General features: G+C 40.6%; 1 protein-coding gene across 2 annotated transcripts; it reads left to right on the forward strand.

The window, feature by feature from the left end:
• Positions 1-2,283: 2,283 nt before the first annotated feature.
• Positions 2,284-121,289, forward strand: MANBA (mannosidase beta). 2 transcript variants are annotated; one of them, XM_047798575.1, is made up of 17 exons: positions 2,284-2,575; positions 12,714-12,808; positions 15,817-15,922; positions 16,749-16,919; positions 22,821-22,944; positions 34,377-34,552; positions 35,732-35,842; positions 68,899-69,050; positions 71,322-71,439; positions 73,664-73,750; positions 77,092-77,259; positions 84,111-84,329; positions 86,985-87,149; positions 102,014-102,158; positions 115,771-115,913; positions 116,007-116,086; positions 117,178-117,294. In XM_047798575.1, exons 1-17 carry the CDS (start codon positions 2,375-2,377, stop codon positions 117,179-117,181), a joined length of 2,265 nt encoding a protein of 754 aa, XP_047654531.1. In that variant the 5' UTR covers positions 2,284-2,374; the 3' UTR covers positions 117,182-117,294. The 2 variants fall into 2 exon arrangements, with proteins under 2 accessions (XP_047654531.1, XP_047654530.1); XM_047798574.1 differs by lacking the exon at positions 116,007-116,086 and adding an exon at positions 120,619-121,289 and having other exon boundaries at positions 2,287-2,575; positions 117,178-117,432.
• The last annotated feature ends 607 nt before the right edge of the window (positions 121,290-121,896 follow it).

Raw genomic sequence — 121,896 nt, forward strand, 5'->3', positions numbered from 1 at the left:
TGGGATGAATTTTTTTTTGACTTGACCTAATAGTATCTCTGGGGGACTTATGAAAAAAAAAATCCTTGTCACTCTCGCCGCTATAAGTCTTGTTAACAGTTTTGAGCAGACAAGGGCAGGCCATTTAGTGCCATGAATTAGGGAATATTATGTGAATCGAGAGCTCCATTCCTATCAAAAGAATAAATGCTCAGAGTTCCCGTCATGGCACAGTGAAAATGAATCCAACTAGGAACCATGAGGTTTCGGGTTCGATCCCTGGCCTTGCTCAGTGGGTTGAGGATCTGGCGTTGCTGTGGCTCTGGCGTAGGCCTGCGGCAACAGTTCCAATTCGACCCCTAGCCTGGGAACCTCCATATGCCGTGGGTGTGGCCCTTAAATAAATAAATAAATGCATAAATAAATGATTATAGAGTGAGGAAGCCTCTGAAATAGCCAGAGTCTTTCCCCCTTAATATCAGTGGGCTCTGCTGCAAGGAGACTAAGAGCCAGGCAAGGAGAGTTTGGGTACTGTCTGCTACTGTATGACAGTCAAGTCACCTGACCCCTCAGGTGTAAAGCCGGAGGCTTGGACTGGATAATCTAAATTTAGAACCAACATGCTAGGCTTGTGAAAAATGCTGACTCTGTGAAGGTAAAATACTGTCCTGCGTCTACAGATTCAGGCAATTTCAGGGCCATTTACAAGGCAAAACAAGGCTTGGATTTGTTGAGGTGAGAGCTACTCCACAGACTTCCATTCAAACATGGAAATAAGGCAAATAACATCAACAAAGAAATAGTTCAGCCTATTTTATGCAGTATGAAATTCCCTCTTAACTTCCCAAATCACAGTTACATCTTAAGGCAAAAATGGCACTCAAGTGCCACTAGGAGACTTGAAAAAAATGTGTGGTGTTTCTTGGGTACCTTGGCATTATTAGGAAACAGCCAAATATGTTAATTAATTTTATGCTTATAACAGCAAGAAAAAACAGTACTGTCTCTATTTTTGAGTTCAGGGAATGGAGGTGTAAGAGATTTTGTGGCTTGCCTAAGTCCCACAGTTAGTGATTGGCAGAGGATTTTTTTTTCTTCCACCTATTTTTGGCTGTCCTGGGGCATATGGAGTTCCCCGGCCAGGTATCAGATCCCAGCCGTAGTTTCAACCTAAGCCACAGCTGTGGCAACACCGTCTCCTGTGCCTGCTTGGCCAGAAATGGAACCTGCGACCCAGCGCTCCCAGGAGGCCAAGGATCCCATATCGCCAGAGTGGGAACTCCTGGCAGAGGATTTTAAATTTGCCTGTGCATTAAGTACAGGTTTCTGGAACCTCAGGAACCTCTTCTATGAAGCTTTATAAATCAGGAGGTTGTAGTCCACTAACATGAGGCAAGCATGCTGTGCTTTCTCTGGGCTGGGCCCTATGTTGCATGCTATACATGAATTTTCTCAGCCTTCACCAAAACCGTACAAATTAGGTACTTTTAGTAATTGCTTACTTTTTTTTTTCTGCTACACCTTTGGCATGTAGAAGCTAGTTCCTGGGCCAGGGATCAAACCTGTAACATCAGGTCGCAAGAATGACAACATTGGACCCTTAACCACTAGGCCACCAGGGAACTCCAGTAATTGTTTACACTTTGTTTTTGTTTGGCCAAGCCTGCGGCATGTGTATGCTCCCAGGCCAGGGATCGAACCCAGGCCACAGCAGTGACCCAAGCAGCGGCCCAAGCTGCTGCAATGACAATGCCGGATCCTTTACCGCTGCATCACAAGAGAATTCTAGTCGTTTACTCATTGAAGGACAGCCTCTGCTCTGAGGCCAACCCGTGGAGCTGAAGGATTTGATTTGGGCGTTACCTTTGCCAGGCAGATCCCTGCAGCACGGATGGGAGTCTGGGGAAATTTGAGAGAAAAGTGGTGGAGTGTCTTGGTTTTCGGTTCTCTGAAGCAGTGAGGAGCCTCTCTACCTGTAGTCTCTGCACACCACCACTGTCTCTGAGCTCCCCAAAGCTGTGTGCCACTTTGCGCCCTGAGATTTGTGTCTCAATTACCGTGTAAGGTTCTCGCTTCCCATTCAGACCCCAGAGCAGGTGGAATCAGTGTTGAGGGCGCAGACTGCAGCGGTCCGCGTCCGGAGGTGCGCACGATGGCAGCGGCTCTGGCCCCCGCGATGCTCGGCCTCTGCCAGTTTGCGCGATTTCCGCATCCTCCACTAGCCAGAGGATCCAGGGGAGCAGCTTGGGTCCCCACAGCTCAGCTGACCTGGAGGCGGGGCCGAGAGCCGGGGGGCGTGGCCGGAGCCGAGGGCGGGGAGACCTCGAAGCTGGGCCCTTCTGAAAGCACCGTGGCTTCCGCAGCCCTCGACCGCGCGGGGGTTCTTGCCCTGCGGATGTCTGCGGTGCCAGCCACTGGCATGTGCCTCCGCCTGCTCCTGCTGCTGGCACTGTGCAGTGCGGGCCCCGCTGCCGCAGCGCTCACCCTCAGTTTGCGGGGAAGCTGGAGGATCCGCAGCGGGAACGGCTCCCTGGAGCTGCCCGGGAAGGTTCCCGGTTGCGTGCATAGCGCCCTGTTTCAGCGGAGGCTCATCCAGGTACTATCTGCGTCGCCTGGTTGGGAGCCTGCGCTCGCGTCCCCCTTAGTGCTGAGAAGGGCCCAGAAATGGCCTGGCAGTCCTGAGTACGGGGCTGTTCTCCTCGGTTTGGCACTAACTTCCCGTTTGCGTCGTGTGGTTTGCAGGGGGAAATGCCGAGGAGGCGAGTGTATCTACTGTTGAAGAGCACACCTGGGGTCCGGGCTGATTAGAAACTAACCTGTCTGTACAGCAGTAACTCAGGAAAGCGGAGGTTTAGCCCGGGTAAACAGCTCTAACCAGGGTGTTATTGCCATAGTTATCTGCTGAAGGGCGGATAGAATGTTGTACCGACAAAGCCTAAGGCGGGGGATTATTGTTTCAATTACCTGAACACAGCAGGGGACTATATTCAGCAACGTCTCAGTTTTTCACTTTTGCTTTTAGACGCCAAGGAGTCAGATTTGGAATTGACGCAGTGGCACGTAGGTTGAGGAAAACAGAGACCTGCAAGTGTAAGGTTAGGGTCGTCAGTGCTAAAGTAAAGGCTAAGTAATTTATTTATTTATTTATTTATTTAGCTTGTTAGGGCCTCACCCGCGGCACGTGGAGGTTCCCAGGCCAGGGGTCCAATCAGAGCCACAACTGCAGGCCTACACCACAGCCACAGCGACGCGGGATCCGAGCAGCGTCTGCGACCCACACCACATCTAACAGCAAGGCCAGGGATGGAACCCGCAACCTCATGGTTCCTAGTCGGATTCGTTTCCGCTGCACCCTAACGGGAACTCCCAAAGCTAAGTAATTTTTAAGGCTGGTTGAGATATGGAGAAAGATGCTGTTTCCTCTCAGGGCATGTGGTATGATGTGTGTGTCCCAATATTCTTCAGTTTATGTTCTTCTTGTTGAGGTCATTTTTCTGTTTGGCTGCCTGTGGGCAGAGGTTTGCAAACAGACTGCCACCTTCCACTGTTTTTTGGTTCCATATGTTGCACTTTTTTTTTTTTAATCTGTTGCGCATCTGTTACGGCTTTGCCTGGGACAAAGTGTGCTTGATAAGTAATTTTGCATGCATCGGCCCAATCCTTATAACAACTCTATGGAGTAGGTCTTAGCTGCATTTTATGGATGATGTGGCGTTATGGAGCCCAGAAAAGTTCTAAGTGGCAGAAATGGAATTCTAAGCCAGCCTGGTTTGACTCTGAAACCTTCTGTACTGTACTACACTTAACCTTGGTGGTTTGAAAAATCCTGTGTTTTTGAAGCACTGCTGTTGACTGTCAAGAATATAATTCAAGGTTTACTTAAATGACACCATGACAGTCAGTCAGGGTTATACAAAATTTCTGATCTGGTACCATTAATTTTTTTTTTCAGGAATGTATGTCAGAAAGGAAGCAAATGTCAATTACACTGCCCATGGCCCAGTTTTTTTTTTTTTTTAAGTGATTATTAAACTGAAGTACTTGAACTGGTTTTAATTAACAAATTACTGATGACATAGACCTTAGTAAGACTTCACTTACACATACTTTGAAAATGCATGTGTTTATTTTACATGGTCTCTCCTTCCCTCATTTTCCCGAGTGAATTAAAGCAATGGGAAATCGTTAGTGGCTGTACCAAATCAGATTATTGTCTCATGCTAAAGGGCTGCATATCAAGAAACATGGTTGGGGAGATCTCACTGTGGCACAGCAGGTTAAGGATCCCGAATTGTCTCTCTGGTAGTGTGGGTTTGATCCCTGGCTGGGTGCAGGGTGTTAAGGATCTGGCATTGCCGCAGCTGTGGTGTAGGTCTCAGCTGCAGCTGGGATTCCATCTCTGGCCCCAGGTACTTCCTTATGCTGTGAGTATGGCCAAGAAGGAAAGAAAGAAAGAGAGAAAGATAGAGAGAGAGAAAGAAAGAAGGAAAGAAAGAAAGAAAAGAAAGAAAGAAACGAAAGAAAGAAAAGAAATAATCTTTTGATTACTAGTTAATTAGTGAATGAGGTGTTACTAGTATGAAATAACTGACTTTTCCTCATGGGAATAATTTACAATGTCTATTAAATCTGTTACAAAATTCTAGGAAAAGTTTCGGTTTCAGTAAGGTAGATAAAAGCCTTAAAAGGTAGTGGGATGAGAGAGGGGAGGCTTTTGAGGACTGGGAAACTCCAGGCCTCTTGACGATAATCATCAATATCGTTATTGAATAATTTGATGTTATTATTCTACCTGCTTTATTATAACATCTCCTTTTGGTGTTGACCTCAGGAAATATTCAACAGTTTAGAGCAGACACTGGCCCAGATACCGTGTTTACATGAGAACTTGAAACCTATCTTGCCAAAGCCATTCATTTAGTTATTCATTCACCTAATTATCTCATAAATATTTAGTCAGTACCTCCAATGTGGTGGGTCTTATTCTCGGTGCTTGGAATCAAGTGGTGAAGAAAATAAAGTCTTTGTCCCCATAGACATTCTAGTGGAAGAAATAGACAGTAAACACATTAATAGACAACATGGTGACAGAAGAAGAATAAAGCAAGTTAAAGCAAGAGAGAGTGAAGGCTGTTTGGGAAAGATTCTGCTTTTAAAAAGTTGGGCAAAGATAGTCAGTTACATAAAGATCTTTTGATAAGTTCAGTTTGAAGGAGAAGTGCATTTCTAGAAAAAAGAAAAAGAGAAAGGCAGTGGGGAGGGAAGGGTAAGGGAGAGGCTTGAGCTAGAATTCCAGGAATAGTGCGCAGGACAGTGTGGTGGTGGCCTGTGATCTGTGGCTGTGGGCTGGTAATGACTTTAAAGTAGGCATCTAGGGCAAATCAATCATGGCTTTTAGGCCACAGGGAAACACTTTGGATTTTTTTTTTTTTTTTTTTTTTTGGTCATCCTGCAGCATATGGAATTCCCAGAGCAGGGATCAGATCTGAGCCACAGTCTTGACCTAACTGGATTCTTTACCCTCGGAGACAGGCCGGGCATCGAACATGCGTCCCAGAGTGCTCCCAAGATGCCATCGATCCCATTGAGCCACAGCAGGAACTCCAAAACACTTTGGATTTTGTTTGGCAATGATGGGTTTTGAGCTTGGAGTTACATGATTAGCTGTATCTTTTCAGAGGGTCATACTAGCTGTCACGTGAAGACTACAGTGCATCAGAGTAGCAGCATCAAGACCAGGTAGGGAATCTTTGCAGGCAAGAGATGATTTCTGACTTGGACCAGGGTGGCAGGACCAGGGTGGCAACAGTGACATTGTGAGAGAGGTTGAGAACACATTTGAAATGGAGAACTAACGGGATTTGTACAGTTGAATTTGTTAATGGATCGAGTGTGGGCTGTGAGAGAAAGAGGATTTAAGGAAAACTTTTAGGATCATTTGGTCTGAGCAGTTGGTTAAATAGAATTCATATTAACTGAGAGGCTCCGTGGCCAGCCTTGAGTGTTTCATGGGTGACTGGTTGCTGTATAGAATCTAAACCTTAGGTGCCTGGAGAGCCTTTTGGGCTCCCTGCTAAAGATTCATGCATTCATTCAGCCTAGTATTATACCATGCAGTGAAACAGGCAACAGGAATTAAAAAGAAATGAGAAAAAAAAAATTCAGTTAAAAAAAAAAAAAAAGGCGTTCCCTCGTGGCACAGTGGTTAATGAATCTGACTAGGAACCATGAGGTTGTGGGTTCGATCCCTGGCCTCGTTCAGTGGTGTGGGTCGCAGACTCAGCTTGGATCCTGCATTGCTGTGGCCCTGGCATAGGCTGGTGGCTACAGCTCTGATTGGACCCCTAGCCTGGAACCTCCATATGCCACGGGAGCGGCCCAAGAAATGGCAAATAGACAAAAAAGAAAAAGAAAAAAAATTCAGTTAAAAAAAAAAAAGAAAAGAAATGAGTAAGGCAGTTCTTTTCATGGCTCAGCGGGAACGAATCTGACTAGCATCCATGAGGATGCAGGTTCGATCCCTGGCCTTGCTCAGTGGGTTGAGGATCTGGCTTTGCTATAAGCTGTGCTGTAGGTCACAGACGTGGCTAAGATCTGGCGTTGCTGTGACTGTGGTGTAGGCCGGCAGCTACAGCTCGGATTTGACTGCTAGACTGGGAACTTCCATATGCTGCAGGTACAGCCTCAAAAAAGCAAAAGACAAAAAAAAAAGAAAAAAAAGAAAAAAGAAAAAAGAAAAAAAGGAGTAACACTCAGTTTCTATTTGTGGGTAGTCACATTCCAGTGAGGTAGAAAACCTAATTAGTAACTATACAGTATCGAAAGTGCTTAGATAAGAGGACACTGTGAGGAAAGTTCTCAGCTGTTCTGTGCAGTTCCTCAGGGGTGTGAGTTTGAAGAGCTTTTGTTAAAAAAAGATATTCTCTGTGTGGTAAAATTAGAAAACAGAGGTAAGTGAGACAAAAATGTGGAAATCTGACTTCCAGAGGTAACTTATTAAAAATTTTAAATACGCCATTTCCATTCAGAACGTTTCTATGTACACACATTCACAGTAAGTATTTTACGCACAGTTCAACAGCTTTTTTAGGCTAAGTATTTTGTGACAGTTTTATGTGCAGTAAATATATTTCTACAAACCATGTTTAATGGCTCTTTTTTTATTCCATTGTATGCATTTGCCATCCTTTATAATCAATCACATAGTTGGATCATTTCTGATTCTACTTTTTAAAAATTGTTCAATGAATTTTATTACATTTATAATTGTACAGGGGTCATCACAACCAAATTTTATAGCATTTCCATCCCAAACCCTCTCTGATGCCACTTTTTTCTATCCTTTGATGAAACTCTTTTTACCTACATTTTAGCTAGTGTACATCCTTATTTTCTTAGATAAATTTTTAGAAGTGGAATTGCTGATTCAAAGGAGTGTGCCGTATAGCACAGAGAACTATACCCAATCTCTGGGAATGGACTATGATGGAAGATAATACAAGAAAAGGAATGCATGTATATGTGTGACTAGGTCACTTTGCTGTACAGAAGAAATTGGCACAGCTGTGTTGTCATTAAACAAAGGGAAGAGCATGCAGTTTTTAGTCTTTTGCTAAGTACGTCTAAGTTGTTCTTCATGAGCGTCAGACCAGTTTTACACGCCCATCGTGATTTTGTCGCAGTGCTTATTTGATGTGCTAGGTTTGTATATTTATCTTAAAAAACAAAAATAGAAGCAATTTACTTTATAGTGAGATTAAATACTTTATATATATATATATTAATTCATTAATTATTTTGTCGTTTTAGGGACGCACCCACGGCATACGGAGGTTCCCAGGCTAGGGGGTCGAATCGGAGCTGTAGCTGCCAGCCTACGCCAGAGCCACAGCAACGCGGGATCTGAGCCGCATCTGTGACCTACACCACAGCTCACGGCAATGCCAGGTCCTTAACCCACTGAGCGAGGCCAGGGATCAAATTTGTGTCCTCATGGATACTAGTCAGATTCATTTCCACTGAGCTACAATAGGAACTCCCTATTTTTTAATTTTTAAATTAAATTCAACTTTTTTGGGCCATGCTTGCAGCCTGTGGAAGTTCCCAGGCCAGGGGTCGAAACCCTTTTCACAGCAGTAACCCAAGCCACATCAGTGACAATGCTGGAAGCTTAACCCACTGAACCACCAGGGAACTCCTGATATTCCTCTTTTAAATCTTACTCTTTGGTCAAATAAGGAGTTTCCTTAAACTGCAGTCCCTTTTCACCTAGAGCTGTGTTAGATGGGAAGCAAGATTTGCTAGTTTAAAGATTAGGGAAAAAATGATGTTTAAGGTCAACCAAAATGTTTTGACTTACTCATGAGCTTGGGATCACCCATACCTCTGCACCCTCTGAAAGGAGAATCAGAGCTGAAGCTCATACCTGACAGTGGAAAGACTGAGGTTTGGAGATCACAGCGTCTTTAGGATGCAATACATAAATACTCCTGTGGAGTGAGAGTAGCTTAGCTTCCCATGAAAAAATTTTTTCCTTCTTATAGTTCTCAGTATATAGAAAGTTATGGGCATGTGTGCATTTCTGAATTTTAAAGCCTAATAACTAAAAGAATGCCCATGCACCTGCTATTCAGTTTATGAGCCTGAAGTTACCTTGCCCATCTATCCCCATCACATGGCCAGCCTCCCTCTAAGGTAACCTCTACCCTGAATTATCATTCTCTTGCTTTTTGCAAGTGAAGTTTTTACCAAATATCTGTATATCTTAATTAATGTATTATTTAGTTTTGCCTCTTTTAGAATAATTTTTTTAAATAGGGCCACACCTGCGGAACATGGAGGTTCCCAGGCTATGGGCTCTGATCAGAGCTACAGCTGCCGTCCTACGCCACAGCCACAGCAACGCCAAATCTGAGGCGCATCCACAACCTACACCACAGCTCGTGGCAAGGCTGGGTCCTTAACTCCCTGAACGAGGCCAGGGGTCGAACCTACAACTTCATGGTTCCTAGTTGGATTCGTTTCCACTGCGCCGCAACGGAAACTCCGAATAAATGTTTTCTTAAACTTTATTTTTGTCTAAGTGTCCAAGAAAACATGGTCTGTAAATCAAAGAGGGACAGAGACTTCCTTTTCTCCATTCCACTCCATTCGAAGTAATTGTGGCTGGGATAGAATCAGCCATGGGACTGAAGCGGAATAGGGGCAATGGAAGAGCATAGCTGGTTGAGGAGTCTGTATATTTATAAGTAGAAGTAATTGATGAAGTTCAGAAGCTTACAGAGAAAATGAGACTGAAATGTGATTTACGTGGTCTGATGACACATAGCTTGTTGATGTACAGTACGTATGATAAGCATCAATTATAAATAACTAGTTCAGGCCCACGGAACATGTTTATCTCTTGGTTTGCACTGGGCAGGTAGCACCGATGTGTTAATGACTGATGGCATTCATGACATTGATGGAAGTACTAGGTACTGAGTAGGCAAAGGGACTCAGGAGTCAGATTTCCTGGGTCTGAATCAGTAGTCCACCACTTAGTAGCCATTTGACTTTGAACCTTGGATTCTGGATAGGACATGGTAATGATGATGATCCCGACCCCATGGGGGTCACAGTCAGCTATTGTTATTTTCGTTGTTGTGGCGGGTCATCTGGTATAAAAGTGTGGATAAATGTGGCGTGAGGCACTGCAGTACAGCTGAAAAAATGTGGGCTTTGCTGTCCGGCTGAGTTCGTTTCATTCCTGGATGTGCTTTTGCTTTGTTGCTCGACCTCAGGAGAGTCACTTCACCTTTTGGAGTTTTAATTTCTTCCTCTCAAAAATGATACTGATTGCACATGTTTGTTATGAAGATAAGAATGAATGAGTGCCTATCCTGGAGGCTGATATAAAATATATAGTCAAAGGGATACTGTTACTGTCTTTAGGGCTCCTAGGTTCGCTTTACCAACTCAGTCACTTACTTGGGTCCTTAGTCATCAGATGTGATGCTGAGCTGCTTGAAATAGGACTCCGGATTTTAATATGAGCAAAGGGGATCAGACCACTCTGGAGCCAAATTAAGTTGTTTGCTTAATATTTCCAATAGTTATTATAAATGTAAGCTGAGTCTCTGCAACTTTTATTTTAGGGAGGGTAAGGTATTTTCCTTTAGAGCAATTTTTAAAGACAGACTTTATTTTGGGGGAGCAGGTTTAGGTTCACTGAAAAATCGAATGGAAAAAACAGACAAAACAGAGAGTTCCCATACATCCCTACCCAAACACAGCTGCCCCACTATTAACACCCCCCCACACCAGAATAGTGTATTTGTTACCATTAGTGAACCGTGCAAGGACACATCTTTATCACCCAAAGTCCATAGTATATGTAACGGTTCATTCTTGGTGTTGTGCATTCTGCGGATTTTGACAAATAACATACAATGATATGCATCATTATAGTACCATTCAGAGTAGTTTCACTGCCCTAAACTCCTCTGTCCTTTCCTATTCACCCTTCTCTCCTCCTTAATCCCTGGCAACCACTGATCCTTTTACCGTCTCCATTTTTGCCTTTTCTAGACATAGTTGGAATCATATAGTATGTAGCCTTTTCAGATTGGCTTTTTTCAAGTAAGAAGAAATATGTAACTTTTTTTTTTGTCTTTATTTTTAGGGCCGCATCCACAGCCTATGGAGGTTCCCAGGCTAGGGGTCGAATCTGAGCTATAACTGCTGGCCTACACCACAGCCACAGCAACGAGGGATCTGAGCCACATCTGTGACCTACACACATCACAGCTCACGGCAACGCCAGATCCTTAACCCACTGAGCAGGGCCAGGGATCAAACCCAAGGTGTCCTCATGGATCCTAGTCGGGTTTGTTAACCACTGAGCCATGATGGGACTCCCAGAAATATTTAACTTCTAAATTGCATTTGTCTAGAAAAAAATTTATCTGAGAAGATTATTCTCTGGAGCTCAATATGCAGCATGCTGTAAGGAGCCAGGAGATAGAAGGAGGCTCATGCCCCACAAGCCAGATCATCTTTCAGCCCTGAGGCTTAGCAGGTTGACATGTTGCAACTGCGTTCGCCTTCACACCTTTCGTCTCATGATATTTTTAACTGTACTGGAGTAAGTCCATAGTGTAGAGTTATAAATAGGGCTGGGTGGGGACAGCCAATAATTAGGTGCATCTTCAAAGCTGTGTCCTTAAATATTTACTCCATGTTAGTTCATTGCGGAGGCCGAGTCTCGTGTGTGGGGGAAGAGACGGGAAGGAAGCAAGTGAGCTAGACCTGGGGCATCTCATTTAGCAGAATAAAACCTCACCATTAACCAGACCTTAAAAGTCAGTTGGTGATAATTGGTTATTATTGAATATCATCAACCACTCCCACCCTTGATATCTTACCAAAATAGTTCTTTGTAAGGAGCAGTTTCTGGCTGATACTTTTCTTTCCATCTTGATACACACCCAGGCATGTTGTAAGGCCTCTTACAGATTTGTTTCTGGGCAACCTAGCTTGGTCAGCCCTTACCTTTGTGGATTTGGACAAAGTTGACTTTCCCCTCTCCACCTGGATTCCTGGGGAAATCAGCCTTACCCCGCCCCAGCTGGAGGGAAGAAGCCCTCTGAGCCTGCACTATGGCCCTCTATGGAGCTGTGGTGGTGTTCACAGATGAACTGCAAGCTTCACTTACCAATTTCTGTTCTGCCTTCTGCCCTGGAGCCCTCATCTGGGAGGTAAAGGGTAGAAAAAGGTTCGGAGAAGGAAGACATAGCATTATGGAAGGGAGGACTTGGGGCTGGATGCTCAGATGCAACAGGATCAGTGAGCCCTCAGGCCAGTCATCTCAGGCAGAGGTTGGTAGAGGGCCAGATGTCATTTTCGCTTTCATGGTCATTTGCTCTCTGTCGGGTCTACTCGGCTCTGCTCTCATAACGTGAAGGCTGCAATATGTAATTTGTAAAGGAAGGGACATGGCTGTGTTCCCACAGACCTTTTTTTATTGACCCATGTCCATCCTTAGCTTACTGGCCATACAGAAACAGGTTAGTGAGCTACACTAGGCCTGTGGGTTGTAGTATGCCAACTTGGTCTAGGATAATATAGGAAATCTGAAGTTGGTAAGTTTGACAAAGTATCTGTGCTGAGATCCCTTTTGTGCTCACTTAGTAAAGCTGAGTGAAAAATGACCTTATTAACGCTCAGAAATCCAAGGAGTGGGAGTTTTGCTGACCTTTGGGCAGTAGAGAAGCAGCCTTCCCCCAGAGGCCAGTTGGGATAGTGGCGGGAAACACAAAGCAAGAACCATAGGGCCGTGAGACAGGGCTGTAGGCCCTCGGAAGTTCTTCCATTTTCTGCTGATAGCGTTCAGATTCTGCATTTGGTTTTCACAGGGGGAGCCAATCTTCATTTCCACACATGCTCTTTGATAATGCACCTAATAGTTATTTCTCAGGGCACTTTCCTTTCAGCTGTTGTGTTGGGCTTTTTTTTTTTTTTTTCCCATTTAAACGTATTTTTAGTGTTTTCAGTGTGTGAATGCCATGTCAACTTTGAAAGGTAACAGTCTCTTAAACAGATGGAGCATTAGCCTTAAGGATGGGATGTGCTGGCATATGAAATACTTGCACTCCTAAGCCAAGATTTCATTAACTTTTAGGTAATAGCTCTCATTAATTTATTTCATATTTATTTATTTTGCATATTTAGTCATCTGTATTTTTTATCAACAGGATCCTTACTATAGATTTAATGACCTTAAGTACAGATGGATCGCCTTGGATAACTGGACCTATAGCAAGAAATTTGAAATACCTTTTGACATTAGGTGCGTATGGGTGTATATATCTGTATTTCTATTTATATCTATCTATTCATTTATTATTATTATTTGAACTTTTCTTTTTTTTTTTTCTGTCTGCAGTAATCTTGTGTTTAGGTTGCATATCAGAATCTCGTCAGACTAAAGCCATACTATAAAGTGAATATGTGATTTATGTTTTGATTTGCATATGAAGATGGTGCCACTGATCATCAGTCACGAAATTATGCCTATTCGGTCATTCTTCCACTTCCATGGGTTATAATGGAGTCCCCTAGATCTAGTCAGTTCTCTTATCTTCACTTCCTTCTCCTGCCCTCCCAGTAATCCATAGAGTGTATATATTTAATACATTACCACGTAGGAGCAGAGATGTGTCATTTGTTTGGTATGATGTTAACCAACCACTGAAACTATGGTATTGGTTTTATGAGGCCATGAGGAAAAGCATCGTGTAGTTTTCAGTAATGTTCTAGGTATCAGAATGTAACCCAATTATATCTATCACCATTAATACTGAATTAAAAAAATCCGTCTGTCCCTTTAATATGACTAGTTTGGGGTAATTATTTACTAGCTTCTTAAATGAGAAATACAGCCAGAATATAGTGCTCAATATCATGGAGTTACTGAGTTCTAGGCTCTTATTTTCAGAGAGTAACTTAAAATATCTCCAATAGGAGAGTCCTCTTTCACCTCGAACTCAGCCTATCCTAAATTTAATCAATTGACTTTCCCACTTAAAACCTACTCTATAGTCTAACAGCCTCATCATTTCTCTTAATGTAGTGCCATCTTCTCAGTCTCCCATGCCTGATGGGTTTTTGGCCCATCATATTTTTTCTTCATCTCCCTATATTCAGTCTGTTTCTGGGTCTTGTTAATTTTTGCCTATCATTTCTCTCTCTCTCTCTTTTTTTTTGTCTTTTTTTAGGGCTGCACCTGCAGCACATGGAAGTTCTCAGGCTAGGGGTTGAATCAGGGATGCAGCTGCCTGCCTATGCCACAGCCACAGCAACTCAAGATCTGAGCCGTTTCTGCAACCTACACCACAGCTCACAGCAATGCCAGATCCTTAACCCACTGAGTGAGGTTGGGGTTGAACCTGTGTCTCCATGGATACTAGTTGGGTTCATTATTGCTGAGCCACGAGAGGAACTCCTGCCTATCATTTCTCTTGATTCAGCCCCTTTCTCCTCATTTCCAAGTTTCTACCTTTGCCTAGGCCTTTACTAGTGAGTATCTGAAATAGGCCTCTGCTGCCTAATTAGATTTCTTGCTTCGTCTTTTTATTCTCTGGTCTCTCATATAGAGAAACATTAGATTTATCTTGCCCAAATTTTGATTTTACCATGATGTTCTTATTCGAGAATGATGGTGTCTTCCTTTTGATTGGCAAATCGAGTTTCATCTGCTCTGCTTGCCTGTGAAAATGCTGCTTACTGTTGCCAATCATGTGCTACTTCCTGCATCCCTTTCCCCCCCCACTGCTCTACCAGCCCCAGGCAACCACTCATTTATTTTGTATCTCTATGGATTTGATTCTTCTGGAAATCTCAAAGAAATGGAATTAGGGAGTTCTCTTGTGGTGCAGTAGGTTAAGGATCTGGCGTTGTCACTGCAGCAGCTCAGGTCACTGCTGTGGCTCAGGTTTGATCCCTGGCCTGGAACTTCTGCATGCTGCAGGTGCGGCCAAAAAAGGAATTAAAAAAAAAAAAAAAAAAGGACTGGCTTCTTTCACTTAGCGTAATGTTTTTAGGTTGTCCATGTTGTCATGTTCACCAGTACTTCTTTTTTGTTGTTGTTGTCGTTGCTGAATGCTATTTTATTGTATGGATATGCCACATTTTATTTAGTTTGTTCTAATTAAAACTTTTTTCCTTCTTTAAGTCTTTCCTTATGACTTAAATTCTGATAGCACTTGTAGTCTGTCCGATGAGACTATACTACAAAGTAGAAGGGATGGAAAGCTTTCTCTTTGTTTCCTGTGGTTTTGGTTTGAGTGCTAACCAGATTGCAGATTTCTAAAATTCAGAGACTGTTTTTGTTCTCTGTAAGGATGAAAAGAGTACTGGGCACATATTTACTCATAGGTACTTGTTAGTTGGTTAATGTGTTTCTTAGTGTCAAATAAATATAATAATTTGTGAAAGCATTTCATGTCTGTTATTTAATTTTTTTTTTTTTTGTCTTTTTGCCATTTCTTGGGCTGCTCCCTCGGCATATGGAGGTTCCCAGGCTAGGGGTCGAATCAGAGCTGTAGCTGCCGGCCTACACCACAGCCACAGCCACGTGGGTTCCGAGCTGTGTCTGTGACCTACACCACAGCTCTCGGCAACGCCAGATCCTTAACCCACTGAGCAAGGCCAGGGATCGAACCTGCAACCTCCTGGTTCCTTGTCAGGTTCGTTAACCATTGTGCCACGACGGGAGCTCCTAATTTGGTTTTTATAAGAACTTTGTGAAGTTCTAGAAAAAAAGTCAATGTATGGAAATTAGAAGTCATGCTCATGATTTTATAGTGACTGAAATATTGTGAAGAAAGATAAATTGGATCACTCAACGTAAAAATGTATTAAGCCAATACTTTCAAAAATTTCATTGAAAACCACTTTTTTAAGAATGTATGTTTTGGAGTTCCTGCTGTGGCTCTGTGAGGTAAGAACCTGACAGTGTTCATGAGGATGCAGGTTTGATCCCCGGCCTCACTCAGTGGGTTAAGGATCCTGCATTGCTGCAAGCTGTGGTGTAGGTCTCAGATGTGGCTCAGATCCAGTGTTGCTGTGGCTGTGACGTAGGCTGGCAGCTGCAGCTCTGATTCAGCCCCTAGCCCGGGAACTTTTACATGCTGCAGGTGGGGCCATTGAAAAAAAAAAAAAGAGTGTTATGTTTTCTGTGAAATATTTATTTCTTTCATTCTTAACTAAAAAAAAAAAGACTGGTTATCTGAGTTAATGTTTTATGCATCTTTAAAAAATTTTTTTTCTTCTTCTTTTTTTTTTTTTTTTTTTTAGCAAATGGCAACAAGTCAATTTGGTTTTTGAGGGTATTGATACAGTTGCAAATGTCCTGCTCAATAATGTTTCTGTTGGCAAAACGGACAACATGTTCAGGAGATATGTAAGTACACAGTGACATTAGCTTGAAAAGAATCATTTATATGTGTTTATGTTCATCATTATCATGAGTAGAGAAAGGTAATTACATAATTGCCCATGTAGGCAGGTAGAAGCCTTTTGATATGCTGGGTAAGTTACTTTATTTGTCAGTTGCCACGTTTGTAGAATGATGAAGACACTCCAACTCTATGGAGTTATTGTGAAGATTTAATGAGCTAATTATATAAAATGATTGGTGTTGTTTTTGGCACATGGGAACTGTTTGGCAGATGCTGTTCCTTTCCCTGTTATTGGGTAATCCAGAGTTTCATGGGAAATGACAGTTGACAAACCGTTTTAAAAATGTTCCTTCCTTTCTGGAACAGTTATTAACTTGAGACTGTATTCTGATCTCTCTTTCCTTTCAAGGGTAGACTTTTGAAAACAAAAATAACCTATGACTTAGAAATACATGCTATGCCTACCAGAAGGTCAGGTTATCACGAAGTGTCTAGGAAATCCTTGGCAACTCAGAGCCATATGTAAGTAGCCAGAACAGACATTCCATGACGAAAGATAGTCTCCGCTTGCTCTTTTTGCCTATGACCATCATCTGTCAGTAAAAATAGAAGCAGAAAACCTAGAAATCTACGTTTCGGTAGGAGACTGTGCTTAGTTATAACTAAACATCGGCAACTAAGTTATACTATTTTGGAGAAGTGCTTTTTCCTGCAAAAAGCCTAAACGTAAAGACTTCAGTTGTTTTATGCATCTTTCATACATTCTGCGTATATCTAAACCTTTACACATGAGGCGACGTCTACATTTGTTCTTTCCTTTTCATTCAGAGCTTTGATATTACGCATGTGATCAAAGCCGTGAACTTCATTGAGCTGCGTTTCCAGTCAGCGGTGTTATACGCGAGAAACAGGAGTGAAGCTCACACTTGCTATGAGGTGCCCCCCAAATGCCCTCCACCTGTGCAGAAGGGCGAATGCCATGTCAACTTCATTCGCAAGGTAAACTGTCTCACAGCGGAGGGGTTTGGCCTTGGGGGTGGGATGATGGTATGTGAAATGCTTGTTTGAAGACTCCAACTGTATTTCAGAAGTTGGGCATCTCTTTCCTGATGTCTTAGTGGGATTTAAAAATTGGGAGTTCCCTGTGGCTCAGAAGATTAAGGATATGGCACTGTCACTGCTGTGGCTCTGGTTACAGCTGGTTTGTGAGTTTGATCCCTGGCCTGGGAACTTGCTCATGACACAGGTGTAGCCAAAAAAACTGGAAACGAAAACCAAAAGTTGTATGAATTTTTGTGGAGAATCTATCCTTCTAGGTTTCCTTCTTGAGACCTGCTTCAGAACTCAGGTAACATAGGAAAAAGAAGAAAAATAGGTGACTGATAATATACCTTTACATTTTTTTTTAAGTGGCGCTTAGGTTTATCAAACTTTTCACCAGACTGTAGGGTCCATATTTATGAGTAATTTTTTTCCCCTCTTTTTAGGGCTGTACTGGTGGCATATCGAAGTTTCCAGGCTAGGGGTCAAATCAGAGCTATAGTTGCTGGCCTACACCACAGTCATAGCAACGCCAGATCTGAGCTGCATCTGAGACCTATAGCACAGCTCATGGCAATGCTGGATCCTTAATCCACTGAGCAAGGCCAGAGATCGAACCCACAACCTCATGGTTCCTAGTTGGATTCATTTCTGCTGTGCCACCATGGGAACTCCCATATTTATGAGTAATTCTTGTTATTAGGAAGCCTTCTGCAACCATTAATATATCTGCTGATATAGGTGATATTGCAAGGTTCTCATAAAAATTTTTGTTTGTTTCAGGATTTTTTAAAATGAGTTTTATTTTTTCCATTGTAGTTGGTTTATAGTGTTCTATCAGTTTTCTACTCTACAGCAAAGTGACCCAGTCTCACACACACACACACACACACATACATATATATACATTCTTTTTCTCACATTAGCCTCCATCATGCTCCATCACAAGTCACTAGATATAGTTCCCAGTGCTGTACTGCAGGATCTCATTGCTTATTCACTCCAAATGCAATAGTTTGCATCTATTAACCCCAGACTCCCAGTCCATCCCACTCCCTCCTCTGGTTCTCATAAAATCTGATGAAAGATAGCAAAACCCACAACTGATATTTTTCTTTGAGTCTGATCTCAGTCTAGATGACTTGGATTTATTCTAATGCATGGCTGAATTAATATATTATGTGACACTTAGTTTTTTATTTTACTTTAATTTAAAAAATTCTAATTGTGGTAAAATACGCAAAACACCATTTATCATCTTTTAACTATTTTAAGCGTACAGGTCAGTAGTATTAAATGTAGTCACATTGTTGTGAACCCAGTCTGCAGAACTTTTTCTTCTTACAAAACTGAAACTCTATACCCATTAAAAAGCAACTCCCCACATTTCCTGACTCTCAGCCCTGGGCAACCGCCATTTTTTTTTCTGTTTCTTTGAATTTGACTCCTTTAGATACTCATAGGAGTAGAATCATACAGTACTTGTCTTTTAGTTCACTTAGTATAATGTACTCAAGGTTCATCCGTGTTGTAACACGTCAGAATTTCCTTCCTTTGTAAGGCTGGATAATATTCCATTTTATGGGCACACCGCAGGCCCCTAAAGCTGAGTATGTCCAGTACTGCCCTTGGGATCTAACCCTGATCCTAGCTCCATGTCTCGCTGAATGGAATACCATCCACCACAGTTGTTCAAGCCAGAAATCTCAGAGTTATTTTTGATCCCTCAGTCTCTCTCTCTTTTTAATAAGATCCTAAAGTCCTTTAGATGATGTGGGTGTTACCCTTTCAGTAGTTCTTGAATCTACTCATGCCCCTTTTCTACTACCATTCTTGGGTTCAATCTGTCCTCCTTTCTTTCTTTCTCTCTCCTTCCTTCCTTCCTTGTCTTTTTAGGGCCACACCTGCAGCACGTGGAGGTTCCCGGGCTAGAAGTCGAATTGGAGCTGTAGCTGCCGGCCTACATCACAGCCACAGCAACATGGGATCCAAGCTGCACCTGCGACCTACACCATAGCTCGTGGCAACATCAGATCCTTAACCCACTGAGCGAGGCCAGGGATTAAACCTGCATCCTCATGGATACTAGCCAAGTTCATTTCTACTGAGCCATGACGAGAACTTCTATCATCATTTCTTGCATCAGATATTGCCCTGGCCACCTAACTGGTACCCTACGGCCTCATTTGCCTTCCTCCAATTAATTTGCCAAGAAGCAGCCAGAATGTTCCTTTTAGACAAAAAAAAAAAAAAAAATCATCACAGCACCCCCTCCTTAAAACTCTTCAGCAGTTTCTCATTGCCTTTATTTTTATTTTATTTTATTTTTGCTTTTTAGGGCTGCACCCAAGGCATGTGGAGGTTCCCAGGCTAGGAGTGTAATTGGAGCTACAGCTGCTAGCCTGCACCACAGCCACAGCAATGCCAGATCTGAGCCTCGCCTGCCACCTACACCACAGGTCACAGCAACACTGGATCCTTAAACCACTGAGTGAGGCTAGGGATCAAACCCACGACCTCATGGTTCCTAGTCGAGTACGTTTCTGTTGCACCACGACAGGAACCCCTCTCATTGCTTTTAGGGTGAAGTCCAAAGTTCTTAGCTCAGCCTTGCCTATGCCTACTGCTTCAGTTTTCCGCCCATCTTTTCCCATTGTTCTCTCTTCATTTCCTGGAATGCATCATATTCTCTTGCACCTTGATAACTTTGTACATAACCTCTGACAGGGTGCTTTCACTTCCCTGTCCTCTAACCCCACTGGACAAGTGTTACTCACCTTTCAAGTCTCCCTATAACTCACTGTTATTCAGGGAAACCTGTTTTGACACCCCTTCTCCCTCTCCCATTATATGTTCCCTCTCTGTGTGCTTTGAATTTGTGACTGTTTGTTCAGTATCTGAATTTCTTGCCATGCTGTGAGCACTTTAAGCAGAACTGTTTCTGTCTTGTACATTGATATACTCCCAACAGGAAAAATAGAAAGCACTTCACAGATATTTTTGAATAAGTAAAAGCTTTTATTTGGAGAGGCTGTGTAAATGAGAGTGAGTTGTAGCCCTTGCTGGGGAGAAAAAAATCAGCTTTATAAAATGTTGACTGTTTTGCCTTCCTCATTCTCCCTATCCTTAATAAATGAATTATATATCTGAATTTTATTTTATTGATTTATTTTTTTTGTCTTTTTGCCTTTTCTTGAGCCGCTCTGCGGCATATGGAGGTTCCCAGGCTAGGTGTCAAATCCGAGCTGTAGCCACTGGCCTACGCCAGAGCCACAGCAACGCGGGATCCGAGCCGGGTCTGTGACCTACACCACAGCTCTGCTACCTACGCCATAGCTCACGGCAACGCTGGATCCTTAAACCACTGAGCAAGGCCAGGGACCGAACCCGCAACCTCATGGCTCCTAGTCGGATTCATTAACCACTGTGCCACGACGGGAACTCCATTATATCTGAATTTTAAACTCTTCAGGAGTTCCCCTTGTGGCTCAATGGGTTAAGAACCCAACATAGCATCTGTGAGGATGTAGTTTGACCCCTGGCCTCACTCAGTGGGTTAAGGAGCCGGTGTTGCCAAAAGCTGTGGTGTAGGTCACAGATGTGGGTCAGGTTTGGTGTTGCTGAGGCTGCGGTGTAGGCCTAAGCCACGGCTCTGATTCGACTCCTAGCCTGGGAACTTCCATATGCTACAAGTGTGGCCAAAAAAATAAAAATAAAAATAAAAAATAAATACTCTTCATAAATACCCCCAAGTTGGTTTTCATTCTGAACATGATAATCTGGTTTTTAAGTGGTGAATTTATACAGATGTGGATACTCTGAAGTGATTTTAATTCTTTCTTTTTCTCTGTAGTGGAAACTAAGTTATCTCTGCTTTAGACACTTAGAAAGCCTAGGAAATAATAAATGAGAACAGTTTGGCTAAATCCTCAGGCTCTATTCTACATAAGCTCTATTCACAAAGATCTTTTTTTGTTTTTGTTTTTGTTTTAATGGCCACATCCATGGCACATGGAAGTTCCAGGGCCAGAAACTGCATCCGAGCCATCCTTGCAATCTACACAGCAGTTTCAGCAATGCTGGATCCTTTTAACCTACTGTGTCGGGGCTGGGGATAGAACCTGCGCTTCTGCAGAGACCCAAGCCACTGCAGTTGGATTCTTAACTCACTGAACCTCAGGGGGAACTCTATGAAGATCTTCCTCTGGTGCTTGTTCTTTTTTAAAAGTTGAACTTATAAGCCTTATACATTGGAAGTACTTCCTCTGGTGTTTGTTCTTTTCTAAAAGTTAAACTTATAAGCCTTATACATTTTAAGGTATAAAGTTAATTATAAAATTAATTGTGTTTTGAAAATATTTTTTTTTCTTTTAAGAAGTAGAAATTAGAAAAATTCTGCTTGAAAGGGATTTATTTTTAGGGAACCATTTCCTACTTTTGAATTTGAACCTTTGTAAATTAATATAGAAATTGAGTGTCTGAAAGGAGAGACAGGTAATCAGGCTGAATAAGATCGGGTAGGGTGTCCGCTCTGGCCTACCTGAGTCAGGTGTCTGAATTTTGAACTGATTGTTTTTGGGCTGTAAGTTCAGAAACCAGGGCTTCTGAATTCATACTGGAGGAAATAGGTGTTGGCAAGTCTTAAACTTGATTATAAATATCTTTATCTTTCAATAGGTTTCCTCTTTCTTCATAGTTATTACATTAAAATTTAATGGTAGGTTCAGAGATATTTTGGCGAAGTTTAAATATTGTGTTGCTTCAGTGTAATATGCTTTTGAAGAATAAATGTATATAACTAGATTTTATAGTCTTAGAGCACTTATGCCAAATTTGACGACCTTGCCTAGGTTGGTAGACGAGTTATTGTCTTAGTTGTCTATTGCTGTGTAACAATTATGCCCAAACCTATCAGCTTAAAATAACATTTATTATTACAGTTTCTGTCCATCAGGAATGCAGGTGTGGCTTAGCTGGGAACCTCTGGCTCAAGGTCACTCATGAAGTTACTGTCAAGCTGTGGACCAGGCTGTGGTCATCTTAAGGCTGAGTGAAGCCTCCCCCCTGTGATTATTGGCAGGCCTCAGCTTCCAGGCTCGCTCATGTGGGCCTCTCCACAGAGCTGCCTCATCGCATCTCATCTGCCAAGACAGCTTCCCCCTTGGCCAGTCGGGAGTTGAGAGAGCCCCCCAAGCAGAAGGTGCAGCACTTCTAATTTTGGAAGTGCTCTCAATGCTGCCATATTCTACTGGCCAGAAGTGCTTCACTGGGTCTAATCCATGCTCCAGGGAAGGCGATTACACAAGAGCGTGAACATCAGGCAGAGATTATGGGTCGTTTTAGATGCTGTGTATGGGACACACACACACACTCTTATAGACTTCATCATGCACCCCTCGCATGTGTCCTGACCCTCTGTTTCGTCAAAATGCCACCCCATTTGGAGATGAGGTCTTTAGAGAGGTGATGAAGTTGAATGAGACCATTAGGGTTGGCCCGCATCCAATGTGACCGATGTCTTTGTAAGAAGAGGGTGTTTGGACCACAGAGGGAGACACTAGGGATGCGCGTGTGTGCTCAGAAAGTGCTATGGGAGGACACAGCGAGAGAGCAGCCATCTGCAAGCTCAGGAACCCAAACCTGCCAACACCTTGATCTTGGACTTCACAGCCTCCAGAACTGAGAAAATTAATTTGTACTGTTTAAGCCCCCCCCCCCCCCAGCTTTTGCTATTTTGTTATGGCATCCCTAGCAAACTAATATACACATATATACTATTTTAAAAGAAAAGGTTTTTCATAATATTTAGCTTCATGGTAATCAAAATCTATCTTCTTTTTTTTCCCCTTGAAATTGCAGGAGCAGTGTTCCTTTAGTTGGGACTGGGGGCCTTCCTTTCCTACCCAGGGCATCTGGAAGGATGTTAGAATTGAAGCCTATAATATATGTCATCTGGACTACTTCACGTTTTCCCCTGTATATGGTAAGCTAAGAGATGTGAGTGCTTGTTGTTCATTTTTTGAGCCTCCTCTGTGTTAGAAAACCTGGGTTGATCATTTGAATGCATAGATATATAGTTGGCCCCTGAACAGCATGGTTTGAACTGCACGGGTTCACTTATACACAGAACTGTTTCAATCAGCACCACAGCGTTATGAGATCCACGGTCTGTTGAATCCTTGGATTTGAAACTGCAGATGAGGAGGGCTGACTATGGGACCTGAGGGTGGGTGGATTTTGGTAACCCCAGCGGTCCTGAAGCCAATCCCCTGTGGATACTAATTATACTTTTCAGATATTTATTGTAAAGAATTTTATGGCACATTAAATTGACAAACGTGAAAAATATATACACACTGATTTGTCATGAAAATTTACTATATAAAGCAGGTAAGTAGGTAGGTAGCTACTTTTTAATGTATTCTGAAAAGTAAAAAAATGAGAGAAAGAAAGAAAGAAAGAGGGAATGAGGGAGGAAGGAAGGAAGAAAGGAAGGAAGGAAGGAAATTAGCAGCTCTGAGTTTTCCCAAGTTAGGTATTCTTTCTTAAAAGAATTGGGGCTGATGGCTTATATTCCTTTTTCTGGTCTCTATAATAGTCACTTTCAGAATTTCATGGTGCTGAGTCCTTGGTTTGCTCAAGTCACTGGGCTGACTCTCTGTCACTGCACATTTTCTCCTCTGAAGGTTGTGACACACCAGCCTAGCTAAGAGTTGAAAATAGGACGTTTCCTTGCGGCACAGCGGGTTAAGGATCTGATGGTGGCACAGTTGTGGTGTAGGTCTCAGATGCCCTGTGGGTTCCACCTCTGGCCTGGGAACTTCCACACACTGCAGGTGCAGCCAAAAAAAAAAAAAAAAAGAGTTGAACATCAACTGGAAGGCAAAACAAAGCATTAAAGAAACTCTCATAAGGTAAAGAGTACTACTTCTTCAGGTGAAAGGGGCATGGAAGAAAACCTCAACATTTCACAGATGTCAATGGATTAGTTAAAAGTGGGTCAAATGTTTGTTGTGTTCTTTGCCCAGCACTGCGTGTGTTTGGCATAGAAAAGAAATAGAATGCGTTTACTCATCCTTGCACGTGGGTTGGGGTGGGGAGGGGAGGTATAAAAAATTACCAAACCAAACCGGATTGTCATAGTCTTTGGGGTGGGAGCTCCAGTCGTTCAGAATATGAAAGATCCAAAGGTTTGAGCAGTTAGGGAAATCAGGGTGAAGGGGAGGCAAGTGGGATTTTAAATGATAGCTCAGTCCAGTTACCTGCAACCAAACAAGAGGAAATCTCTAATCAAGTGTGTGGTGTGTCTGCACAAAAGTCCTGTTATCTTTAGGGCCTTGGTGACCCTAGCTTGCTGTTAGGTGGAGCCAAATCTATGTTTTCTAAGGCAGAAGACAAAAGCAAATCAGGGAGTTCCTGTTGTGGCTCAGCAGCTACGAATCCGACTAGTATCCATGAGGGTGTGGGTTCCGATCCCTGGCCTTGCTCAGTGGGTTAAGGATCTGGCATTGCAGTGAGCTGTGGTGTAGGTCACAGACTGGCTTGGATCCTGCGTTGCTGTGGCCCTGGCGTAGGCCCGCAGCTACAGCTCCGATTTGACCCCTAGCCTGGGAACCTCCATATGCTGTGAAAAAGCACATCAGAGGCGGAGGTTTAAATGTTAAAAAGCCATCAGAAGATACACAGTAAATTGCATATAAAAATGTGGCTGTTTAGAATTTTCTAGTTTAGTGCCTCTCAAACTGTTCTTCAGAGGCTCAACTCGGGCTGCGCTTTGCTATTAAAATCAAATAATGAATGGCTCACTCTCTCCCATCCCTATTTGCAGTTTTTCTCAGGTATATGTGATAAAATCTACTGTAAGAAAGGGTCTGAAGTTTTGAGGTTTAATCAGTGTTTTAGGTGGTTAGCAAAAAAGTGCTATGCGTTCCAGGTATCCTGCTATCTGACAAAATTTGAATAACACTGCCCTAGTTTAATTTAAAATTTTGAATATGAAACTAAACATTTCTTCCAGGATATGAGTCATTAGGGTTCATTTTATTAGCCATTAGTGACTGGTTGAATTTTATTTCAGTTAAATCCATTTAAGTGATGCTTAAAATTTATTTTGTTTAGTTTTTATTTTTTTTAAAGTTTTATTAAAGTGTGGTTGATTTACAGGGTTGTGATCATTTCTGCTGTACGGCAAAGTGATGAAGCTATACATGTGCACATATCCATTCGCGTTCAGATTCTTTTCCCACATAGATCATCAGGCAATATTGGGTAGAGGTCTCTGTGCTATACGGCAGGTCCCTGTTGGCCAGTCATTCCATACACCTCAGTGTGCATAGGCCAGTCCCAGACCCCCAGTCCATCCCTCCCCTCCCCCGACCTGTCCCCTTTGGTAACCGTCAGTTTTTCAGTCTGTTTCTGTTCTGCAGCTAAGTTCATTTGTATCTTTTTTTTAGATTCCACATAGTAGTGCAATGTTTGTCTCTCACTGTCTAACTTCACTTAGTATGATACTTTTTAGGTCTATCCATGTTGTCGCAAATGCCATTATTTCATTCTTTTTTAATGCCTATATAAACATATTCGGTCCAAATATATAATAAGTCTGTTGTGATGAAACACTGCATTGTGTGATCTTCTGGTACCACAGTTAGTAAGAAATAGTATAGAGATGTTTTTCAACCTGTAAATCTTCCTCTTGAGCTGAGGTGAGCTATGGATCTTTGACCTCTGTTGGGCCACTTCCAATCCTCAGAGATGCTGCCTTTCCTAGCCCTTTCCAAATTTATTTGTTGCCACAGCCTAAAGCACCCCCTCCCTTCATTCTCTGAGTTGGAGGAGGGGGTCTAGCTAGGAGCTGGCCTGCCCAACAGAGGTCTGTATTGAAGGCCATTGCTGCCCTTTGCTAATAGCTTGATGCAGAGAATATAATACTCCAATGTAAGAAAGCTTCGCCAGTCTTGCTTAGAGCCTTGTTAGATGAGTATTTTTTTGGTTTGTTTTAGTTTGTTTTTTATTAAAGTGTAGTCAATTTACAATGTACGATTTCTGCTGTACAGCAAAGTGATTCACCTATACATACGTATACATTCTTTTTCATATTCTTTTCCATTATGCTTTATCACGGGATACTGAATAGTTCCCTGTGCCATTCAGTAGGACCTTATTGTTTACCCATTCTATATATAATAGTTTGCATCTGCTAACCTAAACTCCCACTGCATCCCTGCCCTGTCCCCTTAGCAACCACAAGTCTCTTCTCTATGTGCATTCATATTTTAATGCAAACAATTATTCATTTTTTTGCATTCATTTTTGATCACTTTTTCATTCATCTTCAAATTATGTTACTGCAAAATGATAGTATTCACCCTTGAAAATATATTTATAGATAGGTAGGTTGCTTGAATAATCTGCTCTGATTAGCTGTCTCATTGTATAAATTGATTTTTTTTCTCTAGAACTTACCAATTTATCCTTGTTTTGAGGGGGATTTTGCCTTGTGTCTGTCTTTTCTTGATTTCATCTTTGAGGACTTTTGTCCTGCAGAGTAGGCAAGGAGATCTTGCCGCTTGGTAAAGGAGAAGACAGCTGTTGTAACTAACTGTGTGCCTGTTCCTGGCTAATGCAAGCTGTTAGCTCTTTGAAAAGCAGCTACTGAAGTCTGTCCTCTAATTCTCACAGGAGCCCTGGAAAATATCCTCCGTTTAAATGTAAACCTTCTGTGGCTTGGTCATTTCAGCTTGTTGTCCTTACTGTTCCTTCGAATACCCAAGACTACCTCTTCATTGCAGCCTTGCATCTGCTATGAAAGATGTAAGAAGAAGCAGGCAGACAGAAGGAGGACTTGGGAGGAGCTCAGCAGGGTGAAGCTAATCAAGGCAGCTGTCTCGGAATAGCTTCCCCACCCAGTGAGATGGAGCAGCTTTTCCATCTTATATAAGTGATCTACCAACATGTGCACGTCTGTCCCACGCTGACCTGAGTATCTTCCTTGTCCCTGCTCGTTCTCCCCTGCCCCCCAATGCCATGCTGTGCTCTTTTTTTCTGTCTGTCCCCATAGCATATGGAAGTTCCCAGGGCCAGGGATTGAACCTGTGCCTATGCAGAGACAACGCTGGATCCTTAACCTGCTGCACCACAGGGAGAACTCCAGCCATCCTGTATTTTTAACTGTAATCTTTGGGTGTATTTTGTTTCTTTAAGTAGATTTAACATCTTTGGTCTTTGGGGTGGGGGTATAATTTATAGGGCCTGTCAAGATTCACAGATAGTAATTATTCAAGAAATATATTTCCACTGTTTGGCAGAAATGCTCATATAACTGTTGTCATGCCCTTGTCAGGTAGTTTAGGTTACAAAGATGGTATTTTGACACATGGAGGAACTGTGGCACCAAGTAATTATGTAATTAATGGAGAATCAGACACATTCTTTAGGTTTGTAGATTTCAGGGTTCTTTTTCTTTCTTTTTTTACAAAGACCCTCATAATAAGAGGCTAATGTTTTATTGTTAGAGTCCTTTGAAATGCTTTGTCTCACATTACATTATATTTGGACTTAGGACTTGGAAGGGCAAAAAGCACTTTTGCTTTTGGTCTTCCTGATTGTTCATATATAAATTTCAATCAATGTGTGCCTGTTAGTGTCTTTCTTTTTGATAGGCACCCCTGTGAGACATGCATGGAAGACCAAGAGTCCTGGAGTCAGGGAACCTGGACCTTTGTCCTGCCCACTTGGCTGGGCAGCTTTGAGCTGGGTTCTGCAGTCAGAGCCTCAGAAACCTCATCTACAAAGTGTAGGAGATCAACAAATTTCTCTTGGCTCCATTATTCCATGGTTCTTTCCTCATGTTTGTAAATTATAGCAGTCATTAATATGCAACCTAGTGAGGGTGTAAGTTTGGAAGAACCCAGTCTTTCTAGAAGCTCAATATGTGACTAAATGTAATTACAGTTGGTTAAAGCAAGGCTTAAGGTGTGGTTTGAGAGTCTTTCTGGTAATGATGGATGTGCTTCAATTAATGTAACTCAGCCATCTTCTTATTTTTCTACTTCCATATCTTCTTATACTTTTTTCCCTCTTAGACAACTGAATAATGCTGTTTCCTTTTATTTCCTGTCCACATCTTGGCAAAAAACTGGACTGAATATGAATATAAAAGGAGCTTGCATATTTTAGTGGGTTTTAAAGTTTAATGTACACACATTGGAGTTGACCTGAAGATTGTTTGCATCAAGAAGCAACACACATTCATCTGAGCTGTGTAGCTGGTTATCCTTTTTGCAAATTCCCATCTAAGTCAGACTCATGGGGTTGGTTGGTTTTTTTTTTTTTAATCAATTTTTTTTTTGTCTTTTTAGGGCCACACCTGAGGCATATGGAGGTTCCCAGGCTAGGGGTTGAATCAGAGCTGCAGGTGCCCGCCTACAATACAGCCATAGCAACGCCAGATCCGAGCCGTGTCTGCGACCTACACCTCAACTCACGGCAACGCTGGATCCTTAATCTGCTGAGTGAGGCCAGGGATCGAACCTTCGTCCTCATGGATACTAGTCAGATTTGTTTTCCACTGAGCCACGACAGGAACTCTTGGTTGGTTTGTTTTTAAAGAAACCTCACTGAACTGGCTTTGAAAGAATCTGAAGATGAATTGGTGGCCAAACCATGTCCTTTGCCATCCCCTGGGTTGCCTGCCTGGTTGAGGTTATATGGACTAAACTGTAGACTGCAGTAATGTCTTCTGCAGCGAGCAGGACATCAGCTGGACATGGCTGAGTCTCCAAGCTGGGAAGGCTTCAATTTGTGGGGAGAGCCGGTTGACCTTGCCTGCTCACCCCATTTTGATAATGAGCTCCTGTCCTGTTTGAGCCCAGAGTTGATTAGTCAGGGTGAAAAAGGATGCAAAACTTGATGTAATATGGAGGGAGACCTGGGAGGGACTTTTGGGTCGTTTAGTAATCTTTCTTCTCTCCTATCCCACCCTTTCTTTTTTGCTTTTTTAGGGCCACATGTGAGGCATATGGAAGTTCCCAGGTTAGGGGTCGAATTGGAGCTGCAACTGCTGGCCTATGCCACAGCCACAGCAGTGCAGGATCCGAGCTGCGTCTGTGACTTACACCACAGCTCACATAACGCTGGATCCTTAATCTGCTGAGTAAGGCCAGGGATCAAACCCTCATCCTCGGTTCCTTACTGCTGAGCCACAGTGGGAACTCCATTTTGTCCATTTTTGAAATGATCTTGCATTCCACTTTAGGCAAGCTGAGGGTGATGGGTATTCTTTAGGAAAGGCTATATTCTAGAAATGAGTCTTAATTTAGAAGAGGGAGCTCTCCTTAACTAAAAATAGGATTGTGTGTCTTAAAATTAGCAAGTGAAAAGAAGTGACCAGGTGATACCAGGAAAATTATTATTTAAGAATCTAAATGTCCTTTGTGAACCGAAACTACTGAAAATTCTCCATGGTTTCTGGAAGGAAGGGTAATACTCCATGTGGAAGAAGAAAAGAGGGCTAAATATGTTGGTATATTGCATTTGGTAATGACATGATAGCTTATAAATCTTCATAGGGGTTTTTAATCCCTCAGCCTTAATTTTTAAATTTAGTGGCATCCAAGGGAGTTCACAGGATGAGCTCCAGAGGGGTGCCAATTTCCTTTAGAACTTTCCATGTTAGAAGCAGTAGAAACTGGGGAATTTTGCCAATAACCTTTGGGAATGACACTGTTTATCTTCCTGCTGGAGGCCCTTGCAAACTGCTGATTCTCTGCTGAAGAGGAAGCGGCAGGAAACAGCATAGGTACTTGCTTGAACTTGGTGGTTATTGGTTGGTAGTAGAATCCTAGAGGGCTGAACGAAAACCTTCAAGTGGAAATTAAAGTGAATTTCAAATCAGTGTAGAGAAGGACTTTCCAAAGGTCAAGGTTAGTGAAGAGGGAGGCAGAGTTTTTTGTCATTACAGATAGTAAAGAAAGGTTAGAATGGGCTTTTGTGGGAAATAGACATCAGTGCACTTATTCTCTGAAGGATCAGGTAGTAAATATTTTAGCTTTTGGGGCCATATGGCCTTTGTGCAATTGTAGTATGAAGGCAACCAAAGGTAATGTATAAACAATGAGCATGGCTGCTGTCTGGCTCTCTGAGGTGCTGTGATAAAATACCAAAGACTGGGTGGCTTCAGCCACAGAGGTTGACTTCACACAGTTCTGGAAGCTGGGAAGTCCAAGATGAAGGTTCTGGCTGATTTTGGTTTGTGGTGAGGCCTGTTTCCTGGTGTGTAGAGGCCGCCTTTCCACTTGTGTTTTCATATGGTGCAGAGAGAGAGAGAGAGATCGATTGATTGATTCGTCTCTTCCCCTTCCTTTACAGCTACCATCCTATCAGAATAGGACCCCACCCTTATGAACTCATTTAATTACCTCCTAAAAGATTGGGGTTAGGGCTTCAACATATAAATTTGGGGGGAATGATATAATCCCATCCATAGCGGCTGTGTTCCAATACAATTTTATTTATGAAACAGGAGGTGGTCCAGATTTGGCCCAAGGACCATGGTTTGTTAGCTCATAGTTTAGAGATTAAACAGTCATCAGAAAGTAGACTTGGAGATCTATTAGCACATTTCTTGGTCAAAATTTTTGTGACTCTGTGTTGTTGTGGTTAAAGGCTCATTTAACCACATTTGATGTCTATCATAGCTTGACATCATTAAAACAAATGTTCCCCTAATAATAAGCCCGCTCCCCCCCACGCCCCCTGTAAAGATCCCGAGCACCACAAAGACATAGTTTGGGGGAAATTACTTGGGTGAGATTGACACACCTTAGAGGTTAAGTGTATATAGTCTCCAGTTTCAGACTGTCTTGGTTTACATCTTAGTTTTGCCATTTACTTGCTGTGTGACCTTGGGCAAGTTACTTAACTTCTCTGTTTCAGTTTTCTCATTTATAGAATGATGTTAGTAATGGAATTTACCTGAGAGCAATCCTGTGATGCTTAAATAAGTTAATACATGTTGAGGGCATAAAACGATGCCTAGCTCACAGTAAGGTCTTGGTAAATGTTATCTATTATTAGTTCTTGAAATAAGAGATAGTAAGAAAAGCCAAGGGAATGTGAATGGGACTAAGATCAGGTAGCTCTCAAACATTTAGGGGTATTTTAGACAATAAAAAGCTTTGGATTATATTGGAGTGTGTGCGTCTGTTAAAAACAATAATAACGTAGTAAAGGGAAAACTGAATGATATAATATATACTTGGAAGGAGAAAAGTGCCTTTATTTAAAAAAATATGGTTGTTTTGATATATTTTACTGCATCTTGGAAAAACTTGGAGGTTCTGTGTGGGTAAATTGCAAAATTGACCAGATAAGGACAAACCTACTTCAGGCTTAGTGACCAGTGTTCCAAAGAATAAATCATTCAATAAATAAAAGTAGAAAGTCCAGGATTAGTTTTACTTCAGTGTGCATCAAATCCATCTATAGTTTTGGCTAATATGAGGTGGAAATGATGAGATGTGTTGTGATGGGGATTAGAACAAGTCCGGTGTGGTTCTACATTCCTAAGGGATACCAGTTATAAAGTCGTCAGTCATTGATCAGCATACAAACTTTTCTTTCTTTTGCAGTAAAGCCATGATCAACAATCCTCTCTTTATTTGTAGAAGGGTCCCTAAGGTATTTCTCAGCTGCTAACCTTTTCCTGTCCCTTCTTCAGAGAGAAAAACAGAAGCCACTAAATAAGAACTTCAGTTTCCTGCCATGAATCATACAAACTTAAGTGCTCTGTACAGTCACTGTTCTTCTTGCTGTAGCTCTGACACCTGCCCATCTAGCCTTTTTGGATATTTCACTCCTGGTTTCTCCTGTGTAACCTAAAAAATATGGGTTTGCTTTTCCACCCTGTTCTTGCCCAAAGCCTACTTTGACATACTGTCTTTTTTACAAACCAAAACCAAAACACAATCCCAATTCTGGAGATATCAAACAAACAATGTTAATTTAATGGTTGATGGAGGAAGGGGCTGTATTGCACATTATATAAAATACTACTTCAAAACCCTCTTGAAACCTACTCCTCACCCCTTTTCCTTAGGTATCTGTCTCATCTTTCTTTTCCCCCATAGCTGTCCTCTTTAGCCTCCCTCCCTCTCCTTTTGCTTTTCTTTTTTATTTTATGTAATCTTTTTTTTTCTTTTTAGTGCTGCACCCATGGCATATGGAAGTTCCCAGGCTAAGGGTTGAATTAGAGCTGTAGCCAAAGGCCTACACCCTGCCACAGCAATGCAGGACCTGAGCCGCATCTGCAATCTATACCACAGCAACTTGGGATGCGAGCTGCATCTGTGACCTACACCCTAGCGCACGGCAACGCCAGATCCTTAGCCCACTGAACAAGGCCAGGGATCAAACCCGCATCCTGATGGATGCCAGTCAGATTCGTTTCCGCTGAGCCACAACAGGAACTCCTCCCTCTTCTTTTTCTTTTCCTCCTCTCCACCCCTAGATTTTCCAAGTGGCACTTTCTTTCCCTTTTTGCACAGATTTCATGTCTTAGTACTTCTTCCATTTACAATATGGTATATCATTATGCTGAGGTCCCCAGTGATTTTTTTTTTCTTGGCCTCCTCTGTGGCATGCAAAAGTTCCTGGGACTAGGGATGAACCCATGCCACAGGAGTGACCCATGCTACAGCAGTGATGATGGCAGATCATTAACCTGAGGCACCCCCAAGGGAACTCCTCAGTGATTTTTTTTTTTTTTTTTTTTTTTTTTAGGGCTGCACCCACGGCATATGGAGGTTCCCAGGCTTGGGGTCTAGTCGGAGCTACAGCTGCAGGCCAACACCACAGCCACAGCAACGCCAGATCCAAGCTGTGTCTTTGACCTACACCATAGCACACGGCAACACCGGCTCCTTAACCCACTGAGCGAGGCCAAGGATTGACCCCGCAACCTCATGGTTCCGAGTCAGATGTGTTTCCACTGTGCCATGAAGGAAACTCCAGATTTTTTTTTTTTTTAAATACAAATCTGATCTTGCTATTCTTTTGGATAAAAAATCTTGAATGGCTGCTTATTGATCTGGAATGAGATTGCCAAACTCCTCCCATGACCCAACTTGAGCTGGACCTTGAGCTGGACCCTGCTTACTCCTTAGTCATGCTGACCTCCACCAGTTTCATCATTGCTCAAGTCCTCGTTATGGCATTGCCCTCTCAATTGTGGCTCTTCACATTTGCCTTTCTCTCTTGTCTGGAATACTTGTCCTCCTCTGAACTTAGCTACAGCATCTTCTAGGCTTAGCTAGATGCTGCTATTGCATAAAACCATTCCCTCACCCTATGTAAGGCAGGCGTCCTTTCTTCCTATGCTTCGTTTTTTTTTTTTTTTGGCTGCACTCCTGGCATATGGAAGTTCTTGGGCCAGAAATTGAACCCAGGCCACCCCAGCAACCCAAGCTGCTGCAGTGACAATGTCAGATCCTTGACCCTCTGCTCCTTCCTATGCTTTTAAAAACAGTCTTTTAATTCTCCCATCTTAGTATTTTCACACTTCTGTACTTGTCCATATCCCATTAGACTCTTAGCCCATGAGGGCAGGGGCCGTGTTTATTTACCCGGGTCACTATTGACATCTCATCATTTAGCAAAGTACATGGCACATTGATGGTTCTCAGTAAATATTTCTTGGATAAAAGAGTCTACATTTAAAATGTATCTTTATTTTTTTCACATTTGATTAATTCTACTACATCTAAGTTTATGCCTTATTATATGACTTAAAGACCCTCAGTATTTTTACTTTGTAAAAAGAAACAAGCAAGTGTGTACCATTCTTGGAGGATTTTGTGTGTGTGTGTGTCTTTTTTGTCTTTTTAGGGCTGCACTGGTGGCATATGGAGGTTCCTAGGCTAGGGGTCGAGTTGGAGCTGTAGCTGCTGGTCTACACCACAGCCACAGCAATGCGGTATCTGAACCGTGTCTGCAATCTATACCACAGCTCACAGCAATGCTGGATCCTTAACCCACTGAGCGAGGCCAGGGATCAAACCTGCATCCTCATGGGTACTAGTCGGGTTCGTTAACCACTGAGACGCAGTGGGGACTCCCATCTTGAAAGCTTTATGTTATCTTTCTATTTGTAATTTTCTATTTGTGCCCTTTTTATAAAGTTTCTGTGACTTATAATTGTAACATTTTTAGAGTAAGGGTATATATAGAATATATAATTTTTGTTATTCTTCTTCAGAATGAAGGATTAAACTCTAACATTAAAAGAGAATTTTTGCTGAAATTTTTATCATGATGGCATTTGTGGAGCACTTATAGTTTAGAAGTTGCTTTGTTCTTTTTTTCCAGTGTATTATATATATATACATTTTTCTTTTTCTTTTTCTCTTTATACCTTAGATAACAATATCCAGGAGTGGAATCTTGAAATAGATTCTTCTTTTCATGTTGTCAGTTCAAAGCCAGTTTTTGGTCAAGCGATTGTAGTCATTCCTGAATTGCAAACACAGCGGACATACAGCATTGAACTTAAGCATGGGAAGAGAATTGTTAAGCTCTTTGTGAAAATTAACAAGGTAAATAATGGTTCTTCCTCACAAGCACTACAGAGCATTGAACAGTATTGTGAAAAGCAATACTTTTCAAAAGAAATGCTTAGAAAGAAGGGACTGATTATTAAAGAAAAATGTACTTTTTCCCATTTTTTCTTTTACTCTTAACCTGTCATGTATTTTGTGTAAGGAATGGTTTTCCCAAATTTTAAGATTAAGAAAATGGAGATTATGTGATTAATTTGGTACCCTTTCCTCTCAAAAAGTCAGGTGTGTTATATTTTAATTTTTCTGCAGTATTTGCAGTATCCAAAATCCAAAATACATTCTAAGCATTATATTAAATGCTGTGATTATTTTTAGTACTTGTAAACTATTTTAATTATTGATGCTTATTCTACATACAGAATTCTAATTCTAAACTTATGATTTTTCATGAGTAGAAGTGGACTGGATTTTACCTTTTCTTTTTCCCTATTTAATTTCTCTAATTAACAATTGTTGGCTGAAAAGGATGGAGCACATCAGCATTCAGTGGAGTTCCCCTCATGGCTCAGTGGTTAACGAATCCGACTAGGAACCATGAGGTTGCAGGTTCGATCCCTGGCCTCCCTAAAGTGGGTTAAGGACCCAGTGTTGCCATGAGCTGTGGTGCAGGTTGCAGACGTGGCTCGGATCTGGCATTGCTGTGGCCCTGGCGTAGGCTGGCGGCTACAGTTCTCATTAGACCCCTAGCCTGGGAACCTCCACATGCCTTGGGTGTGGCCCTAGACCCTAGAAAAAGAGAAAAAGACAAACAAAACAAAACAGCATCCAGTAACTGTTCAGATAAAGTAGGAACTCAAAACAATTTTCTGAGTTCTGGATTTGAAAGAAGAGTCAACCTCAAAGTCCAGTTCTAAGAGTTAATAATGTAGAATAAATGCCACGTGAGTGTTGGAATGGGAACAGTTGTTTTTCTGAACACCCATGTTATTCTGTTCTTTCCTTTCCCTTTTGGTGCTTTAATTCATGCTAAACTCTTAGCATGTTGATTTTTAAGTATTATCTGTGGATTGATATAATTTGGCATAATATACAGTGAGAGAGATTATTATTGCAGTGTGCTTGACCATGAGAAATTGATGTGATGCTCAGAATTACTGTATTGTTTTGCTGAAAATATGCCACAGATTACTCAGAATAGCATATTATTTCTTAAAGAATATTACTGTAAAAACTTGGTGGCCTCATGGACATGGAAACCAGACTGGCTACAACATGACAGTACTTTTTAAGCTGGATGGAGGCTTAAGTTTTGAAAGATCAGCTAAGGTAAGCAAATACTTCAAGATATTTTGTGAACAAAAGTGTATTTCTTGTCAAAATAGCGATAGAGGTCTTGGTAGGAAAAGAAAAAACCAGCAAAACTCCTGTAACCCCACCATTCAAAGATAATTATTGGTAACTGTTACATGCATTCCAAAGCTTCTGGTATATGTGTGTTTATATTTTTTTAATGGATCGGAGTTTGCACAGTATTTCATTTATAAATATTTTTCTACTGTGTTTTTAATTGTACTTTATTCAAAGTAATACATATATATATAATTTTAAAGCTCAAATATTACTTTGTTCTTATGAAGGTTCATATGAAGGTTCATACAAGGTTCATGTGAAAAATAGAATGAATCCCTTTCTATTACTATCCTACTCTATAGAGTCAATGATTTTTAATTTTTACCTCTCTAGTCGGCTGATCATCTTCATTTGCCCAAGTAACATGCTTCTGCTAGTGTTTCCTAATTTTTCAGTTTAGTATATCTGCAGACTTCACACCCTGAGGATGAGGATGTCTCTCTGCTGTGTGATTCTCTCTGGGGACCCCTGCTTGGCCCCTATATACACATTTTGCCTCCCTCTGCCCTCCCAATGTAGCCTTATGGCCATTTTTGTTAACTTGATATTCACTGTTTATATTGATATGTTACAAAAATACTATTCAAAGCTGAACCACGTGGTGTCCTAAAATTATATTTTCTTTCTTGTGCAATTTTCTGTTTTCCTTAGAGTTAACAATTGCCTCATGTGTCCAGTCCCTTGGTCTTCCCCTTTCCCTTTCTCTAAATCATATACAAACTCTCTAACAGACCTTTTAAGTTTAGTCACACTCACTAGGTAATCTATCCATTGTGTATTATTACTATTATTTTTCTTTTAATTTTTGTTATTTTATGAAACTCTCTCTCCTGGAGCAATTTGCTCATCTCCCTGATCTTTCTTGGTTACTCTCCAGACCTTCTACTTAACTGTTAGCTTGGAATGCACTTTTATCATTCTAGGAATTCCCTTCATCTGTTTTCTAGGAGTTCTAGGTATTTCCTTCATCTTTCACCTAGATTAAACAAGGAATCCTCTTTGTTTGGAGCCATGTCTCTCTCTCTTTTTTTGACTCTTCACTCTTGGTGAAACACTTTGTCCAGTAGATTCCTGAGAATGTGTTTTAGATAAAGTATAATTACATTCTAATTTCTATTTTCTTGTATAGAATTATTTGCGTTTACTTTTTTTTTTTTTTTTTGGTCTTTTTAGGGCTGCACCTGTGGCATATAGAGATTCCCAGGCTAGGGGTCCAATTCGAGCTACAGCTGCCTGGCCTACACCACAGCCACAGCAACATGGGATACAAGCCACATCTGCAAACTACACTGTAGCTCATGGCAACGCTGGATCCTTAACCCTCTGAGCGAGGCCAAGGTTTGAACCCACAACCTCATGGTTCCTGGTTGGATTCGTTTCCACTGTGCCAAGATGGGAACTCCCCATTGTTGTTGTTGTTGTGCTAGTCATTTTGTTAGCTCTCTCAACCTAGAAACTCAATGTGGACATTGTCTTGTATTATATCTTTTATCATTTTTTTGTTCATTATCTTTGTTCTATTTTCTGGTACCACTATTAATCAGATATTGGACCTCCTAGACTGAGCAATAGTCTTAGATTTCCCCTTCCATATCCCATCTTGTCTTCTTATTCAATGTTCTGGGAGACTTACTGGATTTTGTCTTACATTTTTTTGTTCGTTTGTTTTTGCTTTTTAGGGTCACACCCATGGCATATGGAAGTTCCTAGGCTAGGGGTTGAATTGGAGCTACAGCTGCCAGCCTACACCACAGCACAGCAACTTGGGATCCGAGTTGCAACTGTGACCTACACCACAGCTCACAGCAATGCCAGATCCCTGACCCACTAAGCAAGGCTAGGGATTAAATCTGCATCCTTATGGGTACTAGTTGAATTTGTCCCCACTGAGCTATGATGGGAACTCCTATCTTAACGTTTTCAATTAGCTGAGTAATTTTTTTTTTTTTTTGTCTTTTTGCTATTTCTTTGGGCCGCTCCCATGGCATATGGAGGTTCCCAGGCTAGGGGTTGAATCAGAGCCGTAGCCACCGGCCTAAGCCAGAGCCACAGCAACGCAGGATCCGAACCGCGTCTGCAACCTACACCACAGCTCACGGCAACACTGGATCGTTAACCCACTGAGCAAGGGCAGGGACCAAACCAGCAACCTCATGGTTCCTAGTCGGATTCATTAACCACTGCGCCACAACGGGAACTCCAGCTGAGTAATTTTTGTTATCACTTAAGACATTTCTAAAATATTTTTGTTAAAAAAATTTCTGTTTAAAAACTGCATCCTATTTGTATTTTATAGTTATAATATCTTCTCATTTCTCTTAGACTTGTAATTATTATTATAAGTAGTTTTGAAGTTTTCTTTGCATTGCTTTTTCTTTCCCGTTTCTGGCCACACCCTAGGCATATGGAAGTTCCTGGCCAGGGATCGAATCTGAGCCATAGCTGTGACCTACTCCACAGCTGTGGCAACACTGGATCCTTTATGCATTGCGGGAACTCCTTTGCATTATTTTTGTTTTCTGCATTCCTTTATTCTATTTATGTATTTTATCTGTGTCTTTCCCAGTGGAAACGTTCCTGGAATGTCTAGTGATCCTTGGTGTCAATTCATTCTCAAGATTAAGGTGCAAAAATGCAGATGAGAAACCCTGTATGAGCGTTGATGTTCAGTATTTAGGTGGAAATTCAGATCTATTTCTGTAGCTGTAATCGTGTGTGTGTGTGTGTGTTTAGCTTTGTCAGTAATGACATTCTCCATTCTCTTGTCAGGGAGTCTATTGGCAGAAAGGGATTAAAGGTCTGACCATCAAGAAGTTTCATCTGTTCCCCCTCACAGTATATTTTGTATCCTCAAGCCTTTCTGATTCTGAAAATAATGCTTCATGAGCTTCAGGATCCCTTCTCCAAAACAACATACTGAAGTTCTGCTTTTGGGATTAAAACTACACAAAAAACTGCTTCTTCATGTTACTTTAAACATACTAAAGTTGAGCCAGGATTGGAACTGGAGCTATCTAGAGTTGACAGTGGGGAAAAACAGCCTCTGTCCTTTAAAGGAATGCTTTCAAAATAGCTCTAGAGAAGGACCAATCCTCCCCACCCCGAATCTACTAGGAACTGATATTTAAAATAAAACACAATAAAAATGTGTCCCTCTGAAGCCATAACCATCTGTTTTGCCTCTGAATCTATGAATAAGCCTTAAGGTAGCCTCAGTTAGAGGGTCTTAAAGGGCACAATCTGATTTTAGTCTGAAGAAATGGCTAGTTCCTGTCCAGTTTCATGTATAGCACTAAAGATCTGAAAGAACTGGCCTTTGGTATTTATTAGCCATAGACTCCTTATCTAGTCCTTCAAATACCATTTCCTTATATGCATAATGGCACAGTAAAGATGAGGTAACTTGACTCTGGCTTATAATAGTGTACGATAAGCAATAGTGATATTAATCATCTTCATAGATTTCCTCCTTCCCTGACATCAACCTTTGGTGTTTGCACCTGCCTAGGGTTGTACTTTGGTGTCACCTCTCACATTTGGAATTACCTCTCCTGTGGGCCAGACACCACACTCAGTTTGGAGCTGTACCCTTAGGAGTGCGTTTCTTATTTTTCCTTTGGTTAATTATGCTCTGTGTTTTCTGAGGCATTGTGAGTGTGTGTGTGTGTCTCCACTGGGAGAACGTCTTAGAGCTGTTTAAAGAGCCTAGACTTTCCCTTCATTCTAACTCTCTGGACGTAAGGTGTGTGCTCGGTCACATGTTGAGTTTGTTCTGTGTCATCCTCACGAAAGTGTGAAAAAAAAGAGTCATTCCAGCTTACCACAGAGAAAGAAGAGGAGCTTCTGTGTTATTTTGTTTGTGGGAAATAAATTCTTTTTCAATTCAGGCTAATATGGTTGCATCATTATTTATGACATATAAAGATGCGACTCTCAGCAACAGGAGTAAAGGAAGAATGTCTTGCCTCATGCCTTGTATTAATGCATGTCTGTGAAATGTGCCCTTTGCCTGTGGCTACTGTAGAGTTATTTTTGAGCCTTATTCATTCACTAAATACTTAGGGAGCATCCACTGTGTTTCAGCCACTTCGCTAGGCTCTGGTGATAGAGCAGTGAATAAGATACCGTTTCTATTTCTTTCTGAGATCTTAGTAAAACAAATAGTTTGGCTGGGAAATTAAATAATTAAACAAGCAATTAGTAAAGTGTGGTAAGCACTCTGGAGAAATACAGAGTCCTGTGCAATCACAAAGCAGGGCATCCTGGGGCGATTCCCAGAGAAGCTGATTTCTGTGTCCAAGGGAAGCAGTGGAATTCGACCACACAATGTAGCAAAGAGACAGAAGAAGAGTATGTCAGGGCCCAGGCACTAGAAGGACCCTTGTGTGTTTGTGGAGGTGAAAAAAATTTCAGTGTGGCTGTGTTTGAGTTTGCAGTAGATCAGGGATGATGTAAAGGTAGGCTAGGGAGGATCCCACGGGACCTAGGAAGCCATGTGAAGGAATTAAACTGTCCTGACAGTGAGAATGCTTTGAAGGGTTTTAAGGAGAGAGCAATGATCATACTTGTTTACAAAGATTGCGTGGATCAGATTGCAAGAATGCCAAGAGTGGGAGGCTATTCAGAAGACTATGGCACAGACTATGGCTCATTCAGGCACAAGACAATGATTGCATGGCCTGTGAAATTGCTGAGGAGATAGATCTGAGAGGGATTTAGGAGGTGAAACCGCCAGGCTTGATGATGTAGGAATAGGAGAGAAGAGTGAGCTGTGACTGTTTCTTAAGTTGCCCGTTTGGCAGTTCTGTTCTTTAAGTACGCAGAAGGGGGAGCAGGTCTGGGGATGAGATAGGGTGAAAATTATTTCTTTTTAGAGCTGTTTTATGTAGACTGATTGAGAGTTACTGGAAAATAATATTTGATGAGCATTTCAGTATATGAGTCTGGAGCTTAAGTATTCCACGTGGGTCAAAGATACGGAGGGTAAGTCAAGAGGAAACAGATAATTGTAGTCATGGGAGGCCACGTCACTTATGATTAAGTGATGGTGCCGACCTAACAAGCTGTAAGAAGACTAGAGCATCACTTCCTTGATAGTCCTGTCAAAGCAGATAACCAGGATCTAATCATGAGAAAGCACTGGACACTCCACACTGAGCTCTGTTAGTGCAAATCTTCAAATCTACTTCAATCTGCAAATCTTCAATCTTCAAAAAGACTGAAGACCTCTTCACTAGTGAAAGAGACTAGAGAAAAGTAATGTCTGGGTTCAGTACCTGACCTTTTTTTGCTAAAAGCAGTGTCATCGGGGAAATTGGCAAAAGTTGAATGAGGTCTCTGAGTGGAAGGTATTTCGGAGTTCTTTGCAATTTTTCTGTAAGTTTGAAATTGTTTCAGCATAAAAAGGACACCATTAAGGGAATGAAAAGCAACAAAATCATGATAGGAAGGGGCCAATAGACAGGGAAGGACTGGAAAGAGTTCAAAACAAGATAATTGAGAAAGTGAGATGTGTGATAAGGAAGGGGAGGGAGGCAACACCATGCTAGCTGGTGGATCCGCTTGGGCACGGGGCTCTGTTTTTTGTCATCAGAGGAGTAAAAGATAAAATAACATATGCAGAGGAAAAAATGGAGCTTGGGGATGGAAGTAGTTTTTCAAGATTTTTTAGGACCACTTGGGGTATATTTTCTTTCTGAGGCAATTGGCAAACTCTCTTTCAGTGGAGTTTAAAGAGGAAAAGTGAACCTGAGAAAGGAAGTGTAGGGAATTCTGGTCAGACAGCTCTTCTCTCCTGGGAACTAGGATATAATGTTGTCTGCTCGGAGTGATAGGGGCCAAGTTAGACATTTGAGGAAAATGAGAAAATGTGAGAAAGGGCTGGAAAGGGCAGTGGCCACTTGATAGGACTTTGAGGCAGCAGTGAGGGCCCTGCTGAGCTTGAAAACTGTTCATCTTTTATTTGAGAGTCAGAAGACCTTCACTTTGAAAGAACTACTGATTTCTTTTTTTTTTGTCTTTTCTAGGGCTGCTCCCGTGGCATATGGAGGTTCCCAGGCTAGGGGTCGAATCAGAGCTGTAGCCGCCAGCCTACGCAAGAGCCACAGCAACTCGGGATCCGAGCCGTGTCTTCGACCTACACCACAGCTTATGGCAATGCCGGATCCTTAACCCACTGAGCAAGGCCAGGGATCGAACCCGCAACCTCATGGTTCCTAGTCAGATTCGTTAACCACTGAGCCATCACGGGAACTCCAAGAACTACTGATTTCTGATTGTGACATTTTTGGCTGGTTTGATGGTGTTCTTCAAGCTTTTGTAAATGTATGGTAGGTTTGAAATTGTCCTCTGAGCCTTCTGCCTGCCCTGCTTCTGCCATGCTAATTAAATCCCTCATATATGAGACATACTTTAAAATTTGAGGTGAGGCTTAGGTCTGAAATAGGTATCTTTCTCTGCTATGGGCTTTGGAATCATCTTTTTATTTCTAAGATGGTATGGAAATGATAATTTCATATCATGTAGGAGCCTTAATGTACTATTTTATTTAACCTGCTAAAATTTAACTGTAACATTTCCGGTTTGTATTTTCTAATTAAAAGATTCAGAAGAGAGCTGTGAAAGTGATTAAAGGAAGAAAGGATAGAGGAATAAGATAATTTAGCTTGAAGGAGAGCTGATAATTTATGCTCATCAACATACATTTATAAACAAATTTATAAATTTTTTGTTTATGAAATTTTTATTTATTTATTTTTTATTACTCAAATGAATTTATCACATCTGTAGTTGTATAATGATCATAACAATTTTATTTCACAGGATTTACATCCCACAGCCCAAGCACATTCCCCCCACCCCCCAAACTGTCTCCTCCGGAGACCATAAGTTTTCCAATGTCTGTGAGTCAGCATCTGTTCTGCAAAGAAGTTCAGTCTGTCCTTTTTTCAGATTCCACATGTCAGTGAAAGCATTGGATGTTGGTGTCTCATTGTAGGGCTGACTTCACTTAGCATGATAGTTTCTAAGTCCATCCATGTTGCAAAAAATGCTGGTATTTCGTTCTTTTTAATGGCTGAGTAATATTCCATAGTGGATATGTACCACCTCTTCTTGATCCACTCCTCTGTCCATGGACATTTAGGTTGTTTCCATGTTTTGGCTATTGTAAATAGTGTTGCAATGAACATTGGAGAACATGTGTCTTTGTGAGTTGTGGTTTTCTCTGGATAGATGCCCAGGAGTGGGATTGCTGGATCCAATGGTAGTTCTATGTTTAGTTTTCTGAGGCATTTCCATACTGCTTTCCACAGTGGTTGCACCAATTTACAGTGCCACCAACAGCGTGATAGGGTTCCCTTTTCTCCACACCCTCTCCAGCACTTACTGTTTGTAGACGTGTTGATGATGGCCATTGTGGCTGGTGTAAGGTGGTACCTCAGAGTGGTTTTGATGTGCATCTCTCTAATAATGAATGATGTTGAACATCCTTCCATGTGTTTCTCGGCCATCTGTATGTCTTCTTTGGAGAGCTGTCTGTTTAGATCTTCGCCCATTTTTTGATGGGGTTGTTTGTTTTTTTGGTATGGAGGTTCAGAAGGTGTTTATAAATTTTGGAGATGAATCCCTTGTCAGTTGATTGACTTGCAAAGGTTTTCTCCCATTCTGTGGGTTGTCTTTTTGTGTTGTGTAGGGTTTCCTTTGCTGTGCAGAAACTTTGAAGTTTGAGTAGGTCCCATTTGTTTATTTTTGTTTTTGTTGTCAATACTCTGAGAGGTGGATCTGAGAAGATGTTGCTGTTGTTTATGTCAGAGGGTGTTTGGCCTATGTTTTCCTCTAAGAGTTTTAGAGTGTCTGGTCTTATAGCTAGGTCTTTAATCCATTTGGAGTTGATTTTTGTGTATGGTATTAGGGAGTGTTCTAATTTCATTCTTTTCCATGTGGCTGTCCAGTTTTCCCAGCACCACTTATTGAACAAGGTATCCTTTCTCCATTGTATATCCTTGCCTCCTTTGTCATAGATGAGTTGGCTGTAGGTGCGTGGGTTTAATTCTGGGCTTTCTATCCTGTTTCCCTGACCTATACGTCTGTCTTTGTGCCAGTACCATGCAGTTTTGAGGACTGCTGCTTTGTAGTATAGTCTAAAGTCCAGGAGCCTGATTCTTCCAGCTCCATTTTTCTTGTTCAGGATGTCTTTGGCTATTCTGGGTCTTTTGTGCTTCCAAACAAACTTTAAAATATTTTGTTTGAGTTCTGTGAAAAATGCCCTTGGTAGTTTGATAGGGATTGCATTGAATCTGTAGATTGCCTTGGGTAGTAGAGTCATTTTGATAATATTGACTCTTCCAATGCATGAGCATGGTCTATCGTTCCATCTATTTGTGTCATCTTTGATTTCTTTCATCAGTGGCTTATAGTTTTCAGAGTACAGGTCTTTTGTCTCTTTAGGTAGGTTTACTCCTAGGTATTTTATTCTTTTGGATGCGATGGTAAATGGGATTGCTTCCCTAATTTCTTTTTCTGCTCTTTCATTGTTAGTGTATAGAAATGCCGTCGATTTCTGTGTATTGATTTTGTATCCTGTGACTTTGCCAAAATCGTGGATGAGCTCTAACAGTTTTCTGGTAGAGTCTTTAGGATTCTCTAGGTATAGTTATGAATATTTTTAAAATTGAAGTATAGCTGATTTCCAATATTGTGTTACTTTGAGGTATACAGCATAGCTGTTCAGTTATTCTTTCCCTATGTGCTATTATAAAATATTGAGTATAGTTCTCTGTGCTATTCAGTAGATCTTTGTTATTTTGTACCTAGTAGTATGTATGTGTTAATCCCAGACTCCTAATTTATACCTCTCCCCTTTCTTCTTTGGTGACCATAAGTTTGTTTTCTATGTCTGTGAGTATTTTTCAGTTTTGGAAATAAGTTCCTTTGCATCATTTTTTAGATCCCCCATATAAGTTATATCACATGATATTTTTCTTTCTCTCTCTGACTTACTTCATTTAGTTTGATAATCTCTAAATCTATTCAGCACATGGCATTACTTCATTCTTTTTTATGGCTGAGTAATATGCCATTGCATATATATATATACACTACATCTTCTTTATCTATTCCTCTGTCAGTGGACATTTAGGTTGCTTCCATGTCTTGGCTGTTGTAAATAGTGCTGCACTGAACACTGGGGTGCATGTATCTCTTTTTCTCTCTCTCTCTCTCTCTTTTTTTTTTTTTTTGCTTTTTTAGGGCCATACCTGTGGCATATGGAAGTTCCCAGGCCAGGGTTTGACTCAGAGCTTTAGCTGCCAGCATAAAATACCACAGCTACAGCAACACCAGATCCAAGTCATGTCTGCAACCTACACCATAGCTCATGACAATGCTGGATCTTTTTTTTTTTTGTCTTTCGTCTTTTGTCTTTTGTTGTCGTTGTTGTTGCTATTTCTTGGGCCGCTCCCGTGGCATATGGAGGTTCCCAGGCTAGGGGTCGAATCGGAGCTGTAGCCACCGGCCTAAGCCAGAGCCACAGCAACACAGGATCCAAGCCGCGTCTGCAACCTACACCACAGCTCACAGCAACGCCGGATCGTTAACCCACTGAGCAAGGGCAGGGACCGAACCCGCAACCTCATGGTTCCTAGTCAGATTCGTTAACCACTGTGCCACGACGTGAACTCCCAATGCTGGATCTTCAACCCACTGAGCAAGGCCAGGGATCAAACCCACATCCTAGTGGATATTAGTTGGGTTCCTTGCCACTGAGCCATGATGGTAATTCCACATGTATCTTTTTGAATTATGGTTTTCTCTGGAATATGCCCAGGAGTGGTATTGCTGGATCAGATCAGTAGTTCTATGTTTAGTTTTTTAAGGAACCTCCACACTATCCTCCATAGTGGTTGTTTGCTGTGGAAAAGCTTTTAAGTTTTATTAGGTCCCATTTGTTTAGCTTTTATTTCTGTTACACTAGGAGATGGATCCCAAAAAGATATCGCTGTGATTTATGGAGTTTTGTAGTATCCAGTCATATAGATTTTTAATCCATTTTGAGTTTAATTTTGTGTGTGGTATTAGAGAAGGTTCTAATTTCATTCTTTTCCATGTAGCTTTCCAGTTTTCCTAGCACTGCTTATAGAAGAGAATGTCTTTTCTCCATTGTATATTCTCACCTCCTTTGCTGTAGATTAGTTGACCATAGGTGCATGGGTTTATTTCTGGGCTTTCTGTCCTGTTCCATTGAGCTATGTGTCTTTGTCTTTTTATGCCAGTACCATACTGTTTTAATGACTATAGTTTTGTAGTATAATCTGAATTTAGGGAGCCTGATTCTTGCAGCTCTGTTCTTCTTTCTCAGTATTGTTTTGGCTATTCAGGGTCTTTTGCATTTCCATACAAATTTAAAAAATTTTTGTTCTAGTTCTACGAAAAATGCCATTGGTATTTTGATAGGAATCTGTAGATTGGTATTTTGATAGGAATCTATAGATTGTTATCCTGACACTATTGATTCTTCCAATCAATTCTTCCATCTGTTTGTCATATTCTATTTCTTGCATCAGCACCTTATATAGTTTTCAGAGTATGGGTCTTTTGCCTCCTTAGGTATTTTATTCTTTTTGATATAGTGATAAGTGGGATTTTTTTCCTTAATTTCTCTTTCTGATCTTTTGCTGTTATTATATAGAAATGCAACAGATTTCTGTGTATTAATTTTGTATTATTTAGGGTATTTTTTAATTCAAATGTAGTAAGAATAATGGGGGAGGATGTGACGTGAAGTAGAGCATATGAGATTGAGCTTACTCACAGGGGAGGTGGTGCCATAGTCTATGCTGTTTATACTAGTTTGGGTAACTGAGGAACCTCTCAGAATTCATTTGGTGGGAATTTTAAAGAGGGTTTAGGAGCTCCTATTGTGGCACAGTAGGTTGTGAACCTGACTAGTATTGGTGAGGATGCGAGTTTGATCCCTGGCTTCACTTGTTGGGTCAGGGATCCAGTGTTGCTGTGGCCTGTGGTGTAGGTTGCAGATGTGGCTCAGATCCCGCATTGCTGTTGCTGTGGTGTAGGCCAGCAGCTGCAGCTCCAATTCAACCCCTAGCCTGGGAACTTCATATGCCATGGGCGCAGCCCTAAAAAGCAAATAAATAAACAAATAAATAATAAAGAGAGTGTATGTCCATTTGTTTGCATGACTGGGATGGTAGAGGTTGGATGGAATGGTCTCTCGTGCCCCCCTACAATTCCATGATTGTAGAGAAGAAACTGAATAAAGTAAAAATCTGAATTCTTGTGCAAGTTTTAGGAATCAGTGTTTGCTTTTGAAATTTAGATAAAAGGTGTAGATTATTGCCAAATTTGGTAAGAGAACTAACACCTCATTCACTTTTTTTTTTCCACCTTTTCCTTCTGGGAAATTCAGTTTCTTGCCAGTCCTAAGCTTCTTAATGTTTCAGACCTACTAGTGTTTCAGCAAACAAGAAATTCTGAGTACTACTTGCCTTCATTATCTATCTCCTTGGCAGAAGTCTGATTCCTTTACAGCCTTTATTGGGTGGAAATGTGTCAGGCTTGAAATTTTTTTTTATTTTTTATTTATTATAGAGTATGACATGTAAAAGAAAAAAAAAACAGAACATAAGTTAAACTCTTAATGAATGATCAGAAAATGAGAACTCATGTAACCATCATCTTGATCAGGAAACAAGAGTATTACTAGCACTTTGGAAGCTGCCCCCTCGGTGAGCTTCCCCAGTCACTACCCCTCTCTCCTTCCCAAAGATCCACTGTCCTTGCTGCTAACAGTCTAGTCTACTTTTGCTGTTTTTAAACTTAATGTACATGGAACCACATAGTTTGTCTTCTTTTGTGACCGGGTTATTTGGCTTCATGTTATGTTTGCGACATTTAGAGATGTTGTTGTGTATAGTTGTAGTTGGTTTACTTACACTGCTGTGTAATAGTTCATTGCATTACACATTCTGCTCTTCAAACTGGGTAGTTTCCAGTTTGGGCTCTCCTAGGTAATGCTGCTATGAACATGATCATATGGCAGTCAGAGCTTATATGCCTCCAATAGCGTTCTTGCTGGGAGTGAGGTTGCTGGATCATAGGGTGTGCATGGGCTCAGCTTTCAGGGAGAATGCTAACCTCTTCTCCAAAACATTGGTATTCCACCTTTACTTCACATGCTTACATACTCACTGATGCTCCATACTGTGTTGGAGGAGCCTTTTTTGCCCCCTTATCACCGGCCTTTTTAAAATCTCCTCTCTAGTGCTTATGGTTTCCTTGTTATCCTGGGCTTGCTTTACACAAAATATTTCTATTTCTAAAGTATCTCATTGAAACCCATAATGCTAGGTTTATATCTTTCTTGCATCTCTTCCATTGACATTAGACACATGTATATGCATCTTATTTTTTTGTTTACTGGACCTGTCACAAGAAGCTATACAGTTGACTCAGATGGAAGTTGGGGAAGTTACAAATTTGGCTGCAGCTTATGCAGCACAGATGTACCGTGTCATAAAAAGAATGCAGGTGCTGTGGGGAAAGCAAAGTGTTGACTGCATTTCTTCTGAACAGGGAGGAGTATCTTGACTTTTCAGTCTTTTTTCTAACAAAAAGAAAGCTTTGTGTATAAATGGTAATAGGAGAAGCTGCCCTGGGTACATGGAATGAAAAAACTTCCCAATGACTCTTTTTGCCATTTTCCGCCCGGGTTACTTAAATACTTTTATCCTACTAATTGATTATATTGAATTGCCTAGCTAATATGTGTTAAAAGCATGAAAAATATTTTGGAATGATTATCATGGTTTACCTTTCTGGAAAAATAGGTGATCATTTAGTTGCTGTTTATCTTTAGCATAACTTATTTTCTAAGACTTTTCCAAGTATTCTCTACATAAGGTAAATCTTTTTGCTAAAAGCAAGAGGAGGTAGTAACTGTTTATATTTGATCTGGCATCAAGATTCTCCAATTAAACTATGGTAGGGAAAGAAAAAAAATAGTGTAATCATATGTATTCCACAATTAGAAATTGTATTGCACAGTTCCCAAGCCAGAGGAGGTAAAAAAGATTGCCCTTAGCTACAATTAGAAAAGTAATGGAGATTTCTTTTTCTTCTTCCTCCTCCTCTTCTTCTGTTTCTTTTTCTTTTTCTTCTTCCCCTTGTTCTTCGTCTTCTTCTTCTTATTCTTCTTCTTTTTAAATTTTCACTTTGTTCTTTGTTTCTTGAGTTCCCAGTTTCATCTCTGCAATATCCACAGAGCAGAAAGAAGTCACAATGCCAGAGCTAATGCTTGGCTCTCTAAAGACCTTAAAAAGCGCATAGCCAAAAAATATGGAATTCAGAATAATCAAGGTCTATTTCTTTTCTTCTTCTTTTTGTGGCCGCACCTACAGCATATGGAAGTTCCCAGGCTAAGGGTTGAGTTGGGGCTGCAGCTGCAGGCGTATGCCACAGCCACAGCAACACTGGATCCAAGCTGCATCTGTGACCTACACTGCAGCTTGCATCGATGCCAGATCCTTAACCCACTGAGCGAGGCCAGGGATCGATCCCAGATCATTATGGGTACTAGTCGGGTTCTTGACCTGCTGAGCCACAATGGGAACTCCTCATCAAGGGGTATTTCTGACCACTTCTGTACTTTTGATCAATATTGAGGGTTCACAGACACTGTGAAGTGTATCTCCTTCTCTATTTCCTAGGTTTCCTAGGACAGCCATGACAAATGGAGTAGCTTAAAACAAAAATAATTAATTTTTCTCACAGTTTGAAGGCTGGAAGTCCAAAATCAAGGCTTTGGCAGGGCCATGTTCCTTCTGAAGCCTTCAGGGAAGCATCCTTCCTTGCCTCCTCCAGCTTCTGGTGGTTGTTGGTAACCCTGGGCTTGTGGCTGTATCACTCCATTCTCTGCTTCTGTCATCACATGGCTTCTCCCCATGGGTGTCTCTGTTTTTCTTATAAGGACCCCAGCCCCTGGGTTAGGACCCATCATATAGTAAGACCTAGTTTTAACTTAACTAATTACATCTGCAAAGACCATATTTGCATATAAGGTCACATTCTGAGTGACATGTATTTTGAGGGAACACTGTTCAATTCAGGACAACTTTCTTTTATCCTTATCCCTATTGAAGTTAAGTATTTCCAAAATGGTTATAGGCAGTGCCTTACCCAGTGTGGGCTGTGAGAGCAGTTAGCATTGGGTCCAGGTGGTAAGGCATTGTGTGTACATTACAGGTGGCTTATTTTTATTAGTAGTCATTTCTGGCAATTCTGTGCAGTGTCCGTGATAAAATATTCCTCTCCCCACCCCCAAATCTTTTGTTTATTTGTTTTAACTATGTGTATGATTGTACTTGAGTCTTAATAACATCTGTGTAGACTTCAGTGTAGCGCATTTTTATTATTAACCCTTTGATAAGTGTCATAGTCTAGATAGAGGTGAATTTGGAGTCATCCCCAGGCTCTCGGAGATTCAGCTTCATACAGTCATTTTGAACATGTGCTCATAACAGTTTGAAGTTGTTTATGCTTGTTTTGGGCATAGTTCATGACCCCAGTTCCTGTTTTATTACATATTCTTGCATTTAAAAGTAGATTAGAAATGATAGCACAATAAATATAAAGAAGGAGGAACTCAACATGGGTTACTTCATTGTAATCTCTTGGAGTTTTTGTCTCTATGTTTAAAATTTTAATATAAAGAAATAATTGATGGAGTTCCCGTCATGGTGCAGTGGTTAACAAATCCGAGTAGGAACCATGAGGTTTCGGGTTCGATCCCTGCCCTTGCTCAGTGGGTTAACGATCTGGCGTTACTGTGAGCTGTGGTGTAGGTTGTGGACACGGCTCGGATCCTGCATTGCTGTGGCTCTGGTGTAGGCTGGCAGCTACAGCTCCGATTCGACCCCTAGCCCAGGAACCTCCATATGCCACAGGAGCGGCCCAAGAAATGGCAAAAAGACCAAAAAAAAAAAAATTGATAAGCTGGACTTCATTAAAAGGAAAACTTACCCTCTGCCAAAGACAATGTCAAGAGAATGAAAAGACATGTTACAGATGGGAGAAAACATTTGCAAAAGACCCATCAAGTTAAACAAAATAAACAAAGAACTCTTAAAACTCAACAATAAGAAAATGGACAATCCAGTTAAAAAATGGGCCAAACATTTAACAAAAACCTCACCCAAGAAGAGATATAGATGGAGAGTAAGCATATGAAAAGACACTCCACATTATGTGTCACCAGGGAAATACAAATTAAAATAACACAACAATGAGATAGCACCACCATCTGTAAGAATGGGCAAACTTTGCAACCTGACAATTCCAAATGCTAGTGAGGACGTGGACCAACAGGAACTCTCATTCATTGCTTCTGGGAATGTACAATAGTACCTCCATCACTTTGGAAGATAGTTTGGCAGTTTCTCACAAAACTAAACGTGCTCTTACTGCATGATCCAGCCATTGAGCTGCTCGGTATTTACCCAGAGAAGTTGAAAACTTATGTCCACATAAAAACTTATATGTGAGAGAGAGGACAAGATGGCGGAGGAGTAGGGGGACATGCTCGCCCTCTCCCACAAACACAACAAAAAAAGCACATCTACAGAATAAATGACTCGCACAGAACAGCAACCAATCGCTGGCAGAGGAACCTAAACTCCAATAACAGCAAGAAGTTCGTGACATTACTGGGCAGAACGGGAGAAAAAAGGAGAGTGAGAGAAGGTGAATCCGAGCGGGACGGGTGCTCCCGAAAGGGAACTGCGGAGGAGAAAGGGATCCCGCACCCTGGAAAGTCACCTACACGGGGGAAAGATCAAACGAACCGGAGGAATCTCCAGATGCAGAGAAGAGTGTAGCAGTAAGTTGGAGTTCGGAAAAGCCGATCAAGAACCGAACAGACCATCTGAACTACGGGCATAGTCACCAAAAATTGAGACACCTGGGTGGGGGCTGGGCACCGAGTCCTCGGCTCCAGAGGTTAGTCCCCGGGAAAGGGCCGGGGGATGCCTGGGTGGGGGCTGGGCACCGAGACCTAGGCTCCAGAGGTTAGTCCGAGAGAACGGGATGGGGGGGCGGGGCGGAGTGGAAACTGCTTGGGAGGTCTAGAAACCATTTGACGGGGCGGAGACTGCCTGGGAGACTAGAAAACAAAGCTGTCTCAGAGGAAGGGAGCAATACTCTAGGGGCGGGGAAGTGGAAAGCCGCATCAGAGGGAACCTGGGAAAAGAGCCTGGTCTGCACCCGTGCTGGGGAGGGGAGAGAAGAAGGGGTGGGTCCCCATAGAATACCCCCCACGCCATAGCAAGTTTACAGGCCCGCTAGCTAGCTGAAAGCTGTGCTTCCCAGTGCATCCCCTCCCCCCACCCCCGCCACCCCCTACCCTCTTGCCGAACCTGGGGCTGCCTGCCATCCAGGAGGGCTGGCCTCAACAATTGCCTGAAGCCTACCACCTCAGGGGCTGTCCCTGCACAGGCCTGCTTGCCCTTTGGAGGGGCTACACTTCCGCAGAGCAGTACCAAACACCACCAGCCCCCGAGAAAAGGCCTGCAGCCCAGAAAAGCTAGAACAAGCCTAGCCAGGCCGTGAATAGATCTGCCTAATTCTCAGACGGTTTTTCTGAGTCAGGCTGCCCCGGGGAGGAGCCTCTTTGGTTTCCAACGGCCCTGCTACCCGCCCAAGCCCCCAGGGGGTGCCCCACTCCCGTGGAATAGCTGCTCAGCACCACCAGCCCCCTGGAGGACCCCCTGCAGCCCAGAAAAGCTGCAACAAGCTTGGCCAGACTGTGAAAAGATCCGCCTACATTCGCAGGCCGTCCTTCTGAGTTGGGATGCCCTAGGGAAGAGCCTCTTAGGTTCTCAGTGACCCAGATAGCTGCTCCAGCACCCAGGGGGTGCTGCACTCCTGAGGAACAGCTGCCCAACACCGCCAACCCCCTGCAAGAACCCCACAGCCTAAAAACACCAGAGCAAGCTCTGCATGACCAAGGGAAATCTGCTACCATCATGGTGTGGACCTCCCAGTCCTGTCTGCCCTCAGGAAGTCCTCCTTTGCTTCAAAGAAACATGGTTAGCTCCATCAACACTCCAGAAAAGCCACACTGCCTCAAAAAAGATTGACCAACAACGCCAGCCCTCAGGAAATATTCCACAGCAGTGACAAGGCAAACACTGCCTGATAACGGAGAGTACAACTCCCTCAGGAGAAAGAAAACAACAAGCAAGATGAAGAAGCAGAGAAACCACCCCCAGTTAAACCAACAGGAGAACTCACCTAAAACAGTCAACAATGAAACAGATCTCTGCAGTCAGACAGACCTGGAGTTCAAAAGAGAAATAGTGAAAATACTGAAGGAATTAAGAGAAGATATGAACAGTAATGCAGATACCCTCAGAAAGGAACTAGAAAATATAAGGAGGAGCCAAGAAAAACTAGAACATTCATTGGCAGAGATGCAAACTGAACCAAGGGCAGTACAAACCAGAATGAATAATGCAGAAGAACGAATCAGTGATATGGAAGATAGAATAATGGAAATCACTCAATCCAGTCAACAGACAGAAAACCGAATGAAAAAACTGGAAAGCAATATAAGAGACCTATGGGATAATATAAAGCGGGCCAATCTACGCATAATAGGAATTCCAGAAGGAGTAGAAAAAGATAAGGGGATGGAAAATATATTTGAAGAAATTATCGATGGAAACTTCCCAAATCTAAAGGATACTGGGTTCAAGATACAAGAAGCACAGAGGGCCCCAAACAAACTGAACCCAAATAGACCCACAGCAAGACACATCATAATAAAAATGGCAAAAGTTAGTGATAAAGAGAGGATCCTAAAGGCAGCAAGAGAAAAACAGAATGTTACCTACAAGGGAACCCCCATAAGAATATCAGCTGATTTCTCTACAGAAATACTACAGGCCAGGAGGGAATGGCAAGAGATATTTAAAGTGCTAAAAGGAAAAAATATGCAACCTAGAATACTCTATCCAGCAAGAATATCATTTAAAATAGAAGGGGAAATAAAATTTTTTCCAACAAACAAAAACTTAAAGAATACTGCAACACAAAACCCAGGTTAAAGGAAATATTGAAAGGGCTTCTCTAAACCAAAAAGAAAGAAAGGAAAGGGAAGAAAAAAGAAAAGAAAAGAAAAAAAAAAAAGAAGAAGAGGAAGAACTAGGACTGAGGAAACCGCAATCAGAGAGCAGTCACTCAAATAAGCCAGCATATAGATTTAATCATGAACAGGCCTCAAACAAAATAAAATTAAAAAGAAAAAAATAAAAAAGAGTCATCAAAACCATAAAATGTGGGCAAGGGATGTTAGGAAGTAAATAACCCTTTTTGTTTGTTTGTTTGTATGTTTCTCTTCTTAATTTTAATATAGTAATGAAGTGTTTGAACTTAAAGGACCATCAGGCTAAAACACACAATTATGGGAAGGGGTTAGCATACTTAAAAAACAGTGTCCTTCTTTGTCTTTCTTTATGTCTTTTGTTTTAAAGTCTATTTTGTCTGATGTGAGCGTTGCGACTCCTGCTTTTCTATCGTGTCTATTGGCGTGAAATATTTTTCCCCACCCTTTCACTTTCAATCTATATGTATCTTTTGTCCTAAGGTGAGTTTCTTGTAGGCAGCATATTGAAGGTTTTTGCCTTTTTATCCACTCAGCCACTCTGTGTCTTATGATTGGGGCATTCAGTCCATAAATTTAGGAGCATAGAAATTATCTCAAGTATCTTCTCTCACCACAATGCCATGAAATTAGAAATCAACCATGGGAAAAGAAATGACAAAAAACCTACTGCATGGAGACAAAACAACATGCTACTAAAAAACCAATGGGTCAATGAGGAAATCAAGAAGGAAATTAAAAACTACCTTGAAACAAATGATAATGAAGACACAACCGCTCAAAATCTATGGGATGCTGCAAAAGCAGTGCTCAGAGGGAAATTTATAGCAATACAGGCCTTTCAAAAAAGAAGAAAGATCCCAAATGGACAACTTAACCCTCCACCTAAATGAATTAGAAAAAGAAGAACAAAAAAGTCCTAAAGTCAGCAGAAGGAAGGAAATTATAAAGATCAAAGAAGAAGTCAATAAAACAGAGACTCAAAAAACAATAGAGAAAATTAATAAAACCAAGAGCTGGTTCTTTGAAAAGGTAAACAAAATGGACAAACCCCTGGCCAGACTCACTAAAAAGAGGAGAGAAAGAACCCAAATAAACAAAATTATAAATGAAAAAGGAGAAATCACAATGGATACAGCAGAAATACAAAAAACCATAAGAGAATACTATGAACAACTATATGGCAGCAAGTTTGACAATCTGGAAGAAATGGACAGTTTTATAGAATCTTACAGCCTGCCAAAACTGAATCAAGTAGAAACAGACCAACTGAACAGACCGATCACTAGAAATGAAATGGAAGAGGTCCTAAAATCACTCAGTACAAATAAAAGTCCAGGACCAGATGGCTTCACAGGTGAATTCTATCAAACATATAAAGAGGAATTGGTGCCCATCCTCCTTAAACTCTTTCAAAAGGTTGAAGAAGAAGGAATACTCCCTAAGACATTCTATGATGCCACCATCACCCTCATTCCAAAACCAGACAGAGATACCACCAAAAAAGAAAACTATCGCCCAATATCATTGATGAATATAGATGCAAAAATTCTCAACAAAATCTTAGCCAACCGAATCCAACAACATACCAAAAAAATTATACACCATGACCAGACTGGGTTCATCCCAGGTTCACAAGGATGGTTCGACATACACAAATCAATCAGCATCATACACCACATTAACAAAAAAAAGTCAAAAATCATATGATCATCTCAATAGATGCAGAAAAAGCATTTGAAAAAGTCCAACATCCATTCATGATCAAGACCCTCGCCAAAGTGGGTATAGAGGGAACATTCCTGAATATAATCAAAGCCATTTATGAGAAACCCACAGCAAATATAATCCTCAATGGGGAAAACCTGAAAGCCTTCTCACTCAAATCTGGAACAAGACAGGGATGCCCACTCTCACCACTGCTCTTCAACATAGTTTTGGAAGTCCTAGCCACAGCAATTAGACAAACCAAAGAAATAAAAGGCATCCATATAGGAAGAGAAGAGATCAAACTGTCACTGTATGCAGATGACATGATACTATACAGAGAAAACCCTAAGGACTCAACCCCAAAACTCCTTGAACTGATTCATAAATTCAGCAAAGGAGCAGGATATAAGATTAACATTCAGAAGTCAGTCGCACTTCTGTATACCAGCAATGAAATATTAGAAAAGGAATACAAAAATACGATACCTTTTAAAATTGCACCTCACAAAATCAAATACCTCAGAATACACCTGACCAAGGAGGTAAAGGACCTATATGCCGAGAACTATAAAACTTTAATCAAAGAAATCAAAGAAGATGTAAAGAAATGGAAAGATATTCCATGGTCCTGGATTGGAAAAATCAATATTGTAAAAATGGCCATACTACCCAAAGCAATCTACAGATTCAATGCAATCCCTATCAAATTACCCAGGACAGTTTTCACAGAACTACAACAAACAATCCAAACATTTATATGGAACCACAAAGACCCAGAATCGCCAAAGCAATCCTGAGAAACAAAAACCAAGCAGGAGGCATGACTCTCCCAGACTTCAAGAAATACTACAAAGACACAGTCATCAAAACAGTGTGGTACTGGTATCAAAACAGACAGACAGACCAATGGAACAGAATAGAGAATCCGGAAATAAACCCTGACACCTAGGGTCAATTCATCTTTGACAAGGGAGGCAAGAACATCAAATGGGAAAAAGAAAGTCTATTCAGCAAGCATTGCTGGGAAACCTGGACAGCTGCATGCAAAGCAATGAAACGAGAACACACCCTCACACCATGCACAAAAATAAACTCCAAATGGCTGAAAGACTTCAATACACGACAGGACACCATCAAACTCCTAGAAGAGAACATAGGCAAAACACTCTCTGACATCAACATCGTGAATATTTTCTCAGGTCAGTCTCCCAAAGCAATAGAAATTAGAGCAAAAATAAACCCATGGGACCTCATCAAACTGAAAAGCTTTTGCACAGCAAAGGAAACCCAAAAGAAAACAAAAAGACAACTTACAGAATGGGAGAAAACAGTTTCAAATGATGCAATGGACAAGGGCTTAATCTCTAGAATATATAAACAACTTATACAACCCAGCAGCAAAAAAGCCAATCAATCAATGGAAAAATGGGCAAAAGACCTGAATAGACATTTCTCCAAAGAAGATAGACAGATGGCCAACAAACACATGAAAAAATGCTCAACATCGCTGGTTATAAGAGAAATGCAAATCAAAACTACCATGAGATATCACCTCACACCAGTCAGAATGGCCATCATTAATAAATCCACAAAGAACAAGTGCTGGAGGGGCTGTGGAGAAAAGAGAATCCTCCTGCACTGTTGGTGGGAATGTAAACTGGTACAGCCACTATGGAGAACAGTTTGGAGATACCTTAGAAATCTATATATAGAACTTCCATATGACCCTGCAATCCCACTCTTGGGCATCTATCCGGACAAAACTCTCCTTAAAAGAGACACGTGCACCCGCATGTTCATTGCAGCACTATTCACAATAGCCAGGACATGGAAACAACCTAAATGTCCATCGACAGAGGATTGGATTCGGAAGATGTGGTATATATACACAATGGAATACTACTCAGCCATAAAAAAGAAGGACATAATGCCATTTGCAGCAACATGGATGGAGCTAGAGAATCTCATCCTGAGTGAAATGAGCCAGAAAGACAAAGACAAATACCATATGATATCACTTATAACTGGAATCTAATATCCAGCACAAATGAACATCTCCTCAGAAAAGAAAATCATGGACTTGGAGAAGAGACTTGTGGCTGCCTGATGGGAGGGGGAGGGAGTGGGAGGGATCAGGAGCTTGGGCTTATCAGACACAACTTAGAATAGATTTACAAGGAGATCCTGCTGAATAGCATTGAGAACTTTGTCTAGATACTCATGTTGCAACAGAAGAAAGGCTGGGGGAAAAATGTAATTGTAATGTATACATGTAAGGATAACCTGACCCCCTTGCTGTACAGTGGGGAAAAAAAAAAAAACAAAAAACAACTTATATGTGAATGTTTAGATCAACTTTCTACCTAACTGCCCAAACTTGGAAGCAACCAAGGTATCCTTCAGTAGATGAAGTAATAATTCCAGACAGTGGAATATTATTCAGCACTGAAAAGAAATAAGCTATCAAGTCATGGACAGACATGGAGGAATCTTAAATGCATATTACCAAGTGAAAGGGGCCAATCTGGAAATAATTCCAAGTGTGTGTTATTCTGGAAAAGACAATACTGGGGAGACAGTGAAAAGATCAGTGGTTGCCAGGGCTTGGGGGATGAGGGAGGGATGAATAGGCAGAGCACAGAAGATTTTCGGGCAGTGAAACTACTCTGTATCGTATCATAATGATGACAATGTGTCATGCATTTGTCCAAACTCATAGAATGTACAACACCATGAATGAACCCTATGGTGAACTTTGGGTGATTAGGGTGTCAGTATAGGTTCATCGACTGTAACAAATGTACTGCTGTGGTGGGGGATGTTGACAGTGGGGAAGAGATTTATGTGTGGGAGTCGGGGGAACCTTTGTATTTACCCTCAGTTTTGCTGTGACCTTTAAGTGGCTCTAAAAGTAGAGTCTTGGAGTTCCCATTGTGGTGCAGTGGAAACGAATCTGAGTAGGAACCATGAGGTGGCGGGTTCGATCTCTGGCCTTGCTCAGTGGGTTAAGGATCTGGTGTTGCTGTGAGTTGTGGTGTAGGTCACAGATGCCGCTCAGATCCTGAGTTGCTATGGCTGTGGTGTAGGCTGGCAGCTACAGCTCCCATTGGACCCCTAGCCTGGGAACATCCATATGCCATGGGTACAGCCCTAAAAAGACAAAAAAAAATTTATATGTATATATATATATATATATATATAAAGTCTTTATTTTAAAAAAAAGAAACTAAAAGTGTGAACTGTGATGGATAGGTAGTATTTTATTTGATAAGTGCATAGTTGAATTCAAATATGAAATATTTTACTAATTGTAATATCTTCAGAATGGAAATTTATTCTTTTTTTCATGTGATAAGTGTTTTGAAGCTAAAGAATCAAAGTAAAACATGACATCAGTGATATGCTTTAGTAGTGGCAGATATTTAAAAAACCAGAATACTGTGGAATTCTTTTTGATAGCATGCCAGATGCTTCCTGCACAGATCAAATATGTGCGTTAATCAGATATGTGCATAGAGAAGGTACTAGAGTTGAAATAAAGAAGTCCTTCTTCTCTTTCTGGAAAGACTGCTTTTGGACTCAAGATACCTTGAAAGAACTGGACCATTGCTTCATAAACCTCTGTTGTGGTCGGCTCTATCACAGTGCTGCATATGTGGCCAATATTCACAGTGGAGTTCATATGGACATCAAAGAGATTAATCCCAAATTCTATTTCTGCCTCTTGGAAGTCGTTCTTTGAACCTTGTGGAATTTGCTCCTTTGGGAACATTTCTTCATGAGCGATGTTTCCTGGAAATTTGGAAAAATTTTATTCATTCTTTTTAATCTCACCTTATCATTGGAAAAAGCTGCAGAAAAACTTTCCTAGGCCAGGAATGCTCATTATGAAGTTAGGGCCCAATAAAGCAAAGTTTGAAAAGTTAATCTCAACTTTGAAGTCCTGTGTGAGCCAAAGAAAATGTAGACACATGTGAACCAGCTTAGCTTTTGTTCTCTGTAGCTTTTCTCTTCTGAATTACATCCCCCTGCCCCCGGTATAGAATTTTGGATGCAGTTGATCAGGTATAAACATATGTACTTTGGACCATGTACAGTGAAATACCAAGCTTTGAAACACTTCTTTGAGGATAAGTGCACAGAAATTTTGGTGAAGGCTATTTATTTTGCAAAAACAACATGTAAGAAGATGGACATTTACATAGGAGAAAAAGAATGAAAATTTAAAGAAGAGTGCCAGGAGAAACTACAGAAGATGTTGATCTTACATTGCCTGAAGAAATCAAAACAGCCGTGTTGAATGTGCCAGTCATTTTTACCAAGAACTGGGCACTTGTTCTAATGTAATGGATCAAATGTCTGTGTTCACTATCATACAGCCGTTTTCTCTGATTTGGCAGAAGAAATACTTAAGAAATACTTGAGAAGAAATACTTGAAAATACTTGAGAACTGGAATTTGTTTGTTTGTTTGTCTTTTTAGGGCTGTAGCATATGGAAGCATATGGTAGCATATGGAAATTCCCAGGCTAGGGGTTGAATCAGAGCTACACCTGCTGGCCTACACCACAGCCACAGCAATGCCAGATCTGAGCCTCATCTGCAACCTACACACAGCTCACAGCAACGCCGGATCCTTAACCCACTGAGTGAGGCCAGGGATCGAACCTGCGTCCTCGTAAATGGTAGTCAGATTCGTTTCCGCTGAGCCACGATGGAAACTCCAAGAACTGGATATTTTTTGAACCCAGGAGCATTTTTGAACAGTTTGAATGGATTTCAAGGAAACAAAGCCATGGGTACAATTGGATTTTTTTTTAATTTAGTGTGAAGTGGGATTTTTTAATGAATCTCTGACAAATTTATCTTTTATGTCTACTACTTTCCCAAGATATTTGTATGTCTTTGGCTTTGTTTGAAAGAACATTTCTAAATTGAAATTAATAAAAGATGTTTTTGCATCAACTACGCAAGGATAGATGGACAAATCTGGCTGTATTCTTTATAGAACATATATAGATGAAGATCACTTTCAGCAAAGTTCTTGACATTCTTAGAAGTTAAGGCTCAAAGAAGCAAATATGATTATCTGTCACTGTAACAAACCAATATGTAGGTACATTAGTTCCTTTTTTAGAAAACTAATATAATCCAATACATGAATTCATGTATTCTCATTTTTCTTACTCTCATATCACTTCATGATTATTCATATGGAGTTGAATGAAAGAGAACTTTCAGTGTCTGCATTTTTCTGGCCATTATCTTTATTCATTATGATTACTGAAAATAATTTTGTCATATAGTGCCGAAACCAGCTCAGCAGGTTGGGGCTGAAGAACGGGTGCTGTGAAACTTAAGGAAGAAAGTTAACATAAAACAAGACACAGAGACATTTATCTTAAGTAAAGGTGGGAACCGGGGGACTCAAGGTCTCAGGGACCAAGAGCACAGCCTCAAGAAACCACACTGCTTTGATTGTGCTCTTGAGGATGACTTCAAGTGAGGAGGGAGTTGTAGGTGCAGGATATAGGTTTTTTTAAGTTATTTTAAAAGTCACACAGCTGGTTGCTATTAAGCTTTTTTTCCTGACCTTTAGGCATTTAACAATCGTTAGCATTGAGGAAGCTCAGCTATGTATGCATAGCATTCTAGAGAATCACCATTGTGCTTCTGCAGAGGGCATGCCTATCTGCAGCAACCCCAAGTACCTAGGTTTGCTCCTCAGTTCTCCTTGCTAATGCATCCTGCTAACGATCCCTCATAAACCCCTTGGGGCCATGAGGCTCATCTTCCTCTTATTTTTTAGATGACATATCATGCTTGTGCAAATGGCATGCCAATCTACACAGGTCCCGCGTGCTTAGACCAACACATTATGTCCTCATTCAGCTGACCCTATGAATAACTTATGCCTTTAGGTCTTTGTTCTTAAGCTTAAGTCATTTACCAGCACTGCAACTGTTTTTCAGGCAGGAATATGGGGTAAAGTAAAGCAGGACAAGATGGAGTTTTCATCATAGAAGCAAAGAGGCTAAGAAAATATTGTAGAAACATGTCTCAAGAATATAGAAGACAGGTAGGTTAAAAAGTGATCCTGGAGTTCCCATAGTGGCTTAGCGGTAGTGTACCCCACTAGCGTCCATGAGGGCATGGGTTCGATCCCTGGCCTTGCTCAGTGGGTTAAAGATCTTGCGTTGCCAAGAGCTGTGGGATAGGTCAAAGATGCGGCTCAGACCCTGTATTGCTGTGGCTGTGGCATAGGCCTGCGGCTACAGCTCTGATTCAACCCCTAGCCTGGGAACTTCCATAGGCTGTGGATGCAGCCCTAAAAAGCAAAAAAAAAAAAAAAAAAAAAGTGTTCCTCTCTAGTGTCAAGTGCATGAAATGTACACCTGGCTACAAAGATATGAGGTCAGTATGCTGATGTAAACTTTAGTCTGTTAACTTCTGGTTGTGCAGCTGTCTGCACACTTGTAGGTCACAACAAGGAGAGCCTCTCCTGTATCTTCCTGTGCAGCTCTATTTGAGGAGAGCTCTTTGTGGGGATCCAGCACTTGTTTTCTCCATATTTCTGCATGTTCGAGCACTTTCAGAGCAGACAGAAACATGGGGGGTTTGCTTGTCTCTAAAAATGCATGACAGCGGACGTGAAATTATTTAAGGTGCGTTTTGGAAGTGCATGACAATTCTTTGAAAAATATCGCTGGTAACATTTGGCAATGTTTACAAATAAGTTTTTCTTTTTTTTGAAAAGGAGAAAACGATTCTTGTGAAAAATCTAGTGATACTATGATAGTTTTTAAAGTATTTGATTACAAACAGCTGAGAAATAATGCTCAGTATATGAATCAGTGCTTCGTCACCTCATCCTCCATTTGGTCTGCCAGAGAAAGAAATTTGACAAGTGTGGTATTTACTTATCAGTCACAAACCTCTTAAGCCCTTTAGTTAAGATATTCCTAACTCTTCTCTAAAAAATGCATTCAGCTATCCTGTACTTGTTAAGTTGATCTTTCTGTTTTAAAAATGAAATCATGAAGCTAATTAAAACACCTGTGAGTTGCAACTAGCGTCTTCAACATTAGTTTAAAAAGTTTGGAAATTAAGCATTTTTAAATTCATACTGCTTGACTTACACATTTAGGTTTTTAGCTAATTACACCTTTTTCTGCTTTTAGATGGTAATTTACTTTGCTGAGCTGTTTAAAATATTTTTGATCTTGTGCCGAGACAGTATAGTCACTCTGGATGTAAATGTGTTCCTTGGGTCTCTGTCAAAAAAGCCTTTCTCAGAGCCCATTCTTTTCTCTGAGGTAAAATACCTGCTGTAAAAAGAAGGCTTTTATGTTATCTGTCGAGATTGCCGGAAGACAAGGCACTAATCATAGACCTGGCAGTCAAAGGATGTGCAGAGAGGGAAGGGGGCCTGGAAATCACCACTTCACCTCAGAGGCACTGTCAGGTGATATAGGGTTTACTTTCATTGGGGTCATAAAACTATCATTGTAGGATTTCCCATCGTGGCTCAGCAGTAACAAACCCAACTAGGATCCACAAGGATGCAGGTTCGATCCCTGGCCTCGCTCAGTGGGTTAAGGATCTGGCATTGCTGTGGCTGTGGCGTAGGCCGGCAGGTGTAGCTCTGATCGGACCCCTAGCCTGGGAACCTCCATATGCTGCACCTGTGGCCCTAAAAAGCAAAAAAAAAAAGTCATTGTAGGAGTTGAGCCATAGGGATAGTTGTTTTTTCTATGAAAAAATTTGCACAGAAAAGAAAAATTATATTAGAAGATGTGTTTTATTGTTAATACTATTTGTAGGAATAATAGATCTAAAGAAATAAGTGTATTCTATTTTCTAGATTAGTGACTCAAAATTTTTTGGGTTCAGTTGTGAACTTACAACTTGACAGTTGTGAAAATTACTGAGGACCCCACAGTGCTTTTTCTTTATGGGTAAATGTTAAAACTGAGGATTAAATATTTACTCAAGTCACAATAACACACCAATGACAGATGAATATATGAATTATTTTATGAAAAATGAGTGCATTTATGAAATAAAAAATTAAGTGAGAATGACATTGTTTTACATGTTTGCAAATCTCTAGTGTTTCTTAATAGTAGACAGCTGGATTCTCACTTTTTTTGCTTTCAATCAATTTGCAATGTATTGTTTTTGTTGAAAGGTATGAAGAGATTATGACTTCACACAGATACACAGTTGGAAAAGAAAGACGTATTTTTCTTTTTTTTTTCTTTTTAGGGCCACACCTGCGGCATATGGAAGTTCCCAGGCTAGGGGTCTAATAGGAGCTGCATCTGCCGGCCTACACCACAGCCACAGCAACGTGGAATCCGAGCTGCATCTGCAACCCCCACCACAGCTTGTGGCAATGCTGGATCCTTAACCCGCTGAGTGAGGTCAGGGATTGGACCCGAACCCTCAGGGACACTATGTCGGGTTCTTAACCCACTGAGCCACAACCAGAACCCTGGAAAATAGAGAACTATTCTGACAGCCTTTTCAGGTTATTGCGGATATTTTCTGGTACTGCACCAGAACTTGAGGAGTGGTAGTTTCTTTGAGGTTAGCTGCAATGTGAAATCTGAAACCATTTTTTAAACTATGACGTTAAAATTGATTGGTATATCTTGCATTTGTAATGATTTTTTGTCCATGTATGTTATAGTAATATCATGCATTGGTTATTTGAAAAATGTTGGTGTCTGGAGATTTTTAAATGTTTCCACATGTTAAATTATTTCATTATATAAAATCACACTCACAGTGGTTCATATCACTGTTGATGACTTCTGAAACATTTTTAAGGATTGGGAAGTCCTCAAGCTCCTGGTGGTGTGTACATGTTTTTCCTAAATCCTAAATTTTACCTGTAAGCTTGCTTGAGTTTTATCATTGGCCACAATGCTGTTATTTATTTTCCTTGAAGTGACTAGGCTCACTTCATTCAATTTCCAGGAAAATGTCGACCAAGCCGCCAAGTCTGAATAATCATTGTTTGTCTGGCAGTTCTTTCAAGTTAAAATAAAGTTGTATGAACCAGACGGCTAATTCAGTTTACCACTCAAACTATGGCCCAGATGCCTTTCCTCAAGACATCCATTGTGGATGGTGCTTTATTCATAGTTCCCATTTCATCATTTTTTCACACAAACTACTACAATGATGTGTACTAAAGGTTGGGATTTAATAGAATAACTTTTTATTGCTCTGTCAAGGACATTCTCAAGTGAAACTGGCTTTCCCCCCAACTAGAGAGTGAAGGCGAAGAGACACTGGCACAGTTTGGAGGCACTGCCTTGATTTCTACTAAGGCACCAGCAGTGTTACCCACCACTGCTTTGGTACAGCACAAATGTTACCACATTTTAACACATTAAATGTTAACACATTTAATTTGTGCTTTTGTCAGCACAAATGTTAACGCAGTTGTGGCAGGGTAATCTTGAGATGCAAAAAAGTTATTCAATACTTTGAATATTTTAGCATCTCTTGTATTTTGTTACCAAAGATTCACATAAAAGCGGTCGTCGTTGATTATTTATTGTGCTGATTAACAGACAAAAACAATCAAAACAGCAGCTGCATCATCCTGGAGACTTACCCATTTGTAAGGCAAAAGTAGGATTCTTCAGAATGAAATATCAGTTCAGCCTCATTGACTTCATCACAGCTAAATCTTTAATTAGATGAGTTACTGTGTTATTGCAGAGGGAAAAGTGCTGTGATTTCTTTTTTTGACTTTTCGTGCAGTAGGCATTTGGCAAGGTCAACTGTAAAACCCTCTCAGCTAATGTGTGCTTCTTCAGCCAGTCCTCTGATATACTCTAGGGGCTTTTTCATTTGTGGTTTGAAAAACCCTATAATGTAACATAAAGCATGTATTACAACATAGTAAATAATGTTGGCCTTTTAAAGACCTTATTGCATCTAAGTTTAAAATATTCAATTCCTTTTTCGTTATACTTAGAATGATTCGTCTCAAAATGACATTGCAGTGTAACTGGCACCATAAAGAATATTTAAAACATGTTCCATTGTGTAAGACACAGTAAGAGAAATTATAACCCTCTCAGATGAGGGAAATACAGCTTTCATCATAAGCTCATTTCTTATTTATAATTGCACTCAGTTTTTTTTTGATTCCTCCCGTCCTTGAGTCAGAAGACTCTTTGATGTGGCAATTCTATTTTTTTCAGCATTTTTAGATATAGACAGTGAGGTTGTAGGTTCAAAATCTAAGTATTTTAATCCCATTTTAAGATAGCTTATTTTATTTATTTATTTATTTATTTATTTATTTATTTATTTATTTATTTATCTTTCGTCTTTTCAGAGCTACACCTGTGGCATATCGAGGTTCCCAGGCTCGGGGTCGAATCGGAGCTATAGCTGCCGGCCTACACCACAGCCACAGCAACTTGGAATCCGAGTCACATCTGTGATCTACACCACAGCTCACAGCAATGCTGGATCCTTAACCCACTGAGCTAGGCCAGGGATTGAACCTGAAACCTCATGGTTCCTAGTTGGATTCATTTCTGCTGCACCACAGTGGGAACACCTAAGATAGCCGATTTAAACTAAAAATTAGGAAAACTATATTATAAGTAAATTTTCTTTTAGGATGAGATAAATTATTGTTAAACTGTAAAAGGAGTCTCAATTAAAATTAAACTTCTTTTTATTTGAAAACTCAAAAATGTTACATGATGGAGCTCCTGCTGTGGCGTGATGGGATCAGTGGCATCTTGGGAGTGCTGGGATGCAGGTTTGATCCCTGGCCAGGCACAGGGGGTTAAGGATCCAGCATTGCTGCAGCTGCAGCTTGGGTTGCAACTGTACCTCAAATCTGATCCCTGGCCTGGCAGCTCCATATGCCAAGGAGCGGCCAAAAATGAAAAAAAAAAAATGTATATATTACATGAAAGAAGTTAACAAGCCTCATCCTTTTTTGTTTCTATGTAGGTTGCAAGGAAAACTTTGGGATTCAAAATAAGAACTTATTGAACAGTAATGAGGTTACAGAGATTACAGCAGGACTAACCAGAGGCAGCTAGTAAGGGCACAGTAGTACTGAGAACAAATTGAGTTAATCTCTGAAAACACACCTCTTCATGCCCTCAATCTCCACTATAGAAGCAGAACACACCAGAATACACAAGCACACATTCCATGAGTTGTCAGAATGATGATGTCATCACATATCATGTAGCTTCTGGGAAATTCCACTGTACACTCAGAGAATGAAGGAGTTCCCGTCGTGGCTCAGTGGTTAACCAACCCGACTAGTAACTATGAGGTGGCAGGTTTGATCCCTGGCCTTGCTCAGTGGGTTAAGGATTTGGTGTTGCCATGAACTGTGGTGTAGGTCGCAGACGCAGCTCGAATCCCGCATTGCTGTGGCTGTGGTGTAGGCCGGTGACTACAGCTCCGATTAGACCCCTAGCCTAGGAACCTCCATATGCCAAGAGCGGCCCTAGAAATGGCAACCCCCCCCCCCCCCCCCCGCAAAAAAAAAAGAGAATAAAAAAGGCAAATCATGTTTTAGCTTTATTGTGAAAATAATTTTCAACTCAGTGACTCTCTTGAAATGTTCCCAGGAATCCCATATGGTCCCCTGGCCGCATTTAACTGCTGTTCTAGATGTCTGAATCCACCATCAAGGTGTTTTAAAAGTCCTCTGAAAAGAATCCGTCCATTTTTTTCCTTTACATTCTGCATCCTAAAACAGGTGTGGTAATTCTCCTCATTCAGATCTTGTTCTGTGTCCTCATAAAGTTAACCCTATCTTTTGTCAGGTCGTATTAATTAGAGCAAAGGTAAGAAAGTGGAAGAATGGTGGGTACTTTTATTTCCTGAAATAAGTTGAATAATTAATTTTAATTAGAGAAGAAATACATAGTCTTGGTTTCAAGATGAGGTTATATTGGTATAGAGCTATGTCCTCATTCCTTGATCCAGTTTAAGGCTGGAAAGATTGAAGATTTGGATAAGAATGTCAACCTTTTCTGTCTAGGCTCTTGCTGCTCATGCTTAACTGTGGAGAACCTGGCTGGGCTGTCACAGGGACAAAGGTCTCAGCTTCCATTCATGTAGCAAAGATAACCCTGGAGTGTGTGCTTCTCTGCCTTCTTCCCCTGGGAACACCACCTATATCTCCAGGCTCCAGACCAGAGTTCTCTCAAACACTGAGTTTGATATGACAATTAGTTAGGATTAAATTGCCCATTAAACAAAGTGATTTTATAATAATGTGCTATTAGGATTGCAAAGTTGTTAAATTATGAAATGCCTTGTGCTGTATTGCTTTGATTCCAAGATACACATTTTAGTAACTCTGAAATCAGAATGTGTTTTTCTTTTTCTTTTTTTTTGTCTTTTTGCCTTTTCTAGGGCCGCTCTCGGCATATGGAGGTTCCCAGGCTAGGGGTCTAATCGGAGCTGTAGCTGCTGACCCATGCCAGAGCCACACCAATGCCAGATCCAAGCCACATCTGCGACCTACACCACAGCTCATGGCAACGCCAGATCCTTAACCCACCGAGCAAGGCCAGGGATTGAACCCGCAACCTCATGGTTCCTAGTCGGATTCGTTAACCACTGAGCCACGCCGGGAACTCCAAGAATGTGTTTTTCAATCAAAGGCAATCAGTTTAACTGGCGCCATTTCCCCCCCATTTTTGGGAAATAGTGTCAGTTTTTAAATTCTGAAATGTTATCTCAAATACAGTCCTTTCGACAGAATTTCAAATGTCTACTACATGGAGAAGACCACAATATATTTCATTCATTAATGGTTTCTGTGTTTTTCTTTTCAAAGATAAGTAACAGAATCTGGCAGTAATTTATATATGTATTTTCTAAAATGTATACTTCCACATTAAGTGCTTTTAGAGCAGATAGGAAACTAACACTAAATTATGTTCATGTAAATTGCTCAAAAGTTTGCTTTTTAAAAAAATCTCTTGCTTATTTTTTTGTCTATAGTAAACAGTACTGTTTGTTTTTGGCATATGCTTATGTTTTACATTTGATATTCATTATTCTGTTAATAACAGGTTTATTTTAGGACAGTGGAACTTATTGAAGAGCCCATAGAAAAGTCTCCTGGTCTGAGTTTCTACTTTAAAATTAATGGATTGCCCATATTTCTGAAAGGCTCAAATTGGATCCCTGCAGATTCATTCCAGGATCAAGTAACCCCTGTCTTGTGAGTTATGATCTTTTTTTCCTGTTCCTCTTCTTATTAACATTTCCACAGAGTCTAAGAGCTACTCATTTTTACTTTATTTCCAGTAGGAGGAACCAAGAGGTAATTAAATAACTCCAGGGTGATGGATATTGTAGACTGGAAAGGATTTTAAAGTCATTTATTTCATTCTCATGAAGCTACAGGTAGTCTTGTAGCTATACTATTCGAGACTGCTGAAACCATCCAATATTTATAAAACTATTTTATATTTTCTATGGAGAAAATAAAAAAATGATTAATGTACATTTTGGCTGATTAGCCCCTGAAAAAAAAAAGATGAAATTTGTCTTAATTTTTTTTTTTTGGAAGAATACCTTAAGTTTATTTATTGTATTTTTTCTGCATGCTTTAAAAAATGGGAACACATGGAGTTCCCGTCACGGCACAGTGGCTAATGAATCTGACTAGGAACCATGAGGTTGTGGGTTCGATCCCTGGCCTTGCTCAGTGGGTTGAGGATTCGGCATTGCCATGAGCTGTGGTGTAGGTCAAAGACGAGGCTCGGATCTGGCATTGCTGTGGCTGTGGTATAGGCTGGCAGCTGCAGCTCCGATTAGACCCCTAGCCTGGGAACCTGTCTATGCAGTGGGTGTTACCCTAGAAAAGACAAAAAAAAAATGGGAACACCTGTTTACCTCTTCATGCTAAAATATTTGCGTGTTCTTTTACTTTTACCTTAATAAGAAGAATGAAAGAAATTTCAAAATTCAAAATATTTTTCCAAAGCTTTGAGAATAGAACTTTACAAGAAAATATTTCCTGATTGGATATATAAACTACTACCTTTTTAATAGTGAAGATAAGCTCTGTGAAGTGAAAATAAACCCATTTAACTCATTTAAATGTACAAATAGGCATTGATAGATATTATGTGTAGAATGTAGAAGTGGTTGGTACTTAAACTCTAATTTTGCCAAAAGTTGTGGTAATATCTTTATACTTCAAAATGTGTATGGGAGTTCCCATTGTGACTCAGTGGTTAACGAACCCAACTAGCATCCATGAGGACGAAGGTTTGATCCCTGGCCGAGCTCAGTGGGTTAAGGATCTGGTGTTGCTGTGGCTGTGGTGTAGGCTGGTGGCTACAGCTCTGATTGAACCCCTAGCCTGGGAACCTCCATATGCCTTGAGTGCAGCCCTAAAAAGACAAAGAGACAAAAAAAAAATCTGAATGATGTTTCGAATTGCCTATGAAAGTGAAGTTATTCTCCAGGCAGAGCACAGATAATTTACTGTCTCTTACTCTTTTCAAATGCTCTGCTCCACTCCTGGCTGGTTCGGCAGCAGCTGTACAGCACAGCTGGGCAAATTGGTAACCTGCTCAGAGGAGCCTTTGCTGGCTCTGGGTCCCTGGTCATCCTGTTATTGGGCTTTTTCCTTCCTTTCTGGGCACCATTCTGGAGGTGGGGGCGCCCACATACTCTCAAGGTGGCTGTAAATTTGAAATTTACCTGAGGGTGATGTGAATAGGAATTGGAAAAAGCAGAAAGGAAATTTACTAGATAATGGAACACTGGACTGGAGGACTTGCAAAAAATGTGATGAGCTTACTAATAGTCAAACTTTGATTTTTGTCTTATAGTTTTAAATGGTTATATAAAATAAGCACATACGTTCCAAGGTTTACATTATTTTGCTACAGAAATAACTTGAAGACAAAATTTTAGTTTTAATAATAGGATCATAGCATGCCTGAAAATTTAGAAGACGGAGAAAAATTATCACCCATAAGTTTTCTAGGTTTGTTTCTTATATGGGGTTAAAGTTAATGCGTATATAATTTTGTCTCCCTTTCTTCATTTGGCATTGTATCTGAACCATGATAACTTAAAAACGTGTTCTAACAGAGATTTGAAATGTGTTTATCAACCACAATATTTAAAAAACAAAAAACAAAAAACTGGGAGTTCCCGTCGTGGCGCAGTGGTTAACGAATCCGACTAGGAACCATGAGGTTGCGGGTTCGGTCCCTGCCCTTGCTCAGTGGGTTAAGGATCCGGCGTTGCCGTGAGCTGTGGTGTAGGTTGCAGACGCGGCTCGGATCCCGCGTTGCTGTGGCTCTGGCGCAGGCCGGTGGCTACAGCTCCGATCAGACCCCTAGCCTGGGAACCTCCATATGCCACGGGAGCGGCCCAAGAAATGGCAAAAAAAAGACCAAAAAAAAAAAAAATCGTTTTAAAACATCCCCAGAGTTTCAGTTAGCATTTGTTTAAAAAATGTCTCCTGTAGGTTACGGCTCCTTTTGCGGTCTGTTGTGGATGCTAACATGAATACTCTCCGGGTTTGGGGAGGAGGAATTTATGAGCAGGATGAATTCTATGAACTCTGTGATGAACTAGGAATAATGGTGAGTAGCTGACCATTCACCATTGTACTTATTGATATGTTACTGTAGCCTCAGTTTGACCTCCAGTGTTCTGAGTGGGAGATACCGCCCATTCCTTTCCTTTTTTTCCCTTGAAGTGTCGTTAATTTACAATGTTGCGCTAGTTTCTGGTGTAGAACAAAATGATTCAGATCTGTGTACAAATATACACATTCTTTTCCATTACGGTGTCTTACAGGATGTCGAATTAGTTCCCTGTGCTATACCATCGAATCTTGGTGTTTATCTATTTTATATACAGTAGTGTGTATCCGCGAATCCCAAACTCTTCATCTATCCCTTCCCCACCCCCTTTCCCCTCGGGTAACCATAAGTTTGTTTTCTGTGTTTGTGAGTCTTTTTCTGTTTTGTAAATAAATTCATTTGTGTTGTATGTTGGATTCGTGTCATATAAATGATATCATAGCCCATTCCTGCTTTTCTCAGAGCCAAGAATGATGTTGCATTTTTCAAAAATAAAGGGAGAAATGGCATCTTGCAAAAACCTAGAGCCATAGTCCACAGCAAATGTCGTAACTGTTGAATTACTTTTAAATGATTGGCATTCTACGTAGTAGTTATATCTAAGTATATATCTATACTTTCTTTGTAATTTTCTTTGTGATAGAGGGTAAGCATAAAAAAGAAAGTGAGAGGACACGGTTTTTTGAGGGTGTTAGCCCACTGTGGCCACCTTTGCCTGGCAAAGCAATAAGCTATTATTTTCTACTTTACCCACCCAAAAAATTAAAAAATTTAACTTTAAGGAGAACTAAGACGACCTAGAGAAGAAAAATGATGAAATTAAATTTAAAAACATATTCTTTTCGTTCCACTATTACAGTTCTAAAATATAAAGCACTTTGTAAAAGAGTAGTAATTTTAGTAATATTGATAATGCTGATGTCATGATAATGTGACAATATTCTTTAATATTCCAGGCATTGGTCTGAGTGCTCTGGATCTGTTATTTTATTTCATCTTCCTTCATGTCCATCTATTTTGTTTTATTTTAGCTTTTTAGGGCAGTACCTTCGGCTTATGGAGGTCCCCAGGCTAGGAGTCAAATCCGAGATGCAGCTGCCCACATGCCCCACAGCCACAGCAATGCGGAATCTGACCCTCGTCTTCCACCTACACCATAGCTCATCACAGCGCCGGATCCCCAACCCACTGAGAGAGGCCAGGGCTTGACGAACCCACATCCTCATGGATACTAGTTGGATTCGTTTCCACTGTGCCACAACGAGAACTCCTTCATGCCATCCTATGAGATAGTTACTATTGTTCTCTATTCTATTTTACAGGTAGGGAAACTGACACATGGTGGGGTTAACTAACTTGCCCAAACCCACACAGTGGGTATATGGCGGAACCGTTCTGACTCAGGCCAACGGATTTAGGCTCTAAACCACTTTATCACAATGGCTTCCTTATGAAAGGACTTAAAAGTGGTTTCGTTTCTAAAATGTCCATGTATCATCCTTTGGGCCATGAAAAGTTAATTCCTTTATAAACAAAGTATGTTTTGTTTTCTTCTTCTCCTTTTTTTTTTTTTTTTTTTTTTTTTACGGCCACACCTGTGGAATATGGAAGTTCCTGGGCCAGAAGTTGAATCAGAGCTGCAGCTGCCTGGCTTACACCACAGCCATGGCAACAGCAGATCCAAGCCACATGACCTATGCCCTATGCACGGCTTGTGGCAATGCTGGATTCTTAACCCACTGAGCCATGCCAGGGATTGAACCCATATCTTCACAGAGACAACATTCGGTCCTTAACCCGCAGAGCCACAATGGGAACTCCCCAAAGTATGTTTCTTAAACAGCTGTCTCTCGATACCAAATTCCTGGTGAAAATTAGAGTGAATTAGGAGTGAGGAGGGGCTTGGGGGAAGCTTCTTAGTGATTTTAGTATTCCCTGTAACCTTTGAATTCCCCTTTCTTCTTTTTCTTTTCTGCCTGCCTAACATTTTCTCTCTTCAGGTTTCCCTATGGTTTTGTGCAGTTCTGGAGAGTCTGGGGTCAGAGTGCCTTTCCCAGTGCCTCATGCCTTGTGGTCCTCTAATGACTGTTCTCATCAGGCCAGTTCATGTTTCATTTGCATGGAAGACAATCCCCCACGTTCAGAATGAAGAATTTCTTTCTGTGCAATAAAATCTGCAAGTGCCATATTGCTTTTTTATTTCATTTTTTTTATGTGATAGGTATGGCAGGATTTTATGTTTGCTTGTGCCCTTTACCCAACTGATCGGGACTTCCTGAATTCAGTGAGAGCAGAAGTTACTTACCAGGTACGTGATTACCATTCCAAGAAGAGGGAAGGGCTTACATTTTAGTTTTGCCTTTTCGTTAAACCTCTCCTTGTTTCTTTCTGTTGTTCTCTTTACTAAATCACGTGAAGATATCAGTCAGGTAATTGACTCCTGAGGTGAATCTACTCAGTCTCAGGACCTTAACGCCACCTATTGGCTGATGACTTTCAGGTGTATTCCTGGCCCTGACTTCTCTCCTAAATTCCTGGTTCCTGTTATTCAGCTGCCTACTTGGTACCTCCACTTGGAGGGTTATTATTATTATTTTTTTTGTCTTTTGTCTTTTTCTTTTTTTCGGACCACACCCGCAGCGTGGGGAGGCTCCCAGGCTAAGGGTCAAATGGGAGCTATAGCTGCTGGCCTATACCACAGCCACAGTAACTCGGGACCCGAGTCTCATCTGTGACCTACACCACAGCTTACAGCAACGTGGGATCCTTAATCCACTGAGCAAGGCCAGGGATCGAACCCACATCCTCATGGATACTAGTCAGGTTGGTTAACCACTGAGCCATGATGGGAACTCCCACTTGGAGGTTTAATAGGCATCTCAGATGTAACATGTCCAAACCAAACTTAAATTACCTTCCCAAGCCTTGCTTTTCTTGTAGTTTTCCCCACCTCAATAAATGGCAGCTAGTCTTTGAATTTCTCAGGTCAAAAATTTTAAATGATTCTTGATTCCTTGATTTCATTTACATTCCACATATAAACACTTCTATGTTCATAGATCTATAAATGCAAAGGAATGATTATACCCTGGCTCTATCCACTGAAAAGGCCTCTGAACAACCTAGTTGTATTGAGCATCCTTATATTGAAATAATCTTTCCTGTTAAGAGAAGGGCCTCTGAGAGAAAAGCGGCTGATTCTAGGTCTGGGACAGGAAATGTACCACACGATCCTTAAACCATCTGACATATAAATAATCAAGAAGCTATCAAAGACATGATGAGATTTTGCCCAAAAGTGGGATACTTTGAGATTCAAAAAGTGTAAGAATGTCAGTGGATTGAAGTCCATCAAGTGTGTTAAAATCCATGAGTTCATAATTAGAGTTTCTTTGAGTGTATAGTTCTGTGAAAAACCAAAAGATATGAAAAAAAGGTTATTAAAGCGCTTACTTTTGGAAGGAAGGAGGGACTATGATTAGTAAGGGGCACCTGAGAGCTTCCAGGGTGGTTGGTTAAGTTTTCTTTCTTAGGCTGGATGGTGTTAGCAAGTGTGATTTGCTTTATAATAATTCACTATGTCATAATTTGTTTCCTGTATCTGTGTGGGTTTTTTGTTTGTTTTTTCTTTTGGTCTTTTGAGGGCCACACCCATGGCACATGGTGCTTCCCTGGCTAGGGCTTGAATCGGAGCTGTAACTGCTGCCCTATGCCACAGCCACAGCAACGCCAGATCCGAGCTGCGTCTGTGACCTACACCACTGCTCACGGCAACGCCGAATCCTTAACCCACTGAGCGAGGCCAGGGATTGAACCTGCATTCTCATGGATGCTATTCAGATATGTTTCTGATGATCCACGATGGGAACTCTATCTATGCTTTTAAGTTTAGAAATGAACACTGAATCATCCCCTGCTCAAAGTTGAAGATCCTCTCCATGCACCAGGCTGAGTCCGCCTGCCTCTGCAGCCTCATCCAGCACCATCTCCTCTGTACTCTCACTCCCCTGTGGACAAACTCACTCTTTTTTTTTCTGGCTCATTTTACCTTGGCATGACTGGGAAAAACCAATGTCTGCAAGTCGGGATTAGGTTGTTTTCCCTTTGTGACAAACATCACACTTGGTCAACGTTTTGTCACTCTAGCAAGATTGTAATCTCCCTGAGGCCAGCGTGTGTTCACCTCTGTATAGCCCCATGACCTGGCTGTATTACTCATGAGATGTATAGATGGATGGACAAATGCATAACTTAAAATATTAATTATAGTTATGTAGGTTGCAAACATTTCAGTTTTAATTTTTTTCACAGACGAAAATATGATATCTATGTGCCTTCGATTCTTCTATGTATTATTAGAGGGGAAAATTTTTAATGCAGTTTGTTAAAATTTTAAAGTAAGGGTTACCATAACCTTCTAGGTCAGTTTGAAGAGTGGGTGTGGCAGAATCACTGAAACTTTTTGTCTCTTCAGTATTTATATTTGTGTTTTCATCAGTACCATAAACTTGCCTGTCATAGCTGGAAACAGCCCTCACTTAACCTGGGCACAATCAGAGGCAAATAAGGCAATACTGTTGATAAGGCTGATTGAGAAAAACAGAAGCCTTCGATTTTTTAAAAGAGATGTATCCCTTTAATATACCCTTCATGCAGCTCTCTTTCATGTGTGAGTTTCTTAGCATCTGGGATGGAGCCCACAGTGAGAACGTCAGCTGGGGTCCATCACATCACATCATCATCCATCACAGTTTAAGAGAAGCTGTAAATACCAGTGAGGTCATATTGCTGAAACCTGTACCAAAAGACTTCCTCTTGACTCACTCTGTTGTTCTCAAAGAGATTTCATTGCCCTCTTTGGCTGGGATACATCTTCCAATGTGTCAGAAGAACTGGATCCTATCACCTTTTCGTAGAGCTGGCAGGCAGTGAGCCCAGTTCACTTAGACCTGAGCACTTAAGGCAAGCAGGACTTCCGCAGTCATTAATTTCTTCTTCTGTACTTAACCTTGGTTGATTTCTTAAGCTGTGAGTGACATTGATGGTTATTTCAGGAAACAGCCTCATGATACCCTAATCTTGTTTCCTTTAGACTATTCCATGTATTTGTCTTTAACTTCCATAGTGTCTCTGGAACTCACTTGCTTTGTAAAACCCTCTCTAACTGTCCTGACGGCTTTCTGATCTTGGTGGAGACTGTATGGGAACTTCAGTTTCTTTGTCAGCAGTTGTGTTTGTTCTGCCTTGTTTATTCACAAAAAACTCCAACTTGCTGTTGAGAAACTAATTCCTGTAATATAATGTCTCCTGCCTTTTTGTATTTCTTAGAATCTTTTTGTGGCCAGTCAGATAATGCTGAGGTTGATTTGTTTGTCTCTTTTAATAAAAAGGATGATATTTGCCTCAGTTTTATACAGTAGAGAAAAGGAGCCCTATTTTCTCCATGTTTATAAAATCTAGATAAAAAGAATCTCAGAGATTTCTCAAAATGTATTCCCACATGTGGCATTACTAATTTTCTAATGAGTTTTCTGGCACATAAAAACACATGTGCAAAAATGCGGTGGCTATAATTCTATGAATAATTATAGCTCTGAGCTTTTTTATGTTGCGTATTTGAAAATTATTTTATGTTTTCTTCAATTTTAGATTAGGAGACTGAAATCACATCCCTCCATCATCACGTGGAGTGGAAATAATGAAAATGAAGCAGCACTCATGATGAATTGGTATAATGTACAGCCCAGCGACCTGCCTACCTACATTAATGATTACGTGACACTGTATGTGAAAAACATCCGAAAGATCGTCTTAGCAGTAAGTTCAGATATACTTTGGAGATACTGTGTGTTTGATTCCAGATACCACAATAAAGCGACTATCACGAAAAAGCGAGTCACATGAATTTTTGGTTTCCCAGTGCATATAAAAATTATGTTTACACTATACTGTAATCTATTAAGTGCACAATAGCATTGTGTCTTAAAAAAACAATGTACATACCTTAATTGAAAAATACTTTAGGAGTTCCTGTCATGGCTCAATGGTTAACGAATCTGACTAGGAACCATGAGGTTACGGGTTTGATCCCTGGCCTTGCTCAGCGGGTTAAGGATCTGGCGTTGCCGTGAGCTGTGGTGAAGGTGACAGACAAGGCTGGGATCTGGTGTTGCTGTGGCTCTGGCATAGGCTGGTGGCTACAGCTCTGATTAGACACCTAGCCTAGGAACCTCCATATGCCCCAGGAGCGGCCCTAAAAAAGGCAAAAAAAAAATTGACTCTTCCTTGCAGGAACCATTTCTCTGTAGCATGCTATGCTGTTTGATAGTGTTTTATCCACAGTAGAACTTCTTTCAAAATTGTAGTCAATCCTCTGAACTCTTCCTCCCTCTTTTCCCTTTCCTTCCTTCCTTCCTTCCTTTCTTTCTTTCTTTTCATTTTTTCCTTTCCCCATTTTACCCACCCTTCACCTGCAACCTCTGGCAACCACCAATTCCACCTGTAAGTGAGATCATATGGTATTTGTCTTTCTCTGTAACATTTTTGCTTATCATGATACCTTCACAGTCCACTTATGTTGTTACAGATGGCAATATTTCATTTTTTAAATGGCTGAATAAAATTCCCTTGTATATATACACAACCATTTTCTTTATCCATTCGTCCTATCACTGGATTTAGATTTTTTTCCTGTATCTTGGCTATTGTAAATATATTCTGGGGATAAATACCAAGAAGTGGAATTGCTGGATCATATGGTAGTTCTATGGGAGACTGCATGGAGGATCCTCAAAAAAAAAAAAAATTAAAACTACCATATGATCCAGCAATTTACTTTCTCATCAATAGCACACATGGGTTTCTCCACATCCTTGCCATCATCTATCACTTGTCTCTTTGATAATAAGCACCTAATAGGTGTGAGGTAATAGCTCATTGTGCTTTTGATTTGCGTTTTTCTGATGATCAGTGATGCTGAACACCTTTCCATGTGCCTTTTGGCCATCTGTATGTGTTTTTTGGAAATTAAAACTTTTTTTTTATTATAGTTGCTTTGCAATGTTCTGTCATTTTCTGCTGTAGAGCAAAATGACCCAGTTATACACACACACACACACATTTTTGTATATATATTTAAGTGTATATATATATATATATGTATACATTATTTTTCTCACATTATCCTCCATCATATTCCATCACAAGTGACTAGCTATAGTTCCCTGAGCTATACAGCAGGATCTCATTGTTTATCCACTCCAAATGCAGTAGTTTGCGTCTATTAACCCCAAACTCCCAGTCCATCCCACTCCCTGCCTCTCCCCCTTGGCAACCACAAGTCTGTTCTCCAAGTCCATGAATTTGTTTCTTTTCTGCAAATAGGTTCATTTGTGCCATATCAGATATAAGTGACATCATATGGTATTTATCTCTTTCTGACTTACTTCACTTAGTTTGAGAGTCTCTAGTTCCATCCATGTTGCTGCAGATGGCATTATTTTGTTCTTTTTCATGGCCAAGTAGTATTCCATTGTGTATATGTACCACATCTTCTTAATTCATTCATCTGTCGAGGGACATTTAGGTTGTTTCCATGTCTTGATTATTGTGAATATTGCTGCAATGAACATACGGATGCATGTATCTTTTTCAATGAAAGTTTTGTCCAGATATATGCCCAAGAGTAGGATTGCTGTGTCATATGGTAGTTCTATATTTAGTTTTCTGAGGTACCTCCATACTGTTTTCCATAATGGTTGTACCAATTTACATTCCCACCAACAGTGAGGGATGGTACCCTTTTCTCCACATCCTCTCCAGCATTTATTATTTGTTGACTTTTTAATGATGGCTATTCTGGCCAGCATGAGATTGTACCTCGTTGTAGTTTTGATTTGCATTTCTCTAATAATTAGTGATGTAGAGCATTTTTTCCTGTGTCTACTGGTTATCTCTGTATTTTCTTTGGAGAAATGTCTGTTTAGGTCTTCTGCCCATTTTTCAACTGGGTTGTTGGTTTTTTTGCTCTTGAGTTGTATAAGTTGTTTGTATATTTTAGAGATTAAACCCTTGTTGGTTGCATTTGAAACTATTTTCTCCAATTCCATAGGTTGTCTTTTCATTTTTTAAAAAAATGGTTTCCTTTGCTGTGTAAAAGCTCATCAGTTTGATTAGGTGCCATTGGTTTATATTTTTTTTAAAATATTTATTTTTATTTTTTTTTTAAAATTTATTTTTTCTATTATAGTTGATTTACAATGTTCTATCAATTTCTGCTCTACAGAAAAGTTATCCAGTCATACATATATATTTATACATTCTTTTTCTCACATTATCCTCCATCATGTTCCATCACAAATGACTAGATATAGTTCCCCGTGCTCTACTGCAGGGTCTCATTGTTTATTCACTCCAAGTGCAATAGTTAGTACCTAGGACACCGACCTAAGAAAACATTTGTATGGTTGATGTCAGAGAATGTTTTGCCTGTGCTCTCTTCTAGGAATTTTATGGTGTCTTGTCTTATTTTTAAGTCTTTAAACCATTTATTTCTGTGTATGGTGTGAAGGTGTGTTCCAGTTTCACTGATTTACATGCAGCTGTCCAGTTTTCCTAGAATCACTTGCTGAGAAGACTGTCTTTCCCATTTTATGTTCTTTCCTCCTTTGTCAAAGATTAATTGACCATAGGTGTCTGGGTTTATATCTGGGTTCTCTGTTCTGTTCCATTGGTCTGTATGTCTGTTTTGGTAGCAGTACCACACAGTCTTGATTACTGTGGCCTTGTAATATTGTCTGAAGTCTGGAGAGTTATGCCTCCTGCTTGGTTTTTGTTCCTCAGGATGGCTTTGGCAATTCAGGATCTTTTATGGTTTCATATAAATTTTTGGATTGTTTGTTCTAGTTCTGTGATGGGTAATGTCATGGGTAATTTGATAGGGATTGCATCGAATCTGTAAATTGCTTTGGGTAGTATGGCCATTTTAATGATATTAATTTTCCAACCCAGAAGCATGGAATATCTTTCCATTTCTTTGAATCCTCTTTATTTTCCTTGATTAATGTTTTCTAGTTCTCAGCATGTAAGTCTTTCACCTCCTTGGTCAGTTTTATTCCTAGGTATTTAATTTTGGGGGGTGCTATTTTATTTATTTATTTATTTATTTTGTCTTTTTAGGGCTGCACCTGTAGCATATGGAGGTTCCCAGGTTAGGGGTCCAATCAGAGCTACAGCTGCTGGCCTATGACAGAGCCACATCAATGCCAGATCCGAGCCAAGTCTGGTCCTAGATTTTTGTTTATAGGGAGTGTTCATTATTACATATTCAATTTCATTTCTAGTGACTGGTCTGTTCAGTTGATCTATTTCTTCTTGATTCAGTTTTGGCTGGCTGTATGTCTCTAGAAAGTTGTCCATTTCTTCTAGGTTGTCAAATTTGTTGGTGTATAATTGTTCATAGTATTATTTTATGGTTTTTTGTATTTCTGTAGTATCCATTGTGATGTCTCCTTTTTTATTTCTTATTTGGCTTATTTGAGTTCTTTCTCTCCTCTTCTTGGTGAGTCTGGCCAGAGGTTTGTCAATTTTACCCTTTTAAAGAACCAGCTCTTGGTTTTAGTGATTTTTTTCCTATTGTTTTTTCAATTTTTATTTTATTGATTTGCTATCTAATCTTTATAATTTCCTTCCTTCTGCTGACTTTAGGTTTTGTTTGTTCTTCTTTTTCTAATCCTTTTTTAAGTGGTAGGTTAAGTTGTTGATTTGAGATTTTTCTTATTTTCTGAGAAAGGCCTGTATCACTATGAACTTCCTTTTAAGAACTGCTTTTGTGGCATCCCATAGATTTTGAATGGTTATGTTTCATTATCTTTTGTTTCAAGGTATTTTAAAATTTCATTTTGATTTCCTTGTTGACCCATTGGCTTTTTAGTAGCATGTTGTTTAGTCTTCATTTTTTCTCATTTCTTTTCCTGTGGTTGATTTCTAGTTTCATGCTATTGTGGTCAGAGAAGATACTTGAAAGAATTTCTATACTCTTAAATTTGTTGAGGTTAGTTTTGTTCCCCAGTATATGGTCAATCCTGGAGAATATTCCATGTGCACATGAAAAGAATGTGTATTCTGAGTTTTTGGCTGTAATGTCCTGAAAATGTCAATTAAGTCTAAATTTTCTATTGTGTCATTTAGGATCTCTGTTGCCTTATTGATTTTCTCTTGCAAGGATCTGTCCATTGATGTGAGTGGTGTGTTAAAGTCTCCTACCATTAGTTTCTCCTTCTGCATTCTGTGGGTGCAACCAAAAAAAAAAAAAAAAGGAAGTTTGGGATGAACAAACACAGAAATGGAAATGTGGAGGTGGTTATTGGAAATGGAAATGTGGGGGTGAGCTAGTCTGGGAGTAATCAGAACATTGATGAGAGGGGCTGTCTTGAGAGAAGTTATAGAACAGGAGAGGCTGAAGAAAGCAATGTCCATCTAAGAGTGGAATGGGAGCTGGAGAAAAGAATCAGAAATATCTGGAGAAACCAGAATATGAAAGAGTGGTGAAAAAGCAGTCAGGGATGGGTAGATCCTCAGAAATAATGGGTAGTAAATAGGTCATTTATTGTATCCCAGAGAGGGAGGATTGTGGGGATTCTTGCTTTATTTAGGAAGTAGAAGTTCATGGGTAGTTTTTGAAAAACCAAAACCAAAACCAACCACAAAAACAAGTTAAGTAGAGTGGAATGTTCAGGAACCAAGTGTGAGGGGCTGAGGAGGGGATGGGTGGCAAAGAAATATGATGGGCTCTAGGAGATTGAGGGATTTTTTTTTTAATTAGGATGTGGGGGGTCCTTAAGGTGAGGGAAAGGGGCAGTGTGTAGAAAGATTTTTTTTAAAGAGTGAATGATAATTTATTGGCTTTAGTTACAAAGTAAAATCAAAAGATGACCAGAAGAAAGAAGCTAGTGAAGGAAAAGAATAAGGCTCCCCCCACCTCATGACAGGAGGAAATAAGAAAAGAAAAAAATTGTCAGAGATACCAAGAAAAAGTGAGACCTAATGGAGAAAAGTTGAGAAAATTATTTACTGAAAATCTACTTCTCAGAGAGGCTTTACTGGCATTCTATGATATGTTTTATATTTCCAAAGAACCCTGATTTTCCTTCAAAACATTCATCATGCTTATAATTACTTGCTCAGCATCTGATTTCACCACTGGCTTCAGTCCACTCCTTTAAGAGGTCAGTCAGCATATCTGTCTTGTTCCACAGTGAACCTTCATATGCAGAAAAAACTACATGCTTGGCACTAAATAAATGCTCAGAAGGGAACTGATGTGTTAATATTTGACAATGCCATAGATTTTTTTTTTTCTCTCTCTCATCGCTGCTGAAAAATGCCTGGCATTCAATAAACAGGTGACAGATAACTTGCTAAATGAATGACTCTTTTCATTGAACTGGGAAGTGAGTTCATTGATTGAGAGGATGGTAATTAAAACATTTTGAGTTCTCCCTGTGTAAGACTTTGCATTAAGTAGTTACACGCCGCCTGCTGTAACAAAAACCCACAGAGTTTCAGTGGTTTACATATAAAAATTTCTTTCTTACTCTGTAACACTGCAAAATAGCTGCTCCTGAGGGGCAGGCAGCTCACCTCCTTTGAGAGACCCAGGCCCCTCCTGACTTCCACCTCTACCATCTCCAAGGCCTTTGCCAGCAAACAGGGCAAGAGAATGAGAATGTGGTCCCACAGAGATGCAACTAAGTGAGGAAGCCATTTCCTAGGGACAGCTGTATATTACAGACATGGGAACATGCATCCTGGTGGACAGCTGGCCATCTCTTCCACACTTTTTTTTTTAAAGCATTCGCAATAGTCCTATGAAGGAGGTACTATTATTACCTCATTTAACAGATAAGACGACTCAGGCTTAGACCTGTTCCCAGATAATAAGGTTCTAATTGGGGATTTAAACTCACATCCATCTGACTCAGTAGCCTCTGTTTTTTGTTTGTTTGTTTGTTTGTTTGTTTTGGCTTTATCCACAGCATATGGACATTCCCAAGCTAGGGGTCATATCAGAGCTGTAGCCATGACCTATACCACAGCCATAGCAGCATGGGATCTGAGCCGTGTCTGTGACCTACACCATAGCTCGCGGCAATGCCGGATCCTTGACCCACTGAGCCAGGCCAGGGATCAAACCCGTGTCCCCGTGAATACTAGTCTGGTTCATTATCACTGAGCCACAATGGGAACTCCATTAGAGTCAGTTCTTAACCATTAGACCTTTGTTTGTCAAGAGGAAGCAGTTTTGTTCCTAAGGTATGAAGGGGCATTTGACAATATCTGAGGACATTTTTTGCAGGGAAGGAGGGTAGGAATTACCTGATCTAGTGTGAAGAGGCCAGGTATGCTGCTAAACACCTTAGAAAGAGGAGGACCTCCCCTGACCCCAAATAGCACTAGTGCCAAGGTTCATTATGAAAGGACATTAAGGATTGGCAAATAGCAGAAAGGTGCTGGTGACTGTCAAATGCAGAACAAGGTAAGTGGCTCTATTATTTTTCCATCAGCTACTTGACATTTCTGGGACTAGATCATGTTTTTAAAGAAGTAAGTGATCTGTTCATTACTGGATGAAAATATTGTCTTTTAAACCATTTTATTTCTGAACTCAGGAAGACTCCACGCGTCCTTTTATCACATCCAGTCCTACCAATGGGGCCAAATCCATTGCAGAAGGCTGGGTCTCTGAAAACCCATATGACACCAATTTTGGAGACGTACATTTCTATAACTATTGGAATGATTGCTGGAATTGGAAAATTTTCCCCAAAGCACGATTTGTATCTGAATATGGATATCAGTCCTGGCCTTCCTTCAGTACATTAGAAAAGGTGAGCCATCCTCGATTCAGAATGGTAGCCTTTGGGTGTATGTCACTTCCTCAACAGTGGTTTGGAAAGTCAAGTGAAATCTACTTCTCATTGAAATGAAAGTTTCGGAAGAAGATAACAGAAAAGAACTTTTTTCTTTAACCTTTGGCGTGCTGAGCTCTTGTAGTCATCATTTTGGGGATTATAACTTTTCTATATTGCTTATAATTGTGTTCCTTCAAGAGCATTTAAAAATTAAATGGGGAGTTTCTGTCGTAGCTCAGTGGTAATGAACCCAACTAGTGTCCATGTGGATGCAGATTCAATCCCTGGCTTTGCTCATTGCGTTAAGGATCCAGTGTTGCTGTGAGCTGTGGTGTAGGGCACAGATGTGGCTTGGATCCTGTGTTGCTGTGGCTCTGGTACATATAGGTTGGCAGCTATAGCTCTGATTCAGCCCCTAGCCTGGGAACTTCCGTATGCTGCTGGTGCAGTGCTTACAAAAAAAAAAAAAAAGGCAATAAATAAATAAAGAAATAAACAAACAAAAATTAAATGGAAGCCAGTGGTTGCGTAAGCCTGCTTGAGGAAATTTACAGGAAAATTATTCTCACTTGCTACTTTCTATGTGTCCTATGACTTTTTATCGTTTACTGGTGTTCAGAACCGAGTAGTTTTTTATAGCAAGAGAAGTAACTGTGATAAATGAACCTTTGATGTTATCCTGTCATAGCATTCATTTTATTTTCTTTCCTCTTCCTCCTCCTCACCTTCTATTTCCTCCTCCTCTTTGTTCCTCTTCATGTTGATTTTTAATAGGGCATTTCAATTTCTCTATTCCTAAAGATTCAGTTTTGTAGATGGATTCTATTTCAGACTGTGTTCTTTTTTTCACAGCTTTGTTGAAACATAATTCACAAACCAGACAAGGTACCCACCGAATGTGTGCAGTTTAATGGTTTTCAGTATAGTCACAGAGTTGTGCAGCCATCACCATGATCTAATTTCAGGGTATTTTCATCACCTCAAAGAAGCTCTATACCTTCTGAATTAGCAGTCACTTTTCTCTCTCTCTCTCTGCCCCTCTCACCCCAGCTCTAGGCACCACTAATCTGCTTTGTGTGTCTTTATATCTGCTTGTTCTGTACATTTTATATAATTGAGATCATAGCATATATGATCTTTCGAGACTTGCTCCCTTCACTCAGCCATAAATTTTTCAAGGTTCATCATGCTGTATCATGTATTAGTACATCATCCTTTTTGCTTGCTGAATGATATTCCATTGTATGGAGAAAGCACATTTTGTTTATCCATTCTTCAGTTGTTATACATTTGTGTTATTTCCCCTTTTGCGCTATTATAAATAATGCTGCTATTAACATTTGTGTACATGTTATTGTGTGAATATATGTTTTCAGTTCTATTAAGCGCATATCAGGGAGTGGAATCGCTGAGTCATATAGTGACTCTGATATTCCAAGGAACTGCCCAACTCTTTTCCATAGTGGCTGCACCATTTTGCATTCTCACCAGCAATTTATGAGGGTTCCAATTTCTCCACATCCTCGCCAACACTTTTATTTCCCATTGCCATTTTTTTTTTGCATTTCCCTGGAAAAATTATAGGAAATTTGCATTTCTTTGATGGCTAATCATGTTGAACATCTTTTTATGTGCCTGTAGGCTCTTGATATATCTTCCTTGGAGAACCATCTATTCAGATCCTTTGCCCACTTTTTAATTGGGTTGTCTTTTTATTATCAAGTTGTAGGAGTTTCTTGTAAGAATTTATAAAAAAACATACTATCTCTATTATACACATATTGTGGGGCCAATCTTTTGGGAATACTATTGTTTCAAAGTGAAAGAGGATGGAGTTAAGTATCCTGACTCAGGTAGGAACAAGTGTTGAGAATGGGAAAGAGGGAATGAAAGAAGCAAAAATATTTAAAACTGATATTTTTCAGATGCAGTCAGCAGTTGTCTTATACCTTTGTCAAATGATGCATTAACTTGTAGGCCTAGAAGCCAGAAATATGTTTTTTTTATTTTTATAAAAGGCATATTACTAACATGTGTGGTATTTATTTTTGTTTTTTACTTGATTCAATGACAGCTTCTGAAAGGAAAAGAGATTCTATAAGTTAAAAAAAGATTTATTGTTAGGGAAAAAGAGTATCATTGTTTGGTTTGTATCTTCAACTTTATCAAAAATAATCATAATGTTAAATGTATTTAATAATCACTGAGAAATAAATGAACAAGTGCTAAAGTGTTTATAATCTTACTAGTGATATTTTGCTCATGTTAAAGAATTGAATATTTTAAAAGAATGTTGAGTTCAGTTCATTATTCAGTTTTGACAGTTTCATTTACTTAGATAAAATGACATTTAAAAAATGCATATAATGAATGTTTATAAAAACAAGAAAAACATCATGATGAGACAAGATTTTTGATAGAAATACCAAAGTGTAACTTTCTAGGTTTGAATAAGGGTAGTCTTTCACCAATATCAAGTATGATGGCAAAAATATACGTGAAATGAGAGTCACAGAACAAACCTTGAGTTCTTTTCCAGTGGGTAGTACTTTTCAAGTTTGTTGGGAATATAGAGAAAAGTAGTTTCACTCCTAGCTTCCCAATTTGGACCTCTTATTCTTTACTCGAAAGGTTTCATCTGGAGAGGACTGGTCTTATGAAAGCAAATTTTCACTTCATCGACAACATCATGAAAATGGTAACTTTGAGATGCTTCAGCAAGCTGCGCGTCACTTCAGACTCCCCCAAAGTGCAGATCCATTACGTACATTCAAAGACACACTTTATCTTACCCAGGTAAGAGTTTCATTTTTATTCTGTGATTCAACGGCCACCTGCAGCTAACATAAGAGATCCTGTAGATTTTGTTAGCCTGTTGTGGTAAAAAAAATATTTAGGTTTTTATTTTGCTGATTACAAAAATCATCTTCTTTTGGAGTTCCTGCTGTGACACAGTGAGTTCAAAATCTGACTTCAGCAGAGGTGCAGGTTCAATCCCTAGCCCTGTGTGGTGGGTTAAAGGATCCAGCATTGCTGCACCTGCAGTGTAAGTCAAGGCTGCAGCTCAGATTCACTTGCTGTCCCAGGGAACTTCCATATGCTATGGGTACGGCCATAAAATTAAAAAAAAAAATTATCTTCTTTAAAATACATTTATGATGATATGTAAGACTTGAAATAGTTAATTTTTAGCATTAGTCTCTCTTACAAAAACAGCTCACAAAGTTCTACTACAAATTGTGCATTAAAATGTTCCCTTGCTCAAGATTACTATCAAGGTTCAGTAATTAAGTTGGTAGCACTTGCCAAGGATAAAATGGGACAGTGGAATACAACAGAGCCCAGAAACAGACTCATGTATAATATGGTCACCTGATTTATGGCCAAGAACCACTGCAATCCTGTGGGAAAAGATAATCTTATCAATAAACAGAAATGCATCATGTGGGTATCTTTATGGGAAATAAATGAACTGTGGCTCCACATACAAAAATTAATTTGATCAGTGATCAAACATACAACTATGAAAGGTAGTGCAATAAAGCTTCTTGGAGAAAATACAGGAGAATATCTTCATGACCTTGGCATAGGCGAACGACTTCTTAACCAGGACATAAAAAACACTGTGAAAGAAAATAATAATAAATGGACTTCATTAAATGTATGGACTTTTGTATATCAGGGGCACCATTGAGAGAGAGAGCATGCAAGCCACAGAATGGGGAAAATGTTTGCAATACATATATCTGATAAAAGATTTGTATTTAGAGTAAAGAACTTCTATAAAGCAATAAGAAAAAGACAGCCTGCCAAAAAATGGACAAAAACCTTGAACAGTCACATTATCCGAGAAGATGACCAGATGGCCAGGAAGTATATGAAAATATGCTTAATTTCGTTCTTAATCCAGGAAATGCAAATTAGAGCCATGCCATGATACACCTACACACTATGTACACAATGTAATTTTAGCACCATGGCTAAAATTAGAAAGACTGGCAATACCAACTGCTGGTGAGGAGGTGGAACAGCTATAACTTTTAGATATTGTTAGCAGGAGTGGACATTTGTTTAAACACTTTGGAAAACTTTATGGCAGTTTCTACCCAAGCTAAATGCCTGCCTCCTCCTTGAATCATCGTTTCTGCCCTGACCCATGTACCCAAGAAAAATAAGTGCATGTGTCTGCCAACAGACATCTGAGATAATGTGATTGCAGCTTTATTCACAACAGCCCCAAACTAGAAACAATCTAAATGTTCTTTGACAGAAGAATTTACAAACAAATTGTGAAATATTTACTCAGCAATAAAAAAGAATGAGCTACTGGTTAGCATCCACTTGGATGAATCTCACAGACAGGTTGAGCAAAAGAGACATTGAAGTTTTGTTATAGACAAAATGAACCAAGATGATATAGAGCAAATTAGTGACAATTGCACTTGTGGAGGAAGAGGGTGCATTATGATTAGGAAAGGATACAAGGAAACTTCCTGGAATGCTAGAAAAGTTTTGTATCTTGATCTGGATACTAGTTACATGGGTGTATATATATGTTAAAATTCACTGAGTTGTTGTGCACCTAGGATCTGTACATGTTATATTATGTACCTTATTGGACTGTTTTGTTTTGTTTTGTCTTTTTAGGGCCCCACCGGCTGCAAATGGAGGGTCCCAGGCTAGGGGTCTAATCAGAGCTACAGCTGCCAGCCTACACCACAGCCACAGCAATGCCAGATCCGAGCTGCATCTGCAGCCTGCACCATAGCTCACAGCAATGTCAGATCCTCAGCCCACTGAGTGAGGCCAGGGATCGAACCCACAACCTCATGGTTCCTAGTCGGATTCATTTCCACTGTGCCACCACAAGAACTCCTTGGACTGTTTTTAAACAGGTCTATTGATACATAATTGACATACCATAAACTTCCCTCACTTTAAGAGTACAACGAAGTGATTTTTAGTAGATTTATTGAGTTAGGCAACCATCATCATAATCGAATATTAGAGAATTTCTGATGCTCCAGAAAAAAAAAAAAAAAAAACTCGCTTGCCCATCTGCAATCTCCTTTCTCACCTTCAGCCCCAGGCAAATATTAATTTGCTTTCTGTCTCTATAGATTTTACTCTTCTCAACATACATACCTGGAATCGTACAATATGTGATCTTTGGTATGTAGCTTCTTTTACCGGGCCTGATGTTTTCGAAGTTCTTCTATGGTATAGCATATACCTGTACTTCATTCCTCTTTTCTGCTAAATGGTCTTCTGTTGTATGGACGGATCATGTTTTGCTTACCCATTCATCAGTCGATGGGCATTTGGATTATTTCCAATTTTTGACTATTATAATTAATACTACTCTGAATGTAGGTGTACAAATCATTGTACCTTTTTCAAAATTTCTTTTGAGTAGAAATGTATGAGTGAAATTGCTGAGTATGCGGTAAATTTGTTTCACCTTTAAAGAAAATACCGACCTGAATTTTGGATAATATTTGCATCCTGATATTTACATTTTTCATTTTTATTTGCCTGTTTTGTTTCATGATCCTGTGACTCCACATGTAAGACTATTTAAAAGTCGCTTCTTACTTATCTGGTATTTTTGCTATACTTGTTTCAAATTCTGAAAGAGAAGGTAATGATCCTAATTGTATGAGTTGATCTGAAATAGATCAGAAGTTTTTGTTAAACATCACATTTTAATTTTTGTGTCTTAGCATCTAAGAATTTACCAGTTTTTATCCAACCTCATGTTCACGCTCATCAGTTTTCTCCTGTGTGAAAACACAAAACCCTGGGTAGAAGTTGAAGCAGAAAACTGGCAGCTGAAAGAATACTTTTTGGGGGAAAGGTGATAAACTAATGAAGAGAATTTTAATGTTTCAACTCTAATTTCATCAGTTTAGGAAGTTTTTCTAGTGTTATATGTAATTTATAAACTTATAGAACACAAGTTTAAAGATGCTGTTGATCTCTGTACCTTATAAAGTGCTGCAGTTCATCTGTATGAGCGTTTCATAGTCAATATTGTATAAGAGTGTCTCCGTTTTGATATGTGGAATAGGATGCTCCTTACTTGTGCACCTTTGTGCGTGTGTGAACCTTGTCAGCTGTTGTTTTTCATGCTGGCTTTCCTCCTCCCAGTTGTTTGTTTTTTTTTTATTGCTACTTTATTCTATTTTCTCAACCTTCATTCAAAGACCTAACAGAAATAATTGTTCTTTCTGAACTCATGAGCATTAGACTTACATAGTTAGGAGCTGGTGTACAAGTGGGATTATTTGTTGGTGATTTTGTTGGTGACGGCTTTTGTCGGACACTTTAACACAAGTAACCTTTATAGGCATTGGCTGGTAACTGGTTTTGTCTCTGTTAGTTAGTTCTCCCTTGGGACTTTCTGATATACTAGATAGGATATGAAATGAAAGAAATCAGAATTATGATTTCTTGTTTTGTTTTCAGTGTTGGGCTTTCTTGACTGAGTACAGCCAGAAAAAGTTAGAGGAGCAAGTTTTTTCCCCTTACTACTTTGATATTAGAACAATCATCTTTAACGTGTATGTAAGAAGTAAAACCTTTCTTTGGTCCATTTTCTCTGTTCCCATTCCCACCCCCTGTTTTTTTTTTCTCATAGTCTGTCATCCTGTTCTGAAGAACAGGGTACTTGCCTGTATGCTGCTTTTTAAGACATTCTGTGAAGCATTTGTGTGTGTGTATGTGTACAACTTTCAGAAAAATCTTGGCCGAGAAAGCTGGGTAGTAAATTTCTTGACATTCAAATCCTTCCCTATATTCTTGTTATCTTAGGTCCACAAAGGTGGCTTAGGCTCTTACTTCTTTAATTCTTCTAACATTCCAAAATAATCTTGCCCTACCTTTCATTCTCCTACTTTATCCTGTTATATTGTATTCCAATAACCTACATCCCTAGGTACACTCTCTTAAGCTGTGTCACACAGACCTCACTGCCTAGTTTGAGGACTGTTGTCTACACTAACAAATCTAAACGAACTGATTTTCCTGGCCAGCATGGCCTTTTGGTAGCCAACTAGAGAGGAAGCCCGGCTATGGGGAGAGTCTTTACTAACCTCTGAGCTTATAGCCCCCTCTAGTGCCTTCCTTTGTTCTTCACATATTTATTGAGCATGTAATGAGGGCTAGATGTTTGAAGATGACTTTGAGAGACCCAGATTCTTTAGGGATCCATTTTATCTATCCGTGTTGCAAGTAATTTGATCTCCAGAACTAAGGAAAAAAGTAGACTATGCTATAGGCTCAGATGTTGATGACATTTGCTACATTGGGACAGTTTCTTGCTTGGTAAGCAGCACGGACACATGGTGGAAGATCCAGGCCATGCTAGGGTTTTAAGTTGGGGGGTTGGGTGTGTAAAAGAGGGGAATGAAGGTGAGATTACTAACATAGTATATTATATGCTAGTATATTATATTTATATGCATCATGTCATTGAACAGTCAAGTCAACAGACAATCAGCATTCTTTGCGTGTCTACTAGAATATCTGGCTCTGGGGCACGAGGCGCTTTGTGTACCTTCTCATTCGAACAACATCCTCAGACATCCCTATTATTATTTAATTTGTGAGGAAATAGAGGTTCAGAAAGGTTAAGTATTTCCCCCAAATTCTCAGAGCAGGTTACTGCTTCTTAAATTCTAAATATTATATCTCTTCACAATTGAGATAAGGGACATTCTCTAACTACTGAGATGTTCAGTTGAATTATAACATCAACTTTGAGCAGTTAAATAAAGCAGATATCAGAAATTTGTCACATTAAAAAAGGCCTTATTGAAACAGTAGAGAAATGAAAGAAGGAACATTACTATCAACCTTACAGAAATAAAAAGGGTGATAAGGGGAGTTCCTGTCATGGCTCAGCAATTAATGAACCCAAGTAGTATCCACGAGGATGTGGGTTCAATCCCTGGCCTTCCTCAGTGGGTTGAGGACCCGGCATTGCTGTGGTGTAGGTTGCAGATGGGGCACAGATCCCACGTTGCTGTGGCTGTGGCGTAGGCTACAGCTTTGATTCAGCTTCTAGCCTGGGAACCTCCTTATATCACATATGTAGCCCTAAAAAACACAAAAAAGAAAGAGAAAGAAAAAAGAAAGAAAGAAAGAAAGAAAGGGAGGGAGGGAAGGAAGGAAGGAAGAAAAGAAAGAAAGAAAGAAAGAAAGAAAAAGAAAGAAAGAAAGAAAGAAAGAAGAAAGAAAGAAAGAAAGAAAGAGAAAAGGGTGGTAAGGGAATACTATAAACAGTTGTATGGCAGCAAGTCACATATCCTAGATAAAATGGCTAAATTCCTAGAAACAAACTATAAAAGCTGACTCAAGAAGAAATAGAAAGTCTGAGTAGATCTTTAACAACAAAAGAGATTGAACTAGTAATCAAAAACTTCTCTCTACGAAGGTGGTTTCACTAGTGAATTCTAAAAAACATTTAAGAAAAAATGAACACAATCCTCCACAAACTCATCTAGAGAATAGGGGATGGGAAATTACCTCCTAATTTGTTCTGTGAAGATAATTGTTATCCTGATACCAAAACTGGACAAAGATGTATCAAGAAAAGCAAATGACAGACCAATATCCCCTATGAATATAAACAGAAAAGTCATCAACAAAATACTAGTAATCCAAATCCAGCAGCTATAAAAAGGTTTATACACCATAATCAAGTGGGATTTACCTCAGGATGTATGGTTTAACATACAGAGGTCAATCAATACACTATAGTAATAGAATAAAGTGAAAATAACCACACGATCATCTCAATAGGTGAAGAAAGCACTAGACAAAATCCAACACCTTTTCATGATAAAAACATTCAACAAAATAGGAATAAAAAGGAGCCTCCTCAATCTATAAATGCTTTATAGAGCATTTATGAAGAACCAACCAATAACTGATGTATTTAATAATGAAAAAAGCTTTTCCCCTAAGATCAGGAGCAACATAAGCATACCTGCTCTTAGCAGTCCTTCTTAACATTGTGCTGGAGATTCTAGCCAGCACAATTAGGCAAGAAAATGAAATAAAAGGCATACAAATAGAAAAGGAAGAAAACTATTTCTTATCTGCAGATGCATGATCTTATATATAGAAAACCACTAAAAAATCCACCTAAAAACCTATTAGAACTAATAAATTATTTTAGCAACTTTACAGGATATAAGATAAATATATAAATATCAGTTGTATTTTAAGCAATAAACAATTAGAAAATGAAATTAAGAAAATAATACCATTTATAATAGTATCATAAAGAATAAAATACTTTGGAATGATTATATATACATATATATATATATATTTTTGCTTTTTAGGGCTGCATCTGCAGCATATAGAAGTTCCCAGCTGGGGGTAGAATTGGAGCTACAACTGTTGGCCTACATTACAGCCACAGCAGCATGGGATCCGAGCTGCATCTGCCATCTACACCACAGCTCATGACAATGCCAGATCCTTAACAAACTGAATGAGGCCAGGGATTGAACCTGTATCCTCATGGGCATTAGTCAGATTCATTTCCACTGTGCTATAACAGGAACTCCCCTTTGGAATATATTTAACTAAAGAGATATATGAATTTCACACTGAAAACTACAAAACATTGTGGATGGAAATTAAGGAAATGGAAAGACATTCTGTGTTCACAAATTGGAAGACTTAATATTGTTAAGATGGCAGACTTCCCCAAATTGATCTACAGATTCAACACAATTCCTATCACAATTCTTACTACCATCTTTGAGAAAATGTGCAAAGTGATCCTAAATTTATATGGAAATGGCAAAGCATCCAGAATGGTCAAAACAGTCTTGGAAAAAAAGGTACAAATTTGGAAGACTCACTTTTAAAACTTACTATAAAGCTACAGTAATCAAGGCAATGTGGTACTGACAAAAGGACAGGCATACAGATTGATTAAATAGAATCCAGAGTCCTGAAATAAGCACACACATCTAGTTGATTTTCTACAAGAGTGCCAAGACAATAAAATGGAGAAACAATAGTGTTTTGAATGAATGGTGCCAGAATATCTGGATATCCACATGTCAAAGAATGAATCTGTACCTCTACCTCACACCATATACAAAAATTAACTTAAAATGGATCAAATATCCAAATGTAAGAGCTAAAACTGTGAAACTCTTAGAGGAAAATATAGGTGTAAATTTTTGTGAATTTTGATGAGGTAACAGTTTCTTAGATATGAGACCAAAACACAAGCAACCAAAGAAAAAAATAAATTGGACTTCATCAAAATTAAAAACTTTGGTGTGTCAAAGGATACTATCACAAAAGGGATAACTCACAGAATGGGAGCAAGAATTTGCAGCACATATATCTAATAAGGATCTAATATCCAGAATATATTAAGAACTCTTACACCTCAATAATGAAGAAGACAACCTAATTTACAAATGGGTAAAAGATTTGAATAGACATTTTTCCAAAGAAAATGACCAATTGGTATATGAAAAGATGGAGTTCTCATTGTGGGTCAGCGGTTAACAAACCCAACTAGCATCCATGAGGATGCAGGTTCGATCCCTGGCCTCGCTCAGTGGGTTAAGGATCTGGCATTGCCTTGAGCCGTGGTGTAGGTGGCAGACATGGCTCCAATCCCACCTTGCTGTGGCTGTGGTGTAGACTAGTGGCTACACCTCCAATTTGACCCCTATATGCCATAGGTACGGCCCTTAAAAGACCCCCCCCCAAAAAAAAAGAAAAGAAAAGAAAAGATGCACATAAATGCAAATCAAAACATGAGACACCATTCATATCCCCTGGGATAGCAATAATTAAAAAAGAAAATAACAAGTATTGTAAGTATATTGATTAGGGTTCTCCAGAGAAACAGAACCAATGTGATAGATATATATATATAAAAAAAGAGATTTATTATAGGAAGTGGCTCATGGTTACAGAGGCTGAGAAGTCCTACAATCTACCATCTGCAAGAAGGAAAACCAGGAAAGCTGGTGGTGTGATTCATTTTGAGTCTTGTGACCTGAGAACTGAGGGGCCATGGGGGTGAAAGTCCTGGAGTTCCAAGGCCAAGAACCAGGAGCTCCAGTGTCCAAGAGCAGGAAATGATGTGTTCCAGCTCAAGAAGGGAGAGAGAATTCTCCCTTTGTCTGCTCTTTTGTCCTATTCAGGCCCTCAACAGATTGAATGGTACCCACTGGTGAGGATGGACCTTCTGTACTCAGTCTATGGCATCACCAAAAGCATCCTCACAGACACACCCAGAAACAGTGTTTGCTAGCTGTTTAGACATCCCTTAACCCAGTCAGGTTCACACATTAACCCTCACAGTCAGGATGTAGAGAACAGAATCCTCGAGTATTACTGGTGGAAATCAAAAATGGTACACCTGCTGTGGAAAAGTTTGTCAGTTTCTCAAAAAGTTAAACAGAGTTACCATAGGACACAGAAATTCTACCCTTAGGTATAGATCCAAGAAAATTGAAAACATACCACACAAAAACTTGTGCACAACTGTCTATAATAGCCAAAAAGTAAAAACAACCCAAATGTGTATGTGCCAATGAACAGATAAAATGTGGCATATCCATACAATGAAATATTATTCCGCAATAAAAAGGTTTGAAGTAGTGGTGCCCGCTACAACATGGCAAACACAGAAGGCCACATATTGTATGATTCCTCCTATATGAAATGTCCAGAATAGGCAAATCCATAGAGACAGAAAGTAGATGAGTAGTTTCCAGAAGCAGAGGAGAGGGGAGAATGAGGAGGGACTGTGAACTGGCACAGAGTTTTGGGGGGGATGATGAAAATATTCTGGAATTAGGTAGTGGTGAGAGTTGCACAACCTGTGACTATACTGAAAAACCAATGACTCGTAAACTGTAAAAGGGTGAATTGGATGCTGTGAATTATATCCAGTTTGAAAAAAATGGCTCTAGGGAGTTCCCTGGTGGTCTAGTGGTTAGCATTTAGTGCTTTCACTGCTATGGCCCAGGTTCAATCTCTGGTCTGGGAGCTGAAATCCCATATCAAGCTACTGCATGCCATGCCAAAAAAAGAAAAAAAAAAAAAAGGACTTTATCAGAAGATTCTAATTGTCAGGATCATTTTAAGTCAATAAAGTATATAAATACCATTGTATCAGGAGAGCTGATCACAGTGATATTCCTAGTTCCAAGGGTAGAGGGTATGGTTCTGAGCCTGCAGCCCAGCTGCAACCCTGTCACTCTGGAGGAAGGGGAGGATGGGTTTCTGCTGACAGCTAGCAACCTTCATCACAGCGGCAGAGCAGCAGCTGGAACCCAGGTCTTGATGTTCTGTCTCATTTCTTTTCCCCCTACCATCTGTTTCTCTAGGAAGACTGATTCCATAAGTATAATCAAGCAAGCTGCTAAAATAGGCATATTTTTGAAACTAAAATAAGATTTGTCTGCTTACAGTGGGGCCCGAGTAACCTAGGAAATGACGAAGCATTTAGACTTCTTATAGGTAAAGATTGCCCTCTTTAGGAATATGTGTGTAGAAATATAGTACAATTTTTAAAAGGGAAAGAGCCTGTTTCAGAGATTTTTTTCCCAGGGGTTTCACATTTTCCCTTTAAGACAGATAGTGGGCTATGACCTTCTTCCCCTTAATGAACAAGGGTGTCGTTCATTAGCCCTAACTGGCACCCACTGGTTTGGGTAAACCCAAAGCCATGTTATAGGCATGGCACCCTCTGTCCACGGAGGGTACTGCATGGTGAGCAAGCCAGAAGCCAGGAGCACTGAAGAGCTTTGGTTAGTTCAATCACACTAAGCTCAGGTGTGATAGGCTACTAGTTATAGCTTGCGTAGTGCTCTTTTCCTTTCATTCCTGGCAAAGGTTAGGAGTCCCGCTTGCGTTAAAAAAATTTTTGTTTTAAATTCTGAAGGATTGCTAATGTTTACCTATTAAACCAGCAAAGGTAAATTATAGCAAGGAAAGTGTTAGAATGGATATATAGATATATTTGGCAGGTAGTTCTGAGAATTGGAATAGTTTAGGGACTGAAAACTCAAATATTTGCAGGGGCCAGGCAGATAATAAGTGGATGAGAATTTGAATATTGGGGATTGTGGCAAAATGGAACATACAGGTCCTGACTTTAAACAACCACAACAGCAACAGCAAGAAACAAACACACCTGCTCTGTAAGCCCATTGAAACCTGTGTGGGACTGAGTTTTGCCTGGGGACCAGAGTTTATGGCAACCTCTTGACTAGAACATAATGTAGCAACATGAAGTAAGGACTTTAAATTTTGTTATATGTTATTACTGAAAGACACAACACAAGAGGCAAAGAAATTAATTTGAATGTAGAATGTTTATAGCTCTTGTATTTAAAGAAAAAAACTAGAAACCATTCAAATGCCTATTAATTATTGGAGAATGATTCATGAAATAATGATATAATCATCTAAAGCACAGAGGTACATAGAAAATACCAGTGCAGGAGTTCCCGTCGTGGCGCAGTGGTTAACGAATCCGACTAGGAACCATGAGGTTGCGGGTTCAGTCCCTGCCCTTGCTCAGTGGGTTAACGATCTGGCGTTGCCGTGAGCTGTGGTGTAGGTTGCAGATGCGGCTCGGATCCTGCATTGCTGTGGCTCTGGCGTAGGCTTGGCAGCTACAGCTCCGATTAGACCCCTAGCCTGGGAACCTCCATATGCCACAGGAACGGCACAAGAAATAGCAAAAAGACAAAAAAAAAAAAGAAAAAAAAGAAAAGAAAATACCAGTGCATCGTGAGTAGAGGTCTATAGAAAATACCAGTGCGTTGTGCCTGCGGGAAATGTACATAGGTGAAAATTGAGAGTAGAATACAAAATTACAAATGTGTATGAGTTACAATATATGTTAACACAGATCAGGAAAGAATCTGGAGGGATGTAAAAAATTTGCCACTCATCATACCTCCTGAAAAGAAGTTTAAATTCACCATGAAGAAAATGCAGGTCACGTCTACCAAGGCCATTGGTAAAACAACTAGTTGTCCTTTGGATTAGCTCCAACTAAGCATGAGCATGACTGTTTCAATGGGTATGGCTTTGTCTTAGAAGTTTCTATTTTTGCCTGGAAGAGATGACTTAATTTCCTCCTCTGGTATACACTGTTACTTTGGTCCTCACCTCAAAATTCTTGCTTTTTACTTTCTTCCTATTCGCTCTACTTTATAAATCTGGATCCAAGGAGAGTGGTTCTAGCCCTAACCTTCCGGAGTGACACCCCCCACCCCCTCACCGTTCCACTCATGAGTCCACGCTGGACCAAGTTCCACAGCAGAATGCTGCAGAATGTTCTTCTTTGGTGTGTCAGGAATGGCCCAGGCTTTGGAGAGACTTTAGGTCCCGAAACTCCAGAACTGTGGACCGATGGATACCCACACTGGAGAACCCATGGTGGTGGCCATTCAATGCCCGGCTTGGCCTGTCAGGGTGGGGCCAGTTCTGGAATGAATGGGGGCCAGAATGCCTCTCCCGGGTTGTTACTCATGGGTGTCACGAGGGCTTCTCCATCTTCTCCTCCTGTGATCCCTTCAAAGTCCACAAAGCTGATTTGCCAGGAATCTTGGTCCGAGGACAGACACTTCCCATTGTTCAGAGCCTCAGCTGTGTGTTGCTGCAGGGCAGGGACTGTGGCTGGCTTGATTTTGTGCTCACGGACTGATTTTAACTTGATTGATGGGAGCATCCTTTGGAGGCTCTGGTGACTGATTTAAGTTCAGATATTATCAAAAATTTTAAACATATGTAAAGGTTACTTTCCATGCAGGTGAGGGGTGAAGTCTCCAGTGGGCATGAATTGATAATTGGTGCTGTCCTCAGGTCTGCTTCTACTGAGATTTCATTTGGCTGCTTTATCTTTACTGAACTTTCTAGAATTTGCTCCACAACACTGATTTCTTATAACTCTGTAAACATGTGAACGCTTAATCAAGGAACTTGATTTATCCAGGCTAGAAGTAGATCAATCTACTTCTTCTTTAGTTCAGACAAGATTAGTATTTTTATAAGAAACTTGATTAGAGATCCTGAGTCTAATTGTTATCAACCTGGGTCCTTGGACTTTTAATCAATAGAGATTGATAAGAGGTCAGAAGAGAATTTCAGGCCAGGTTTTTTTGGGACTCGTGCTGCAGCAGGAGTGAAAACAAGAAACAGGTGCCCCTTGGTTCCCTGGCTCCTTAAATGGGCTGAGGGTGGAGGGGGATTGGTGGCTTGGGATGGGGCGTGGTTTTGGTGGTTTGCTCACATCATGGTGGTACCCTGTGCAGGCATCAGGCACAGTACCCTGCTTTTGCTCCTGACTCCTGAGAAACGGCAGTTGGTTTGTGCCCTTTTTGCATCTTTTTGTTCATAATTTGCCCCAGCTGGCATGTGTGCAGTTATTTTTAGTTCCTTATAGTTTCTTTGTATTTCGTTGCTCGAAGAGACTCTTGGGTCAGGTGGAAGCTCTCTGGTAGATGGTCCCAGGTCTCAGCCTATCTCATAATTGCAAATTACCTTGACTGTCGTAGAGTATGGTTCTTAGGCTTACTTTTTCATTTCACTCTCGCTGACTTAGTGTTAGGCTATATATTCAGATAGTAGCTTGTGATTGTTTAGAGTTGGCACCCTTGCTGCTCTGTTTGTGAGATTCTTACTTTCTTTAGAGAGTTATTTGTCTCTTATGCTTGCTGTGGTTCTAGTTGTCTGGTTCCTGAATGGGAAGGGCATTTACTATCCACTCACAGCTAAAATCATCTCTTGTTTGGGAGATTGTATCTGCTTTCTAAATAGACTCCTTAAATCCATTATAACCCGTGATTCCTTTCAGGGGTGAGAGTTTCCTGTTGGAAATACAAATCTGGTCACTTCATCCTTGAGCTTAAGAGCTCTCTGTGACTTGCAGTTGCCTTGAGGATGCATCCCCAACTTGCCCAGTTCTGGCTTCTGCATCTCACCAGCCTTGCTTCCATTGCTCCCAGCTTTGGCCTCAGGCCACCTTGACCTTCTTTTAGCTCTTTGCTGTGCATCCTCTTCTCACTATATGCCATCCTCTCTGGCTGCATGGTTTTGCCTTCTCTTTTTCTCTTTCCTCTATTTTGAGGCCAGTCCCTACCCCTCAGCTAGACCTATTTCCTCTTCTATCCAGGCTCCTAACATTGAGCACCTTTCCTTCTTAGCATTTCTCACTATTTAAGGTTTACGTGGATTTGTGTGGTTCTTTGGTGAAGGCCTGTCTTCTACACGAGCCATTAAGCATCATGAGAGCGGGCTGTCTGTCTTTTTTGCAGGGAGAGGGGCTTACCATTACCAGCATGCAACATGTGCTGTAGGTACTTATTAACTATTATCGAATGGCTGTGATTTTTGTTGCTTTCCCCTTCTGGAGTCTTAGGGCTCTGCCTCTTTGTAAGTTATAACTTCACCTGAGACTTCCTCACCAGCCAGCCTTCCTCTGCCTGAAGGTTCTATCTTCAGCGGAGCTTTTCTAGCTTCATAGGAAGGCATCGGGGCTTAGTCTTTAAGTAGCCATATATGCATTCCTCTTTTTCCTCCTATGTGAGAATCCAGGCCCTACTCCAAGGCCATCCTTTTCTCTAACTTGGGAATCCTTGTGGCTCTGACTACCTTGCCAGGTTCTCCTTGGTAACCTCTCCTAATGAGCCCATTGGCCTTATTCATGGCCCTTTCTTAACTACAGCTCTGAGCATGTGAAACCCGCTCAGAGTTGTCAGCAATAGCAGCCAAAGAGCAGACTGCTTTTTCATTAATGATGACAGTAATTAAGGGTCCTGTATGACGTTTTCCTGCTTCTTAAACAAGAACTAAATGTACTTGTCTCTTTGCTGCAATTTACTATCTGTTCTGCTATAATGAAGGAATTGCATTCATAAGAAGTTTTACGTGGAGTTCCCATTGTGGCTCAGCGGGTTAAGAACCTGACCTAGTGTCTGTGAGGATGTGGGTTTAATCTCTAGCCTCCCTCAGTGGGTTAAGAATCCCTCATGGCCTCAAACTGTGGCATAGATCACAGATGTGGCTCAGATCCGGTGTTGCTGAGACGTAGGCCTCAGCTGCAGGTCCAGGTAGAGCCCTATCCTGGGAACTTCGATATGCTGCAGGTGTAGCCATAAAAAGAAAAAGTTTGACACTATCGAAGGGCATGATATAAAAACAATTGCCTGACTAGGAAAGAAGGGATTTGATACTATCATAATAAATTTTTTTTTCTACAGAATTTTTCTAATAAATCATTGACTTGATACCTAAAGAATGTGTTAATAAAACCCATCACTGCCCAAAAGGTGGTGTCTGACTACATTGGTCTCATAGTCTTTGATTTCTGTCCCTGCCCCCACTGTCATTGGCAAAGAGCCTTTTACACCATCCTGTGTCCGCAGTTACCCATTGTTATAATAAACCAAACACCAAGCCTCCCCCCACAAACCCAGCTGTTAGAGACAACAGCTTCACATGCCAAGAGGTTCGGTCTAGAGCTAGTATAATAATGGTATATAGAATGCTCATGAAATTCCTGAACTTAACTCAAGCCTGTCATTTGCTCAGCTCTAGACAGCCTACCTCAAAGAAACACACTTGTGTTTTAATATTTTGCCTGGAATCAGGTGATGCAGGCCCAGTGTGTCAAAACAGAAACGGAATTCTACCGCCGCAGCCGCAGCGAGATAGTGGATGGAAAGGGGCAGACCATGGGCGCCCTTTATTGGCAACTGAATGACATCTGGCAGGCTCCGTCCTGGTCTTCTCTCGGTAAGTGTTTCAGCATCCTTTGTGTGAGGGAGAGACAGCCAGACCTGTGGGGAGAGGCACGGAGAGGGCTCAGAGCTGGAGGGGTCAGATGCACCGAAGGAGGGTTCCAGCCGGAGGAGGCTCTATCCAGCTGCCGGTCTCTGCCCCGTGGCCACCCACCCACCTTCTCGGTGTTTCCCCGCAGCCTTAGAGGCAGCCTCATGATGCATTCCGTGCTGGGCAGTCACAGAAGCCGGTGAATGAAGGGCTAGAGTCATGCATGATGATCTCAGCCATGTGTCTTCTGATTGTTGCTTAGAATTTTGAATTTAAGAGGACTTGCCAGGGCAAAAAGAGATTTGTGTAAGCACCCCTTCTTCTGTTTAGGAGAGTTAAACCATGGGAAGAGTTGACTCAGTTAAGTGTTAAAATGTCCCCTTGGGGAGTTTGGTCCTGGCTCCGTGGTAACCAACCCAACTAGTATCCATGAGGATTCAGTTTGATCCCCGGCCTCGTTCAGTGGTTTAAGGATATGGCGGTGGCATGAACTGTGGTGTAGGTCACAGACAGTGGCTCGGATCCTGTGTGGCTGTGACTGTGGCACAGGCCGGCAGCTATAGCTCTGATTTGACCCCTGGATTAGGAACTTGCATATGCCATGGGTGCAGCCCTAAAAAGGCCAAAAAAATTCCCTTTGCTGACTCCCCTTCAATTCTATAAAGTCATCTTAATTTTACACTGTTTATCTCTTGGAGGCAAGGTAGTAGAGTCAGGAATCCAAGAGGGATTCAGTTGAACCTGTTCAACAAGCAGCAGGTGAAATGGCTGGTGTGGTACTTGCAGTTTGAATTATTCCATCTATTTTGGTACATTTTTTTTTAAAAAATTAAGGAGGAAGAGTTCCCACTGTGGCACAACTGGATCAGTGTCTCTGCAGTGCGGGGACTCAGGTTTGATCCCCAGCCTGGCACTGTGGGTTAAAGGATCTAGCATTGCTGCAGCTGTGGCATAGGATGCAATTGTGGCTCAGATCTGATCCCTGGCTTGGAAACTCCATATGCTGTGGGGTGGCAAAAAAAGAAAAAAAGAAAGAAAAAAAAATTAAGGAGGAATCGTGAATCATTGGCCTTTGTTATGGGTGAGCTTAAGCAAAGTTCAGTTAATAATATAAACAAAAGTTTTGGGTCAAAAGTGAGGCAAGGCTGTCCAGTCAGAAGGCCTTTTTGCTGGGTGAGGCTCTTTAGCTGTAAACGCAGGTCGGTGGAGTTCCTTCCCCACATGCTTTGTTTGATGAGCGCTCCTCACCTCCTGAAGGGGAACTGCAGTCTTCAGGTTTCCCTGATCAAACTCTTCAGCAACGCCAAGCAGATGAAAAGGTATTACGGGAGAGTCAGGGGTGGACTGTGGGGGAAGAGCTTTTTTGGGGTGCTGGACAAGGAGATACTGTTCAGAGACCCTGAGAGCCTCACCCTGCTTCCTGTCTGTGGAGGAAGAGGTGCACTTCTGGAGCTGAGTTCAGTTCAAGAAATGGGAGAGCCCCGTCTCTGTTAGTCTCTCCTTAAATGACCCCATGTTCTCCAGAAGGGATTCAAGAAGTAATGGACGAGTAAGAATTTGTCTGCTTTGTACACTCGGAAAGGACAGTGCGTTTGAGGGGAGGGTCAGCATCTGCTGGACCTGTTAGGAAAAACAAGTGCCAGGGAAAAGCTGTGGCAAGTTGTGCTCTCTCTATTATCTGCTTCTGCTCTGGGAAGCCCCGTAGCTCCTGTTCAATTCTACTTAATTGGCTCAAGAAACCCAGTGCTTGTCGTGTGTGCAGATGGGGCTGGGAGTAGGTGATGTGTTACCTCTTATTACCAGAATTAGTGTCACTTGAAAGGGATCAGTAGCTACTTGGAATCTATGAATTCTTTTTTTCCTCCTTTTTTTTGGCCCCCCTTCACATACGGAGCTCCTGGGCCAGGGATCAGATCTGAGCTGCAGTTTTGACCTAAACCACAGCTGGGGCAATGTAGGATCCCTCACCCACTGTGCCAGGCCGGGGATCAAACCTGTGTCCCAGTGATCCAGAGACACCGCCCATCCTGTTGTGCCACAATGGGAACTCCCTATAGATTCTTATATATTTCTTAAAAAAAAATGAGTCTCATTCATTATTATAATTTTGTGAATACAGAAATTCACCTGGGCATTTTGCTTGGCCCATAAACTTGGGCAGATACAGAGCTAATAGCAAAGCCAGAAGTCACATGGCATTTTTAACTGGTGATGCAGACTATTTTGTTGGCATCCAAACTGTCACGCTTTAGGAACTAGGGTGTAAGGAGTTCCTGTCCTGGCGCAGCAGAAACAAATCCGACTAGGAACCACGAGGTTTCGGGTTCAATCCCTGGCCTCGCTCACTGGGTTAAGGATCCGGCGTTGCCGTGCACTGTGGTGTAGGTCACAGATACGGCTCAGATCTGTCATTACTGTGGCTCTGGCATAGGACCCCTATTGGACCCCTAGCCTGGGAACCTTCATATGCCATGGGTGTGGCCCTGAAAAAAAATTTAGAGAGTTCACTCTCTGGCCCAGTGGTAAGCTAACTCGTCTAGGATCCGTGAGGACGCAGGTTTAATCCCTGGCCTGGCTCAGTGGGTTAAGGATCCAGCGGTGCCGTGGGCTGTGGTGTAGATCGAAGACTCAGCTCAAATCTGGCATTGCTGTGGCTGTGGTGTAGGCTGGCAGCTATAGCTCCGATTAGACCCCTAGCCTGGGAACTTCCATATGCGGTGGGTATGGCCCTAAAAAGCAAAAAAAAGGAACTAAGGTGTGTATCACTGAGATGTTTTGCTTCAGTTGCTGTTCTCCTGAGTGTTCTGTTTGTAGCCTTGATCACTGGAACCATGCATTTGAAGTCTTTCTCCCAGTAATAGATGTCACACGTGAGAATGTGTAAGTCACCTCAGGTCTGAGCCACCTTCCATTTAAGTTGTGGTTTATTTCACAGATCTAATTGGAAAGCCCTCTCATTCTCATTTCTAAGGGGAAATACCAAGAGTTGGAGTGGAAGTGCTGGAGAGTTGAAATTTTGCAAAACCTAAAGAAATTTGTTCTAGCTGAATGTTAAAGCCACGTTCCTCTTCCTCAGATTCACCAGCTTATACTGGTGAATTCTGGAGGCACCTCCCACCCTCCACCTTCATTCTGTCTCCCCCCTTCCATCCCCTCCTCAAGTTGTTTCATGATGCAGTGTTTTGTGGAGAAGGATCTTCTTTGTGAAATAGAGGCATGTTGTGATATTTTTTAGTTTGTGGGTTTAGCACACCGGACATGTGAGCAGAGCACGGGATTCTACAGGTTCTGGACAGCTTCTAGATGTGTTTGAGGAACTGTCATTAATTGTGATGGATTTGGTTGTTCCCTTCCAGTCTGAACTTGACAGCTGTATTTGTGGTATTGGTTGTTTTGTTTCACTCAGAGGATTTTGCACCTATGGGAGAGGAGACTTTGCTTTCTAAGTAACTTTATTTTTGAAAAAATTATTCCGTTTAATTCATCAATTTTTTATTGGTTTAGAATATTGGTTTCAGTTGTTCAATACAGTGATTCAATATTTTATAGATTATACTTTGAAATTTATTTTAATATATTGGCTATATTTCCTGTTCTCTACAATATACCCTTGTGTGTTTATTTGTTTCATACGTAGTTGTTTGTACCTCTTAATCCCCTATCCCATCTTGCCCCTCCCAACCCCTTCTCTTTCCCCACTGATAACCACTGGTTTAGTCTCTATATCTGTGAGTCTGTTTTTGTCTTGTTATTTTTTAGACTACACATGTATGTGATAGCATAAAATATTTGTCTTTTTATGACTTGTTTCACTAAGCATAATACCCCCCGGTCCATCCATGTTGCAAATGGCAAAATTTCATAATTTTTATGGTCAACATTCCATTATATATATGTATCTATTTATCTATTGATTGGCAATAGATAAATAATGCTACTGGGAGTATTGGGGGTACATGTATCTTTTTGAATTAGCATTTTCATTTTCTTTAGCTATATACTCTGGAGTGGAATTGCTGGATCATATGATAGTTCTATTTTTAGTTTTTATGAGGAATCTCCATCCAGTTTTCCATAATGTCTACATCAATTTACATTCTCACCAGAAGTATCCAAGGGTTCCTTTTTTATCCACATCCTTGCCAACATTTATAATTTGTGGTCTTTTTGATGATAGCCATTCTGACAGGTGTGAAGTGATACCTCATCATGGTTTTCATTTGTTATCTCTAAGAATTAGGAATGTTGAGCATCATTTCATATGCCTTTTGTCCATCTGTATGCCTTCTTTGGAAAAATGTCTATTCAAGTCTCCTGCCCAATATTTTTGATCAAATTTTTTTCTTTATTGAGTTGTATGGGCTGTTTATATATTTTGTATACACATTTTGTTTGACCTTACTGGTCATATCATTTGCAAGTACTTTCTAACATTCAATAGGCTGTGTTTTCGTTTTGTTTATGGTTTCCTTTGCTGTGCAAAAGCTTTTGAGTTTAATTAGGTCCCATTTGTTTATTTTTGTTTTTGTTTCCTTTGCCTTAGGAGACAGATCAAAAAAATATTGTTACAAATTTATGTCTGTGTTCTGCCTATGTTTTCCTCCAATTTTATGGTTTCTGGTCTTACATTTAGGTCTTTGATTTGAGTTTATTTTTGTAAATGATGTGAGAAAATGTTCTAATTTCATTCTTTTACATGTAGCTGTACAGTTTTCCCAGTATCGCTAATCGAAGGGACTATCTTTTCTCCATTGTGTTCTTGCCTCCTTTTCATGATTAATTGACCATGAATTTATTCTAGGCTCTCTTCTGTTCCATTGATCTATGTGTCTGTTTTTGTGCTAGTACCACAGTGTTTTGATGATTGTGGTTTTGTAGTATGGTCTGCTATCAGGGAGCATGATACCTACAGCCCTACCCACAGTCTCCTTTCTCAAGATTGTTTTGGCTATTCAGGGTCTTTTGTGTTTCCACAAAATTTTTTGAATGATTTGTTTTAGTTCTGTGAAACATGCCATTAGTATTTTGATATGGATTGCAGTGAACCTGTAGATGGCCTTGGGTGGTATAGTCATTCTAACAATATTAATTATAATCTATGAACACAGTATCTTTTTCCATATGTTTTTGTCATCTTCAATTTCCTTCATCAGTGTGTTATAGTTTTGCATGTACAGGTTTTTTACCTCTTTAGTTAGATTTATTCCTAGGTATTTTATTCTTTTTGATGTGATGGTAAATGGGGTTTTAGCCTTAATTTCTTTCTTATGGTTTGTTGTTAGTTATGGAAATGCAACAAATTTCTGTATGTTAATTTTGTATCCTTCAACATTATCAGGTTCATTGATGAGCTCTAGTAGGTTTTGGTGGTGCCTTTAGGATTTTTCTCAGCATCGTATCATGTCATTTGCAAACAGTGACAGTATTACTTTTTCCTTTCCAATCTGGATTCTTTTTATTTCTGATTGCTGTATATAGGACTTCAAATACTATGTTGACTAAAAGTGAGAGAGTGGGCATCCTTGTTTTATACCTGGTCTTAGAGGAAATACTTTTAGCTTTTTAGCATTGAATATGGTGATAGCTGTGGCCCTTACTATGTTGAGGCCCTTTCCCTTTACACCCACCATGTGGAGATTTTTTTTTTTATCATAAATGGATGTTGAATTTTGTCAAAAGCTTTTTCAGAATCCATTGGGATAATCATGCAGTTTTTCTTTAACTTGATGTGGTATATCACACTGATTAATTTGTGGATATTTGAACTATGCTTGCATTCCTGGGATAAATTCCACTTAATCATAATGTATGATCCTTTTAATTTATTGTTGAATTTGGTTTGCTTATTTGTTGAGGATTTTTGCATTTATATTCATCAGGGATATTGGCCTATAATTTTCTTTTTTTTGTATAGTGTCTTTGTCTTGTCTGGTTTGGTTATCAGGTTGATTCTGGCCTCATAGAATGAGTTTGGAACCATTCCTTCCTCTTACATTTTTTGAAAAATTTAATAAAGTTTGGTATTAACTTTCCTTTGAATATTTGGTAGAATTCACCAGTGAAGCCGTTTGGCTGTGGACTCATGTTTGGTGGGAGATTTCTGATTTCTGATTCAGTCTCCTTAGTGGTAATTCAGCAGTCTGTTCATAATTCAGCAGTCTTTTCATATGTTTTATATCTCCATGATTCAGTCTTGGAAGGTTATATGTTAATAGGAGTTTATTCATTTCTTCTAATTTGTCCAGTTTGTTGCTATATAGTTCATAGTAGTCACATAATTCTTTGTATTTCTTTGGTATTAGTTGTAGTGTCTCCACTTTCATTTCAGATTTTATTGATTTGGGCTTTCTTTTTCTTGATAAGTCTGGCTGTAGTTTTGTTTATCTTTTTAAAGAACCAGTTCTTGGTTTTATTGATCTTATCTATTTAAAAAAACCCTATTGCATTGATTTTTGCTCTTTGTTATTTCCTTCCTTCTACAACTTTGGGTTTTGTTTGTTGATATTTTTCTATTTCCTTTAGGTGTAGGGTGAGGTTGTTTGTTATTTTTTTCTTGTTTCCTGAGGTAAGCTTGTATCATTATGATCTTCTCTCTTAGAACTGCCTTTACTGCATCCATAGACTTTGGATCATTGTGTTTTCCTTTGTTTCCAAGTATTTTTTATTCTTTGATTTCTTCAGAGACCCATGGATTGTTTAGTAACATATTATTTAAACTCTATGTGTTTGTGGGTTTTTGCAGTTTTTTTTGTGATTGATTTCTCGTCTCATAGAGTTGTGGCTGGAAAAGATGCTTGATAGTATTTCAATTTTCTTAAATTTATTGAGTCTTGTTTTGTGGCCTACTATGTGATCTTTCCTAGAAAATGTTCCATAGATATGTGAAACACATAAGTATTCTGCTACTTTTGGATGGAATGTTCTATATATCATTAAGTCAATTTGGTCTAATGTATTAATTCCAGTGTTTCCTTATTGATTTTTGTCTGGATAAGCTGTGCATTGATGTATATGGAGTATAAAATGCCCCTACTCTTATTGTGGTACTGTCAATTTCTCTCTTTATGTCTGTAAATATTTGCTTTATGTATGTAGTGCTTCTAATATTGGGTGTATATCTATCTACAATTTTTATACATTCTTGAGTTGGTCCCTTGGTCATTATATAATGTCTTTCTTTGTCTTTCATAAGAATCTTTTTTTGAAGTCTATTTTTTCTGATGTAAATATTGCTACCCCAGCTTTTGATGTCCATTTGCATGAAATACCTTTTTCCATCCCTCCACTTTCAGTCTCAGTGTGTCTTTAGATCTGATGTGAGTCTCTTATAGACAGCATATTTATGGGTCTTGTTTTTGTATCCATTCAACCACTCTGACTCTTTTGATTGCAGTATTTAGTTCATTTACACTTAAAGTAATTATTGATAGGTATGTGCTTCCATTTATTTAATTGTCTTTAGATTGTTTTTGTAGTTCTTTTTTGTTGCTCGCTTCTTTTGTTCACTTCCATTTTGATTTGATGGCTATCTTTAGTGTCCAGATTCCTTTCTCTTTTTTTGGTGTTTATCTATTACGGATATTTGGTTTGTGGTTAACATAAGGTTTATATATAGTGACCTACATAAAACATTATATAATAATCTACATATAATATAATATAAATGATTAAGTTGCCAGTTTCTTTTTTTTATATTTTATTTTATTTTATTTTCCCACTGTACAGCAAGGGGGTCAAGTTATCCTTACATGTATACATTACAATTACATTTTTTTTCCCCACCCTTTGTTCTGTTGCAACATGAGTATCTAGACAAAGTTCTCAATGCTACTCAGCAGGATCTCCTTGTAAATCTATTCGAAGTTGTGTCTGATAAGCCCAAGCTCCTGATCCCTCCCACTCCCTCCCCCTCCCATCAGGCAGCCACAAGTCTTTTCTCCAAGTCCATGATTTTCTTTTCTAAGGAGATGTTCATTTGTGATGGATATTAGATTCCAGTTATAAGTGATATCATATGGTCTTTGTCTTTGTCTTTCTGGCTCATTTCACTCAGTATGAGATTCTCTAGTTCCATCCATGTTGCTGCAAATGGCATTATGTCATTCTTTTTTTATGGCTGAGTAGTATTCCATTGTGTATATATACCACCTCTTCCGAATCCAATCATCTGTCGATGGACATTTGGGTTGTTTCCATGTCCTGGCTATTGTGAATAGTGCTGCAATGAACATGCGGGTGCACGTGTCTCTTTTAAGTAGAGTTTTGTCCGGATAGATGCCCAAGTGTGGGATTGTGGGGTCATATGGAAGGTCTATGTATAGATTTCTAAGGTATCTCCAAACTGTTCTCCATAGTAGCTGTACCAGTTTACATTCCCACCAACAGTGCAGGAGGGTTCCCTTTTCTCCACAGCCCCTCCAGCACTTGTTCTTTGTGGATTTATTAATGATGGCCATTCTGACTGGTGTGAGGTGATATCTCATGGTAGTTTTGATTTGCATTTCTCTTATAATCAGTGATGTTGAGCATTTTTTCATGTGTTTGTTGGCCATCTGTGTATCTTCTTTGGAGAAATGTCTATTCAGGTCTTTTGCCCATTTTTCCATTGATTGATTGGCTTTTTTGCTGTTGGGTTGTATAAGTGGTTTATATATTCTAGAGATTAAGCCCTTGTCAGTTGCATCATTTGAAACTATTTTCTCCCATTCTGAAAGTTGTCTTTTTGTGTTCTTTTGGGTTTCCTTTGCTGTGCAAAAGCTTTTCAGTTTGATGAGGTCCCATGGGTTTATTTTTGCTCTGATTTCTATTGCTTTGGGAGACTGACCTGAGAAAATATTCATGATGTTGATGTCAGAGAGTGTTTTGCCTATGTTTTCTTCTAGGAGTTTGATGGTGTCCTGTCGTATATTTAAGTCTTTCAGCCGTTTTGAGTTTATTTTTGTGCATGGTGTGAGGGTGTGTTCTCGTTTCATTGCTTTGCATGCAGCTGTCCAGGTTTCCCAGCAATGCTTGCTGAATAGACTTTCTTTTTCCCATTTGATGTTCTTGCCTCCCTTGTCAAAGATGAATTGACCCTAGGTGTCAGGGTTTATTTCCGGGTTCTCTCTTCTGTTCCATTGGTCTGTCTGTCTGTTTTGATACCAGTACCACACTGTTTTGATGACTGTGTCTTTGTAGTATTTCTTGAAGTCTGGGAGAGTTATGCCTCCTGCTTGGTTTTTGTTTCTCAGGATTGCTTTGGCGATTCTGGGTCTTTTGTGGTTCCATATAAATGTTTGGATTGTTTGTTGTAGTTCTGTGAAAACTGTCCTGGGTAATTTGATAGGGATTGCATTGAATCTGTAGATTGCTTTGGGTAGTATGGCCATTTTTACAATATTGATTTTCCCAATCCAGGACCATGGAATGTCTTTCCATTTCTTTACATCTTCTTTGATTTCTTTGATTAAAGTTTTATAGTTCTCGGCATATAGGTCCTTTACCTCCTTGGTCAGGTGTATTCTGAGGTATTTGATTTTGTGAGGTGCAATTTTAAAAGGTATCGTATTTTTGTATTCCTTTTCTAATATTTCATTGCTGGTATACAGAAGTGCGACTGACTTCTGAATGTTAATCTTATATCCTGCTACTTTGCTGAATTTATGAATCAGTTCAAGTAGTTTTGGGGTTGAGTCCTTAGGGTTTTCTCTGTATAGTATCATGTCATCTGCATACAGTGACAGTTTTATCTCTTCTCTTCCTATATGGATGCCTTTTATTTCTTTTGTTTGTCTAATTGCTGTGGCTAGGACTTCCAACACTATGTTGAAGAGCAGTGGTGAGAGTGGGCATCCCTGTCTTGTTCCAGATTTGAGTGAGAAGGCTTTCAGGTTTTCCTCATGAGTATTCTATTTGCTGTGGGTTTCTCATAAATGGCTTTGATTATATTCAGGAATGTTCCCTCTATACCCCCTTTGGCGAGGGTCTTGATCATGAATGGATGTTGGACTTTTTCAAATGCTTTTTCTGCATCTATTGAGATGATCATATGATTTTTGACTTTTTTTTTTGTTAATGTGGTGTATGATGTTGATTGATTTGCGTATGTCGAACTATCCTTGTGAACCTGGGATGAACCCAACCTGGTCATGGTGTATAATTTTTTTGGTATGTTGTTGGATTCGGTTGGCTAAGATTTTGTTGAGAATTTTTGCATCTATATTCATCAATGATATTGGGCGATAGTTTTCTTTTTTGGTGGTATCTCTGTCTGGTTTTGGAATGAGGGTGATGGTGGCATCATAGAATGTCTTAGGGAGTATTCCTTCTTCTTCCACCTTTTGAAGGAGTTTAAGGCGGATGGGCACCAATTCCTCTTTATATGTTTGATAGAATTCACCTGTGAAGCCATCTGGTCCTGGACTCATATTTGTAGGGAGTGATTTTATGACCTCTTCCATTTCATTTCTAGTGATTGGTCTGTTCAGTTGGTCTGTTTCTTTTTGATTCAGTTTTGGTAGGCTGTAAGATTCTAGAAAATTGTCCATTTCTTCCAGATTGTCAACCTTGTTGCCGTATAGTTGTTCATAGTATTCTCTTATGGTTTTTTGTATTTCTGCTGTATCCGTTGTGATTTCTCCTTTTTCATTTATAATTTTGTTTATTTGGGTTCTTTCTCTCCTCTTTTTTTTTTGTCTTTTTGTCTGTTGTTGTTGTTGTTGTTGTTGTTGTTATTGTTGTTGCTATTTCTTGGGCCGCTCCCGCGGCATATGGAGGTTCCCAGGCCAGGGGTTGAATCGGAGATGTAGCCACCGGCCTATGCCATAGCCACAGCAACGTGGGATCTGAGCCGCGTCTGCAACCTACACCACAGCTCAGGGCAACGCCAGATCGTTAACCCACTGAGCAAGGGCAGGGACCGAACCCTCAACCTCATGGTTCCTAGTCGGATTTGTTAACCACTGCGCCACGACGGGAACTCCCTTTCTCTCCTCTTTTTAGTGAGTCTGGCCAGGGGTTTGTCAATTTTGTTTACCTTTTCAAAGAACCATCTCTTGGTTTTATTAATTTTCTCTATTGTTTTCTGAATCTCTGTTTTATTGATTTCTTCTTTGATCTTTATAATTTCCTTCCTTCTGCTGACTTTAGGTCTTTTTCGTTCTTTAAGTTGCCAGTTTCAATGCATTTTTAACAACCCTGCCTTTTTACTCTCCGGTCCTTACCATGATTATTGCTTTTGATACTATATTTTACATCATTATATTTTGTGTATCACTTAACTGATTATTGTGGATATAGATGATTTTAATACTTTTGTCTTTTAACCTTCTTGCTAGCTTTCTACATGGTTGATTTACTACTTTATATTTGCCTTTTCCAATGACTTTTTCCTTTCATAATTTTCATGTTTCTGTTTTGTAGCCTTTTATTTTACAGCCTTTTCTTTTTTTGTCACCTTTCTCTTTTTTAGAGAAGTTCCTTGACCATTTCTTGTAAGGCTGGTTTGGTGGTGCCCATATCTTTTATCTTTTGCTTGCTATAAATCTTTTGCCCTTGCCACCAAATGTGAATATTTCTCTGTCACCTCATTTTGCCTGATTTGCTCTTTTTATTTCTTTGTATCTGGTAGGTTGGTTATGTTTGCTGACCTTGGATAGGTAGCCTTTTGTATGAGACATACTGTTTGTCTGCATAGCTCACTGCCTTCTGGTCACCAGAGCTATATGCTCTCGGGATGCCCCCTATGTGGGCTGCATGGGTCCTTTTTATGGTGGGATGCCTACTTTTTGTGTTCTGGTAGTCCTGGCTGGCCTGTGACTCAATTAGTTGCCGGCCTCTGCCTTGTGCAGAGCCTGCTGGCTACTGGTTGGTGGGGCTGGGTCATGATGCTGCTTACTGCAGAATCTTGGAAGGTCCTGGGGCTACTGCTGGCTCAGTGGTAGGCAGAGGATGGATGGTTACATGGTTGGGGTTCTCAGGTTTGGTGTTGGCATTCTGGTGGTTGGAGCCAGTTCCTCATATGGCTGGGTGCAGGTTCTTAGGGTATCTGAAAGCTGGTGCTGGCCCATTGATGAGTGGGCTTGATCCCAGGGCAGCTGGCTGAGGTGTCCAGTTTCTTGGAGCTGGTGTTAGTCTCCTGGTGGTTGGGGCCAGGGTGTGGGAGCTCTGGGGCTGGTGCCAGTGTGCTGGTTTATTGGCTGTGTCATAATAAGGCAGGGTTCAAGGCTTCAGTGATCCTAGGGCTGCCCATTGGTGGGTGGGGTTGGTGCCCAGGGGATCCCAGTGCCAGTGGGTGAAACTGGGCTAGTGCTGACCTATTGGTGGGTAGAGCTGGGATTTTAAAATGGCATTCATCAGTATCTGTTTCCCCAGGGTAAGCTCCTGCCTCTTTGGGAGACTCTTCAAGGTCAACATGTGAGTCTGACCTAGGCTCCTTTCAAATTACTGCTTCTGTCCTGAGTCCCAGAGTGTGTGAGATTCTGTGTGTGCCCTTTAAGAATGGAGTCTCTAGGAGCATTGTGGCTCAGCAGGTTATGAACCTGACTTGTATCCATGAGGATTCCAGTTTGATCCTTGGCCTCTCTCAGTGGGTTAAGAATCTGGCATTGCTGTGAGCTCTAGGTCACAAATATGGCTCAGATCCCATATTGCTGTGGTTGTGGTGTAGGTTGTCAGCTGTAGTTCCGATTTGACCCTGAGCCTGGGAACCTCCATGTGCCATGGGTGTGGCCTTAAAAAGCCAAAAAAAAAAAAAAGAGTCTATTTCCCTCTGCCATCTGTGACTCCTGAAGCTAAGCCAGGCAGGCCTTCAAAGCCAAATATTTTGGGGTTCGTCTTCCCTGTGCAGAATCCCCGGGCTGAGGAGCCCAGTACAGGGCTTAGACCCCTTGCCCCTTAAAGAGAACCTCTGCAGTTGTAATTATTCTTACGTTTGTGGGTTGCCCACCCCTGGGGTATGGGTTTTGATTATATGTGACTCTGCCCCTCCTACTCATCTTGTTGTGGTTCCTTCTTTATACCTTTAGTTGTAGAAGATCTTTTCTGCTAGGTTTTGGTCTTTCTTGTAAATGGTTGCTCTGTAAATAGTTGTAATTCTGGTGTCCTCATGACACAGGGTGAGTTCAGGGTGTTCCTACCCCACCATCTTGGCCAGTCTTTATAATAGGGTTTTTCCCTAGGTAACTCTTACAAATGAAGCTTTGTAACAGACATTCATTGCCAGTGCTGCTGATTCCCTTCTTCATGTGTATGTAGCAAGAAAGAAAGAAGGAATGTTGGTGCATTGAACTCCTGGAAGCAGAACTGCATATGAGAATGTATTAGCTGAGAGGCAGGCCTGGGCTCAGAACATTGCCGGTGGCATGTTTGACTTAACTGCTTGAGCTTCCATTTCCTCATTTGAAAAGCGCCTCCCTCACTCAGATTTGAGGCTGTGAGTAATGTTCACAATGCTTCTTGCCCTCAACCAACCTGGGTTGCCTCCACAGGCTGTCCCTCCTGTGCTCAGAGCCCAGAATTAGGACCAGTCGTACAGCTGGGCCACACTGTGACCCTGACTGCTTGACCTTGCTCATCTCCTAACCCAACTCTCTTTTAGAGTATGGAGGAAAGTGGAAAATGCTTCACTACTTTGCTCGGAATTTCTTCGCTCCACTGTTGCCAGTGGGTTTTGAGGATGAAGATGTGTTTTTCATCTACGGTGTGTCAGACCTTCACTCAGACTGTACGGTGATGCTTACTGTAAGTTCCTTGGATTTTTTTTTTCCTCTCTATGGTAGAGGGAGATTTGAGATTTTTTTAGTTACTTAGTTCTTTTTTTTTTTTTATGAAAAGAAGAAAGTTTTTATCAAAATGTTTCTACTACCTGTAGCAGAAGATGGGTTGACCTTGGAACTGGAAAACTTATATTCAAGGCAAGAATCAGCTATTTATTCTATGACCTGAATACCTTGGTTCAGTTCCCTCATTTGTAAAATGTTACCAGCCTGCAGCCTTAAAGGATTTCTATGGATAGTGAGTAAAATAATTAGATGACTGTGAATTATAAACTGTAAACTACCACCTAAATCTAAGGTTATTTATAATCATGAGAAGCTGGAAATCACCTAAACTTTATAAAAAGAAATCACTTAAAACAGTATGTTAAAGTGGAAGTCAGTAAAAATGATTCAGAATACCCATGTGGGAAAATGAACTTGTATATACAACAATGTTAGGTAAAAACAGAGGATAGAAACTCAAGTCTCGGGTGACTACATTTGGGAGGACATTGAGAATAGGTCAAGGTTATGGATTAATTACAATGCACCAGGTCCTGTGCCTTCCACAGATTATTTTACTTAATTCTCACAACAGCCTGTGAAGTTAGTGCTGTTATTATTCTCATTTTACATATGAAGAAATGGATATTTTGAAAAGCTAACTTTTTTTTTTTTTTTTTTGTCTTGTTAGGGTTGCACCTGCAGCACATGGAAGTTCACAGGCTAGGAATTGAATTGGAGCTGTAGCTCCTGGCCTACACCACAGCTACAGCAATGTGGGATCTGAGCCGCACCTGCAACCTACACCGCAGGTCACAGCAATGCTGGATCCTTAACCCACTGAGTGAGGCCAGAGATGGAACCTGTGTTCTCAGATACTAGCTGGGTTTGTTACTGGTGAGCCATGATGGGAACTCCTGAGAAGTTAACTTCTTAGTTACATAACTAGTACTTGCTGGGGCTGAGGTTAAACCTAGGCGTCACAGTTTCTTTTTCTTTTTATTAAAGTATAGTTGATTCACAATATTGTCCCAATTTCTGCTGTATAGCAAAGTGACCAGTCATGGTCTCTCCTAAGAGACTGAATATAGTTCCTTGTGCTATATAGTAGGACCTCATTGCTTATCCATTCAGCACAGTCTCTTAACCCATTCTGCTCTTCTGACTTTATTATTCTCTAAAAAAAAAAAAAAAATTAGTAACTAAAGTGTTTTTTTTTTTTTTCCTGTTTTATTTCTCCACAGGTGAGAGTCCACACGTGGAGTTCCCTGAAACCTGTGCGCTCTGAGACGACTAAGCTTTTTGTGATGAAAGCAGGGGAATCCGCTCTCCTCTATAAGAAGCCTGTGCCTGAATTGCTAAATTGTACAAAATGTACACGGCAAAGCTGTGTCATTACCTTTTACCTGTCAACTGGCAGCCAACTCTTGAGCCCAACCAACTATCACCTCCTGTCCTCCCTGAAGGAGGCCAAGGGGCTCCAGAAGGCAAATATCACTGTAAGCATCGGTGTTCTTCTGGGGCATGCATGCTGCATCCTGCCTTGTGCAAAATTTCCCCTTGGCCCTGAGTTTCCCTGCCACCTGGGGAATGTTGGTCCCTTCCCACTAGAAGCAAAGGCCAAATGATTTTTATTTCTAATTTAACGTGTGTCAATGTTTAAGGTTCCTGCCAGGCCTGCTGTCCCATCACTCCTCTCGGGTGAGGCTGGTGCAGTGGAGGGAGAGGCAGCAGGTCACCACTGATGGCTCCTTGGCTGGTTCCAGGCTCTGTCCTGGGGGCTTTACTGCATTAACCCTGAAGTACCATCATCTGTGTTTACACGTGAGCAAACCTGTTTGGAGGGGCTGAGTAACATGTTCAAAGTCCATAGTCAGTAAGCAGCAGAACCCAGTAGAAGCACTCTATTTTTTTTTTTTTTGTCTTTTTGCCTTTTCTAGGGCCACTCCTGCGGCATATGAAGGTCACCAGGCTAGGGGTCGAATCGGAGCTGTAGCCACCGGCCTACGCCAGAGCCACAGCAACACAGGGTCCGAGCCGCGTCTGTGACCTACACCACAGCTCACGGCAACGCCGGATCCTTAACCCACCGAGCAAGGCCAGGGATGGAACCTGCAACCTCATGGTTCCTAGTCAGATTTGTTAACCACTGAGCCACAACAGGAACTCTGAAGCACTCTTAATTTTGCATTTTTAAAGAGAGTCTGTTAATTTTAAAAATGTTCACTCTACTCTCTGATTTATTGCTTCAAAGTTAACTTAATCACTGGATCTCTTTATCATTGACCACCAAAAAAAAAAAAAAAAGGAATGATCAGGATAGAAGGTGTGGTTATAAAAATTGTGCAAGAGTTCCCATTGTGGCTCAGCAAGTTAAGAACTCACCATAGTGTCTGTGAAGATGTGGGTTTGATCCCTGGCCTCATTCAGTGGGTTAAGGATATGGCATTGCCACAAGCTACAGCGTAGGTCATAGTTGTGGCTCAGATCGCAGTGTTGTTGTGTCTGTGGTATGGGCTGGAGGTTCTGATTCCACCCCTAGCCCGGGAACTTCCAAATGCCACAGGTGTGGTGCTAAAAAAAAAAAAAAAAAAAATCGTGCAGCTGGAGAGCTTGGAATCTGTCTAATTGATCAAAAACCTTCCCTTCCCTTTCTTCCTCCACATAGTAATTGAAGATACTTTTCCAGAAAGTTTTATTTTCAATTTTTAATCAATTTTTTTTTTTTTTAGGCCAGGGATCAAACATGTGCCAGAGCAGTGACCCACACCTCTGCTGTGATGCCATATCCTTAACATGCTGCTCCACAAGGAAACTCCTATTTTTAATCAATTTTGTTTTAGACTTCGTTGAAAAATTTGAGTGAGAGGGTTTGTTTAATATTTGCTTTAGAAATAATCATAGGTGGAGTTCCCGTCGTGGCGCAGTGGTTAACGAATCTGACTAGGAACCATGAGGTTGCGGGTTCGATCCCTGGCCTTGCTCAGTGGGTTCAGATATGAGCAGATATGAAGGAAATGACATACATTTACATAGCTTCTCTCGAGAAAAAAAGCACCAAATGATGTAGTGGACAAATTTGTGGCCTCTAGACTTAGGATTTTGAAATTTTTTTTTCTTTTTGTCTTTTTGCCATTTCGTGGGTTCCTGCGGCATATGGATGTTCCCAGGCTAGGGGTCCAATCAGAACTGTAGCCACCGGCCTACACCACGAGGAGAACTCCAGGATTTTGAAATCTTTTTCTCTTTCCTTATTTAGGCCTCCATTACCTTGAGCCACCTGTGGGTAGGAGGGAAGTTCTTTCCTTGTCATTTGGATTTCAGTGAGACTTTGCCTTTCCTAAACAATAGGGATGAAAATAGTAATGATAGTTCAAATTATTGCAGGCTGACCATGGGCCAGACACTTGGAGTTGCTATTCCCAAGGGGGTGCTGGGAACTTGTGTTATTTCCTGGTTTCCCTGAAGCCAGGGTGCAAACTTGAGCCCCTGGCTCTGCAGTCAGATATACAGAGATGAGATTTCTAATCAGAAGAAGACAACCACGTGAGAGAGCAGATGCCCATGTACCTTCTGGCCTTGGTCTTGGGACAGCGTAGTTGAGGCCTCCCTGCAGCCTTGGTGGCCAGGCAGGGCCAGCCATGTGCGCTGTGTGCCTGCAACTGCTTTAGAGTCTTCATTGGAATAGGTGGGCAGCATGCTTTGGGAATTTGACATCTAGCTTCGAGCCCGCATCTCTGACCCTCTGAGAGCTACCTAATACACTTTATTAGGTTTTTTTTTTTTTTTTCTGTTTCTATCAAGGTAGGTTTTCTTGATTATAACTCAGAACCCTGCATGGTGTGTAAGGCTAAATTAAATGTAGGAAAAATTGCCCTTGGAAATTCTCTATGTCACACATCACCTATAATATTAAATCTGTAGTGTGACATGTGCGTATGTTGAAGAGACATGTTTCATGACAAAGGCACAGCTTTAAACACCAGGTCCCACTTTACTGTGTACTCACAGTGAGAGAGGCTCTCAAACCCCCACCCTTCAGGGCTCAGCTCTGCCTCTCCCTCTCCCTCTTTCTCTGTCTCTCTCTGCCTGTGCCCATGAACGATAAGACCCAAACTACATTCTCCTCGCTGATACTCTGTGGGATTCATGCATGTTCAAAGTGCTCATGATGTGATCTCACGGACCATGTGATAAAAGAGGGAATGCTCTAGCTGAAGAGCCTTTGGAGATGCCTGGCTGGCTGCTGTCTAGATTGTGGGAGCTCCTCAGAGGACTAGAAGGTGAGCTCCATGGCTGTGCTCTGCAGCCGGCTCCAGACACATCTTGAGAAAGGCATTTAAACCATCTATCCCTCCTGCAAAAATGTGCCTTGCTTGGTGAGACCCTGAGCAAAAGATAGAAGGCTTTGAGCTTCTTGTGAAATATTCTCCTTAATCATTGGAGACCACATATTTCCGCCTGTGGTTTGCGATTACAGTTGGGTGATTTTCCACAGCCCTCAATAAATTTCCTGTGTTTTTTTTAGGATCTGACACAGTGCAGGGAATGTAAGAGTTGAGCAGTTGCACAACCAAAGCTGGTGGAAACGCACTCCTTGTGAGCCATCAGTGTTCTTTTCGGCATTGTCTGGAGAACAGAGAGCTCTGCCCTCCTCCTCCACTTCATTTGTCTTTTTCTTTCAGGCCATCATCTCTCAGCAAGGGGACGCTTTTGCTTTTGCTCTGGAAACCTCAGCAGTCGCTCCCTTCGTTTGGTTGGATGTCGGAAGGATCCCAGGGCGATTCAGTGACAATGGTTTCCTCATGACTGAGAAGACACGGACTGTGTTATTTTACCCTTGGAAACCCACCAGCAAGAGGAAATTGGAGCAATCTTTTCATGTGACTTCGCTGACCAGTATCTACTGAGGGAGTACAGGTTGTATTTTCAGGAGCTAAAGGCAACCAGAGACAAGTGGAAGGAGCCAGGAGATGTGTCTGCACAGGTTCGGTCACGTGTCAGATTAAGCACTTGGTGAAGACTTGGGACACTGAGTTCTTGCAGGGAAGGCTGTATACTCAGGAGTTGTTCTCAACAAAGCTGTGCATGGCAGCATAGTGGGGTTCCCTTTAACTTGAATTTGAACGATTTTTTAAAATACTGATTCATTATACTTGCGATGAAATCAGTTTTTGTGCATTATCATGTTTATAAAATTACAATGATAAAAAAGCAAGAGGGGGCAAAATGTTAATGAGTAGCCAGTTTGGGTAAAGGTGTTGAGGATTTTTTTTTTTTTTGTACTGCTTTTGCAACTTTTCTGTAAGATATATATATAAAAATGTTTAATTATATAAATGACATTGACAACTTGGATGTTTCCTCTGTGGCTTATTTCCTCATTCCATGAACACTCAGTTGTGCCCTGTACCAGGCTGGGCATTAATTTCCATTTAGCTGTGGTCAGGGTTTCAGTCTACTTGATAAACAGGGAGAGTTAGAACAATCTAAACCAGGCCCTTGAAGGGGTCTTCTCTAAGAAGAATCAAGTAATTGGTTACAGAATGGACTGGCAACGAGAGTTTGGTTTTAGAATCAAGACGATTTAGGTAATAGTTTTGGTTTTATTTTTTATTTTTTCCTTTTTAGGACTGCACCCGAGGCAGATGGAAGTTCCCAGGCTAGGGGGTTGAATCAGAGCTATAGCTGCCGACCCACGCCACAGCCACAGCAACGTGGGATCCAAATCGTGCCCGCGACCTGCACCACAGCTCACTACAACGCCTCATCCTTAACTCACTGAGTGAGGCCAGGGATCGAACCCGCATCCTCATGGATCCTAGCTGGGTTCCTTAACCATTGAGCCACGAAGGGAACTCCTAGTTTTGGTTTTAAAACAGGATTTTGGCCATGGTGCAGAGACTAAAGAGAAAATACACACAGATAATCCAGGTCTCTCCTTCCATAGCTAAGAGTTCCCT

This window comes from Phacochoerus africanus, chromosome 10, assembly GCF_016906955.1.
Source record: "Phacochoerus africanus isolate WHEZ1 chromosome 10, ROS_Pafr_v1, whole genome shotgun sequence".
Classification (NCBI taxonomy): Eukaryota; Metazoa; Chordata; class Mammalia; order Artiodactyla; family Suidae; genus Phacochoerus; species Phacochoerus africanus.

What these genes read in the sequence shown, in the direction of transcription:
- MANBA (XM_047798574.1), top strand. Translation starts at nt 2,375, where the DNA reads ATGTCTGCGGTGCCAGCCACTGGCATGTGCCTCCGCCTGCTCCTGCTG. An exon ending in GATCAAGTAACCCCTGTCTT is followed by an intron (nt 69,051 to 71,321) that starts GTGAGTTATGAT and finishes TGTCTCCTGTAG; the next exon opens with GTTACGGCTCCTTTTGCGGT. An exon ending in CCTTCAGTACATTAGAAAAG is followed by an intron (nt 84,330 to 86,984) that starts GTGAGCCATCCT and finishes TTTACTCGAAAG; the next exon opens with GTTTCATCTGGAGAGGACTG.